At 45.2% G+C, this 118,042-nt stretch overlaps 1 protein-coding gene across 1 annotated transcript; it reads left to right on the forward strand.

Moving 5' to 3' along the window:
- The first annotated feature begins 47,636 nt into the window (after positions 1 to 47,636).
- LOC130111627 (EMILIN-1-A-like) lies at positions 47,637 to 116,056 on the forward strand. Its single transcript, XM_056278869.1, has 14 exons — positions 47,637 to 48,274; positions 99,079 to 99,204; positions 103,030 to 103,232; positions 103,771 to 104,009; positions 104,497 to 104,670; positions 105,145 to 106,095; positions 106,919 to 107,273; positions 107,440 to 107,676; positions 108,020 to 108,268; positions 109,743 to 109,937; positions 113,444 to 113,578; positions 114,033 to 114,050; positions 115,063 to 115,197; positions 115,676 to 116,056. The coding sequence occupies exons 1-14, from the start codon at positions 48,114 to 48,116 to the stop codon at positions 115,996 to 115,998; spliced, it is 3,501 nt and encodes a 1,166-aa protein (XP_056134844.1). The 5' UTR covers positions 47,637 to 48,113; the 3' UTR covers positions 115,999 to 116,056.
- Positions 116,057 to 118,042: the final 1,986 nt, after the last annotated feature.

Here is a 118,042-nt window from a genome sequence, read left to right on the forward strand (position 1 = left end):
CATACACACAAAAATTATACACACACACAGGCCGCCTCTGGGATTGGAATGGAGTACTTTGCTTGCCAGACCCCCGTCTAAACACCCACAGACATGCTGTTCTGATCAGAGGCCTTTACCTCAGAATCCTGGACCACAAGTGGCAATATGGGGGGTTATTATGTGTTTGTAAATGTGTGTGACCTCATGCATATAAATGCGTGTGTGTCTAAATGGTTGAACACATATAAAGTCCATATCTTGTGCTGTTGCACTGCTCTGCATAGACACGTTTGATGTCGCATGTGCATGCTTACTTACATATGTTCCTGCACGCGTGTACGTGTCCTGTGAACAAACGCCCCGTGGAGAGTGGAGGAGAAGGAAGAAACTGAGAAGAGGGAGGAGAAGGAGGGGGGGGGGGATAAAAAAAACATGTAACAGACACCGCTCTGGACACAGATATGTGACCCTTTGTCGTCTGCCTGGTTTCCTAACAGGTCCAGAGAGGAGTCTCTCCGCTGGTTCATGTCAGAGGGGGGAGGCAGTAGCCTGATAATAATAATAAGCCAAGGAAGAAGAAAGAAAAGAATGTACTACTTCATTATTCCCTGTAGAGTAATCAATTCTTTTCCTTGCTTTCCCCTCTTTCTGGGCTCAGAGGGCTGTGGTTTTCCTGGGCAGCTCCAAGGTGTGAACAAATGCTAATGATACGTTTTTTAAGGTAATATAAACATAAATAAATAAATGAATAAATAAACCAGAAGAAACAAGGCAGTCTCTGTTAACTCGCTCTCTTATTGCCACAGCAGCTGGCTAAACAAGCAGCACTGCATGGGAATGATCGACACGGATGAGAGATGTCAAACTGATCTGAAAGCTTGGTAACAAGGACCTGTTATAATGTTCTTTTTTGTATTTCAAAAAAAAAAATATATATATATAATACTCAATAAAATGATTAAATTGTTTAAGTTCCATGGCAAATGATTTCACCTGTTCTGGGAAAAGTAGGATGTTGAGAAAGAACGAGAGGATAAATTAGGTTGTCATGATGAGTGATTGTTTCAGAGTAATATCTTTGTGGAGTTGATGTGATCTAGCCGGTATGTTTTCCTCTCAGACTTCAGGGGCAACGTGTGGTTAATGAGCTCATTGTACGAGGCCCGGGGCTTTGGCTGAGCTTGGGGGGTCCGGGGTTAAGATTGGGGTTGGTGAGGGGGGCAGGGCTTTAGATGGAGCTGGGGAATATGTAGGGTTTGTGGTCGTTGCTGCGCTTTGGGCTGAGCTGGGGAGCTACATAGCTGATGTTGGAGGTAAATCTCTCAGCCCCGGGTGGGTTGACCCTGACGCATGCAGAGAAGACTGAAACTGAGGCTCAAGTTTGGTCTGTGGCTGTGAGCCATCGTTTGACTGGGTTGGAGACTAGGGCTATGCCGTCACTAACACTGCTGAATTCAAAAATGCATTTTTTTCTTCCCATCTTCAACCCACATTCGGCTGTCGTTTTTGCCCACCGAAAACGTATCTTTTCAAAAATGCTCTCAAAAGTGGATGGATTTGTAAATGCCCGTCTGTCATTGTAGTGTGGACAGGGAAAACAGAGCTTTTAAAAAGGCTGACATGTGACGGTCATGTGTGCAGGCTCTCGCCCCCCGTTGGCCTGTGTATGCCTTGTAGGAAAGACTGAAGCATTCTTCTATTGTTTTGGCATTTTAACGAAGAGTGAAATTGTTTTAAAACAATACAAAACATTAGTGTGTACAGGGACGTTTCAACCTGTTTTTGTTGAAAATGGTGTTTTCCAGTTTCTCTAGATTAGTGTGGACATGGCCTAGTGCAAGGCAGTGGCTGGTACTAAGGCAGGGCTTGGTGGGGTTGGAGCTGCAGGGCTTGGGGGCCCCCTGGGTCCGGCAACAAGATCATGAGGCCTAAACAGTTTCTGCTCCACAAACAAGGAAATGAAAAACGGTTTCTGGTTTCAGCGTTCCTTCGTATTTCCTACCTCTATAGCTCCCTTACCCTTTCCTCCCTCATTCTCCTTCCTGCCCCCCGTCTGCGATTCTTATAAATGACAGATGATGCCTCGGAGTTTGTTTGAAATCTAGAAGACATAGGCTCGACATAGCCCAGCACTTGCTATGGCTGTCCATGAGCTCAGTCCCTATCCATCAATTTGCCTCGTTTCTTGGTGACCTCCACTCATCCGCCTTTGTTACCACTAGCCAGCCTCTATATCTGCCCTGCTCCATGAGACCCCAGCAGTTCCCCCGGTAAAAGAAATATCTAGAAGGAAGCAAAATAAACAATGAGTATGGGGGGGGGGTGCCAAACTGAAAGAGGAGTCATAAAAACAGAGTGGAGTGGAAAAAGGAGAGCAGGGTTAAGTGGGCCCCCAGGTATGTTTTTCAGCCCTGCCCACCTCCAAAAAAAAACTGTTAGATTAGTTTACACTGGCGAGTACATCTTTCTGGACATTAGAGAACAACTTTACTCATCATGCACTTCTGAGCATTTTTCTTGTAAAGTTTGAGCACAGAACGAGGCAAATTGTGGCAACACCGGGTCAAAGAGTGTATCTTCTCAAAAGCTGATGGATTACTACAGTCAAGCTCTCGCTGAAAAAAAAGCAAGCTAACCTCAAGTGTTGCGAAAACTGGAGGCAAACATTTACGACACATATCAAGTCTGCTCAAAATATACTACCCTTACATATACACCGAGCAGCCAAAACATTAAAAGCACCTACCTAATACTGTGTAGGTCCCCCTCGTGCCGCCAAAACAGATCTGACCCGTCGAGGCATGGACCCCACAAGACTTCTGAAGGTGTCCTCTGGTGTCTGGAACCAAGACATTAGCAGCAGATCCTTTAAGTCCAGGACACTGCTTGGCATCCTCCTCATCATATTCGTCATATATCCTATAATTCCATTATAATTCTGTTATCCTCTTTCAACGTTGTGTTCTGTAAATTATGTTTTATTCTGTACACACAACATCCATTGCACGTCTGTCCATCTTGGGAGAAAGATTCCTCCTCTGTTGCTCTCCCTGAGGTTTCATCCTATTTTTTCTCCCTGTTAAAGGTTTTTTTTTTTTAGGGAGCTGTGCCTTATCCAATGCGAGGGTCTAAGGACAGGATGTTGTGTTACTGTAAAGCCCCTTGAGGCAAATTTGTAATTTGTGATACTGGGCTAACCAAATAAAATTGATTTGACTTAAGTTGCGAGGTGGGGCCTCAATGGATCGGACTTGTTTTTCCATCACATCCCACAGATGTTCGATCGGATTGAGATCTTGGGAATTTGGAGGCCAAGACAACACCTTGAACTCTTTGTCATGTTCCTCAAACCGTTCCGGAACAATTTTTGCAGTGGCAGCATTGTCCCGCTGAAAGTAGCCGATGCCATCAGGGAATACTGTTGCTATCAAGGGGTGTGCTTGGTCTGCAACAATGTTTAGGTAGGTGGTACGTGTCAAAGTAACGTCCACATGAATAGCAGGACCCAGGGTTTCCCAGCAGAACATTGCCCAGAGCATCATACTGCCTCCGCCGGCTTGCCTTCTTCCCACAGTGAATCCTGATGCCATCTTTTTCCCAGGGAAATGACGCGCACACACACCCAGCCGTCCACATGATGTAAAAGAAAATGTGATTCATCAAACCAGGTCACCTTCTTCCACTGTCCCATGGTCCAATTCTGGTGCTGATGTGCCTATTTTGGGCACTTTCGGTGGTGGACAGGGGTCATCATGGGCACTCTGACTGGTCTGCAGCTATGCAGCCCCATACACAGCAAGCTGAGATGCACTGTGTGTTCTGACACCTGTCTATCATAGCTAGCATTAACTTTTACAGCAATTTGAGCAACAGTAGCTCTTCTGTTGTATCAGAGCATACAGGCTAGCCTTCATTCCCCACACACATCAGTGAGCCTTGGGCACCCATGACCCTGTTCCTGGTTCACCAGTTGTCCTTCCTTGGACCACTTTTGATAGGTACTGACCACTGCATACTGGGAACACCCCACAAGTCCTGTCATTTTGGAGGTGCTCTGAACCAGTTGCCTAGCCATCACAATTTGGCCCAGATTCTTACACTGGCCCATTTTTTTCCTGCTTCCAACACATCAACTTCAAGAACTGACTGTTCACATGCTGCCTAATATATACCACCCCTTGATAGGTGCCATTTTAACAAGATAATCAATGTTGTTCAGTTCACCTGTCAGTGGCTTTAAAGACCACTTCCAGTCATGTTTAAGACATTAAATGGTCTGTTTGATATAATAAATTATCTTGTTAAAATCCTTGAAATCACACCTACGCCTCCCTCATTAAAAATCCAGAATCTATACATATACAAATTATCCCCGCCCTGAATTCAACTCTCTCCCACCCCTCCGCCACTCACCCGCAGCCCCCCCCCCCAGTATAGAAGTAATTCAACCATACACAGTGGTGGATCTAGAGATTTTTTCCTGGGGGGGCAAAGGGGTGGCAAGACTGTGTCCCAGAGGTGGCAGCTGCCACCCCTTGCCACCCTGTAGATCCGCGCCTGTGAGGGGGAGGGGGATTCTAAATCGGCGACTTCTGTTTGAGATGAGTTTGGTGCGGGTCTCATTGACCTTCACCATGCATGTACATAAAATATACTTTAAAAACATATTATCTGATTTATAAATGGGGTGGCAACAGGGGTGGCAAGACTGTGTCCCAGAGGTGGCAGCTGCCACCCCTTGCCACCCTGTAGATCCGCCCCTGACCATACATGTACGAACTGATTCCGACGAAGAAGAGCAAATTGGACAGGGTCGCGTACAAGTGGGCGTATCAGAATGGTAATCTAGTTCATGTATCGGTCTCTACAACGTTAGAAACGCACCGATAATAGATAACGTGAGCCTTCGGCTTGACGACGTTATCAGTCAGCTAATAATGTGTTGCTAAAGTTTGATAAACCCTGATCCCGCTAGCCAGCTCTGACAAGTTATCTACCTTGTAAAGATAAGCACTCAGAAGCGCCGTTAGGGAGAAATGCTTTGGACACCACTGGTCTGTCATGCCTTCTCCAAGTCCACTTCACCTCGCCTGCCTGCAGCCAGCCCCCCCTCCCCTCCCCTCCCTCTCTCTCTCTCTCTCTCTCTCTCTCTCTCTCTCTCTCCTGACCTACATTCACCTCACCGGCTCAGCCACACACCTGCTTTCCATCAAGCTCATCAATCCCAGCAGTATAAGAAACCCGGCTCTCCAACCACTCATCGCCACATCATTGTTTGAGCTACTAGTCTCATGCACTTGTCAAACCTTTCGTGCCCCCCCCCCCAGTGTTGTTGCTCTTTAGTCTAATCGCGTTTTCGTTGTATTTAGTAGCACCACTCCGGTTCATCTGCCTGCCTGCCTCGCCTGCTGATCACCGAGCTTGGCGCAGTCGAGCCGCGTTCGCTCCTTCGTCCGCCGGTGCGGCCCGGCTCTGCTGTCCATCCCCGCCTCTATGCCGTCACTTCTCCGCCGCCTAACATCCTCAGTCAACCCCCTTCTCCCTATTCGCCTTCGTCCCTCGTCTGTGTATTGCAACTGGGTTCACTAGCCTCGCCCTGACAGTCTCTAGAGAAAGAGAAGGAAAATAAACTTGCCGCTTGACCAACATGTCGACTCGAACTCGCAGCGTCCCCAGTATTAAGTGGACGGCACGGTGTCGGGCTTCAAGATGTGTTTCGTGGCAAAATCCCATCTGTTTTTGTGATACGTTTTCAAATCGGCGTTCTGAAAATGGCGGCTGCAAACCGCGTTTTCTCTGGAAATGTGGCTGCGACATTACAATTTTTCCCAAAGCTGTACCCATTTCTCTCGGATCTTTCCTCTCGTAATAAACGAAGGCTCGCTTTTTTTTCCTCCTCCTTTTGTAAATTTGCAGCCTAAAATAAAGTCTAAAATAAAACGCGCACCTACTATTGTTCTGACAGTGGTGAAACTGCGAAATCACGACACACCGCTTCTCCTCTGGCTCGCACCGCCGAAGCGGTGCACGAAGCGCAACCCCGCCCACTAACGGGATTGGTTCCTTAGGTGTGTGACGTATGAAAGCCTGCCTATCTGAATTCGGTTTTTTGAGACCATTCTACACTGCAGTTTCAAAGCAGATATGCTCAGCATGGCGTTGACTGCTTATTTGCTCCTGATATGTTTTGTAACATAACCTTAACACTACATGGACATGCTGACAAGGTTAAAAACTTGATTTTCATCGGAGGGGGTCTTTAATGTTTTGGCTGATAGGTGAATATTACAAGTCAGAGGTGCCCACCATACTCACTCTCTCATTTTGTTTCTGTTTCATAGGCAGTTCTTGCTGTTTTCCTTTTTTCAACCTCTTTTTCTGTCTTCTTTCCATCTGCCCCCCCCCCACCTTGCGTTTTCTTTAAGTGTCTCGCTCTTGCCTGCTGTAATTCCTCCTAAGTGCTCTGACATTAGCCATGACCCTTGACCAAAGGAGATGAGCGGACCTGAGCGGACAAGAATCAGTCTATCCTATCAGTGACCATTTAATAGCCAGTTAATAACCAGATATTGGCTCTTGATTAAACAAGACTACATTTCGACATGTCACCTTTAATAGGACAAGAGAAGGAATCACTAAGGGGTACCGATAGAAGAGGAAACAAAGATTTGGCAAGAGCTTGTCTTGCCCTATCCCTGATATTCTCTTTCTCCTTTTCCTTTTTTTTTGTCATTGCTAATTTTGCCATTGTTGGATAGAAATGTGGAGAACTGGGGAGGAATTGGGCTCGATTTGAGCTCAAGATGTTGCACTCAGGCCTGAGATAACATGGTACACACTTATCTTGAGCCACAGGGACAACCATGAAAACACTGACTGGGCAAGTTAGTGTTTTCATGGTTGTCCCTGTGGCTCAAAATAATGGCCATGGCTGTAAGAGTATTTCGCAAGGATAAACTTTCCACATCAGCATGATGTTGAATAATCCTCTTTTGTGAATGGGAGGGAAAAAAATCTATTAGACCCCCCCAGAGCAAAGTGTGTATTCTTGTAACTGCTCTTTACTGTTTTCGGCATTTCTGAGATGATTCTGAACAAATCTTTTCCATACAATCTGAGAGCTAAACCTCCCTTTGGATTTTTTGTTTGTTTGTTTGTTTTTGTACCTATAATTCAAAAACAAAATGTCTCCTTTCATCACAGTGCTTGATGATAAGCATACCCACCCAGCATGGTTAGCCCTGTTACTTCACACTAAGAAGGTCCTGGGTTTGAACCCCAGGCCGTCCCAGATCCTTTCTGTGTGGAGTTTGCATGTTCTCCCCATGTCTGCATGGGTTTCCTCCGGGTGCTGTGGTTTCCTCCCAACATCAAAAAGACATGCATGTTAGGGTTAATACTCCCGTCTGTGCCCCTGAGCAAGGCAGTGGAAGGAAGAGCTGGAGTTTGTCCCCAGGCGCTGCAGCTGCCCACTCTTGCTATACAATAGGATGGGTTAAATGCAAGTCAAGTCAAGTCAATTTTATTTGTATAGCCCAATATCACAAATTACAAATTTGCCTCAGGGGGCTTTACAACAACACAACATCCTGTCCTTAGACCCTCGCATCAGATAAGGAACAACTCCCTAATATATATATATATATTTTAGAGAACAAATTCATTGTAAGAATACAATGTCAAATAAAGTGGCTTTCATTCACTAAACCCAGTGACACTGAGAGCCTTGTCAGTGTGGGAGCCACTAAACATTCTGCGGCTTATTGACCATAAATCCAAACTATCAGGACTAACTGACTGACACAGCTCTGTCAGACCATTTCCCCTCTACTTAGGTAAGCTATCCATGAACATAAAGCTGTCCATCTGATAAATGCAGGGGCAGTTTTCTAACACCAATGTCATTTTACAAGTAAAACATAAAGAGAGCTGTCTTGCCTCCAACTGAGAAGCATTTCAAAAATTTTAATAATTCCGTTCCTATAGGGGCTTGGATGATCTGTATTACCTGGTATCTCATACCACACATCTCTTTATCTCTCTCTCAGTTAAGGATTACTCACATATCTCCTCTTACTACTATTTTAACCATGTTACCCCAAATTATCATCGCTTTACTGTCAGTATAACAAGGACAATTTGAGTTTAACACTCCTGCCAGTTAGTTTTAGAATTGACTTTCACAATTTAATGATTACTTTCGAGATACGGCAGGTTACCCGATTGCAACGCTTTGCTTTTCGTGCCCTGTGAACCATCGTGCACTTCTCCGCCACCGAACCAGAGAGGAGCCTGAGGTGCTTGAGCTCCTCTTGTGGGTTTCAGGTTTTAGACAGATGACTTAGTCTAATTGGGTCTCAGCGGTTATCGTCCCGAGACTTTGGTTCAGTTTGTACAGGGACCAGAGACTGGAAACTAATGCCATCCTTTCAGAAAACACACTTCACATAACAGCTTTTTGTTTGAGTTGCTGTATATTTACTTGTACTTTTCTTTTACATTACTTTGCTTTTCTATGTTGTTATATATATATATTTTTTTTTTTGGACATTTGACATTGGCATTGTTTTACTGAAATGGGGACTGTCTTACTATGCCTCTATTTTATGCTGATTATATGATGCACTTTGGAGAAATAGTGCCTAAGAGCTCCCTAACAAAATTACTCAGTAATGAAATGGATCATTATTGAATTTGTCATTACCATTCATAATAACGCAACATCTAGTAGCACAGCAAAAAAAGAGGTAGATGTCGTGTCGTGGCCAGTGGTGCATCGGTTCAGCATACCGTGCTGAAGTACCACTGAATAATACGCACAAGGTTTACTAATTGGCTCTTTGCTCTTTTGATAGCAGAGTCGACGACGAGAGAAGCGCCTTGTCTCTTTAAGTGTAAGAAAGGCTGGCTGGCTTTTGCGGGGGGTTTAGTGGGTTCAGATCTGCTGCTGCTTTGTTGAATTTAACATTCTCTCTGGTGCATCGAGCGTTATTTTACTGCAGACGCAAACCCACAGGTTCCCCCCAGATGATGCATGGAGCAGAGACGAGAAGAGGGACAGGGGAAGGGTGGGGGTGGTTGACGGTTTTAATGGGTGAAGGAGTTAAGAAAGCAACAGAGAGAAAGAGAGAAAAAGAGCGTTAGAGAGCGAGAGAGAAGGAAAAGAAAGCTTCCCTTTGTGTCGACACTTGGGGGTAGGGGGGTCTGGAGGGCCCACGTCTGTTCCTAACCCCCCCCCCCACAAGAACTCTCCCTCTCTGTCTATCAACCCCCACTTTATTGCCCCCCACCCAACCAACCCCAACCCCAACCCCCCGCTCCCAGGCAGCTCCAGGCCACAGGGTCCACAGGTGTGGACCACAGGGAGAAGCATACTGTAACTCCATACTGGACAAACACACCTTTGCTGCTGTTTTCAGTTTGGGATAAGGGAAAATGAGCACAAGCACATGTATGCACGCACACACACACACACACACACACACACACACACACACACACACACACACACACACACACACACACACACACACACACACACACACACACACAAGCACAATTGCATACACAGTGCACATATAGGCAGGCATACACATATGAAGATAGCATGCACAGATATCTTGTCTATATACTTGAATGAAGACTTTCATACACATACCAAGGGAAAATGCCAATGTAAGGGCATACATGCATTCACACACATAAATACATACACACATGTATACAGAAATGCCCACCTGCACTTGCACACACATGCATATACAGATGCATGCACAAATAATGGTGCATGTTCATGAATGCCCCCCCCCCACACACACACACACACACACACACACACACGTCATCTAATCATCCAATAATCCCCAACGATTATTTTCTGGGGCTTGCCCACTGATCTTATTGTGTGCCAGTCCATCTCTCTTTTGCTGTTTCTGATCTGTTCTTCTAACTGCACAGCTTGCTCTATCTTACTATCTGACCACCCAGGTCTTTAGCTGATTGTCGTTTTCTCTGTCTTTAAGTCTTGTTTCTCAGTCTGTCCTTCTGTGTGGCAGTTGTCTTGCATCTCAGTCGTTCTCTCACTGGCTGCCCTACTGCCTGCCCATTTTACTGGCTGTTAATCCGTGTTCTCTCTGGCCCACTTACTGTCTGCATACTTGACTTTCTTTTTGCCTGTCTCCTTGTCTGCCTGATCTGTCTGACTCTTTGTCTGCCTTGCTGCCTGCCTGCCTTGCTGCCTGCCTGCCTGCCTGCCTGCCTGCCTGCCTGCCAATCTTGCTGTCGGTCCAGCTGTCTTTCTAATATCATCCCGACCACATTGTTTCCATTGGCCAGAGCAGGATTCGTCCATCTTTCTTGATGACTGGAAGCCTTTTGACAATCAGGCTGAAATAGTTCCCCGCCTTGCTGAAATTTTGTTAATTTGCGGTGGTCATATTCTGGGTAGAATATGACCCACTTTCCACCCTAGCCATCCCAAACATTCCAGAAAAGCCATGCCGAAACCATGATTGATATTACTCGGGAATTAATTTGAAACAGAGCAACAGGGGATCAGAGACACACTATGCAGTACGCAATACATGAAATTGTACTGCATACCTACAGCATGTTTTCCATAACCACAGCACACCCATTCCTAACCTCAGTATGGCATTCGCTCCTGTGTGTTAGTGGTAGTAATAAGCGTAGAAGAAATGAGTATTGATCTTTTTTTAAACGCCTTTAAGTTCTTTGTGAGATTGTGATGGGATGAAGCATGACGGGGAGACAAAGGTGAAAAGATTTGGAAATGGATCCGATCCAAAAAATGCCGGGGAGTAAAGATTCTGTGCCAGTATCAACTGTGTTATCCATAAGGAACAGCATTACTTAGAATAAAAAATAAAACAGCCCTTGTCTATACAGGGAAGGTTTTTTTTTTTCAGTTGCACCCCATTTGACATTCAGACCTAGGAGCGACTGTGAATAAAGATCCCCAGTAGAGGAAATGATGGTAAATGTCCTTATTCAAGGGCACCTCTTGGATAGAAGTTGAGGGAGGGAAGAGAAAGACACAGTCATGTTTCATGTATTTCCCCTGCCCATCCAGAGATTCTGGCAACATTAAAGTCACATTACAACAAGAATGGAGTTGTCAGTTGAAAACACCGACTTATTTTCATCAGGTTTCTTACTCAAGTTAGAAACTAATCCCATGTTTATCCTGTACAGAGAAAAACAAGCTCTTCTTCTGGGTTAATTCAGTCCCACTTGCAAACAATGACCTCAGCTAGTTCCTCTATCTCCCGATTGGTTAAACAAATAATCCCTTTATCCTGATCCAGGAAGTGGATGCGTTAATGTCTTCTGTTTGGCTGTAGTACAGTGGTAATTGACAGAGATTAGAATCACTTACTTCCCCTACTGGCCTATCTTCCCTCTGGCAAGTACGACCCTCTGTGACTCAATGGGAAAACACATCTCTGGCCAACACACACAGGAGATGGGGAAACCTGATGCCACTCTTCAAACATGAATACTAATTAATCCCACCACGATGGGAAACACTACACTCCATCTCATAAAACAATGGATGGAGTTTGTTACTTGTAGGATTAAACATTGGGTTTTTTTTTTTTAAATAAATTTGCCCTTTTTCTCCCCAATTGTACTCATCCAATTACCCCACTCTTCCAAGCCGTCCCGGTCATGTTCCACCCCCTCTGCCGATCCGGTGAGGGCTGCAGACTACCACATGCCTCCTCCGATACATGTGGAGTCACCAAGCTCTTCTTTTCACCTGACAGTGAGGAGTTTCACCAGGGGGACATAGCATGTAGGAGGCTCACACTATTCCCCTCAGTACCCCCCCCCCCGAACAGGCTACCCCATCGACCAGAGGAGGCGCTAGTGCAGCGACCAGGACACATACCCACATCCGGCTTCCCACCCGCAGACACGGCCGGAGGTAACACGGGGATTCGAACCGGAGATCCCCATGGTGGTAAGCAACGGAATAGACCACTACGCTGCCTGGATGCCCTAAACATTAGGTTTTAACGTTTCAATAGATTTTGGATGTCTGTTCTTATACATTGCTGGTGACATGCTGTCCTGTGAAGCAAGGTGGTAGTAACTTTGCAAGTAGTGAAGCTCTGATAAATGGCCTGAAAGTTTTCCAAACTAATTGCCAGCATAGAAGTGGATAGTGTAGGATTTCTCAGCATCTGTAGGTATGTTTATGTCAATACGTTATGTCAATGCTAGATATGACAATCAACCTTGAGAAGACACAGAAAGTAGGTAGCTTCTGCCGTTTGCTTTGTTAGGCCTGCGTGGTACACATGAGAACACAGAGGATGACTGTATGGGGGAACGGCAGTCACTGGGCGCTCAAGTAATTATAAAAGCTTTAAACAGTGAAAGTAATATAACCGGCTTTGTTTCTGATGGAAGTTACAGGTGTGGCTGCAGGCTAGAGGGGTGATGAGCTTGTGAGCCCAACATCAACAGAATGAATCCTGGACCTCAACATGACCAAGTAAAACGGTGCCTCAGCAATTACTGCCAAAGTTCCCTTGAGCACATTGAGATGCTCAGTGGCCGACTCCCAGAAATGAATGTGTGTAACTCAAAGGGCTCTATTTTTGTGAGCTGGGTGCATGCACAAACGCTAACAAGAGAGCAACTTTAGCATCTCCAAAATATATTTTTTGGTAATTTGGACCAGAGATGCGAGTGCACACCTGGTGGGAAGTGTTGTAGTTGATAGTGAAATCAGGATGAATATGTTATAAACAGGTGGAGTTGAGGCGGACTTCGATTTTAGCCAATCAAATCACTTCCTCTCCTGCCCTTTAAATGTGCTATGGTGCAGCATATCGTCACTTTCGGGGAGGGTGAAGAAGGAAGCCAATTAGAACTGCTCCGCATTCCTCCTTGGTTAACTGGATGAATGATATCCGGTGGTGTAAAGTTATTTCCCTGTGTAGGATGCCTTCCTCCAATTATATACTCCATTGCCATAGATTTAGACAAACAAAATATACATAATTGGAGCAGCTCGCTAGAAGATCACGTGATTCAACAGTCTGGCTGAAATAGCCTACAAACTGACTTCAGTGTTCTCACACTGTGCACAAGCCTATAGAGATTGATAATGGACACAAAAGTTTAGGCTGGAGTCCTACATGGTAGTGGATATTCCCTCCTGTCTTGCTCTTGTGCATCCCACTCACGGGATTAATAGGGAAATTGACTTCCATCCCACAGGAATCCCATGTCAGGTGCTGGTATAGGCAGTTTGTACTGATGGATACATCCTATTTGACCAGACACACATTCACTTAGCCAAGTGGGGTTGAATTTCCATATCAAATTCAACAGCCACATATCGGCACTTTTTCTGACTAACTTATTCAGAATGTTGCATTCAGTTAGTTTTTGCCATTGGATAATTGATTTTTTTCCAGCGGGGTGAAATACAGAGGCTAACATCCATTTAAACACATTTGGATAGATGTTACCGTGCGTCCTCGCCTAGAGTGCTGCATGAACATAGCACATGGTAACTGCATCTGCTCTGCACTTGGACGTGGTCTGAGTGGGCGGAGGCGCAAATTTCAGGTCGAAATGAAAACCAAAATTGTACTGCACCAGCGGCTCTGTATTAACACACCCTCAAATGTGCCATCCCCCCCCCATTTCAGCACAGATGACTTCCATTCGAGCCACAAAATTACCAAACAGGCGCAGGTCGGGAAAGTTCATCTTGTGCCCAAGGAAAATTGCAATTAGCCTGCGTTTGCACCTCCGCTGGCCATGCACCAGCACGAAAATAGAGCCCAAGGAGTGTAAAAATGGTAGCTGCTGGAAAAAGAATGTGCACGCTCACTCAACATTCCTGTGAATTATAACCCGCAAAATACCAATCAGATGCCTGCTTTTCTGACCTTAAACTCACCACTGCCAAAATATTCCCAACAATGAACCAGAATCAGACACACTAAGTGTTAACCTGAGGGGGGGAAAATGGATTTAGAGGTCTTTGTTTTACTGTTGAGCTCAAGTTCTTGGAAGAGGAGGGCCATTGTTCCTCTTCCTCTTATCCTCACGTGACCTCGCACTGACTCAAAACGATAATTATGTCTTTTTTCACCAAAGTAGAAGTTATTGCATTTTTTCCCTAGCTGGGCTGAGACAAAAATATTCCTGCAATGCTAATTCCTGATGTATCTGTTCATCTATCGCTCTATAATTGTCTGTCTGTCTGTCTTACTGTGTCCCTCTGTCTATCGCTTCTGTTTTATCTCAGCTCGATGTTTGTTTGAGTTTGGCTATTGCATTACAGCAAAGGCTCTTATGAGCTCATATGTTTAAACAATGTGACATGTCTGCTTCTCAGGAGGGTACATTACCATAGCTGGGTCAAGAAAAAAGTGTGTGTGTGTGTGTGTGTGTGTGTGTGTGTGTGTGTGTGTGTGTGTGTGTGTGTGTGTGTGTGCGCACGCGCCTGTATATTCTTGTGTATCTGAGCATCGATATTTAAGTATCTCCATGCATAAGTGTGTGAATATATGTGTGCACATATGCATGCAAGAGCCTGCCTCGTGGCTGCAACCATCAGCGAGTGTAAAGCAACAAAGCCAAAATAAGCAGAGCCTCTCTCTGTCTGACTTGGCTTGGGCTGCTCCAGTACCGCAGGAGACTATGAGAGAGGAGAAGCCGAGATGACCTCACATCAGTATCACTCAGACTCGGAGATTACCATGAACTCTATAACACGTGAAATCACACGTGAAACACATCGATACTCCAGCCATGATGAGCTGCAATAATTCAAAACAAGGTTGATGTATGAAGGAGGCTGGGGGGCTGGCGTGACAGAGGAGGAGATGAAAAGGAAAGAGGGGGTAGGGGAGACGGCTAGAGGGCTAAAGGAGGGTAAGGAAAAGAGGTGAAAGAAGTGAGGGAAGACAGTGATGGGGAATTTCTCATGATTCCTTGTGATCCTATTCGCGAGCTTTCTCTCAACAGTGGAATACGTTTCGATTCCTAGTTCACCAACTTAAAGTGTTATGAGGGCCTCAGTCATGTTGCTGTGAGCTGCAGACACACGTTTTGATCTGATGAAACCTCAGTACCAGAAATATACCCAACACAACTCTACCAAAAAACTATGAATTGAAAAACAAAAGTAAATGAAGTTGTGCATCCATCCTGATTGGGGATTCGGTATCAAAAGATTTCATGATACTCGGGCGTCCGGGTGGCGTAGCGGTCTACTCCGTTGCCTACCAACACGGGGCTCTCCGGTTCGAATCCCCGTGATACCTCCAGCTTGGTCGGGTGTCCCTACAGACACAATTGGCCGTGTCTGCGGGTGGGAAGCCGGATGTGGGTACGTGTCCTGGTCGCTGCACTAGCGCCTCCTCTGGTTGGTCGGGGTCCCTGTTCGGGGGGGGCGTGATCCTCCCACCATGCACTACATCCCCCTGGAGAAACTCCTCACTGTCAGGTGGAAAGAAGCGGCTGGCGACTCCACATGTATCGGAGGAGGCATGTGGTGGTCTGCAGCCCTCCCCGGATCGGCAGAGGGGGTGGAGCAGCGACCGGGACGGCTCGGTAGAGTGGGGGATTGGAATTGGGGAGAAAAGGGGGGGGGGATTCATGATACTCTAGCATCAGAATTGGTAGACAGAAACATAAGAGAGAGAGGTTATCTCCTAATATTAATATTGCTGCTTCTGCAACTCCATGTCACCTTATTGCCTGTATGTGTGTGTATGAGTGTGTGTGTGTGAGAGAGAGAATCACAGAAAACCAAAAAGTTTAAGTTGTGTGCATGCAAAGTTGTTTTTAAGTGTGAGCACATATGAACATTTCAGTGTTTATGTGCAAGTATGAATGAAGTGTGAGTATATAGTATGTGCACCTGTGTTTAGCCCAGCCACACTGTCCTCCTCTAATATGTTTTCTTCCCCTTTCAACTCCCTATCCGTTTGTCTCTCGCCGTGTCCCCCACCATTTCTCTGTCTTTTCCTCTCTCTGTACTCATCTCTCTCTTAGTCTCTCTTATTCCCAACGCCAGTTAACAGTTTTGTTTGTTTTAACTTCAATAGAACGGAGTCATGGAGACGAGTCCAGAACCTATGGGATAAATATTCATTGGCGCACGCTCGCTCTCACACACACACACACACACACACACACACACAACACACACACACGCACACACACACACACACACACACACACACACACACACACACACACACACACACACACACACACACACACACACACACACACACACACACACACACACACACACACACAGGGTAAAGACAGGTTGTTATATTTAGGCAAGCATAATCTCATAGCTGTCTGGGAGATTGTACTTCATCACAAATGTGTCCTTTCCAGGCAGCCAACTGACAGCACTGACTAAGAGACAGTATAAATGTGTGTGTGTGTGTGTGTGTGTGTGTGTGTGTGTGTGTGTGTGTGTGTTGAGTTCTACCATGTTGCTGACCGCTGGTTGACCAGTCTCGGGATGTTAGTTAGCTTTCATCACTGAATGCCCTCTCAAAAACCTCAAATAACCCCAATGCACTGTAACCTCCACTTCACCCTACACACACACACACACACACACACACACACACACACACACACACACACACACACACACACACAGAGTAGTGCTTACTTTAACCTGTAGGGGTTCTCCATTCGAACCATCTGGTTAACAGTCTCAACAGGTCTTGGCCACGCACGTGTGTACACTGGAACACACACATGCAGATAGACAGACACAAGCCATAGACAGGCTTGCAGACAGGCAGACATAGTACATGCAAGCACATATTCCTTTAAGTTGGGCCTTGGCAGTGTGCACAATAGTAACCCATCATAGATGCAAAACAAATGCAAGAAGGAAGGCTTTTTTAAAATTATTATTATTGTTAACAGCACCACAGCAGGATAGCTGCAAAGTAAATGCACGAAAGCGAGGCCTCCTCTAAGGCTCAGCTCCAACTGCCCCTCGGGGAACAACACAGGCACGGCTCCCTACTGTGGTTGAGCTTCATTTCCCCAAGTCACCGTGACCTTGCAGAGGAGGAGATACGGTAACCGCTCCCAGCCCGGCGTTTATAGAGAACTAAGTGACTCGCTTTCCCAGTAATTCACCCCCATAATGTCGTGTTTAATTGATGACTTTACTCCTATGACTTCCTGGACTTGTATTCATAAAACATCTAAGAATAGGGCTGCTGGTGGGAGCCCCGGTCAGCCTACATAACCGTTAAATTCCACTGCCGTATAAACAGGTCTTAATGGGCACTGTGCCAATCTAGGACACTTGTGGATGCAGAAAAGTGGAATTTTTGAGCGTTATAGGATTATGCACACCCTAAGTTTTGAACTGCTTGGATAATTTTGTGGAAGAAAGACCCTTTCACCTGTTGGAAATCTGTTGTTTTTCCTTGAGTTTTTAATTTTCTCAGGGTTAGAGGATATAAGAGCACAGGGGCCAGTCAACAACTACTACGAGGATAGGCCTAAGCTATTCTCAAGACATCAGCTACTGGCATAAGATCACTCAGTGATTCAGTTGTAAGGGTCACTTTGAATAGTCACACAAAATGTTCCAAGTTTTCCTGGAACATCAACAATCAAGATATGCCACTGTGCACACAATCAAGAATCAGGAACATTTATTTGTCATTTCATTTCAGGCATTTGCGTACATGAAATGAAATGTTGTTTCCCCCAGCCCACAGCAGTGCAACACAAAGACAACAACACATATCCAGACTACAAGAATACATATATCCAACTTAAAAAAAGAAAGAAATTCACTGTCCAAGAGAGTGAACGCCAGCCAGGATGACTGTCAGAGCTGCTGGGCTGCATGGGCTAGCAGTTAGCTTAGCCTGCCCCGCTTCCGTGTTCTGTCAGACCGCCACCCTCGGAGCGTCCTCTTCAGGCACAGCTTCAGGCAGGGCCGTGGTCCTTGGGCCCACTGGATGCAGCAGACCAGGCTCCCTCAGCCGATCCAACGCCAGCTCTCCCATCCAGACACCCTCGTCACACCTCCACGCACTCCACAAGACGACACCAAAAACACAGTCAATGCCAGACGAGGCTGCCACCAGACCGCACTCAGTGTTATCGGAACTGCTGGTCTGCATGGGCTAGCAGTTAGCTTAGCCTGCCCCACTTCCACGTCCTGTCAGACCACCGCCCTCGGTGTCTCCTCTTCAGGTGCAGCTCCGGACAGGGCCGTGTTCCCTGGGCCCACAGGATGCAGCAGACCAAGCGCTCCCAGCCGATCCAGCGCCAGCTCTCACGGCCATCAAACAAAGACAACTTAGATGCAGACATGGACAAAGACACTGCATGGACGGTACTAGGTGAAGCCACTGCAAATGTAAGTTCACGCCACGATCATCCCACACCACAAGATACAAGCAAATCCCTTTTTATGTATAGGAAATTAACACATTTTGTGTTCTGTCCCAGTAAGAAAAGTGTATACACACACACACACACACACACACACACACACACACACACACACACACACACACACACACACACACACACACACACACACATGCAGTCCCCCCCTTTCTCCATTTCCATCTGTTGTTGACAGGAGGGGGGGGTGCTTCATCATGATGTCTACCCGCTTGGCTTTAGAAATTACTTCTAAAATGCTGTGATGGTAAACGCTGGGAGGAGGAGAGGATTGGTGGTCCGACTTTGTGGCAGATATTTGGCTCAGGTTTTTTTCTTTTAAATGTTCTTTCTGTTTGAAATGGGTTTCTGTGTGAAAGATGAATCCAGTTTGTTGAATCCAATTCCATGTTCTCATAAGGTCCTGTCACTGCAGGATCTCCAGAGCAGTTGTTGAGGATGTAGATAATCATGTGCATCCTCCAGCACATGTGGAATTGCTAACTGCTTTTTTCACCCGCCAGCTGCAGATTTCTTCAGACGGACGTAATGCATGCAGAGAGCACATGTTTGGTTTTTTTTAAGTCTGATTATTAATAAACCAATTTCCTAGGTGTTTTTAATGATTAGGAGCACTATTGACTGAGCTCATCCTAGAGTTTTGGCCATAGCCAGACTATAACAAATGGCATGCAACGTGTGTGGATGTTTGCTGGAGTTTTCCATCTATATAGCCATACTTCATATGATGAAGCTGTCACAAAGGAGGTGGAAGGAAATGACCCGCTTGAATGAAAAATAGCTCCCTTATTACAATGTGGTATGTATGGGAGTGCTCTACAGCACCTTCTGTTTGAAACAACACAGAGTTAAAATGCTTGCTTCTTTCTGTAAGTGTATCAACACAAACAACAAATACCAAACAACGTTTGACATTACATTCCCATGTTTTCTTGTATCAGGCATATATGTGTGTGTGTGTGTGTGTGTGTGTGTGTGTGTGTGTGTGTGTGTGTGTGTGTGTGTGTGTGTGTGCGTGCGTGTGTGAGTATATATATATATATATATATATATATATATATATATATATATCTCCATGAAAACCTTGTTAATTATCGAATGTTGAGTGTCCGGGTATCGTAGCGGTCTATTCCATTGTCTACCAACATGGGGATCGGTGGTTCAAATCCCCGTGTTACCTCCGACTTGGTTGGGCATCCATACAGACACAATTGGCAGTGTCTGTGGGTGGGAAGCCGGATGTGGGTATGTGTCCTGGTCGCTGCACTAGCGCCTCCTCTGGTCGGTCAGGACGGCTGTTCAGGAGGGGGGGGGTGGGGACTGTGGGGAATAGCGTGATCCTCCCACACGTTACGTCCCCCTGGCGAAACTCCTCACTGTCAGGTGAAAAGAAGCGGCTGGCGACTCCACATGTATCGGAGGAGGCATGTGGTCGTCTGCAGCACAGCTCTCCCCGGATCGGGGGTGTGGGTGGAGCAGGGATAGGGACGGCTCGGAGAGTGGGGTAATTGGCAAAATGCAATTGGAGAGAAAAAAGGTGGAAAAATAAATATTGAATTACAGGAGTAAGAATTTATACATAGCCCATGTCCCCTGATCTGCATGTGATGTAACTTCCATCCATCCATTATCTGAACCGCTTATCCTGCTCTCATGTATAAAGGTAGGTTCAACACATTCAGTTGTCGTTTGTTGAAAGAGTGGCCTACTCGAGAGTACAGTACATGAGGACAGGAGACCGAACCGACCATTTGCGTGCTATTTGGGGACATGACAAAAGACTGCATGGCATTTTCCTCACGGCAGCTTACATTCCTATGGGCGCCTCCAGTGAACCTTTGACCCTGGTGATGGCGATTACCATTCTCCACTCAACAATGAAAATAAACCCGAGGACATTATACAGTATTACTTTTTACAACAGCGCTTGGTAAAGATTCTTGTCAGAGGCCCCGAAGGATCAGTTCTCCTGCCTGTCACTAAACGACTAGGGTCTTCTGCCAGTTAAAAGTAGATCGTTACGGCCTCATTTGCAGTTTATGCCTGGCCACTCAGGCGTCAGGTGAGAGCCTGCAGGGCTGGACAGGTGTGGCAGAGAGGGAGGAGGTGTTCCTGGGGTGCTGTGCTATTAATACGGTGTGGTTTGATGCCCCATAGGAATTTCTCCTCTTGCGGATTCATCCTGAGAGAGGTTTGCAATCAAGGATAGGGGTTGTTTTTTGTTTTTTTTTTGTTGAAAGAATAACATGCTAGCTGGGATATAAATAGTCTGTCATCTGAATGAATGGAATTTTTGCCTCATGTGATGTCATCATTCAGAACAAAGGACCACCCTGCTCTTACCGAGGGAGCAGTCTGATGGAGGAAAGCTCGGGTTGCTACATGCAAACGCACGTTTTTGGATCTGTTTGTGCCTTCAACTGGAAAATAATTCTAATGCAATTGAAATGACACTGATGAAAAAGAAGGAAACAAAAAGAGAGAAAATATCTCCTACATGGAGTCACATGCTTTCAAGACACTCTCCTCACCTATACTGTCTGTTTGCACTTCCATACATCCATGGCTCCTGTTTGTGGGTAAAAGTGACAAGACTCCAGTTTCTCAATGGCACCAATCTGATTGTATTATTTTTTTGCTTTTATCTTGACAGTGAATATTTCTGTCGAAATGACCAGCAGCCATATTATGACACTTTCTTGCCTGAGGACTTGCGTTGATTTAGCTTTAGCAGAGTTGACGTATTCATGTTTAATGTAATTCAAAGATTTTTCAACATCCATCCATCCATTATCCAAACTGCTTATCCTGCCCTCAGGGATGCTGGAGCTTATCCCCCACCACCACCACACACCTAGCGGCAATTTAGTACGGCCGAATCACCTGACCTACATGTCTTTAGAAGGAAATCAGAGCCCCCGGAGGAAACCCACGCAGACACTGGGAGAACATGCAAACTCCACACAGAGGACGACCTGGGATGACCCCCGCAAGGTTGGACTACCCCGGGACTTGAACCCAGGACCTTCTTGCTGTGAGGCGACCGCACTAACCACTGCACCACCATGCCGCAATTTTTCAACATATGTAATATAATTTGTGATTATTATACAGAAGCGGTCAGTGAAATACTTCCAAAAACAGCTCATTTCAAAATGTTGAATTGTTTTGTCACACCCCCCCCCCCCCCAATGTAACGCAAAGTCACAATGGTAATCATCTCCCATTGTCTCGTATCACTAACTCAATCCAGATGGTCTTTAATCTAACCATATTTTTTTTAACATATTTCTTCTACGGACGTCAGTACGCATCAGCCCCAAGGCCGGTTAGGATTCAGTGTCTTGCTCAAGAGCACTTCAGTGTGATATCTGATTACTAACAATGAGGTATGAACCCAGACTATGCAGTTGTAAAAACAAGACTTTATCCACCAGCTCACCACACAGTGTTTGGTCCAACTTGAAAAAGAAGCGCCTTGTTGACCGCTGCACCCTCAGAGCAGGTGGCTTGGGGAGACAGGTGATGAAACTAAATATAAAACCAACTCATGGATGCCATGAAGCCAGTAGACCATCGGCAGTCTTAAGTCCCCTTCCACTAACAATGGAAACAAGAGCAAAGATAACACATTAGACATTTTCCATTTCAGCTAAATAGTCAAAACACACTCTGAGGTTGAGATGGAAACACTTTGAGTGATTTTTTTTTTAAGGAAAAAAAAAGTTGCTGAAAGACATTGAATACATTGAACTTGTCACATAATGTGTTTTAAAGGTTGGTGTCTCAGGGCAGTCTCTCTGGTTTGACTGAGACAGTTTACACTGGGCAATACAATGTCAACAGTGACCTCAACCATATTCTATATCATTTTGCAAGGAGAGAGAAGAAATGTACGATTAGAGGGTGAAAAGCTATATAACTACTTTGTAATGTGACTACATCCTGAAGCCATGCCATAGACGCATGAGGCGGTCAGGTAATAAGGGACACCATAGCACAAATGACAGATCACAGTTTTACATATCTGATCCCTGCAAGCAGCCAGTGTGTCCATACATCCCTGTGCAAGTGACCAAGACATCCCACCCCTATAAGAGTCTCTGTTTTACAACAATTAAGTCCACTTAAGAGGAATATTCAACAAACTGCTATTTACCCTCATTGTAATGTGGTAATTGAGAGCACTAATTTAACTTTATTTCCCCCTTCTTCTTTTTTTTCCCTCCCCGATTGTACTTGGCCATTTACCCCACTCTTGCTGCACCACCTCCTCTGCTGATCCAGGGAGGGCTGCAGACTACCACATGTCTCCTCCGATACATGTGGAGTCACCAGCCGCTTCTTTTCACCTGGCAGTGAGGAGTTTCACCAGGGGGACATAGCGCATGGGAGGATCACGCTATTCCCCTAGTTCCCCCTCCCCCCTGAACAGGCACACCGACTGACCAGAGGAGGCGCTAGTGCAGCAACCAGGACACATACCCACATCTGGCTTCCCACCCGCAGACACGACGAATCGTGTCTGTAGGGACGCCTGACCAAGCCAGAGGTAACACGGGGATTCAAACCAGCGATCCCCGTGTTGGCAGGCAACGGAATAGACCGCTATGCTACCTGGATGCCCCAAGAGCTCTAATTTAACTTTAAGGTAACACAATATATGGGAAATGACCACCAGTCAAAGGCCAAATGGCACTTAAATGTGGACTGGCTGCAAAGCACAACATTTGGAGACAGTCGTTTTCTACCTGCAAAATCTAATTGGTTCTGAAAATGATGGATCCAGCTTGTCATCGTTAGGGGGAACAAGACACTCAAGCAATTAGATGAAAAACCAACTTCATGCCCTGGTAGCCATTGCTGTCTGCTTGCTCTGGTAGCTCAAGGGATAAGTTAGGAACAGGAACAGACAAGTGTTTTACTATTGCCTGATCTCTGTGGATATGTCCATCTGTTCAGAATCAAGCGTTGGATGGCAGCCCTATTGCTTGGAAGCAGCACTGGTCTTTCCCCGGTGCGGCCCAAATAGCACTGCACAACACTGACCTTTAACCAACCTTCACAAGCAATGAGCAAGAACCCAACCCATGCACTCGCTACCCCGATGGCCACACACCCAAACACCTAACAAGCCATTGTGACTGTGAATGTGAGTGTGTGTTTAGTGAAACACAGAAGTACGCTGACTTAGAAAGCCTCGGTCCACACTGTGGCTTTTCAGATTCTTTCCATAGCTGCTCACATCTGCAGGTTATCAGCAGGACACACACACACACAGACACACACACATACACACACACTACCACTCTACCTCTGTCATTCATTTTTTTATTCCCACTTTTGATTTCTTCTTTCATACCAGCACATTCTTCTGCAGTCTCACTCTTCACTTCTGTTCTTTGTTTCGTTCTCTCCTTTCTGGAGACATTCTGTACTATTTCCCTTTTGTTTTTCTTGCCGTCCGTCTGTCTTAACATATTCCTATATTTCTCCATGTCTCCGCCCTCTTTCCCTTCCCCTCTCTTCCTCTCGATACTCCCTGCTGAGTCTCTATCTTTAATGTACAATCTCCACACCTCCGTGTTAATGAGTGGGGTAGTCATAACATCGCCGAGGGATGGAGGTGTTTGGGCGGTCATGCAGAGCACGGAGGAGACATTTGGGGGGACAATCCTTCATGTATCACATGTACACACACACACACACACACACACACACACACACACACACACACACACACACACACACACACACACACACACACCTATTCACAATCAAGGCCTCTCTAGTTACCACCTCTTAAAGAGAGCTTTGCATACCTCTCACTGGCTCCATTCACACGGAGGGAAATGCAATTTGTAGAGGATTAGAAGGAAAACAAGGTTACAATTACCTCAGGGTTGAGCCTCATTTGTTGGTGCAGAAATGGGAAAGTGATATTACCTCCAGGTCAGTGGATGGAGTATGGAGCAGCAGCAGGAAACTGCTGCATGGGCCAAAGAAATGGGAGTCAATGCATTTTCTTTTCAATTGGCTGTGATCTTTTGGTTTGACCCATGCTTCTTTTTTTTAATTTTATTCAAATGGGAAGGAATGTTAGGTTTCGGTTGATTTGCATGATTGTAAAACACTGAAAACAGGTAATTAGACAATCATAGATACAAAGAAAAAGACACAGGGAACGAAAAAATGTGTAATGTCTGTAGATCAGCAGAAGTTTAAAAACACTGTCCATCTCATCTCATCTCATCTCATCTCATCTCTTCTCATTTCATCTTCAGCCACTTCTCCGGGGTCGGGTCACGGTGGCAGCAAGCTAAGTAGGGCACTCCAGACGTCCCTCTCCCCAGCAACGCCCTCCAGCTCCTCCTGGGGGATCCCAAGGTGTTCCCAGGCCAGATTGGACATGTGGTCCCTCCAGTGAGTTCTGGGTCTACCCCGGGCCTCCTCCCAGTTGGACGTCCTGGAAAACCTCCAAAGAAAGGTGCCCAGGAGGCATCCTAATCAGATGCCCAAAGTACATCAACTGGCTCCTTTTGACGCGAAGGAGCAGTGGCTCTACTCCGAGCTCCCACCGGATGTCCAAGCTCCTCACCCTATCTCTAAGGCTGAGCCCAGACACCCTACGGAGGAAACTAATTTCAGCTGCTTGTATCTGCGATCTCACCCTTTCAGTCACTACCCAAAGCTCATGACCATAGGTGAGGATTGGAACAAAGATTGACTGGTACATTGAGAGCTTTGCCTTCTGGCTCAACTCCCTCTTCACCACAACGGTCCAGTACAATGTCTGCATTACTGCTGATGCTTCACCAATCTGCCTGACCATCTCCCGCTCCATCTACCCTCACTGTGAACAAGACATCAGATCATGGACAGGATCACAAGGCGCAGCCAAGGTGAAGCATGTGTCCATTTTGGGAACCTCAGAATTGCATCTCTGCTCTTTGCAGATGATGTGGTTTTGTTGGCTTCATCAGAACGCGACCTCCAGCGCACACTGGGGCGGTTTGCAGCTGAGTGTGAAATGGCCTGGATGAGAGTCGGCACCTCCAAGTCTGAGGCCATGGTTTTCCACCGGAAAAATGGCGGATTGCTCCCCCCGGGTTGGGGATGAGTTGTTGCGTCAAGTGAAGGAGTTCAAGTAAAAACATTATCTAAATAACAAAACCCAGAAGAAGAGGTTGGTCTGCAAGTGGGGATCCAATGCCCCCTTTGAATCTGGAGGGAAAGTAGCCTTGGAAATTAATTCATGTTGTGTGCTGATCACAAAGAAATGCATGCTTTTCAAACCTTCATTAGTCCAGGAAAAGGTCTTGCAGGGATTACAGGATTTGTTTTCGACGACCAGCCTTCCTCTGTCACCGAGCAGCCCAACCGGAGCAACTGGGGATTAGGCTGTCATATGCAAAGGCAAGTTAACATTTAACATTGTGGAAGGAGAAAACAGTGCACCACCTCTTTCCTTCTCCATGACCGAATTCGAACTCGAAATACTTTGGACATGAGGTTCTCTCTTTAACCACCAGCCTACATCATGAAGAAGAGAGCTCTCTGCTCAAGATTGTCAGACCACATGCACCCTGCCAGAGTACGTTGAGCCTAGATGTCTCTCGGATAGACAACCTGATAGCTTTTGAGGAACTGACAGCCAATTATTTGTTTCCATGTCTTTGATTTTCACAGTCGGCCCATGTTTCAAAACCTATGATCTTGCTATCGAACCTCCGCTCACGCTTATGAATAAACATAGATTCAAAGACAAGCTGATGTTGCATAAAAGCTGCCAGAAATTGCATGCAATACCCTGCCAACACGCTTTGGGTCCAAGTCAACCAGTGAAGGGTTGCTATGCGAGATTGCCATATTACACACACAAACATACACATATGAAAAAGAAATCTAAATCAAAACAAAGAGACTTCTCTCCATCCCTTATGCTCTCACTGACTAAACCATGTTTTTGTTTTGTTTTGTTTCATTTTGTTTTGGTTTTTTTTTTTTTTTTGCAAGACAATATAACTACAGCAAAGAAAAAACAAGGCCTGTGAGACCCTGTTTTTTTTAGCCTCCCCCACCCGCCCAATTGTACCCGGCCAATTACCCCACTCCTCCGAGCCGTCTCGGTCGCTGCTCCACCCCGCCTGTCGATCCAGGGGGGGCTGCAGACTACCACATGCCTCCTCCAATACATGTGGAGTCGCCAGCCGCTTCTTTTCACCTGACAGTGAGGAGTTTCACCAGGGAGACATAGCGCGTGGGAGGATCACGTTATTCCCCCCAGTTCCCCTTCCCCCCCGAACAGGCGCACCGAATGACCGACCAGAGGAGGCGCTAGTGCAGTGACCAGGACACATAACCACATCCTGCTTCCCACCCGCAGACACGGCTAATTGTGTCTGTAGGGACACGCGACCAAGCCGGAGGTAACACAGGGATTTGAACCGGAGATCCCCGGAGATCCCCATGTTGGTAGGCAACAGAATAGACCACTGTGCCACCCGGACGTCCTGTGATACCCTGTTTATGCCCTGGACCTGAGTGAAGTGGAGGGAGGGCAGAGCAGACATAGGGACCATTGTGACTAATGTGGTGGTTTATCAGTGAGCAGCAGGCTTTGCAAAAATACTTCGCTCCAGGAATATAAGACGTCGGTAGTCTGCGTGCATGCTGGTCTGTTGTGGAAAAACAACAACTCTAAATGGGCTGCAGCATGCATCATACAAGTAAACCTGCTGTGTGTTTCAGGTTTCACCAACGAGTAGTATAAGCACGAGGTCCTTTAAGTGTGCAAATGAATAGCATTTGCCTACATATCCTGTTACTATCCCCTGCTAGCTCTGCAGAGTATCAGTGCAAATATGTGGCTGTTCCACCACAACATCATGCAATGAGGGATGTGGGGCTCAAGGACGTGAGATAGTGGGGAGGCTGTTTTACTGTCCAGAAAACTACTTTGAACTGAGCACCGGGGACAACAACGCAGAAAGAGAAAGATGAGACCTTTACCCGTCCACCATGATTTAAGACCTGTTGAAAGGACTGTGGATTAAGATTTACATGTTACATCATAAATATAATCATTTTGAAGTCAAATTTGACAGAACTGCAGTTTTTCGTTAACAGTGCAACGGTGAAGGGTGAATTGGATCACATGGTGCCTGTTGAGCTCTGTGCAGAGATCATAGATATGCACTACGGCAGAGACTTGCCACAACCCATTCAAATAAAGACAAATATGGGTCCAATATACCTTTTATGTAGACATTAGCAGAACTGTGACTTTTATTGTAGAGCAGAATAGCAAGCAATGTCCATAATCTGAGACAAGTTAGGTGTTCCCTGTTAATTCAATAAATGCATCAGGTTTAGAGTCAGCTCTTCAACCTCCACAATTCTCCATACTCCACAGAGGGGAACTAAAGATCACACCAGCCAAAACTGTGAAATATGTGATGCAATGTGATGCTTTTTGATTAAATTGTCACCATGAGTAAGGGAGGGCTGGGGAAGCTAGCAAGGCATGTGTGCATGAGGTAAATGGATAAATTTCAGCTTTACTTTTCTATCTGGCTGTTACTCCTGGAGCCAACTGGATAGGCTAGTTGACCGCCACCTTGTCTTTACAAGTCAGGGAGTTGACTTTAATTGCCCCACCAGCGAACAAAGAGTTGAAAATCCCCACAGGTTAAAAGGTAACAAAGTTTTAAAATATGGTTGGCTAATTTGCTCGTCTATTGCTCGGCGATAAATAAGATTCCAAGAGTTCCTGACCTATCTGTCCTGACAGGAATCCACACAAACTTTCAGCCTCGAGTCAAACTGGTCCGGTGTCAAGAATGAGAAGAGGGGAGAATGTTTACCGATGGCCACAAGGGACTAACCAACATCACCACGTCTTCCTCCCCACAGTCGTAACCATCACCACCAGCCTTCAGCTATGACATACTTTTATTAGGTATCACAGTGCCTTGGCTTAGTCATTACTCACATCTCATATGACTGGAATCAGAGGATTCAAGATACAAGATTCAAGAGCTTTATTTGCCACGTACACACAAGTACAAGTCCCGAGTGCAGTGAAATGAAAAAAGTACGAGCTCCGAAATGTGCAAACAACAAAGTACAACAGGTACGCAGAAGACCAATGATCAAGCACAATAAGTGTACAGGGATGTATTTAGTGACATTGTTTCAGAAAACAGAACACACACACACACACACGCATACATATATATATATATATATATATATATATATATATATATATATATATATATATAAAGATAGTAGCAAAATAATTCCGTGAGTCAAGTAAATTCTTTATGAGACAGTACAAGCCTGTTACACGCCATATATGTTAAACATCACAGTACAAGGACAATGTGACTGCACATGTAATACTAATGGTCACTATAGACAGACAGACAGACAGACAGACAGACAGACAGATAGATAGATAGATAGATAGATAGATAGATAGATAGATAGATAGATAGATAGATAGATAGATAGATAGATAGATAGATAGATAGATAGATAGATAGATAGATAGATAGATAGATAGATAGGTGTGTGTGTGTAAAGTTGAGCTACCACTGGATACTACTCTGGTATCCCTGCAGCACCTCTGGCCATCACTCCATCTGGTCTCAATTTTTCTCCCTCCAGGTTCCTCCATGGTGGACTGACCTTCGCAGCCTAATCAGGACCACAGAGCCACACCCTGTCTTTAGTGAAAAGTTGAAAACTCATCTACAGAAGTGCCTCACATTGCCCCTCTCCCCATGCACTGAATGATGCCCCCCTCTCCTCTGGTCCCTTTAATACTCCTCGGTAATCATTCTATGTCTTTGCCTTGCAGTCTAGTATCTTCCATGAACAGTTTACAGTCATAGGAATTTTATGAGGGCACTCTGACTCTGCTCCTTGTACTCTCGACTGTCTTGCAATTTCGGCAATGTCCTAATTTAATCTCATTCTACGGTTTCGGTAGCGCTTTTATTAACCAGGGCAACAGCTACATACCTATAATGCAACTATAAAGTTATTATATTGAACGCAACAAAAACACATTGTCCGACACAATGGACAAATGCATGCATTGAAAATGGCACTGACCTTTTTAGGAGCGTGGGAGGTTGAAGGCTGCACATATCAACCTCAAACAAGTGCAGGGGAGAGAGTCTGAAGAAAAATAAACCGTGCCCATGTGTCTCTCTGCTCGTTTGTTTATCCAACGCTCTATCTTACCTGAGGCTTTAACAGAGGAATGTGCAATAGATGGAAGCGACACATTGTTTAATACGAGGCCTGTGTTTAAGAGTGGCTCATAAAACAGTGGTTATTTTTGATTACAAAGCCTGGGTGGTCGACAGAGGTGGTTCTCACCCCGAGGGTCGGACAGCCACGGGAGAGTCGCTGGATGATTTTGCTTGGGTCACAAGAGCATTTATGTAACATTAAAGATATTAACCTCCAAATCTCCAACCCCCATTACCCAGATGAGGTCACAAGATGATTTGGTGGGGGGGGGGGGGGGGTGACATGGCATAAGATGAAGATATGGAGCTCTAGTATTTAGATGGACTCTTCCTATATGGGAAGATAACAATCATCATCTAGTGTTTAAGTATACCAATCAGTGCATTTTTTTTTGTTTGTTGTTGAAACAATGAGTCACGATACACGTCACTTTCTCTTTAACAGGCTTGCATTATGAACCGCTTGTCAAGAGCAAAGCCTCTAATACCCATTCATTACAGCAGGCGAGATGAATCTGAGGTCTCCATGCCCAAGACCTTATGAGTTAGACTGGACACACACACACACACACACACACACACACGTTTATATCCTCGTTGAGACAAGAATTTTCAAACTCCCAAAATTACCCCTGACCTTAGCCCTAAAATGACCCAAAAACAAAATAAATAAATACATAAAAATCAGTTTAAATAAATCTGAACCCCTAGCCAAGAAATAACCCTTTTCAGGTGGTAGGTGGTACAGACTATAACTCTTCATAAGGACATTAGGACTTCACAACTGTAGATAAATCACACACACACACACACACACACACACACACACACACACACACACACACACACACACACACATATGATAATAACTCTTAACTAAGCAGTTTGTGTTTGTGTGTGTGTGTGTGTGTGTGGTTACAATAAAAGTCAACTTGACATTGTTATTTTGGGAATGAGAGCTATCCGACATCCTTCCCTTTTAAGATAGGAAATATTTGGGTATTTTACTCTGTGCGTGTGTGTGTGTGTGTGTGTGTGTGTGTGCGCGCACGTGCAGTGTAATGAGATGCACTTCATGACTTTCAAAATCGAGTCAATAAGAAACTTAGATTTCATTGTTAGCTTCAACAGTCTTCCATGTGGCTGTAAGCAGGACTATCTCCAGATTTGAGTGATGGTATCTCACTTTGAAAATTGACGAATATTTTCTCCATCAATATTGTTATATACTTACAAAAATGTAGTTCCTCTTTTTCCTTGTTCTGCGTTTGATCTGATGTTTGTATGCAATGAGGTGACCTACTCGATAATTTTCAAAGGACGTAGCATAGTACGAACTATCTCATCTCATCTCATCATCAGCCGTGTCTCTGGTGTAGGGTCGCAGTAGCAGCAAGCTAAGTAGGGCACTCCAGATGTCCCTCACCCCAGCAACGCCCTCCAGCTCCTTCTGGGGGATCCCAAGGCGTCCCCAGGCCAAATTGGATATGTAGTCCCTCCAGCGAGTTCTGGGTCTACCCCACGTTCACATCCCAGTTGGACGTGCCCGGAAAACCTCTAAAGGAAGGCGCCCAGGAGGCATCCTAATCAGATGCCCGAACCACCTCAACTGGCTCCTTTTGATACGAAGGAGCAGCGGCTCTACTCCAAACTCCCTCCGGATGTCCGAGCACCTCACCCTATCTCTAAGGCTGAGCCCAGACACCCTATGGAGGAAACTAATTTCAGCTGCTTGTATCCGCGATCTCACCCTTTCAGTCACTACCCAAAGCTCATGACCATAGGTGAGGGTTGGAACGAAGATTGACTGGTAAATTGAGAGCTTTGCCTTCTGGCTCAGCTCCCTCTTCACCACAACGATCTGGTACAATGTCCGCATTACTGCTGATGCTGCACCAATCCGCCTGTCCATCTCCATCCTACCCTCACTCATGAACAAGACCCCCAAAATACCTGAACTTCTTCACTTGAGGCAACAACTCATCCCCAACCCGGAGGGAGCAATCCACTATTTTCCGGTGGAGAACCATGGCCTCAGACTCTGAGGTGCTGACTCTCATCCCAGCCATTTCACACTCAGCCGCAAACCGCCCCACTGCGTGCTGGAGGTCGCGTTCTGATGAAGCCAACAAAACCGCATCATCTGCGAAGTGCAGTAGTATGAACTACAGAACCTGATTTGACTGTATCAAAGAAAGTTGAATCAGCTCATCTGGATACAATGTTAACTGTGACAGGAATGCTTCACCATTGTATCCAGATGAACTCATTCAACTTTCTTTGATGTTCTTACCTGGTTGGTTGAGCATGCATCAAGACATTTTGAGTGATTTGACTGCTTGAACATTTTTAGGTCTTGACTTTTACTTTTTCTATCAATAAATGTAATACCCATGCATGTTACCACTTCTTTAACACCACTCACAAATTTACCCGTTCCACTTGCAGCACAGGAAAGCAGTCCTCTGTCAATAAATGTGTTATGTTTGCCTGAGCGTAGAATGTGTGTATGTCATGTGATCTCCCTTGTTATTAAGTGGTGCACTGTGTTTATATGCTGCGTTTGTGTGTAATTTCCTTAGTCATGCCTGTCCGTGTATGTGAGAGTGGTTTGCACATTAATTTGGAGGCACAGAGATTCACCAGCAGTTCATCTGGTGAGCAAAGCACACCTGTGTGGAAATCACCTCTCTGCTAATAGAAGTGTTTGTTTGAGCAGACACGGTGAGAAAACCTGGAAATTTTGACACACTTGACTGTGTGTACGTTTTAAAGTGTCGAGCTCTTAATGTTGGAGCTTAGTTGTTGTTGGACGGTGGTTCTTAGTGTTGGAGCTCTTAATGAGCTGTTACTTTCAGCTCCTGTGACCCATTTTCATCCCCAGTGACAGAATAAAGACGGCTTCTGAAAGGGAAATTTGACTAATGGGCACACTGATGAGTTGTTTGTTTGTGTTTTATGAATTTTTGCAACTTTCCAGATGACTCCTCTCTCAGTGTGTCTCTTTTCAGGGTGTCTGACCACTGAAACCAACTTGACAACTTACTGTAAGACATGTGGCTCACACTAGCCATCAGGTCTTTGTCATTGGGTTGACGGGTGATTGCTGGTTTAATCCCAGTTCAGCCCCCTGGCCTTCGACAAGGCTTGCAGTTCTTACCAGACTGTAATTATTGATATGAATTTGTACATAATAGACCTTCCTGGTTAAACTATGACAGGCGATCAGGCTCTTGTAGATGTTTAAATACCGATGTGGTTGCTTTGATGACAGTGTGTGTGTGTAAGGTATAAGTGTTTCTGTAAATCTGTATGCATATGTGTTTCTCTACAGCTTCTTTCTCTAGTGTTCAGCAACAGAAGTAGTTTTATGGATAACTCAACAGTTTTGGCATCATCCAACAGTCCCAGGAAATTATTGGAAATGTGTTTCCAAAAGTGTTCATTTGAAAAGAGCCTCACAGTCACACACACACACACACACACACACACACACACACACACACACACACACACACACACACACACACACACACACACACACACACACACACACACACACCAATTACCTCCTGGGCTGTGGTTGGGTGTGATTTGTGATTCTGGTGCAAGGCATGAGTCCACAATTATGATGTAGTGGTTGTATGAAAGAGGGATTGTTAAGATGTGGGCACACCCATCCGTCCTGCCTTCTACGTTGAGCCTTCTCCTCCCTCTCTCGCTTCACACTAGCTCTCTCTCTTGCCCTCCTTCTCCTTGTCCCTCTCTTTTACACTCACTCTGTCTTTTGCTTGCTCCTTTGCTCCGGTTTTTAATTGCATATCTGTGGCAAACGGGGAACACCAGACGTCAGCACAGAGAGAGAGAGAGAGAGAGAGAGAGAGAGAGAGAGAGAGAGAGAGAGAGAGAGAGAGAGAGAGAGAGAGAGAGAGAGAGAGCATGACGCTTATTGCCTAGTAGCGGTGACGGTGGTTTTTTGGGGTTCTGGGGGAGAGAGCCCCTAATTGTACTGTAAACACAGCTGTTAGTGAAGTAGGGCAGCCATCATTCCTGATGACTGCCTTGCGCATTCGTACGTGGCTGGTGAACATGAGGGAGAGGACAGAAAGACATGACGGTAGAGGAATTAATATGGGAGAAGAGAAGAGAAGAGAAGAGAAGAGAAGAGAAGAGAAGAGAAGAGAAGAGAAGAGAAGAGAAATGAGGGGGAGAAAGATGAAGAGAGTTTAGGCGAAGGGAAGAAAGCAAAGAAGCGCACGGGGATGGTGAGGGGTAGATGAGAAGAGAAGACATCAGGGATCTGTAGAGAAGAAAGATGTGTAGGCAGGTGTCACTACTGAGGTTACTTCATCAGTGACCTTTTCTTAATTATGATTACTGTTAGAGGTTTAGTATTTTGTGAGTAGCATCAGTGCTGGTGAAGACAGTTGCCCATAATGAATGAATACCCGTAATGAATACTTCTGCAACCACTATTAGTGCTACTAATACTACTATCAATACTGCTATTATCAGCTGCAGTTTGTTTGTGTGTGGCTCTGCTTACTTTTTAACTTTTAACAACATTTAACAACTCCTTGAGACCATTTGATTATTCAAACTGATTTTGTGGTTTGCCTGTACTCTTTTATGGATTTGTACCTGATCATCGGTTGTTGTACTGATTCGCCTCACTCCTGGTGAGAACTGTGTAGACTCAACCCTCAGCTGATGGAGCTAACGGCTAACTTCCACTTTCTTTTCTGTGAACATCGATCAACCGGTTTGATATTGCTATGCCTTGCGAGGACCGCCTTAAGCAATACATGATTTTACTAACCTCAAGGATGAGATCCGACGGCTCTTAGATGGACTGCGAAAGACTCTCTTTTATCCATCCATCCATTATCCCAACCGCTTATCCTTACTCAGGGTCACGGGGATGCTGGAGCCTCTCCCAGCAGTCATTGGGTGGCAGGTGGAGAGACACCCTGGACAGGCCGCCAGGCCGATTTTATTGAAACCCCAGCCACACGGTCCAAAAAGATCTCGAACTCAGCCATCTCCGATACCATCCTCTGGGACCGATCATCTCGTTGCTGGCCCTGCTCCTGCTTCACTCCCAGATCAGAGGCTACCTGGCCAGAGGTGGTAGTCAGACATGGCAAGACGGAAAGACCCCGAGCTGCCTCACCTCCGCCCATAAACCTCTCACATCGTTTTACTATGCTATCAGCTGATGCCATGGTTCACCCTGTTGATGCCCCCGTGACCGGTGCTGTTCCCGTGGCCAATGTTGCTCCTCCTTCCTATGTGGAATAGGTGCCTGCTCCAGCTGGGACTACTCCTGCTGCAACGGCTACCTCGGCTGCTGCGGCGGCTGACCCACACCCCGCTGCCACCGTGGGTCCTCCTGCACAGGTCCCCTGCACCGTCCTCCTTGGAGTTCGAGCAGGTTGGTCACTCCCAATGCCACTTCCTCAGACCAATAACATTCCATCCCATCCCAAGACTGCCTCTGACAACATTGTTAATCAGTCACCCCCCCCCTCCTCAAACCTTGGACTTTATTTTTTTCAATTTCCCCCCTTTTTCTCCCCCAATTGTATCTGGCCAATTACCCCGCTCTTTTTGAGCCGTACCGGTCGCTGCTACACCCCCCCTCTGCCGATCCGGGGGAGGGGGGGCGCCCCGACCGACCAGAGGAGGCGCTAGTGCAACGACCAGGAAAATATCCACATCCGATTTCCCACCCACAGACACGGCCAATTGTGTCTGTAGGGACGCCCGACCCAAGCCGGAGGTAACACGGGGATTCGACCCGGCGATCCCGTGTTGTTAGGCAACGGAATAGACCGCTACGCTACCTGGACGCCCCCAACCTTGGACTATGGTGGAGTCCCCTCGTTGGGGCCGCCATAATACAAAACACCCGTTTCGTAAATGCGGTCACGCGCTGGTTTCCCGGAGCTACTACCCCTGACATCTTGGAGAAACTCACAGGACTCCTGGATTCATTTCCCACAATTGCAAAATTAACGTCGGCTCCAATGACACTGCCCGTCAGCAGTCCGAGCTGACAAAAGGCGATTTTATCGTTATTATTATCTTTTTAATCTCCTCAACAGTTAGGGAAGCACCGCTTTTATTTCTGGCCCAATTCCCACACTGGGTCGCGGAGTAGGACGTCTTAGCAGAATTCTCAGCCTTCATACCTGGCTCCAGTCCGTCAGCATAACGCGCAGCATTGGTTTTATTCACATCCTGGACTTGTTCTGGGAGCGCTACTCTGTGCAGAAGAGACGGTCTTCACCTAAACATAGTCAGGTAGTCAGTCACATGCTTCCTGCCAATTTGCAACACCACGTGACTCACAATTTACGTCACACTTGTGCCATCCTGAACCGTCTTCTTCCCCTTTGCCCACAACGACTGTCGCATCCATCGCTCACACCAGCTCCCCGTGTGGTATGATCGCACTGCTGTTTGACCGTATTACCAACAGACATCGTTACCCTCACCGTCACAACAAACGACAAGAGAATCAGTCTAATCTCCTTCCCCTTCCTCAGTCCTCACATCCTATCACACAGCAACATCATCTGAAACTGGTTTTGCTCAACACTCATTCACTCAATAACAAAAGCCTCATTCTGAATGAATTTATAACTGACAGTAATCTAGATTTCCTCTGCCTCACTGATACCCGGCATAAACCCCTGGACTATTTCTCACTATTGGTAAACCTCATCTTGAAGGGCGTGGAGGTGGTGTTGTTGCTGCTTACAGGAAGGACATTAAAACAACCACCATTACATTCCTCTGCCTCTCATTCCTTCAAACACGTTGCCTTCAAACTCTCTGGTCCCACTCCTTTGGTCACTGCCATTATCTACTTTCTCTTTGACTTCTCTGATTTTCTAACCCAGCTATGTGCCAGCTATGTGCTGTCTCACCTGCCATTCTCCTCCTGGGTGAATTTAATATCTGCATTGATGACACTGACTGTAAATCTGCCATAGAATTCCTGGAACTGTACAGTGCTTCAACTTCACACAACATATCAACTTCTATCAACTTCCCCGCTCACGGCTGTGGTCATATCCTGGACTTGGTCTGCTCCACAATTCTCACAATACATCAGCTCTCCAGATTCAACCTCAATATCTGACCACCTGGCAATCACTGTGGACACTGAAATCCCTATCCCCATCCCAAAAGTCAAATGCAAAATATCTTTCAGAAATGTCAAATATATCTCCCTTTCTGCCTTTCTTGCCAGTAAGATGTCTGTCTTCCCTCCCCCACTATCTGATCATCCCTCTGATCATGTCAATTATTATAATGACACATTCTCCTGTCTTGAGTAGCTGGCCCCTATCAAAACCAAAATAGCCTCTTTCACACCCTCAGCTCCCTGGTATACTCCTGAACTCCATTAAATTAAATCCCATAAGCGCCAGCTTGAAAGACTCTGCATGAAAACTGGTTTAACTGTGAATCTCCAAGCCTGCACAGAATATCTTCAACAATACAAAAACACTGTCACCACAGTCCAGTCCACCAACCTCATACACTCTGGCTCCACCAACCCAAAGGCTCTTTTCCACAATAAACATACTTCTCAAATCCAATGACAATACCTCCATTTCCCTCACTGTAACAAGTCCAACTCTTTCATTTTTCCAAGCTAAAGTTGACACCATCTGTAATGTCCGTAGACGCCTTGTCTTACTGACATAAGAATAATTCAAGAACGAGCCGACTTCGTAGGTTCTTAACTGTGTAGCTTTTACTAGCGTTCATCCGACATACAACCTTCATAACATGCGCTTCTAACTTCCTGTATACGTCACACGCACTGCACGTACATCCGTGAGTGGGTCAAGTTAAACACGTGACCTTTCATTCATTACATCTCCCCCTCTAAGATGATTTTCTAACCTGTATATCACCCCCCTTTTCACAAAAAAAATAAAAAATCCCCCACAGTACACAAGTCCATACGCCTCACAAATCCAGCCGGATTGCAGGCTTGCTCACCCTGCCAGAGCGAGTAACATATGGTGTGGAAGTTGGCATTTCTGCTGCTCGGGACTCATCCGTGTTTCCACTCTCCCCTGGAGTGACATGGTCAGGATCCCTGCTGACAAAGGTGAGTGTTTTAGGTGTGGCCAACAGGTGGCGCCTGTTCCTTCTGTAATGTTCACCTTGAGCTGTCTCCACTATGTAGGATCTGGGAGTGGAGCTCTGACTGTGAACAACTGCTGGCATTGTCCATGTTTTCTGTCCATCAAGTTTGGTGAGTACTGCGTCACCCGAGTTCAGTGGGCGCAGTGTCCGCACGCCGTTCCTGCGGTTGTAGTAGAAAGCCTGCCTCGATTTGGCTGCGGCGTCAGCGGTTTTGATCAGTTCCTCTTTAGGCCAGGCCGGTTTCAGGTTATGCTGCAATGTGGGTAAGGTGGTTCTGAGTCTCCTACCCATGAGCAATTCCGCTGGACTGGCTCCAGTGGAAGAAGAGGGTGTAGCTCTGTATGTCAACAGGGCGAGGAGAGGGTCTTCCTGCCTTAATATGCTTTTGGCTATCTGAACAGCCCTCTCTGCCTGTCCATTACTCTGGGGGTAGTGTGGGCTTGAAGTCACATGGATGAAATCATAATCCTCACTGAACCTCTTCATCTCTTCTGAAACTAGCTGTGTCCCATTATCGCTAACTACAATTTCAGGGATACCAAAACGTGCAAATGTAGCCTTCAGCCTAGCTACAACCTGACTGCTAGTAGTTGTTGGTAGATTTAGGATCTCCAAAAACCTGGAATAATAGTCAGACACTATCAAGTAGTTTTGCTTTTTGTACTCACACAGGTCTATGCCAACTTTCTGCCATGGTCTGGATGGGAGCTCACTTGACATTAAAGGCTCTTTTCTCTGTGTGTTCTTGTGTTCTCTGCAGAATTGACATTGCTGTATCTTTGTTGTAATGTGCTCTGTCATTTTGGGCCACCACACTGACTGGCTAGCTCTCTCTCTGCACTTAACTATCCCCTGGTGCCCGTCGTGTATTCTGTCTAAGATCACCTCCCTCATCTCTGTGGGAATGACAATACGACTGCCTCTGATGACTAAACCATCTACCGCAGATAACTCCCCTCTCACCTGATAAAAGTCTCTGACTGTCTCCGGCACTTTATCGACATACTCAGGCCAGCCGTGTCTGATGAAGCCCAACACTGTCTGGAGCTGCAGATCCCCATCCGTGCTCTGTTTTATCTCCTGCATCCTTTGAGGTGTGGCAGGCACCTGGCACACGATGGCATCAATGTGCGCTGCAACATCATCATGAGAAGCACCATCTCCGTAGCACTGCTCTGGGCCTCTGGAGAGTGCATCAGCCACAGCTAAAGTTTTGCCTGGTGCGTATTCAGCCACTGCATTGAAACGCATCAGCCTCATTAACAGTCTCTGGCACCTAATGGGCACATTATCCAAGTCTTTGCTGTTCATGAGAGGCACTAGTGGTTTATGATCGGTGACAAGTCTGAAATTGTCAAGCCCAAACAAGTACTTCTCGAACCTTTCACATGCCCAGATGCTGGCTAAGCACTCTTTCTCGATCTGTGCGTACCTTGTCTCTGCGTCACTCAGCCGTCGGGAGCAGTAGGCCACGGGCTTCCAGTGTTCCCCGTGCTGCTGGAGCAGAACGCCTCCCAGCCCGTAGCTGCTGGCATCTGCTGACACCACCGTAGCCTTAGTGACGTCATAAAAGGTGAGTACCGGGGCGGTGGCGAGTGCTGCTTTAAGGTCTTGGAATGCTGTGTTCTGTGCAGGTCCCCACAGCCACTCTGTCGTTGCTTTAAGCAGTCCATAAAGCGGCTGACCTACAGTGGACAGCTCTGGGACGTATTTTGCCAAATAGTTCACCATCCCGAGGAACCTCTTGAGTTCCGTCACGTTCTGGGGCTGAGGAAAGTTCTCTATTCCGGCCACTTTGTCCGGGTCAGGTCTGATGCCTGCCTCGTTGATGATATGACCAAGGAAGCGGACTTGTTTCTGTTTGAACTTGCATTTCGCTTGGTTCAGTTTGAGACCTGCTGTTTCAATGACCCCCAGCGCCTCTGCTAGGCGCCGGTCATGGATTTCCTCAGTCTCTCCATGTATAAGGATGTCATCCATGTACACCTCTGTGCCCTCTAGCCCGGTCAGAGTTTCCGCCATCTTTCTCTGGAAAATCTCTGGAGCACTCGTTATACCAAATGGAAGGCGGCAGAAAGCATACCTCCCAAATGGGGTGATGAAAGTGGTGAGCCCCCTGCTGTCTTCATGCAAGGGGATCTGGTAAAACCCACTTGCTGCATCCAACGTTGTGAAGAACTTTGACCCTGCGAGCCTTGGCATTATTTCCTCCATAGTGGGCAGCACGTATTTCTCACGTTTCACCGCTCGATTCAGCCTCCTGAGGTCAGCGCAGCAGCGAACCTCTTTCTTGTTCGGTTTCAGCACCGGCACCATAGCGGCGCACCATTCTGTGGGCTGAGTCACTTTTTCAATAATGCCCTCATTTTCCATGCGCTGCAGTTCTTTCTTAACCAGTGGTACAAGTGGCAGCGGTATCCGTCTGGCTGTATGCACCGCGTATGGCTGGGCACCCTCCACCAGAGCTATTTTCACTGGGTCTGTTTTCAGCAGTCCACTTGAACCGAAAACTCCACTGACCTCATTCATCCGCTTCACTAGACCCATCTCCACTGCCTCTGGACGACTCAGCAGACAGCTGCCTCTCCCCTTGATCACATACACTGGAAAGGAGTATTGTTTCTCCTTGTAGTTGGTTGTGGCTTGAAACTGTCCTATGCAGCTGATGTTTCCACCTGGGCTTATGAAGCATGTGTCAGGAGGTCCCAGTTTTATGTTTGGCTTCAGCTTTTTAAATGTCCCTTGGTTGATAACAGTAGCGTCAGCCCCCGTGTCAATTTTAAAGGTTATTGGTACATCACTTATTGTTAAACTAACAGTCCAATCTTCCTGACTGCTCTCTTTGCCAACTTCTCCCAGAAAGTACAGCTGTTTAACCTCTTCAGTGACTTCTCTCACCGCTTTAGAGTGACATACACGCTCCCAATGTCCCTTTTTATGACACTTGTTGCACTTACTGTTCGTTGCAGGACACTTCCGCTCATCGGTGTGCTGCGTCTTGCCGCACCTCCCGCATTCATCTACTTTGTTGGTTGCCGGACTGCCGCCACCATGACGCTGTCCGCCCTTTTTGTTTTGGCGTTCGTCCCGCCATCGGACAACATTGACGTTAGCCAGCAGGGCCTCTGGTTGGTTAGCTTGGAGGCTGAGCTGCTTTGTTATTGCCTCCGCCTGGCGCACTTGTTCAATGACTTTCACCAGAGTAAGGTCCGCTGTGAGCTGGAACTGACGGGAGAGCACCTTATCTTTTATGCCCACTACCAGACGATCTCTGATATGTTCATCCCTCTTGTCCCCAAACTCACAGTGTTCAGACAGCTCATACAATGTCCGGATGTACATCTCCGCTGTCTCTCCTGGCTGCTGGCTACGTTGATAGAAGCACGCCCTCTCATGTATGATGTTACGGCGGGGAATAAAGTAGTCGTCGAACCTTTTCAGTACGATATCATAGTCCACTTTATCACCCTCCGCCGCGAAGTCAAACGAGCTGAATATCTTTTCAGCCTCGCTGCCCATTGCATAAATCAGCGAACTCACTTGAATCTCCCCGTCGTCTTTATCCAGCTTTGTCGCGAGCCTGAAGCGCGAAAACCGTTGTCTCCACTCCGGCCATTCAACGGGGCAGTCAAACTTGAATTCACTCGGCGGATTAAACTTCGGCATGACCGCTCGTGTTCCGATACACAGACTATTCTGACACCATGTAATGTCCGTAGACGCCTTGTCTTACTGACATAAGAATAATTCAAGAACGAGCCGACTTCGTAGGTTCTTAACTGTGTAGCTTTTACTAGCGTTCATCCGACATACAACCTTCATAACATGCGCTTCTAACTTCCTGTATACGTCACACGCACTGCACGTACATCCGTGAGTGGGTCAAGTTAAACACGTGACCTTTCATTCATTACACCATCTAAAGAAACGTGACCCCCCCACCACCACCACCACCACCACTCAGCAGATGAAGCTGTCCAACCTTACGATAGGAATGAGAAGCTTCACTTGTTTTCTGGATTCTATCCCGTCCAAGCTTGTCTTCCAGCTATCTCCTCACTCATCACAGAAATCATTAACTCCTGCTTCAGCTCTGGTTCAGTCCCCCATACATTTAAACTGGCTGCTGTCACCCCCATCCTCAAGAAACCTGGACTCAACCCTGAAATCATGAGAAATTTCCAGCCCATCTCCAATCTCCCCTTTCTGTACCGGGATGTGTTGTTGACTCCCAACTCAAAGTTCACCTCATCTCCAATGACCTGTTCAAACCATTTCAATCTGGTTTCTGCTCACAGTACAGAAACAGTCCCCCTCAAAGTCAACTATGACCCCTTCCTCTTCTCAGATTCTGGCCACCTCAGCATTCTCATCCTCCTTGACCTCACTGCAGCTTTTAACACCATCAACCACACCATTCTTCTCTCCCCCTTGAATCCTCCCTCAACATTACTGGTACTGCCTCTCCTGGCTAAAGCCATATCTCATAAACAGACAAAAGTTCATCAGCATCAACAACTGCACCTTCTTCACTGCTCCTCTGTCCCAAGGTGTCCCCCAGAGTTCAGTGCTTGGTCCTCTCCTGTTCATCCTCTACATGCTTCCCCTTGGTAACATCATACATTGCCATGGTCTCCACTTCCACTGTTACACCAATGACGACCAGCTCTGCCGCTCCACTAAATCCATCACCACTACAACTCACTCCACTCTGACCAGCTACCTCACTGAAATTAAATCATGGATGCAAGCCAACTTCCTCAAACTAAACTGTGATAAATCTGACATGACCATCATCAGTCTCAAATCCAGTACCAAAACCATACACAACTTCTGCCTCACCATCGATAACTCCACTCTGTCTCCCTCCCCACTCATCTGCAACTTCAGAATCATTTTCGACAGCAACCTCTCCTTTGAATACTATGTCAATCAAATCACCAGAACTGCCTTTTTCCACCTAAAAAACATAGCTCACCCCCCCATCACTTGTCTTCTCTGCTGCCAAAACTTTGATCCATGCCTTCATCACATCTAGAATTGACTGCTGCAACAAAATTCTCTACAGATCATTGTCCAAAGTCCTAAACAAACTCCAATGCATCCAGAACTCTGCTGCTTGCCTGCTCATCTATTCCTGCTCCCATGACCGCATCACTAATTTCCTCCAGAACCTCAACTGGCTCCTCGTCCCACAACGGATCCAATTCAAAGTCATTCTCCTCACTCATAAAGCCCTCCATAACCAGGCCCCATCCTACTTCACCAACCTGCTCCACTACCATACTCCTTCCCGCAGCCTTCGCTCCTCCAATACCAATCTCCTGTCTCCACCACACAGGACCGAACACTGGACTTGGGGCGACAAAGCCTTCTTCATAGCTGCCCCCTCCCTCTGGAACCCTTTCCCCAAACACATCAGAGACTGTACCGATCTGTCCATGCTCAAATCATTACTCAAAACTCACCTTTACAGAATTGCTTTTAATGTGTGATTAAAAGCATCTTAGAGTACTCTGAAAAGTGTTCTATGTATAAAATGTATTATTATGATTATTATTATTATTACTGCTGTTTGTGCAATTAATACAATTAGTACCACTAATATTTGTACAGCAACTAATAGTACTACTACCCTACCCCTACCACCACCACTACTACTACTACCATTTCTACTAATACTTATACTTCTAATAATAATAATAATAATAGCTAAACTTTGTTTTTCCTAATGGTGAAGTTGTCTTTCTGTTTGGGCTACCCCCCTCTTTCCCAGAGAAATCATAGCTCAGAAGTAGCTTCACAACAGCAACTCAGAAAACATTGAGGCTTAATGCCTTGCTCAAAGACACTAAACCAAACAGATGTGTGTGCTGATACAGGTGCTTGAATCCAGGTTTCCCTGCTGAAAGACTGTCTTTCATCCCCAGTCACCTAGAAATCAACTGGAATGGGACATTACTCAGCTCAGGTTTTATCTTTTACTTTAGTTGACCTACGTTGTATCGCTGAAATGTTTCTGAAAAGACACCAATGCAGTTTACTACATTTTCAATTATGCTATGGGCACCACATGACAAAACAGAGTTTGGCATCAAAGGCGTTATGGTAGCTCTCCGGGATGTTATGGGATCTTAAACAAAATGGCATGTTCCCTTTGCTGTCACAATCAAACCCCACACAGCCTTTAAACAACAAATACATTTGTAATTAAGCACACAACAAAATGGGCAGGTAATGGGGCAAGTTAAACACACATATGGAGAAAGTATTCCAATTAAATCCACAGATGTTTTATAGCCTTTATTTACCTGAGCAAGTTTGGTTGAGCACTTTCTTTTGTCTTTTTCCAGCAACTCCCCCTTGCATTACATTCATACTGTCATTACAAAACTGTATTTTGGCCCAATCCACTTTAACCACGATTTCCTACTGTTGGCTACTTAGCAGCTACACTGTTGAGCTGGGGATTATGTGTCTTGCTAAAAGGCACCCAATTATCAGTAATTAAGGAAAGGGGAGAATTTTTTTTAATTCCATTTCTATCCTGTTTCTGGTGCACTTTTGGCTGTCAGCCGGTCATTATAAGTGGCTGCATATAATAGAGTGGACTCCCCATTCTCCCCCAGAAAAGAAGAAAGAAAAAAAAGTACCATCTGAAAGAGAGGCTTCTTAACCTCTGCTAACCCACACACTTGCAAGGGTATGATCCCTCCACTGGTGCTGTGTCCTTCATTCTAAACATTGTCTTCCTTCCTCTGGCGTCCTGTGGTGCTTTTCAGCTGTCACAGCGACTGACCCTGGCTTCTCTGGAGGGAGCTCAACGTAGTCTACTGTGTGTGTGTGTGTGTGTGTGTGTGTGTGTGTGTGTGTGTGTGTGTGTGTGTGTGTGTGTGTGTGTGTGTGTGTGTGTGTGTGTGTGTGTGTGTGTGTGTGTGTGTGTGTGTGTGTGTGTGTGTGTGTGTTCGCCCACATGTGTCCTGGTGTATGTGTGTTCTACATCTGTGCCTGTGATCTGTGTTTGTGCTTCTGCTTGTGCATGACTATGAGGGTGTGTGTGTGTGTGTGTGTGTGTGTGTGTGTGTGTGTGTGTGTGTGTGTGTGTGTGTGTGTGTGTGTGTGTGTGTGTGTGTGTGTGTGTCTGTGTCTGTGTCTGTGTCTGTGTCTGTGCAGCTCTGCTGCTGCAGTAGTAATTTCAGGGGTCAAAGAGGTTAAAGTGCACAAGAAAAAAAAAATATTTCTAAAACCTTGTTGTACTGTTTTTCTAAGACTATTCCTGAGACACACATGCAGTCATCACCATCATTATGAGAATAATTAGATTCAGAATTTGGGGGCGAGCATTGTTTTCTTGTAAAATGGTAACTGTTTGCTTTTGTGATGTGAGACTCTATGACTGCAATCTGGAAAACCCTTAAATGGTCCTCGACAGTCTTTCACTATAGCGACCCAGGCCTGTGTGGTGTCAGGGCCTGTCCATAAGCCCAGCAGGGGTTTCATTGGCCTCCGGGAGTTAAAAACACTACACTGAGCCCTGTGGGGCGAGTGGGTTGACCAAGTGTCTTGTTTGTAAAGGAGTATGGACAGTTCACTCCGGCGCATGTTCAGTCTCTTATGTCCAGTGGACTGCCTTTATCTTCTTCTTTTTTTAGTCAGTAGCACCAAAGCAGTATTCACTGGAAGCTCTGCTCTCACCGTCTGTTGTTAAACAAGCAACTGCTGCAACCTGTGTGTGCCATCTTACCATTGGTCTGCAAGCTGAGATATTCTTAACCATTCGTGCAGAATGGTTAGGCAATAAAAACACTTTAAGCAGCCAGCACTATTAGGAACATCAAACAGAGTGACCTTTCTGCTTGAAGTAATTGAAAAACAAGCGCTGTAAAAAGTGATTCTTTGCACATGCAGCAGCTCCAGGGTCGCTCCTATTGATGTCTTTAACAGATTCTTGTTGTAACTGGCATGACTCGGCTGCCGGGCGGTGGGAGAGAGATTATAGTCATTCTGATTATTTGTCTGTCCCCTTATCTGTAATGTGTGTGTGTGTGTGTGTGTGTGTGTGTGAGTGTGTATTTTGGGTTTGCATGAGTATTATTGTGTAACTGTGTGAATGTGTTTGTGTGCGTGTGTTCATATTCTGTGGTGAGTTGTTTTGTATGTGTGTGTGCGTGTGTATGTGTGTGCATGCTTAGAGGTCAGTGTAGGGGCGAGGGGCAGCTGGTGGACAGATGCCCTATGGTGGGACATCACAGAATTGTCTGCAAATCAAAAAACATATACGCACGTACTCGGTCTCTCTCTCTCTCTCTCTCTCTCTCTCTCTCTCTCTCTCTCTCTCTCTCTCTCTCTCTCTCTCACTCACACACACACACACACACACACACACACACACACACACACACACAAAGGACAAATATACATGCACAGAAAAAGGGTCACACACTCACACACATGCACAAAAAGGACAAATATACATGCACAGACACACACACACATGCATGCATGCACACGCATGCACATATTCATGCACGCACACAGGCACACACACACATCCACATACACGCAGACACAAAGGACAACTATACATGCACAGACACACACACCCACACACAGACAGACACACACACACACACACACACACACACACACACACACACACACAGCACCCCACTTTTTTCCCTACTCCTATTGCACCGGGGACTTTTCAACTTTGATGTGAAGCAACACAAGTCTTGACCCTGTCTTCTCCTGACCCCTCGCTCGGGCCAGACATGTGCAGAATGGCGGGCCCTGACACCAAATGAGGATTTTAATTTTCCACTTCAAGGCGGTTTGACTTGATTGTTTAATGGAGGAAGCCGAGGGGCTGAAAATACCCAATAATTTACAAGCCTGAGGCATTAATCTCTTACGAGGCTCCCGGGCCTCAGGTTGAGATCCCAAGCCAGAGATTTCAGCTGTATAAGCACGGCTATCTTGTCAAGCGAAGTATGTACGGCCCAGTAGGAAAAGAACCGAGGAGCAGGATACACATCGGATAGAGGCTCGAAGAAAAGCTTTGATTTTACTGACGTCCCGGTGAGTGAGGGCGGGGCTGAGACCAGGGAACAGTTTGAATCCGGTATCTACACAGAGCAGGCTACTCTATATACATATAAAGGGTTTCATTCCAGCACGAGACTAGCCGAATTCCCCAGTTTGCCTTTGTGCAACATTTTATTCTCTCAAACGAGATTACGTTGAAGGAGTTGTTGAGATTTACAATTCACATCCACTTGATAAAAGTGTCCCAAAGGCCTTTGCGATTGTCTTTTGAGAGCACCGTGTTGTACATGGGTGCAGTGTATATATCACTACGGTAGCTTAGAGTGGATTTAACAATGCAGATATTGCCTCTCTGTCGTGACGTGTAATTACTCAATTGCCACACAAAGCACCCCGACCTGCGATCCGGCAGCCAGTCTGAGGACGCAAATATGAACATCAGGATCCAGTCGAGGACGCAACCTCAGAGCAACAACAGTAAAGTGAGAAATCTGCCCCTTCTTCAAAGCCTGCCGTTTGTGCTCTTAACTGAAATATGCCTGGCTCAAGACTCGGCGGCCACAGACCTGACTCCTTCTGCACAATGCGGAGAGGGAGGGGTTGTGGGAGGAGGGGGGGTGGGAGGGGCGGGGGGGGTTAGTCTGAGTAGGTGGGGAGGGTTTGAGGGTTTTTAGTAGTGTCTTGCTCCGCTTGAAAGGCAAACCATCCTCTTGACAGCAGTGGGCAACTTTGTGAATTCTTCCGCAGCTCTTTCTGCTTTAAAACTTTTTTTTCCCCTTCCGCCTCGGAGATGAAAATTCGTGGACGTGCTGCCGGATAATTTTTCCTCAACTTCCAAAAAACAGAACCAAACAAACAAAAAAAAAAAACAACTTCTTACCGAATAAAACGAGGAATTTACATCATTAGGATTGCCCTTCTCAACGACTTTTAATAAAAAATTTAAAAAAGCGAATATATACGAGGCTGAAGCTGAGTCGCTTTCTCCGCCTCGTCGTCTCAGGCATGGCTCGGTAAAATGGACTCGTGCGGAGCTGCGAAGGGAGCGCGCCTCGCTTTGTGGGATCCCTCCTCTCCGTTATTCATGTGGAGGAGTAAAGGCCGGCTGACAGCAGCGGGACTGTGGTGACAAAACTGCGTTTAGTATTGCGATTCCCGAGGTTCTCAGAGTGGACAAGGATGGCCCGGCCCCGGACAGCTGCGTTGCTCCTGGTTTGGGTCTTGACGTGGTTGGGGGATGCCAAAAGCACGTACCCTCAACGGTATAGCCTGTACGCTGGGCAGACCCAGTCACCGCAGCACAACGGGGCTAACGGAGCCCGGGCGGCGAGCAGACACAGGTACCGACACGCGAGAGAGAGAGAGAGAGAGAGAGAGATCTGTCTGTCTGTGTCTTTCTGTATTTGTTTATATCATTAGTAATTTTTTTGTCCAACCAAGAGAAAAAGAGATGATGATGATGATGACGATGATGATGGTGATGATGATGATGATGATTAACAACAGTGGTGATGGCGAAGCACTGAACTCAGATGAACGCACAACTAAAAAAAAACCCACTTACACTCATGAAGACACGAAGGGGTGAGAGCCAACTAGTAAATGCACGTGAGGACACTCCTAACCTCCTCCTCCTCCAAACATACAGTAGTCACCCTCATCTTCCCTCACACAGATGTGCGTACCCCCCCCCGGCCCCCCATTCGCTGTACGGTGGGAGTAAACGAGTTTGAACTGTGGCTCCGATGCACGTTTAGATTCGCGTTCGTGGGTTTAATTGAAGGCAATTGTATTTATTGCAAAAGGAAATGCAGACAGCCAGGAGGGGACAAGCGTGGCTCTGATAACAGGTTATAGGCATCAGCCAGGAAGCCGAGCAGCTGGAATCACAACGGGCTGCTGACAACAATGATGATAATGATGGTGTTCCTGAAGATGGGGATTTTTATTGCACTCAACACTTTCTATCAAAACCGCATGCCCACATTTACACCCACCGCCACAGTCACATCTGAAAATAATGTTTTTGTCTGTGTCCCCCCCCCCCCTCATCCGGTGTATACATGATAAACCAGCTCATACAGACAGATTATACAGTCCCTCTCTCTCGCTCTCTCACTGTCACTGTCACTCTCTCTCTCTCTGAGAGAAAGTTCATAAAAGAGTTTATAAAGTGGATAAATCACAAGGAAAATCACCCCAATTTTTGGGGAATCAATAGCATGAAGGGGTGAAAGTTGGAAATATCATATGCCCAAAGAGATGGTTAGGCGACGGTGACTAGATAGAAACAATATTACGTTTTCATTTGATTTATTAAGAATGTCAAGGATTTAGATTTTCAGCCTAAACACAAACTCCCAGAGCAGCTGCTCGGGGCAATGAAGGCAGGGCCCTGCAATTATGAACCCAAGCCACCTTTCAGTTGTATCATCAGATCTAATGTTCAAGTCTGTTTTAACTATTGGTTGATTTTGTCATCATTAGAGCAGATCTACTGTACAATATGTGTTGTGGGTTCTGCTGGTGGAGAGTTGGGCGTGGTGCTGAGACAGAGAGAGAGAGCGAGAGAGAGAAAGAGAGAGAGAGGGAGCAAGCCTCTTCGTTCTGTGACGTGGGGTGGAGGGGTTCCCTCATCACCCGGGGTGACGCAACACCACCGCAACACTGCTATGAGGTGGAGCCCATCGAACTGAGTATTGCTCTCCATACTCCATATCGAAACACATGGGAGAGCAAAAGTAAACACATGTGCAACGTACCGTACATCGACAGATGTTTGTGCGCAGTGTATACAGACAGGCCCATGTAAACTGCATACGTACACATACTTCTGTTCTTGTATATAAGTGTGTATATGTGTGTGTGTGTGTGTGTGTGTATGCATGCCTGCAGGCCTGCTGAGGTCAACAAAGGGGACATGGGCAATTTCTATGACCTTCATTTGAAGAGCCATAGTGAAAGTAGAGTTACCTGCACTGAGCTGACCTGTTTCATTTGATGTCTTGTGTTATGTCTTGTTCCATCCACTTGACGCTATTCTACTCTATTCCCTGTCTTTAACAGTCTTCTCTCTTCTAACTCTAACTTCGACGTAGACCTGAGAACTGTGTATATATCCCACAGCAGTTTACTACTGAGGCAGTGTAGAAGACAAGACTGTCTGCAGCCTATCTGCCCTCCTGCCGAGGGGTTTGTGTAGCACTGGGGCTCACAGCGTGAGGAGCCCCAATGTTTATTTCTCTCGCCTGCATGTATGGTTGCAGGATCTGGCCGTGCAGGCCCCTGCGTGGCTTATATCGGTAAAGCCATAGTATATGTAGCTTCTGTGAGCTGGGTATCGGTGTCAAAACTGGATGAGGTACAGGAGAGCTCTGGTCTGCAGGGTGTGTCTGTTTGTGTGTGAGCACATTTACTGTGTATTGTTTGTGTGTTTCTAAACTTGTGACGTAAGTGGCGGGGGTCCCTCTGTTTGTCTGTCTGTGTGTTCATCAGCTTGTTTGTCCACGCGTCTGTCCATTAGTCTGTATCTCGGCTAAGTGATGCAAGGCAGAAACAGACGTGTGTGGAGGAAAAGTAACCCAGTCTGGGTGCCTGGCTGAACTCTTTGTTATAACAGATGGGGAAAGTATTCCACAAGGGGATGTGTGTGTCTCTATGTGTGTGTCTCTGTGTGCGTGTAGGTAAGAAAGAGGTAGATAGAAGATAGAGATAGAGGGAGAAACGTGTGTAAGGGAGAGAAAGAAAGAAAAACGACAAGGAGACGGGGTGTGTATGGAAGAGGGAAACAGGGAGAGGAAGCAAGGTTTGTGTGTGAGTGAATGTGTGTGTGAGAGAGAGAGAGAGCGAGAGAGAGATTTTATTTTTTAAAAAGCATTTATTAAAAAGACTGAAAAAAGTCAAAAAAAATGTTTTTCCACGACAAAAAAAAGGTACTGTACAGCACGGCTAAAGGAACAAGTTCATCACTTACTTAAAAATGGTATTGGATATTAATTCTTCACCTGCCACAGAACATATTGCATCATTATAGCACCACTTTCAAAAAATCTAACAACATTCTTTAAAGGAATGAGTAACATTCTCTCTCTCTCTCTCATGTAACTCATTCCTTTGAAAAAATATATAACATTTTTTAAAGGAATGAGAAACATTTAAAGGAATGAGTAACATTCTCTCTCTCTCTCTCTCTCTCTCTCTCTCTCTCTGACGTGTTTTTCACTTGGTATATCAGTATTTGTTAATGTTATCTTGATGTGAATGAAGAATCGGAACCATTAACGGCTTAGTTAAAGGTCAAGGTCTCTCTCTAAAAGAGAGGGGGGAAGGAGGGAGAAAGAGCGCGAGAGAGAGAGCAAGTGAGAAAGAGAGGGAGCAAAAGAGACATTGGGGGTTTCATTGTGTGAATTTATGTGTGTCTGACCCATTTTAGACTTCCTACAGGTCTGCTTTATAAGAAAGAGAAAAAAACACTAGAAAAAAAGTGTGTGTGTAGTACAATTGCTCATTTTGTATCTTCTATCTACGTCGTTTTCATCTGTTTTGAATGGAGCGTTTGTAAAACAGGGGCTGCGTTGGTGGCACACCTATTGATATATCTTAAGTGAGAGCCACGCGGCACAATCAAGTTTAATGGAAGAATGCTGGGCTCAGATGGAATCAGGCATTTTTATGCTCGGAGACTGAAAGATGAACTTTGCAAACCCTTCAAGCTCAACCCCTTTCACCAGGGTCTGCCAAATATCTGAGCACTCAAGTCCTTTTTTTTTCCACTCAGCTGTGTGTTTTTAAGTGCTTCCAGTGAAACAAAGGAAAAACAAGTCCTGGAGCTGTGGAACCGATGGAAAACACTTTCTCACTGCATATTATTTGCTCTCTGATTTCGACCTATTCAAACACTGTAAATGAGTACCCAGTGTCCCTCAGAGCGGACATACCACAAATGTTTTAAAATCTCTCTTATGTTTCCATACAAAGCAATCTTTGTGTTGTGATAAGCTTGAGATGACACCATACAATTTATTATTGCTGAGGAAAATTGCATTTACATGGCCGGCACAAAACGACTCTGCACATCATCACAGTAAGGCGAGTTTCATTACTATTACCTTGGCTGCCTTGCAGCCATTCTTATTTGGCTCCTTCCTGCCACTTTTGGTGGATTCTTACGTGCCAAGGACCAATAGTCAGTATCTCATTGAATCAATGAAGTTTACATTTCAGTACAGGAGGATATTCGAATTATGTTTTGCAAAATGGGTTGGGGTAAGTCACAGGAGTATCAAGTTTATTTTTACACAACTAACATGTATTTTGTTGTCGTGGCTCCAACAAGTTTGCCATCTCACCCCGAAGTAGAAACCACCGACCTTTGATGCTTCTGTTGTTTCATGCCAGGTCCAGTCAAGCCCGTAACGATTTAACCTGATTTTCAGGAGCAGTTGATCAGCGTGCGCCCTCTTCACCTTCTCTGTCTGTCTCTGAATTTATGGATGGAGGCTGCAGTGGTGGTGAAGCACAGAAAAAGAAATTCGAGAATAGACTCATTCAAAAGTAACTCTCCTTGAAGTTGTTTTACTGTTAAATCCAAAATACTGACCAGGTGCTGGGTAGGGCTCGGCAGTATATCAATATTATATCGATATCTTGATGTAAGACTAGCTATCATCTGAGATTTTAGATATCGTAATATCGTGATATGACATAACTGTTGTCTTTTCCTGCTTTGAAAGGCTGCATTACCGTAAAGAGATATAATTTTCTGAGCTTATTAGACTGTTCTAGCTGTTATACTATGTGTCTCTACCTGTTCTGGACTCTGTTAGTCATTGTTTAAGTTGAGACCTTTATTCCTTCGCGACCGGCAAATTGTAATCAGGAAGTGTTATATCGTCTTACCAGTGCATTGTGTGCCGCAAAAGGTTATCCGCCATCCTTGAGTCTTACGTCTTGATACACACAATGTTTGTAAGTATTTCAGTTTATATGGCCTATATTTACTACAGCATTACAAAGTCTATCCCATTCATGTTTTCGTTTTATCCATAGTATGTTATGCCGTGTTGGTTTGTGCTAGCTTGCTATATGTTAGCATGTTCCCCTTTGCTAGTCGTATGCTACGTTAAACCTATCTGTATATTGGCTAGTCTACAACTCTTATTTCGTGCACTGAGGCACTCTTATTTGTACCTTTGATGTGTCTTATGTGTTAATTTTGTGTACTTAATTTGTAGTACCTTCAATTTTGTAACTGCAGTGTTATACTATGTTTGTATATTTCAGTTTCACCCTTTGGCAAGTAAACATCATAAACTTCACTCCGCCTCCTGAAATGATTGATTGCCCAAGAGTTTAGCTGACTGGATAGTTGGGTTATTGCTCAGATCCTCCGAGACCAGTACAGTGAAAGAATCAAGGATGGCGGATAACCTTTTCGCGGCACACACAACTGGTAAGACGGTATAACACTTCCTGATTACAATTTGCCGGTCGCGAAGGAAGTACTTCAAAATAAAAGTCCGTCGACAGAATAAAGGTCTCAACTTAAAAAATGACTAACAGTCCAAAACATTACCTCAAAAATGTCATTGTGTAAATATGTTGTGAGCGCACCAATAGTCATCTCTACAACATCTGTAAAATATCGAGATATTCGGTCAAAAATATCGTAATATTTTATTTTGTCCATATCGCTCAGCCCTAATGCTGGGTAAAAAAAAAAGATTAAAACAAGATCACGACATTGAAAAAAGATCCCTAAACACTCTATCTCATATCATTTTAAAGGGTAACAATCACAATTTACCACATTATCTCTATAAACATGTTGTAGGGATAACACTCCATCTGCAGTCTTCTGTGTGTCTGAACCATTGTTGAAATTGTGTGGAAAAGTGTCTGCAAGACAATCCATGAAATTGGAAACTGAAAAATTATTCCTGGTTAAAAAAAAATCCTGGTTTGCCTCTACTTTTGGTGGGCTACATCAAAATATGCTCCATTATATGAGTGGATGCAAATAACAATGTGACATTCCGCTGTTGTAGTAATTGCATCCAAATGCCCTCTGCAGATGGCACGCTGTATAAAGACGGCTGGTGACAGTTTTGAAATTCATGGATTGTCATGCAGACAATTTTCCATACTACTTTGGTGGCCTTTCAGAGACACGTTGATAACTGATCAGTATTCTGGCTCCTAATGGAGTGTAATCCCTACAACATATTTAAGAGATAATGCAAAAAGTAGTGACTGCTTCCCTTTAACATCATTGGTTAAAACAGCTAAAAATTATGCAAAAGCCTCTGTGTTGGCTCATCATTCAATTTTCTCATAAAATCTAGAAAGATGCCTGCTTAAAACTTTTTTTTAAATGTTTTTTAATAGAGACAGATTCTTGAATCTCTGTGACAGACCTGGGGGGCATCAGCATCATCACACATGTAGGAGCATTGCTAGGAAACATTCCTCTGACATCTCAGTGTCCTATTTCTCCCTTTAAGGTCTACATAGTGAGACCGGGGGTCTGGAGGCTGCCACCTTGGGCAGGGTTTGAGGTTAACATTCAAAGGTAATGGGCGGAGACGCAGGTGTCCCTTTAAGGGTTATGACCTTTGATTGGTTGTAGTGATTTCTGCGATTGATTGGTTGTACTGATAGGCGTCAGAGGCACTCTTTGAGCTTAGAATGTCTTTGCTTGCCTTGAAGCCCGTTTCCCTGATTTGCCTTTGATTAATGGTGCAAATGTTAATGTCTCATTTTTCCTCACTGTCCTTATTTCCAGCAATCTCTCACCCACAATTATTATTTTCCTTTTTAGCACATTTTTGTTTCTCTTTCAAGCTACATACATCCCTTCTCCCTCTCTCTCCCGTCCCTCTGTTTATGTGCTGACTACCCTCCTGCCCCACTCCCCACGTGGGAAATGATGAAGGGGTGGGGGTGTGGCAGTACAAAGCTCTCACAATCCTCTGGGATACAACACAATCTGTCAACATCTTGGTTGGTGGTGTCATGTTTTTCTTGGCACCACGACTGGAAAGACTTTCAAGGTTCAAGAGAGCTGTTTTTAAAGAAAACTATCTCACCTCTTTTTTTGTCAGGGGAAACCATTTAGATGATTCTTCAATCCAAAGTCTCATACAGCACCCATACATGGGTGTAGTCATTGATGGCACCCTAACCCTGGAAGTGTTATTGATGTGGTCCACCAATTGAGCTAGCAAGAAATGGAGCTACGCACCCTGACAGCCATGCTCTTCCCAATGAGCTGACTACACCTGTAATAATACTTGTAGCTCCGACACAATGCAAATATCATGTCTCTTTAATCATCAATGTTAAAATTAAGATCCGGGGCGTCTGGGTGGTGTGGTGTTCTATTCTGTTGCCTACCAACACGGGGATCGCCGGTTCGAATCCCCATGTTACCTCCGGCTTGGTCGGGCGTCCCTACAGACACAATTGGCTATGTCTGCGGGTGGGAAGCAGGATGTGGGTATGTGTCCTGGTCGCTGCATGATTTTTTGTTGAGTTCAGGGCATCAGTGTTACCACTCAAGGGTAAAACCAACAACAAAAAAATAAATTAAATGTTAATTACCTCTTTAAGACGTGAATAAGATATCAGCCAGTGGATGCCTTAAAGCTGCAGTAGCAAATATTATTTCATTATAATTTTGGTTGAAATAACTAATTTTGACCATTGCATGTCACTAACATTATTTAATGTTAGTCACTAACATTATTTAATGTTAGTGACGCGCAATTTTAAAGGGTTCCTTTAAACAAAAGTATGTCTGTGAGCACCTGGCCCTTTGTATTTAGTTTTTCAAAAAACTGGATCCAGTCTGAATCAAACATATTAGGGTTAGCAAGCATGCAACTAGCCAATCACAGCAACTCTGTACAAACAAAGGTAGTCTGGCATCCACGCAGAAGTTGTGTCAAGAGCTATGACAACTTGTGCTAAATTTCCAATTCCTCCTTTGCCTACAATGGCGTATAGTACAAAACAAGCCAAAAGAAGGAGGACCTTGGAGAAGAGAGAGACAAAGAAAGTGCTAAATAAAAAGAGAGATCAGATGAGGATCAACATCGGAGAGGCTTCTTTGAGATGACAAGAGCTGCAGGATTCCCCAGGAGAAGGTGGAGGGTGTTGCTGGGGAGAGGGACGTCTGGAGTGCCCTTCTTAGCTCGCTGCCAACGCGACCCGATCCCGGAGAAGCGGCTGATGATGAGACGAGATGAGAGCTGCTGGACTGTAGGGGCTGAAGAGTGATGCGGTGGAGTCATTTAGTGGGAGGTTCTTAGCGGAGTGATACGAGGCAGCAGAGAAGACAAGAGAGGCGGAAGGTTTGGCATTGGAATGTTCATGTTGCCTACTGCAGCTTTAAGCTAACAGCTCTCCACCGACATTTCCCAAAAACTTCACCTATAATATTTATAAGGGAGGAACGTGATTGAAATGTTCATTAATGCACTTTTGATGAAACCACTGAAATGTTGTGTGAGTGAGACGTTCAAATTGAAATGACAAAAGTGGGAAAGTCCCTTGACAAAGATCTCGGGAGCCAAAACTTTGTACCACAGGAATAACAGGGTGGTTATCAGGTTGACTGAATTGCTCAGAGAAAAAAACATTGGAAACCTGAAAGTTTAAACAGTTGTGAAATAATTAAACGCACATGCATGGGAGTTGAGATTTAGTGAGAATGCAGATAATGCTTTTTCATAGCTTAACCAGTTGCTTTACTCAGCAGGATAATAGAATGTTTACCGAGTGGAGCTCTGGCTTCTCCCTGGCTGGACTTTGCGGGAGAGAACAAAGGAAGGTTTTAGTCTGTCTTTGCAGGTCCCTCAGTGAGTTTTTGTTTGACTCGTATCTCCCAGACGAGCCGAGTGAAAGTTTCGCAACATCAGTGCTCGGCTGCACCTAGGAGGAGTGGCATTTTCAAACAGAGTTTCTGTAGGTATAGTGGCTGTTCACACAGACACATAAACTCATACAGTGTAAACACAAACACACCAGACACACTCGTAAATACACCCACGCAGGCACAAGCTGCTATCCACATGCGCGCATGTGTGCACACACACCTTTGTCTTCCTTTATTTGTGGGGACGCCTCCCCTAAACCGAACCTTAAACATCAGTACTACATGCCTAATCTTAACCCTTACCCTAATTTAAAGTACCTGTGTGACACTGCCCTTTCAAAATGGTTTTTAATATGGTAGTACACCAAAATGCAGCAAGTTGGTGTGCTTACAATAGGGGCAGCTGGTGGGCCCCTGCAAGTTTTGTTCACAATCGCCTTGCCGTAGCACCGTTACCGCAACACTTAAGTGTCTGCCGAATTACAGACTGCATAGTCTACTGCGTGTTCATCTGACAAACGAAGCCTGCGCTACTTTGCAAAAGCTTGGCCTCCAACAATTAGCTAGGTATAAATCAGAATAACAATCTATATAATGTATGCTAGACTGACGGTTTCATTAACACATTGCATCTCATGTATTGATTGCTAAATACAAAGAAACCCTCTAAATCAGGTTCTGCCCGTGCTCCTTTGCTCATCATCCTAACATTAACTACCAGTCAAACATATACATATTACAAACTGATTGACAGATGGACTGAGCCGAACTCTAGCAGGATGTGTCAAATGATGTGGACAAACCATGATATTAAGTCTGAATGTGTAATTTGATGCCACTTCAATTAAAAGTTTCTAACAAAATGTAATGTGACACTTCGGCTTATATTTTGGTCTCCATACTTCATTAAGTAACGGCAGGCTTCTCTGAGGATACAGGCGCTTCTCTGGTTACAGGCTAAGTTGTCAAACACCAGCTACAAAGTTTCTGTGTTTACATCAGAAGGATTTCGTGCTGGTGCGGCACTCGTGTACACAGTTAGCTAGCATCCAATCACAAGGTTAGCCAAAAAGGTCAGATTTTCGCCCCTTTTAATATGAAGTTACTTCAGTATGCATTGTCGATCAATATGATTAGGCAAATCTGATGGAAATAAAGATTAGCTTGTTCACTTGTCAGTTAGCAACTTCACCACCAAGCTACAACCATTTTTAGTAGTATTGTAATTACACACACGTGCGTGTGTGCGTGTGTGTGTGTATACCGCTGTACACTCGTAATCAGTATTAAATTTTACCGTACTATTTTGCACTTACTGGTTAGACGCCAAGCTGCATTTCATTGTCTTAGTATTTGTATTCTGTGTGGTGACAATAAAGTTGAATCTAATCTGATACATATACGCAAACTTGCAATATGCATGTACTCAACATAGCCACAGTGACACACAACTACACCCAGTCTTATTTTTTATTCTTCCTAAGGGTCTACAATTTTCTATGGCTGTCTTTTCCATTTAGATGGAAGACTTGTGTATTTTCTTTTTAATTCTGAAACTTTGGTCAGTCTCATTCCAGATCATGTGGCTGCTACAACTCTTCATTATGCAGAAACACACTCACCTGCACAACCACACATGTACGACCACACACACACACACACACACACACACACACACAGCGGGGTAGAAAACTCAGTAGGCTTTGTGTGTTTTTACATTGTGTCTTTCGACATGTGGGTTGCATTGTGTAGGTTTAGTGGGTATATTGTTCCGCATTGTGTTGATTAATGTGCGGGTCACACTGTGTCATTTTAGTGTGTGCATTGTGGGGTTTTTACTGACCGTTTTACACATTCATTCCTTGACAGCGTGGGTGGAAGCGGTCTTTGCGCCGGCTGGAAGCTGCCTTTGTGTGATGATAGTCACGGCAGTCTGTCCGGCTCTTTAGCAGGGAGTTAATGTGATTTGCGTGTGGAATGTGGCTATATCATGTCTTTGTTTTTGTGTCTGTGTTTTGTCCAAGCCGTGTTTTTCAGTGTTTCCTCCTCCATTCAGTCGGTATCTGATGGAGACCGGCAGGCTTGGCATTCTCTCCACCCTAGAGTTACACACAGAGGCAGGATTAAATGAGAAACGATGCACTGTGTTATATGCTACATCTGCATTTCTCCTGCTCGTTGATTCCCATCCGAATGTTTATTTTTTGGCTGCGAACCAAAGCAGGACATCTGTTTTGTGTTTTTGTTTGCCTTTCACCGCGTTAAATGTTTCACCTGTTATCACCATTCTGCCATTCGCCTCTGCTGCCAATAAAAATGTGTACCATTGTACGTTGACATGAATATGCAGTGCAAATATGCAGAGGTTAAGAGGAAATGGGTATTCCTCCTCGGGTACTGTGGATCTGTTGTATCCATCCAACACATTCCCATCCCACGGCATCACATGTTGATGCCATTAACAAAGCATCGACATAGAATTTGGAAAGTACTTTAGAGATGCGGCAGGTGTGCCATAGATTCCGATGTGAAACTTCCATGCTGATTTTTTAATATTAATTACATACATGGTAGGAGGTGGGTAAGGTTAGATAGTGGTTAGCCTACCGCGTCTCATACAGATGAAGTCGTTACCCCGCTGCATCTCATACAGTCACTGATGGGTACCCTGTGCATGATATATTGACACTTTGTCAATAGAGTCAATATATGACACCATGGAACCAGAATGTGCTCCTCCATTTCCTGTTCCTGTCTGTCATATTACCTCTTTCCCTCTCTTTTTTTGCACTCACAATCTTTCTTTCTGGCACATTTCTCTCTCTTGCTCTATCTGTCCATTCATCAGTCTCATTTTGTCTCTCTCACCACCTCCATCTTTCTCACGCATCTTTCACTGTCTCCGTCTGTCTCAGCCTGTGTCTAGTTCTCCCCCCCTTGTGTCAATCACCTTTTCTGATTATGCTGACTCTGTCTGCAAGCGCCGTCTCTCTCTATCCTAGGCTGAGCCATAATCCATCTCCTCAGTGGTTATACCAATATAAAACACATTGACTATAATCGGCCTTATGATTGAGGCAGGAGAAATCCTCCACATTCCTCTGGGTTGCACCGAAGTCTATCGACCACCCACATCGTCTATTATCACTCACACACACACTCTTAACACGGACCCTCCACTGTATCTTCTCAGTGTTGGTTACACTGGATTTTGTATAATGATTTGTGTGCGTCTGTTTGTGTGTGTGTGAGATTGAGTGAGAGAGAGATACATCTGTATACAGTATTTGTGTAGTCCTACATTTGTTAATGTCTGATTCATAATTTTTTGTGAAACAAATTTATGTACCTGTGTGTGTGTTTTTGTGTGTTTGTGCAGGCGGGGTTTGTCTGTCGGTGTGCATGCTTCTTTTGCTGAGTGGATTGTGAGAATTTGGCTTTTATTTGAATATTTGTATAAATGTTTCTGTACCTGTGTGTGTGTGTGTGTGTGTGTGTGCATTCTTACAAGCACAAGTTTGTGTGTGTCTGCATGTCTATGGTGCTATTTTTAAAGATGCTCTGAGTCCCTATTCTAATTGTCATGATAGTTACTTGTGACTGACAGCTCCTTGGCTGTGCCGAGTATAAAAAACCCTCTACATCACATTAACTGGATTGTTTAAAGGCATGCATCTTAGGAGAAACATGACCATGCATGTACAACAAAGGTACAACTTCACAATGTTGAATCTGCAGTATTTCACTGCAGATGTGGTTAACAAAGCCCGTTTTTTGTTATCAGCATTTTTTCCTGTTAACTTTGCTTCAATGTCTGTCTCTTGGGCTTGATTTGAACATACGCGTACTGGTTTTTCTTTAAGTGAAAATTTTTTCACACACTTGTACAAATTAGTCACTTGCATCTCCTCTATTTAATGACACTGTTCGCACCGTGGAAGGACGAGCAACGTATTTTTCACATCAGAGAAATTAAAAGTCAAAAACCTATGAAAAGGGAAAGGAAAAGTCAAAATTCACTTCATGAGAACTCAAAAAAACAGTAAAAGCATACTAGCCCGACCAGGGGCAAGACACACAGTTAATAGTAAATCCAAGTTAAATATAGGACAGACAGCACCTGGTTGGAATACACAGCCGGTTTTAGCTCACCAGGAGAGACTCGCTCTTTCTGTTTTGAATTATTTTGTAATTTTCTGTCTCTGCTCCCTGGTTCTCTCTCCTAAGCACCAATGAAAAGAGGGCCGGTGAAAGAGAGCAGAGGAAGATCAAAGCCTTGTGACAGTTTGTCACTCTGTCTGTCCGTAAGGAGTCAGCCGCTCTCCCAGTCAAAGACCTCCATTCATGATACAAACTACACAGCTGTCCTTATCTCTGGAAGCTAATGAGATAGAGGAGAAGTAATGGGGGACTAGAGGAAGAGAGGAGATGATCCATTTGGTTGATGCTTTTGTCCGGAGTGCCTCACCGTAGCCTGAGTACAGATTTACAAGTGGCGGCCTTTTTCCACAGTGGGAAAGTACACCGATAACCGTGGCGGTGTGAGACCCATTCTCCATTTGTAGAACTTAAATGGACCATGAAGGACTGCAGAGAAGAGGTGGAGACAGGACAGGGAAAGAGGAGACAGAGACTCTGTGTGTGTGTGTGTGTGAGAGAGAGAGAGAGAGAGAGAGAGAGAGAGAGAGAGAGAGAGAGAGAGAGAGAGAGAGAGAGAGAGAGAGAGAGAGAGAGAGAGTTTTAGTGCCAGTGTTTGTGTGTACTGCAAATGGTGTATATCAGCTTTTACCGCATTTACGCCTGATTGATGGTTTCTGCGTCGACGTGATCGCGGGTGCTCCACCGTAGGCTACAGTGGGATCTCCACACCTACACGAGGGGCTCCATCGTAGTCTACGGTCGCCTCCTTAAAGATGCAAGTGTGCGTTGAGGCTACGCCGCTTACCTGCTATGCGTTTGCGGCGCCGGCACCCGGAAGTTAATCCGTCTCTCGCATCTGGAAAAACAAACACGCCGAGTTCCCTGTACTCCTACCTCAGCATGTTCAGTGGTTTCGTAAGCCATCCCCTCTTCCAACGTGATAGCTCATCTTTCTCATCTAGCAAAGGCATTGCTGTGAACCTTTTCTTCGCCGCCTTAGTTGCCAGTGCGTGTGAGAGAACGCAAACATGACTACTTCCCTTACTTCCGATCCTGATTTGATGGCACGCTGTGGCGTATCGTGCGTGACACTGCCATCTAGTCTGTGGCGGTGCTACGACAGTCTACGGGTTCATCTACGACGTAGTAGTATAAATTAAATGGCATGCCGCCGGCACCTATGGCGGGGCCTCACCGTCACCCTGTTGTAGAATCATAAATCTCACTTTATAATCCATGAGAGTTTATTGGTTCACTGCATTCGTTAATGTTTGCTTAATCCGCATTCTATTTATGGACCAAATTAAGTAGCGACAATAAATTGAGATTTTACCAACACATTCCTAACTGAAACATGTTAAGGTTTTCTCACTTTCTTACACACTTTCAATCTCAACTCTCTCTCTCCCTGCCTCTACTGTGTAATATATCTGCTTCCCCATCCTGATATCTCCCTCTCTCTATACAGCAACAACACGCACACGCGCACGCGCACACACACGTGTGCAAACACGCCCTGCTAGTGGTTTGGTCCTCCAACCACATGAGGTTTTCCCAGAAAGATTAAATGAGGTTAAGGTGGTCACAATTAGAAGGCGCTCATGAGGTTTGCATGTTATTGATGGAATTTATGTAGCATTTTGATTGGTGGGCGTGCTCTATAGTGAGAGCATGACGAGCCGTGGCTAACCTACGCGTAGGATTAACCTGAGGTTCCCAAGTCCCTCAGTGCATTTATTGTTGTCGAATAAGTGCACTGCTCCTATTCCCTCTCATCGCTTGTTGAGGTTTGAGGATGGCTTTGATGCTATTTGATCCCATGGATTGGTGGATTATGCAGCCCTGGAGAATTATGATTGCAAGAACAGCATTGTCATGCACAGGGCAAAAACACAGAAGTTGTCTCTCCAGCAGTTGCTTAAACTGGTGCATCATTACTTCACCGGTCACTTTCACGCTTATGAGCTGATTTTCCTCTTTCCAACATCTGGGATCTCTGTAGTAGGTGAAATGCCAAAGTAGCTGCTGGACAAAGTTAGCCGCCGTAGCTGAAACTTGACCAGTATATGGCCCGTAAATGGTGTTACTTACCCTCCCCTATCAAAGTATACTATACTATCTCTGTACCTTTATGCACCTAATACATCAACTTCCACAGTGTCTAAGTGAACATAATGATTAATAAGTCCTGTTAATTTGTGTGTGTGTGGGTGGGGAGGTTGTCCAGAGTGGCTTCTTATGAGTTAAACTTTACTCAAGTTCAATCCCCACATTACATTATTATTAGAGAATAGATGTCAAATACTTGTGCCTCTTATGAAAACCATACCAACATTTTGGTTTGATTTTCTTTCAGCATTCAGAAAAGTTATCTCACTAAAAACTGCTATTGCCCCGTGTGCTCTGTCCCCAAGAGGAACAGTTAAAAAAAAAAGAAAGTCTTTTCAGAAATCTTTTTAGCAATCGGAAGTTACGAGGAATGTTTTGGTATCTAGTTGGATGAGAGATACTATATAGATTTGGAGCATATTAGGACATTCTTTGCGACTGGAAAGCGAAAGTGAGGAGAGGAGAGAAGAGGAAAAGTACTCCTGGCAAAAAAGGGACACATCTGGGCTGTTTCCTCTACCCCCCCCCCCACTCCACCCCCGCCTCCTTCCTCACTCCTCTCCCACCTCGCTGCTCTCCTCCAACCCAGTCCTTCTCTCTCTCTCTCTCTCTTTCTCTCTCTCTCTCTCTCTCTCTCTCTCTCTCTCTCTCTCTCTCTCTCTCTCTCTCTCTCTCTCTCTCTCTCTCTCTCTCTCTCTCTCTCTCTCTCTCTCATCTCCATCTCCATATTGGACTCCTCGTCGTGGCCGGGGCAGACTAGACAAATGTCCTCTGCTGAGATGACACAGATGTTGGCGGCTGAAATGGAAAACAGTCTCAGAGGCCACATTTGCTCACACAGACAGACCTACGGACAAACAGAACTTTCACCTTTTACTCTCTCTGTCTTTCACCCAGTCTCACTCTCTCATTTTCGTTCTCTCTCTCTCTCTCTCTCTCTCTCTCTCTCTCTCTCTCTCTCTCTCTCTCTTTATCTGTCTGTTGCATTCCGTCCCCCTCCTAATTTTATCGTGCATGCATACACAAATACACACCCACACGCACACACCCACACCCCCACACACATGAATACTCCCCTCCATTTCTCTTTCTCTCCATCTCCCGCTGTGTTTTTCTAGTGGTCGCTGCCTGTTTTGGGCGAGAGTGGAGGCTGACAGAATGATAAGGATAATGAACAACATGGTGTTTTATCAGCACACCAGCATGGGAAATCAGAGTGGATAACCGTCCACTGCAGTGTAACCAAATATTGATGTGTCCAGATGAGCCGAGGCAGCCAGTGGGCAGCTGTGAGCTGCTACTCCTGTTTGAGTTTGTTAAGAGGATATGTTCCCACTGGTTTCACTGGCCCGGGCTGACTCTGTGTGTGTGTGTGTGTGTGTGTGTGTGTGTGTGTGTGTGTGTGTGTGTGTGTGTGTGTGTGTGTGTGTGTGTGCGTGTGCGTGTGCGTGTGCGTGCGTGTGTGTTGATTCAGGAATGGGCTGTCCCCTCTTTTGGGTGTTTCTCTTTTCTCTGATATTTGTTTTTAATTTGCTTTTCCAGACATTGTTAGTTATAAAAGTAAATGATGATAGAGTTCATCATCAAATTATGTGTGTGTGTGTTTGTGTGTGTGTGTGTATTTGAGAGGGGTGTGTGTATTTGAGAGGAGTGTGTGTATTTGAGAGATAAAGAGTAAGACAGAGAACGACTGAGAGAGAGTGACAGTGACATGCTAATCAGGTGGTGCAGTGTGTGGGGGGGGTGTTGAAGGTTCGTTTGCTTTTCATATGTCCACCTCCCTCACATCTTGACAGCACAGAAGGTTGCTTTTCCTCATTTATCCATCCATTCTCTGTAGTGCTCAGTCGAGTTAAAGGTCATGAGGGCCGGAGCCTAGTATCCCAGCTGGCATTGGACAGCAGTCAGGAGGACACCCTGTCCAGTTTGCAGGTCCGTTGCAGGTCCTCTTCTATTCTATTCTATTCTCTACTACTACTACCACTACTACTTTCGGCTGCTCCCGTTAGGGGTCGCCACAGCGGATCATCCGTTTCCATTTCTTCCTGTCTTCTGCGTCTTCCTCTGTCACACCAGCCACCTGCATGTCTTCCCTCACCACATCCATAAACCTCCTCTTTGGCCTTCCTCTTCCCCTCTTCCCTGGCAGCTCCATATTCAGCATCCTTCTCCCAATATACTCGGCATCTCTCCTCCACACATGTCCAAGCCATCTCAATCTTGCCTCTCTTGCTTTGTCTCCAAACCGTCCAACCTGAGTGGTCCCTCTAATATAATCGTTCCTAATCCTGTCCTTCTTTGTTACTCCCAGTGAAAATCTTAGCATCTTCAACTCTGCCACCTCCAGCTCTGCCTCCTGTCTTTTCGTCAGTGCCACTGTCTCCAAACCATATAACATAGCTGGTCTCACAACCATCTTGTAAACTTTCCCTTTAACTCTTGCTGATACCCTTCTGTCGCAAATCACTCCTGACACACTTCTCCACCCACTCCAACCTGCCTGCACTCTCTTTTTCACCTCTCTATTGCACTCCCCGTTACTTTGGACAGTTGACCCCAAGTATTTAAACTCAAATGCCTTTGTCACCTCCACTCCTTGCATCCTCACCATTCCACTGTCCTCTCTCTCATTCAAGCATAGGTATTCCGTCTTGCTCCTACTGACTTTCATTCCTCTTCTCTCCAGTGCATACCTCCACCTCTCCAGGCTCTCCTCAACCTGCACCCTACTCTCGCTACAGATCACAATGTCATCCGCGAACATCATCGTCCATGGAGACTCCTGCCTGATCTTGTCCGTCAACCTGTCCATCACCATTGCAAACAAGAAAGGGCTAAGAGCCAATCCTTGATGTAATCTCACCTCCACCTTGAACCCATCTGCCATTCCAACCGCACACCTCACCATTGTCACACTTCCCTCATACGTATCCTGCACCACTCCTACATACTTCTCTGCAACTCCTGACTTCCTCATACAATACCACATCTCCTCTCTCTGCACTCTGTCATAAGCTTTCTCTAAATCTACAAAGACACAATGCAACTCTTTCTGGCCTTCTCTATACTTCTCAATCAACATTCTCAAAGCAAACATTGCATCTGTGGTGCTCTTTCGTGGCATAAAACCATACTGCTGCTCGCTGATCGTCACCTCTCCTCTTAACCTAGCTTCTATTACTCTTTCCCAAATCTTCATGCTGTGGCTGATCAACTTTATACCTCTGTAGTTGTTACAGTTCTGCACATCGCCCTTGTTCTTGAAAATCGGTACCAGTATGCTTCTTCTCCACTCCTCAGGCATCCTCTCACTTTCCAGGATTGTGTTAAACAATCTAGTTAAAAACTCCACTGCCATCTCTCCTAAACATCTCCATGCCTCCACAGGTATGTCATCAGGATCAACTGCCTTTCCACTCTTCATCCTCTTCATAGCTGCCCTCACTTCCTCCTTGCTAATCCGCTGAACTTCCTGATTCACTATCCCTACATCATCCAACCTTCTCTCTCTCTCATTTTCTTCATTCATCAGCCCCTCAAAAGTATTCCTTCCACCTTCTTAGCACACTCTCCTCGCTTGTCAGCACATTTCCATCTCTATCCTTGATCGCCCTAACTTGCTGCACATCCTTTGCAGCTTGGTCCCTCTGTCTAGCCAATCGGTACAAGTCCTTTTCTCCTTCCTTAGTGTCGAATCTGTCATACAACTCACCATACGCCTTTTCCTTTGCCTTTGCCACCTCTCTCTTTGCTTTATGCTGCATCTCCTTGTACTCCTGTCTACTTTCTTCATCTCTCTTACTATCCCACTTCTTCTTTGCCAACCTTTTCCTCTGTATAATTTGCTGTACTTCCTCATTCCACCACCAAGTCTCCTTGTCTTCCTTCCTCTGTCCTGATGACACACCAAGTACCTTCCTAGCTGTCTCCCTCACTATTTCTGCAGTGGTTTTCTAGCCATCTGGCAACTCTTCACTACCACCCAGTGCCTGTCTTAACTCCTGCCTGAACTCCACACAACAGTCTTCCTTCTTCAACTTCCACCATTTGATCTTCGGCTGTGTCTTCACTCGCTTCCTCTTCTTGGTCTCCAAAGTCATCCTACAGACCACCATCCGATGCTGCCTAGCTACGTTCTCCCCTGTCACCACCTTGCAGTCTCCAATCCCTTTTAGATGGCGCCTTCTACATAAGATATAGTCCACCTGTGTGCACTTTCCTCCACTCTTGTACGTCACCCTGTGTTCCTCCCTCTTCTTGAAATATGTATTCACCACAGCCATTTCCATCCTTTTCGCAAAATCGACCACCATCTGTCCTTCCACATTTCTCTTCTTGACTCCATACCTTCCCATCACCTCCTCATCACCTCTGTCCCCTTCACCAAGATGTCCATTGAAGTCCGCTCCAATCACCACTCTCTCCTCCTTGGGTACCCTCTCCACCATGTCGTCCAACTCACTCCAGAATTCTTCTTTTTCATCCATCTCACACCCAACTTGCGGGGTATATGCGCTGATAACATTCAGCAATAAACCTTCAATTTCCAGCTTCATACTCATCACTCTGTCTGACACTCTCTTCACCTCCAGCACGCTCTTGACATACTCTTCCATCAGAATTACCCCTACCCCATTACTCCTCCCATTCACACCATGGTAGAAGAGTTTGAACCCACCTCCGATACTCCTGGCCTTACTCCCCTTCCACCTGGTCTCTTGCACACACAGTATGCCTACCTTTCTTCTTTCCATCATGTCAGCCAGCTCTCTCCCTTTACCAGTCATAGTGCCAACATTCAAAGTTCCAACTCTCACCTCCACATGCCTACCCTTCCTCCTCTCTAGCTGCCTCTGGACATGCTTTCCCCCTCTCCTTCTCCTTCGCCCAACAGTAGCATAGTTTCCACCGACACCCTGCTGGTTAACAGTACCGGTGGCGGTCGTTGGTAACCCGGGCCTCCACCGATCCGGTATGTAAGTCTTATTTATGATCCGCATATTTGATTTGGCAAAGATTTTACGCCGGATGCCCTTCCTGACACAACCCTCCCCATTTGTCCGGGCTTGGGACTGGCACTAAGGATGCACTGGCTTGTGCATCCTCAGTGGCTGGGTTTATTCTATTCTATTCTATTCTATTCTATTCTATTCTATTCTATTGAGGAAGCCCTGGAGTATAAAGTATATGCTCATGTTTAAAATTAAGGTTAATTAAAGAAATAAACAAACCCTTGAGGCACCCGTTAATGAGGTCCTTAGTAGCAAAAATGGGGGGGGGGGGGGGAGGAGGCTGGAGCGCATAGCTATGTGTCTTTGACCAAAACGCACAGGTTCAAATCTTTGATGAGCATGGAAAAATCTCGGTGAGAAAAGTGACAGAGGACGGGAGCAGTGACCAACACTAGAAGATTATCATTGTTACCGTTATTATCATTAGTAGAGGATGAGTGGCTCGGTGGATAGCAGTGTTGTCTCACAGTGAGAAGGTTCTGGTTTCAAACCCCAGGAGGACTTTCTGCATGGATTTCATTTGTTCTCCCAGGGTTCACGTGGGCTATTTCCCCCACACTGAGAGACAGGCATGTTAGGTTAAAGCTATACTGCCATTGCCCTTGACCAATGCACTAGCCTGAGAACTGGAGTCGGGCCCCAGGCACCACACAATGGCTGCCCACAGCTCCTAAGTAGTTAGGATGGGTCACATGCAGATTACTAATTTCCCCACAACAATCAATAAAGTCATGTTAATGAACCCACATATTTTCTTGCCAAATTAAGCGAATTATTCATTTTCTGAAGGAGTCAGCCAGTGTTGTGCTCTGTAGGCAGTGTTGTCTGCCAAGCAGCCACAATGTTCTGCCGGACTTCTTGGGGTTTCAGGGACAAATTGGAGTCTGCTCTGAAATAGTAAAGAAGGCTGTAATTGAAGAGGAGGTAATGGTATAGTAAGGCTGCTCTGTGGTTGTCTGGTTTCCCTGACTGGTGATTAGTCTAGCCTGTTATTGGGAGCGAGGTTCCCATAAAGCACTGAAGGGGCTGTGTGGGTTCCTCAGTGGAGGATCACCGGGGTCATGTGGTGCACTGGAGAGGTCAAAAAGACAAATGATGCACCTGCCGTCCTCCTTAGCACAAAGGTTGTTAGCAACATAGCAAATGTAGATTCTTGTGGATTCTTATCGATGGTGTTGGTGAGCAGTTCCAGTTCAAACCATAAACAGGATCAGGCTGTACAAATAATTTAGTTGAACGAAGTCACTCAGAGAGAAAATTATACAGTGTTGAGTCTTAGTCTTGGTTTGTTCAAGCCAGCAATGTGTACATATGAGGATAGACAAAAATCCACATTAGTGAGCAATTTTGTATTGTACAAAGCTTAGTAGTATATGGTCATATCTCATGACTGTTAAGGCTGCAGTGTCACTGCAGTGTTCATCTGTCTCTGATTCAGAGGTGGCATTTTGATAATGTTGGTGAGGCACACAAAAGTCTGAAACAGAATCTTAAATTTTTAAATATCTGTTGCAAGCTCAGTACATGTTATGCACAGTTCAGCACATGAACATTTAAACAAAATACGAAGAATTGCAGAATAATGAAATATTATAGATTGGTTGTAAGTATAAATGCCTGTAATTTTGATTCCTGCGCTAAAATAGAAACATGAGCCAACTAGATGAGCCAACATGAAAAAAAAAGAAAGGAAAAAGGAAAACCCACACAGCTGGTTGTGTTTCCACTCCTAAATTGGAGGGGCTGGACAGAAGTCTTGTAACCTTTTTAAGTGCAGGTGTCACGGTTACTTTATTGTAGCCTGTACACTGTACATACTTTCCATTCAACAGCTGCATCTCCAGACATGTTGTATAGGAAAAATGGTCAAAAAATTTCAGATGTTAAAATATGTGTGTGTGCATGCATGTGTATGTGTGTGTGTATGTGTGTTTTATACATGCATCTGTCCCCTGAAGATACAAACAGAATCATCATCATCAGCAGCACACACACACACACACACACACACACACACACACACACACACACACACACACACACACACACACACACACACACACACACACGGGCTGGAGCAACATTAATTTATCCGTGTATATTCTTGCTTTATTGATTGGTATATCAATCAAGTTGATATATTACCAAAGAGCATTTTGCTGTTGTTTCTCATTGTAATGCATGTGCACCACTGTGTAGAAAACCTGCTACAGTACACATGATTGCTGTTGTTAGAAAGCCATAATAACATCAAGGATATTGTGACTATGGTTTTAACTTAGGCCTGGGTGAGAAAACAATAGTGATATGTACCGGCAACAGACACTTCATCAACAGCAATAAGAAAATTGTTCGGTAGAATCTTCCGATAGTTTCACTTATTTTTCGCCTCTGGAAACAAGTTTTCCCTCATCCATCAACAACGTTAATTGAGTACAGGTTTGTTTACTTTCTTGGAAGTACGTGGTTGTAACTAATGCTAATGGGACTGCCAGGCTACGATTTACAATTTCCTTTAGCAGACGCTTTTATCCAAAGCGATGTGCATGTAAGAGGTAGTTGATTTGTATAGCATTAGGAGTCTAAGCCTCCTAATGCTATACAAATGCTGGGATCAGACTACACGATTTCAGCCCGAGTTTGTCGTCGCCGACAAATTTCCAGTGTCGGGCCCGATCATGAACGTTGGGAATGAAGAGGAATGTCTTCACCCCGTGTATAGTGTGACATAAACGAAGAACAGCGACGCGGCGCCTGGGACGCCCCACCTACCACAACGAAACATCTAGCATGTCGGAATGTTTTGCATTTTCCTGCCTAGTCTGACATTCCTACGCTCCTATGACGTGTTCCTTGACGTTGACCAATAGGATGACAGTGCTCTCTGGCGCGCTTTAAGTAAACAAGGCAAAGAGAAAGCGGTCGCTGCTGTCAGGTGGACCAACAAAACCGAGGAAATGTTTGTTGAGCAGTGGCAACAATACCCCTCCTGGCCTTTTTGACGTTTCCTCGAGGAAGGACCATGACAGAGTCAAAAAGAGGCTAAATGTTGGCAAGAAATAGCGGAGGCACTTCAGCAACCCGGTAAGTAGCTGGTTAAGCTATGCTAGGTTAGCATTCCCCGGTAGCACTAGCCGCAACGGCGTCCACAGTGTTTTGTTTTGTTTTGGGGTTTTTTTTTTCTTTCCTTTTACTCTTCGGAACACAAGACCGCCAGCATCACTCGTAGCGTTTCCGTTGCCATGATTTATTAGATTTTCTTGACCCTCCTCCCCGACGACCTATGAACTCTCACAAGATCGTGAAAGGCAGCGTACGGTGATTGGTCGGGTCATACTTGTAGTGTTGCCAGTCTCCCGGCCAAGACACAGCAAGAATTTACGTCACTATGGTTGCCTAATCTGACATGGTGATCTTCGTGAAAGACAAAAAACCATCGTGTAGTCTGATCCCGGCTTTCATGGAGACTCGTTACAGCCGGGGTTTGAACCTCTGATCTCCTGAAGGAAAGCTGGGGGGTTTTCCACCTATTGAGCTAACCAGCTGCTAACAGCTATTGAAACAATCAAAAGTATTTCGAAGTTAAATCAGATTTTGCTCTTATTTAAAACATATTCAGAATAGACAGAGAATAAATGAAAATGTGTATGACTGTACTTTTGTAAAAAGGTGTTAAATTATGTTGTATCATGACGGTTTAAACAGTTGTCCTATTGGACTGTTTTGAAGCTCAGTGAGAAGATTCAGCAAAGTGTTAAATGTTTCATCACTGAAGCGATCAGTAATGTTTTCATCTGTACTATTCCAAAAGACGCCCGGCAACGTGAACCTTTCCTTTGATCAGAAATGTTATTGTTTTTTGATAAATGATATAGCAATAAACAAGAGGACGATGACGAACGTAGCTTTGTTCCTCAAGGCTTCCCTCTGGATGGATGATGTCACCAGCACAAGTTAGTGAGTTACACAGAGGGAGGGGACCCCAGGGAGGGGACCCCACCCACACACACGCACGCACGCACGCACACACACACACACACACACACACACACACGAAATATATAAAGATGTATTGATTTAGGGTCTCCTATGCATATAAGGAAGAGAGAAGAGGGGATGAAGGGGAAGATGAGGCAGAGGGAGGCGTGACTATGATGGTTGCTGTTACGACATGTATGAAGTAAACGCCTTCCAGACTGCAGGAAATCCACATGAAGGGGAAAAAAACATTATGGGTCTCGCTCAGGACTCGGTCACCACCTCCTCCTCTTCCTCCTCTTCATTAGGACCTTCGTACACAAGACGTTGTTTAAACTAGATTTTATTACTTTGGGGAGGGTGAGGACAGTGAATTGCTCCTGTTGTTCTTGCAGCTCTCTGTGACCAGCGGGACTGTGGGGGGTGTGAAACTGTGAAATGAAGAGATGGACAAAAAGAGGCTTGAGAGGGGACGCTGATGCCAGAGAGCTCATCCGCAAAGAACTGACATCATCGGGTTACAACTCTCAGTTGATGTCGATTTGAAAAGAACCCCCACCAAAAAGACAGAGTGTAATTAGTTCAGTCATGTCGATGAAATCCCCTTTGACTTTGGCCTGGGAGCAATAGTGTGAGGCAAAAGAGACTCAGAAACAGAGGAGTTAGTGAAAAAGAGAACCATAGATGGAGAGCCAGGAAAGAGAGAGAGAGAGAGCGAGAGAGAGAGCGTGAAAGACACGTTGGTAGAGAGAGAAGTATAGTCTGAGAGAAATAAGTCAGATAGACAGAGAGAGAAAAATTGACTTCTTAGCATTTCCTGGATTAGTGAAAATGTAACCTGTGTCCTGTGTGACCAGATAATTAAGATATCATCCAGGGAATTTAGCCTCTGTTTACAAGTTTTTTGGAAGTTAGAAAGGACCCTAAGATACAATAGTGAACGGTAGATGTGTAGATAGATAGTAGAGGCAAAGTTGCTTTGATTCCTGAATTCAATAAATGGAAATGAATTGGTCTTGGCTACTCTAGTACTGTAACATACTGGCAACTTCTCTGTGGCGTTAAACTCCATGGACCTTAGATATGATTCAAAGGACAGTTCATTCAACATTAATTACCTGCAATCAAAATACATGGCTTAGTTTTGCAACGGCTATATTTTGTGTGTGTGTGTGTGTGAGAGAGACAGAGAGAGAGAGAGAGAGAGAGAGAGAGAGAGAGAGAGAGAGAGAGAGAGAGAGAGAGAGAGAGAGAGAGAGAGAGAGAGAGAGAGAGAGAGAGAGAGAGAGAGAGAGAGAGAGAGAGAGAGAGAGACCAAATCCAGCAAAGCTTTGGTTCTTTATGCACATGTTCACACGGACACACACACACACACACACACACACACACACACACACACACACACACACACACACATCTTCTCAACACAATCTGATTGCAAAAATATCAAGTGACAATTTAAAAAACAAGAGCCTACACCCATGGCAGTGAGAAACAAAGAAAAGTAATTTTCGTCAGCACTACAAATATTGGAAATAAAGCTTTTCTAAATAGTCCACCTTAAAATGGCTGCTGTAGAATTAAAAAAAACAACTAAAATAATCCCCCTATATAAGAATATCCCTCATTCACACTAGAATGGATTGTGAACCACTCCCTCTCTTCCACATGCAGTATTCAACAATTCAGTAGCTGCTGCATTTATCCATTGAGAACATTGAGCAATGTGAAAACTGCTGAAACCGTGCTAAGTAAACAATGACGCCCTCATAACAATGATGTGATGAGGATGATTAATGCTGAAGGGGGAAGTACCATTGAGCACAGGAAAGCACCATTTGGATTATTGAATAGGCAGGCAATACTTTGTATGATATTGTCACAGAAACAATAGATCCAATTCATTACACAAAATGGTCTGCAAAAATGACAGTTCTTTGGTTTTTTTTTCTCCAACTTTTGCAGTAAATGTTGCCAAACATTGCATTGTCAGGGGCAATTCAGACTGCGTAAGACATTTTCTCACAAAACCCCGAGGCTGTGTGTCAGTCTGTACAAGTCAAGTGGATTTCAAGCATTGCATGGAAGGATTGGACTTACTGGATTTAGAAATGATGAGCTGATTTCTTCTCTAACCTTCATACAATACCATTCTTGCTGGTATTGGCTATTATTGTTGTTTCTTCTTCTTGCGCTCTCAGTTTTATAACACCTAAGAAGATACAATTGAGTCTGTAAGGCTACTGTGAATTCAGACGGCAACACTACAGTGGCTACAGAGCTGAGTTTGATCCACTGGCCTCACTAGGGCACCACAATGGCTTAGTGGTTAGCATGGTTGCCTCACAGCAAGATGGTCCTGGATTCAAACCCCAGGCCGTCCCAGGTCCTTTCTGTGTGGAGTTTACTTGATCTCCCCGTGTCTGCGTGGGTTTCTTCCCACCATCAAAAAGACATGTATGTTATGGTTAATACTCCTGTCAGTGCCCCTGACCAAGGCAATGGAAAGAAGAACTGGAGTTGGTCCCCACATGCTGCAGCTGCCCACCATTCCTATACAATAGGATGGGTTAAATGCACACGAAAAATTTCATTGTAACTGTACGATGACAAAATAAGGTGGCTTTCTTTCTTTTTAGTGTTAATGTCAAATTACTCAACCATCCATGAACAAATGTCCTTATTGCTTTGTGACATCTGCTAACAGCAGTTGGCACAAAGCCATTTAATAATAATCATTACATTTACATAGCACTTTTCAAGATGCCCAAAGCGCTTCACATTGAAAGAAGTAACTCACTTCAACCACCACCAACATGTAACACCCACCTGTGTGATGCACGGCAGCCATTTTGCCCAGAATTCACACCACATATCAGCTGGAGGTGGAGAGGAAGGAATCAATGAGCCAATTACATGTGGGGATGATTGGGTGGCCAGATGGAGAGAGCCAGGTTGGGAATTTTGCCAGGACACCAGGAAACCCTCTACTGATTGCGATAAGCACTATGGGATCTTTAATGACTGCAGTGAGTCAGGACCTCGGTTTAACGTCTCATCCGAAGGACGGGATTTCTCCCTATCCTCAGAAAATTTGGAAAAATAAAATGGCATGTTAACATAGTTTTTTTTAGATGGATGCTAACATAGTTATAGTTTTAAGTTTGTTAGATAGGAGAGTGCTAAAAATACAACAACAAAAAAAGTGTGACTTCTGTACAAAGGGGTGAGGTGACCAAGGGAGGGAGTGAGCATTTCTCACCTCAGCACCACCCAAAACCAGCCATGTTCTCCATCCTTCTGTACCGGGGTGTCCAAATCTCAATCCCCTCAAGCAAGCACAAGAGGAAGGAGCACAAATACACATGGAAAGGCAAGGATAAGTATAAGATCAAAACTGGCTAGCATGGTGCATACTAACCCGTCGCCTCACAGATGCCCATCCAAACCCAACAGATTAAGGCTGTCCAAGGATAAAATATAAACATCTGAAAATGACGCCATGAACATTTCAACTTTTATGTACTTGGCCTTCCCTGCAGTCAACAAACTGTGGAATGGAGAAGAATGATAACTTTGTATTGCCAACAGGCCTCAACAAAAACTGTATGCTTAGCAGGGCGGCACAGTGGTGCTGTGGTTAGCGCTTTCACCTCACAGCAAGAAGGTTCTTGGTTTGATTCCCGGCTGGCCAGCCATTATCTTTTCTGTGTGGAGTTTGCATGTTCTCCCCATGTCTGGGTGGGTTTCCACCGGGAGCTCCAATTTCCTCCCACAGCCCAAAGACATGTAAGTCAGGTGAATCAGAGACACTAAATTGTGCCTAGGTATGAATATGTGTGTCTGCCCTGCAGTGGACTGTCGACCTATCCAGGATGTTCCCCCACCTTCCACCCAGGGAGCGCTGGGATAGGCTCCAGCACCCCACAACCCTAATCAGGATAAGCAGCTTGGAAAATGAATGAATGTAAGCCCTTAAGTCTGTGTTCGCTGTGACCAATATAGGAGCATAAAGAGGTCTATGTAACAGTGAGACCTTTGAATGTTCTTGAAGAACCCTCATATCCATAGTGTATAGCTTTTGGGATTTTTTGTAAGTGAGCTACCTTATGGTCCATAAAATATGACCTTTAGGTACTGATCCATCATTTTTACAGTGTATGGTTTCTCATTAAGCCAGAGGCCAACGAATACAGATGGATCTGATTCAAAACAAATTGGCTGCCATGAACTGTGCTCTTAAAATGTCCAGTGGTAGAGGCGTGTGAACGTTAGGTGAACGTTTTTGGGCCACAGGTTTGGAGCTTCTTTGCCAGCTCAAGTCTCATCACTGTGTTCCCATTAGTGTGCTTACATGATGGTGTTTATTTATGAATTTAAATCCATTCTTCTGTCCCGCTCCGTCTGAGTAAGTCGCTTTGGACAAGACTGTCAGCTACATGCCTAAATCATAAATCACCATAGAGTGACTTTGTGGTTCCATCGTTCAATTCGCCCACTCATCATCTGGAAATGATCAAGTTATTCAGTAAATCTATGGATAAGATGGAGGATTTAGGGGACAGCAGTTTGGTGCTGTCATAATCTGTCTGTGTGAAAAGACTTTGAAAACCACACATCTATCAGGGTGGATTTGGATGTGATTCTTGAGGTTCAACTTTGCCTTTTTGAAATGTTTTACGCCCATATATCTATAGTGTCCGGTGCTCTGAGCCATGAAGACATGCTACCATCCCAGTACTCCCAGTAACATGGAATGGTGCCTTAAAGTGAGGTCCTCTCAAGTTTAAGGCTTGCGTTATCCAAAACAAGAAGAGTATAACTGCGAAGAATTGGGAGTCACACACCTAATGACCGGTACTGACAGCTTTTATTATCTTGACGAAGACATGGATTTGGGGATCACACCATTGAGACTGAGATAAACGTGAACACGCTTCTCCAGTTCCCGTCATCTTACAGAAACAATCAACTCCTCTGCTACTACGACTGCAAGGGATTTAAAAAAATAATTTTGCTGTTTTTTTTTTCCATTTATTTTTTAATGATAAAAGAGCACAGTGGACCAGTGGTTAGCACTGTTGCCTCACAACAAGAAGGTACTGTGTTTGAACCCCAGGCCGTCCCAGGTCCTTTTGGAGTTTGCATGTTCTCCTTGTGTCTGCATGGGTTTCCTCCGGGTGCTCTGGTTTCCTCTCACCATCAAAAAGACATGCATGTTAGGGTTAATACTCCTGTCTGTGTCCCTGACCAAGGCAATGGAAAGAAGAACCGGAGTTGGTCCCCGGGTGCTACAGCTGCCCACCGCTCCTATACAATAGGATGGGTTAAATGCAGAAGACAAATTCGTTGTAAGAATACAATGACAAATAAAGTGGCTTTCATTTCAAATGCCCCATGAAAGCAACATACTGAAATACACCATATGAAGAAACTACTGTAGTCGTGTCAGCTTTCCGTTAAGATCCCTCCAAACTAGCGCTGACTAGATCTTTAAAAACATTGCAATGGCCAAACTTGGGTCATAATCTGCTATAGACATTACAATGGAGTGGGTTGTCAGACACACCACAAACATATAATGTCACGTCACATCTCCACTCGGAGTGGCAGCTGCTGTAAGTCTCTCATCAAGCATTATCTCATCTCTATCGGCATCTCATATCTTATCTGTCCTGCATTAATAATGCGGCCTTTTTTCCCCCAAAGGTGACACAATGAAAACAAATAAGGTGAATAAGCAAGTAAAGACGTGACCCCGGGGAATTCCTTAAGTATCGGATAAACATTATTTAGATGTATGCACTTGTATTAAGTGCCAGCTGAATGCAGTGTGTGTGTTGCTTGCAGCTTTCGGGTGGCGTGTGTGGAGCAGACACAGACAGCTGTTGTCTCAGAGTCTTTCTTAGGACATGGTAGCCTTCAGGCAGTCATACACAAGAGAGGGAAAACATCTAAACTGAGGGATGGGATCAGATAACTTCCCCTTTATGTTTCTCTCATCTTCGTTTTCTCCCTTCCTGTATTTATCTGTCCTTCTGCTGCTGCGTTTCGCTTTCTTATAATCTTTCACTCTCTTGCCCCCTTCATCTTTTTCTTCCTCCACTGACTCTGTCTTGCCTCTGTCCGTCTGCCAGTGTCTCTCACCTTCAGTCTTGGTTTTGCAGTGCTTCTAACGCAGCACAATACATTGTTAGCATGAAATTGGAGATTAATCGAGATTAAGATCAATATTACCCGGTTTAAGCACCCTGTTTCTGTTTTTGTCCATCAGTGCGTGTCAGTGGATGCCAAGTGGAAGTTTTGTCACAATATACATACTCTCCTTGTACCTCTCCCCGTTGCTCCTTCATCTCGCTCCATCCTTATCTTGCTCTTGGTCAACTTTCCCTCACCCCTTTCTCTTTATCTCTCTCCACCTCTTTGTCCCTCTGTTGTACTCTCTTAGTCTCACACAGGAGTCTGTCGTCTAGCTGTACTGGAGGCACAGTATAGTATTAGTAATGGTCCTAAATGGTATTGGGTCACTCAAAACTGCAGCCTGGTGACAACTCAGACAGCCTGTGCATGAGATGTTCTCACAAAACCCCCGAGGCTGTATGTCGGTTGGTATAAGTCAAGTGGATTTCAAGCGTTGCATGAAAGGATTGGACTTATTAGACTTAGAAATGATGAGCCGATTTCTTCTCTAACCTTGAGACATAGTAGCATTGGGTCCCTCAACACTGTGCATCTTGGCGACTGGGAGCTGGCTCTTCATTCACAAGAATGTCTTTCATTCAACAACCATGCATTAAAATGAACACAGCCATAAAACGTCACAATGATACCAATTTCATAATGACAATATCCTCTGCCTTTTTTTTTCTTCTTTTTTTTTTTTTTCATGTTGACTAATTTTACACTTGGGAGTTGCCCCAAACAATCAGAACCTCTTACCTCTTCTGACCAACAAACTACTGGATCATTTCTGGAGATTGAGCACTCGCTCTGCTGTTTCAGCCAACTAGATATCCCCTATCAATTTAGGTTTACCTTCCTACTGCAACCTTTTTTATTATTTTTTATTTTGAGATACTTTATTGATCCCCATAGGGAAATTACGCTCTTTGTCCAGGGTGTCTCCCCGCCAGCCGCCCAATGACTGCTGGGATAGGCTCCAGCACCCCCGCGACCCTGAGAGCAGGATAAGCGGTTTGGATAATGGATGAATGGAATGGATGTAACCCATCCTAGCTGTGTAGCTAGGAGCAGTGGGCAGCTGCTGTGCAGCACCAAGGGACCAACTCCAGTTCATCTTGCCATGCCTCGGTCAAGGGCACAGACAGGAGTATTAACCCTAACATGCATGTCTTTTTGATGGTGGGGGAAACCGGAGCACCTGGAGAAAACCCACCGCAGACACAGGGAGAACATACAAACTCCACACAGAGGACTACCTGGGATGACCCCCAAGGTTGGACAACACCGGGGCTCGAACCTAGGACCTTCTTGCTATGAGGTGACAGCGCTAACCACGAGCCACCGTGCCGCCCGTACTGCCCTTCTCTACTCTCCACACTAGCACAAGCCCCATGCTGGTGTTTACATCACAGTGAGAATGAATACAGGGACGTGACAAGAGCAATGGCACACACACACACACACACACACACACACACACACACACACACACACATTGATAAACCATGATGAAGCAGCATTTCTGAGCCTAAGCCACCATGCTGGCTGGCTGGTTGTCAACCATAGCAGTGAGATATATAATCATGGTCTGCCAGTAGATCAACACTTTTTGTTGCCAAAACAAAAGTGTTTCACCAGAAAGCTTTGGAGCCAACTTATTATGAGTTATCACCAACACAGAAACACACATTCATATTTCAGAGAAGGCAGAGTGAAAAGAAGAAAGTAAAAGAGAAAGATAATAGAAAAATGAAACTGAGGATTAGAAGGCAGAAACAGTTGGTGTGCGTGTGTGTGTGTGTGCGTGTGTGTGTGTGTGTGTGTGTGTGTGTGTGTGTGTGTGTGTGTGTGTGTGTGTGTGTGTGTGTTTAAGAGAGACAGAAAGGGATTTGCAAGACAACACTATCTGCCTCATTCACACCAAGTCCAATTCCCTTTCCTGAAGGTCTGTGACCTTCTGGGGCAATTACTGGGATTAAATGCCTATAAACCCACCCACTCACTCACTCACTCACTAACACACACACACACACACACACACCTGTTTTTGGTTTCACTCTCACATGTGAGAAAGATAAAAAGTGTGTGTGTGTGTGGACGTGAGAGCGAAAAAGTGTGTCGCTCTCACATCCGCACACACACACACACTTTATCTTTCTCACACTGCCACCCAGCACATGCAAACACACAGCCGCTCTTTCTCTCCATGTCTCCGTCTCTCAACGGCACACACACTGTGGAAAAAGGCATGGGAAGTAAGGATGCTCGGCCCTGCGGACAGGAAGACACAGGGAGTGAGTTGGGGTTAAAGGTCACCGATTTACTTGTTGGCCAGCTAATTGGTTGAGAAAGAAAAACACAGATAAGACTGAGGGGCCATGGCTTTCATGTGAGCTCCCCAGTGGGCTGCAGAATCACATTGTCTGATTATTTAGACAGCATGTAACGATGATGGTCAGACCCTTATTTCGGGAACTGCGTTGTTCCCTCTGTTATAACAGTCAGTCTCCACCTGTGGTTCTGGACCACCCAGGGGGCCGTGAGACCAATAACTTTGGGGCAGCGAGATGATTTAAAGAATGTGAGAGTGATCCCAAATGCAAACGGCACCAAACGGAGACGATTTAGGCTAAACCAAGATGTTCACACCCACCACTCATGTTGTGTTCATGTGGTGTGTGTGTGTGTGTGTGCGTGTGCGTGTGCGTGTATGTGTGTGTGTTTGTCCACTGGCAAACAGTGCAGGACTAGCAGAAACTTCCCAATCAAAAGCAAAAGGATGCAGAAAGACCAGATCTTCTTGTTGCCTTGACTTGACATTTAGCATTCTCTCACTTCCTGTGGCAGCCTGGTACGCAGTATGTTATGGCTGTATGTGAGAGTGCATTAGTGCAGGGTGTCAACATATCATGTTAATTTGTGCCGGATCCGGCCAGCCGGCACCTCCTTTGTCACGATTAAAATCTGTAAATTAATTTTGTCTTTATGCATGCTCAGTAAGCCAGGTAAGGAAATCACAGAAAGTTGAATCAGTTCATCTGGACTCTGGACAACATAAACGCTGTGTCCAGATGAACTGATTCAACTTTCTGTAAATGAATTGTGTGTAATATTAATGCTATCTGTTTGGCCGTTCTTTTATTTCCCATGGAAGTTACTCGTAAATCACTTGTTTGCCTATTTTGGGTGCATTTTAAATCTGATTTAAAGGGGGGGGGGGGCGATCAGGTCACTCAGTGAGGCCTGAAGCATGTTAGTCGATAGACAGACAGACAGACAGACAGACAGACACAGACAGACAGGCAGACAAGACACTGACAGACAGATAGACAGAAGGACAGATAGGCAGACAGATAGACACTGACAGACAGGCAGATAGACAGACAGACACAGGACAGACAGACAGTTAGACTCAGACAGACAGACAGACAGACAGGCAGACAGGCAGGCAGATAGCCAGACAAACAGACAGACAGAGAGAGACAGATAGCCAGAAAGACAGACACTGACATATACTCACAGACAGACAAACAGCTAGACAGACAGAACACGTCCCCTCAGTTTGGTTTCTTAGCCTGCTTGCCTTTCATGGTTGTAAATAGAACTTTTGGCTCAAATTCTATTTTCCCCCATTATAGCAATCCACAGCCAGAAGGGAAATGACAGGGAAGTGAAGGGACAGTCAGCAAGAGAGACAGAGAGAGACAGAGAGAGAGCTACAAACCGTAAACAACTGTTTCTAAGCGTCCCCCTGAATGCTGAATGCTGCGATTAATTCTCGTAAATAAATAACCTTTTGTGGGGACAGTTTTGTTTAGTTTTAACAGCTAACACCTAGGCGTTGTCCAATGTGCTCCAGACACTGGATTTGTTCATGCGTTCCGTGACTTCTTCTCTCCCCCTGACCCGCTGCAGTAGCACCCTGTCTGTGTCCCAGCACCCCCTGATTTACAAACTAAGCCCCGCATGTGGCACTTTAGAGGGTTAAGCTTTGCTATACATCTGTGTTACGTGTGTTTTAAATCTGCTGCTGTCACGTAAAATGAGTCCTACTGCAGCTCTGCTCATCTCCTGGGGTTAAAACTCTGTGCGTGTGTGTATGTGTGTGTTTTGTTTGTGCATGTGTGCGTGTGTGTGTGTGTGTGTGCGTGCGCATGTATATGTGCATTAGCTACACTTTTCCTGGCAGGTTCATGGATTTGGGAGGCCGGCGTCTCCCAGAGTTATGATGCCAGCTCATGCCTGTCTGACATGGGTTGTATTTCTACCTCTGTTCCTTGTTTTTTATCTTTCCCCCCAACCACTACCACCCTCTCCTCCCCCATTCCTTCCCTACCCACACTGCTTTGCCTCGGGGTTTTTTTTCTCTTGCACATTTCTATGCCAGCAGGTCCTCATCACAATGCCTGGCAATGTTAATCTTTCCCACTGTCTCTCTGTCACACATACTCTATTTCCCTGCTCCTCTCTGGCGCTCTCTCTGTTTCTATTCGACTCTCATTCTCGTTTTACATCTCACTTTGCCAAAAGGGCTCAACCACAGTGACTGGAGATGCCTGTGTATCTCTTTCTTTCCCTCTCTCTCTCGCTCTCTCTCTCTCCACACACAGTCCCCCTTCCTCTCTCTCCATCTCCATCTGTTGCTGACGGGGGGGGGGGGGGGGCTTCAACATGATGTCTACCCACTTGGATTCAGAAAGTACTGCTAAAATGCCTTGATGGTACGCGATGGGGGGAGGAGAGGATTGGTGGGCTGACCTTGGGGCAGATATTTGGCTCAGGTTTTTTATTTTAATGCGCTTTCTGTTTGAAACGGGTTCCCGTACAAAAGGTGAAATACTGTAAGCAGTGTGTTTATACCTCGGCCTCTTTGCCTCTCCTTTCTCCACCCTTTCCTCTAACCCACTTTTTCCTTCTCTCCCGCTCTCCTGTTTCTCGTCTGTGTCTGCTCGCTCCCTCTCGCTTCACTCTTTCTCACAGCTTACACATCTTCATCCTCACCCTCTTTTTTCTCTTATGCTCTACCTCCCTTTTCTCCTTCACATTGCATGTCTCTCTCTCTCTCTCTCTCTCTCTCTCTCTCTCTCTCTGTGCCTCCCCTTCTCTCTGCCCTCCTTCTATCTCCTCGCGCCTTCCCCGTTCTTTCTCTCTCCGTCGCCCTCCATCTGTTCCCCCGTCTTTTCCCGTCCCCTTCATGCCACCTCTCAGAGGTGACAAGAGTGTAAATGTTGACCAAACATTTACGATGAAAGTCGTTCTGAAAGCTGAAATGCAACCGTGACCAATGCTGCAGGAATGTGGACGGCCCGTGCTTGGCTCATGATCCTATAAAAGTCAGCAGCTCTGATGTGGAACATGCAAAACGGCACTAAAACAGCAAAACAAACCTTTATGCCATCTTAACAAATGTAAGTTGGTAGTTAGGACAGTTACCAGTAATTTGGCCAACAGACAAATACCAAACTAAGTCCAGTATATTCCAGCAATCCTCTGTAAGGGTACATCCACACAGTTTATAAATGAACCCTACCACAGGATTAAATGCACAGTTTATAAGGGCTGTAAGCAACAGTCCAACACACACCTTCACGGGCTTCATAGCCCCATATTTCTGTGGCTATGTGCAATCGATGGGATTGTCGCCCCGCTACAACGACTACGGGATGACAATGCCATGGCACTAAATAGGGCCGAGGTTAATAATTGGTTGCCATGCAGCCAACGAGACCACGGCTGGCTCCCAACCACTGCTTTACCATCCTCAGCTGCAAGCCTACTGTAAGCTTACAAGATTAAGTTTGACACACTGTTTATGTGTAGAGGTTTTGTAGTGGGGTAATTGTTGTTTTACGATGGTATACAAGAGATTTTTTTTTTTGACCATGCAGCAATACACTAGGACGTCCACACAAACATATCACATTGAAGAACACACACACACACAGAGCGTCCGGTTGGTGTAGCGGTCTATTCCGTTGCATACCAACATGGGGATCGCCGGTTCGAATCCCCGTGTTACCAACGGCTTGGTCGTGCGTCTACAGACACAATTGGCTGTGTCTGCAGGTGGGAAGCCAGCTGTGCGTATGTGTCCTAGTCGGTGGTCGGTCGGGGCGCCTGTTCAGGTGGGAGAAGGAACTGGGGGGATAGTGTGATCCTCCCACGTGCTATGTCCCCCTGGCTAAACTCCTCACTGTCAGGTGAAAAGAAGCGGCTGGCGACTCCACGTGTGTCAGAGGAGACATGTGGTAGTCCGCAGCCCTCCCCACATCGGCAGAGGAGGTGGAGCAGCGACCGGGATGGCTCGGAAGAGTGAGGTAATTGGCTGGATACAATTGGGCAGAAAAAGACGGGGGAAAATTTTTTTTTTTTAAAAAGAACATATACACACTCATGCCCACCACACAAACGCACACACAGACACGCACATGTGCTTTAACACAAATACATGTAAATTAACTTAAACGTAGATGCAATCAGACATGTGTGGAGGTGTGTATGTGCAGGCCCAGAGCTAGACCCCATGACTTCATATTGAGGAGTTGTGTGTGTGACAGCGGCCCCTCTACAAAGTGTCTGACGTAAACCAGCAGAGACTGGGTGAGGTGATTGCACTGTTTTGAAGACTTCAGTATGTAGATGACCTAACCGGGGTGGAAACGACAGACACCCACAGAAATGTTGGAATGAATGTGACAACTGCGATACAGGCTGAATCACAATCATTTAAGTTCATGATGACAGTAAGTGCAAAAATGTGTCTTGGTAAGAATGGTGAGCAGCGAAATCCACAACGTAATGGGTTTTAACAATACTTTTCACATGTGTTACAGAGAAAGTGAGAACTCCCATACAGAGAAAAGAGATAGTACAAAAACAGACGGTAGACCTGCACATTACACCGTATTCAATACAAATATGTAGACAATACATATATTCCTCCGTGGAAGGGAGATGTTGGGAGATCTGGGCAAAACAATCAGAATGAGGATCAATACTAAGTAAAAGTGCAATTTATGAGGGGCGTAGTGTAGCAGTCTATTCTTATTCTGTTGCCTACCAACACAGCGATCGCCAGTTCGAATCCCCGTGTTACCTCCGGCTTGGTCGGGCGTTCCTACAGACACAATTGGCCGTGTCTGCGGGTGGGAAACCAATGTGGGTATGTGTCCTGGTCGCTGCACTAGCGCCTCCTCTGGTTGGTCAGGGCACCTGTTCAGGTGGGAGAAGGAACTGGGGGGAATACCGTGATCCTCCCACGCCTTACGCCCCCCTGGCGAAACTCCTCAGTCAGGTGAAAAGAAGCGGCTGGCAACTCCACATGTATCGGAGGAAGCATGTGGTAGTCTGCAGCCCTCCCCGGATTGGCAGAAGGGGTGGAGCAGCAACCAGGGCAGCTAAGAGTGGGGTAATTGGGCGGGTACAGTTAGGGAGAAAAAAGGGGGGACAATAAGAAAAAGTGCAATTTACCTGTCTGCAGGGCCACCTGTAAGGGGGGTAAAAGGGGAAAGCTTAATGGAGTCCACCCACTAGGGGGGCCCATGGAGGCCAGCATAATCTTGTTCATCCTAAATATAAGCAATGATAACGGCAGTACTTGCCAAGTGTGAACTGGCTAAACAGATGGACTTGAAAGACATATAAAGGACTTTGAAAGAAAGACAAGGAGGGTGGCTGTGTAAGAGGCAAAGGTGAAGCCTTAAGGTAAGAAATTGCATTTCCGACTAAGAAATGTGTGGTGTAAGTGTAGCAGATCTTTGTTGACTTTGATGTGTGTGTGTGTGTGTGTGTGTGTGTGTGTGTGTGTGTGTGTGTGTGTGTGTGTGTGTGTGTGTGTGTGTGTGTGTGTGTGTGTGTCTATGCCTATGTAGCCTGTTACTAAGACTCTCGGTTTACACGTACAGTGCATCCGGAAAGTATTCACACACCTTCACTTTCCCCACATTTTTGTTATGTTACAGCCTTATTCCAAAATGGATTAAATTCCTTTTTTTCTCATCAATCTACACACAGTACCCCATAATGACAAAGTGAAAAGGTTTTGTAGAAATTTTCGCAAATTTATTAAAAATAAAAAACTGAAGTATTGAATGTACATAAGTATTCACACCCTTTACTATGACACTCAAAATTGAGCTCAGGTTCATCCTGTTTCCACTGATCATCCTTGAGATGTTTCTACATCTTGATTGGAGTCCACCCGTAGTACATTCAATTGATCGGACATGATTTGGAAAGGCACACACCTGTCTATATAAGGTCCCACTGTTGACAGTGCATGTCAAAGCAGAAACCAAGCCATGAAGTAAAAGGAATTGTCTGTGGACCTCCGAGACAGGATTGTATCGAGGCACAGATCTGGGGAAGGGTACAAAAACATTTCTACAGCTTTGAAGGTCCTGAAGAGCACAGCAGTCTCCATCATTCGTAAATGGAAGAGGTTTGGACCCACCAGGACTCTTCCTAGAGCTGGCCACCCAGCCAAACTGAGCAATCGAGGGAGAAGGGCCTTGGTCAGGGAGGTGACCAAGAACCCGATGGTCACTCTGACAGAGCTCCAGCGTTCCTCTGTGGAGATGGGAGAACCTTCCAGAAGGACAACCATCTCTGCAGCACTCCACCAATCAGGCCTTTATGGTAGTGTGGCCAGACGGAAGCCTCTGCTCAGTAAAAGGCACATGACAGCCCACTTGGAGTTTGCCAGAAAGCACCTAAAAGACTCTCAGACCATGAGAAACAAGATCGTCTGGTCTGATGAAACCAAGATTGAACTCTTTGGCCTGAATGCCAAACGTCACGTCTGGAGGAAACCAGGCACCTCTCATCACCTTGCTAATACCATCCCTACAGTGAAGCATGGTGGTGGCAGCATCATGCTGTGGGGATGTTTTTCAGTGGCAGGAACTGGGAGACTAGTCAGGATGGAGGGAAAGATAAATGGAGCAAAGTACAGAGAGATCCTTGATGAAAACCTGCTCCAGAGCGCTCAGGACCTCAGACTGGGGCGAAGGTTTACCTTTCAACATGACAACAACCCTAAGCACACAGCCAAGACAACGGAGTGGCTTCGGGACAAGTCTGTGAATGTCCTTGAGTGGCCCAGCCCGAGCCCAGACTTGAACCCCATTGAACATCTCTGGAAAGACCTGAAAATAGCTGTGCAGTGACGCTCCCCATCTAACCTTACAGAGCTCGAGAGGATCTGCAGAGAAGAATGGGAGAAATACCCCAAATATAGTAGGTGTGCCAAGCTTGTAGCTTCATACCCAAGAAGACTTGAGGCTGTAATCGCTGCCAAGGGTGCCTCAACCAAGTACTGAGTAACGGGTGTGAATACTTATGTACATGCAATATTTCAGTTTTTTATTTTTAATAAATTTGCAAACATTTCTACAAAACCTTTTTCGCTTTGTCATTATGGGGTATTGTGTGTAGATTGATGAGGAAAAAAAGGAATTTAATCCATTTTGGAATAAGGCTGTCACATAACCAAATGTGGGGAAAGTGAAGGGGTGTGAATACTTTCTGGATGCACTGTATGTGTTTAGTAGAAGAGAGAGAGCATGCACATGCATTGATATGAGTAAAGCAGATTTGGGTGGGGGGGGGCATTCAGTGGATCTTTTCGGGGGCCCAGCCATGTCTGGGTGTGGGCCTGCCTGTTTGATGAACAGACACATTCACTGACCAAGTTTCACACAGATACTATGTGGCGCAAGAACAAGAGAACCACACAAACAGTGCACAGGAACAGTGCAACACGCGATAAGATGGCAGACGATATAAGACATCTCTTTTTTAAATCAAAGGAAAGTCTGTCTAAGGTCTTTCTCTTTTTAAGGAACCCTTTGCTTCTCATGTTTTCTTTTCATGTTCTCATGTATACCACAGATTTCTGCTGTTACCTAACTGTGCAGCTTCGCCGGATCAGCTCAGTGTTAGGGAGGTGGCTTGATTAAAGACACTGTCATGTAGCTGTGGTAAAAGGAGAGTGTTCCTCATGTGCCCCCTCCTTTTTTTCCCCCTCCCAAAATGTACCCAGCCAATTACCCACTCTTCCAAGCCGTCCTGGTCGCTGCTCCACCCCCTCTGCCGATCCGGGGAGGGCTGCAGACTACCACATGCCTCCTCCGATACGTGTGGAGTCACCAGCCGCTTCTTTTCACCTGACAGTGAGGAGTTTCGCCAGGGGGACATAGCACGTGGGAGGATCACGCTATTCCCCCAGTTCCCCCTTCCCCGAACAGGGGCCCCAACTGACCAGAGGAGGCGCTAGTTCAGCGACTAGGACACACACCTACATCCGGCTTCCCACCTGCAGACAGTTGTGTCTGTAGGGACGCTCGACAAAGCCGGAGGTAACCCGGGGATTCAAACCGCCGATCCTCGTGTTGGTAGGCAACGGAATAAACCGCTATGCTACCCGGACGCCCCCAACATACCCTCTTCCAGTTGGTCTTGGACAGCCCCTCCTCCAAATACCCAATCTTCTAATCTCCATGATACCGTTTCCCCTATGACCACTACCACCATCAACACACACCACCCATCACACACATACACACCATCCGCATAAATGCGCACACACACACACACACACAAGATGCATAACTTCTATAACCATTCATATAAAAGTCTGTTTAGTATTAAGACAACCTAACTACTCAGCACATTGTAGCACTGACCTCTTTCTCAAAATATAGTGCCCCATCATTCTTCTCGCCACCCGACCAGTGAGAAAAGAACACCCCCCCCCCGCCCCCCAGGGATGTTGCTGTTGTAATTTAGCAAGCACGCACGCAAAAAGTGGAAATTCGACCACGACTACATCTACAGTGCTTGTACAAACCTCATTCCCAGAATCTGTGGTGCAGCGTCAGGCAGCCTCCTCCGCCGAATTCCACGGTAATTGGCGGAGCAGTCCTCTTCTCCACTCTGCACAGTCGAAGGTTTTTGAACTAAATCCTTGTAATGAGAAAAATCCCAAATTCCTGGGAATGGGGGGGATGGATTGGGAAGGGGTCTGGGGATTGGCCAGAAAGAGGCAGAGGCAGTAAATAAACATGTCCTTTACGGCTTCGTCAATAATCGGAAACATCCTCCATGATAATTGGTCTCCCCTCGGGACCCATCCGTTTGCTGGTAATGTGTGTGTTTTACTGCATGTGTGTGCGAGTGTGTGTTTGTATTTAGGAGCATGTGCATATATACGTACATGTGTGTGGTATATGGCCAGCAAGAGAGAGCATGTGAGAATGTGCGGGTCATATTTATGGTTTTGGCTGGATTTCCGCGGATTGTCAGACATAAAATGTATGCATGATATCATTCATGTCGTTATATATCAAGGGTGTTTTTGTGTGTGTGTGTGTCTGTGTGTGTCTGTGTGTGTGTGTGTGTGTGACCATGAGACCTCTAGCACCGATTTGCCAGGTGTACTCTGCTGCAGCTGCAATGATGCGATGACCCAGTAAGGGTTAAAGGTCCTTTTTTTTTTTTTATTCCGAGCCACAACCTCCAAACCCCGGGCTGCTTGGTGAGGTCACGGACGGTCGCCCTTCCCTGATGGAAGTGTTTCCTCGTCAGCCAGCCATGAAAACATGAGGATTTGAGACAGGCCCTACACAGCATGGCTGGAGACCCTTAGCTGGGGACCACACACGAACCGAAATGACCTTCACTCCTTGGCTTTAAAGCGAGCACGTCTGAGGCAAAATAAGAAGTGATATGTTTATGGAAGAAGAGGTTGTAAGGCCAGTGGAAAGCGAGATTAGACTCGGGTCATGCGTCGGTAATCACAGCAGCTCTACCTCCTCTCCATGGTGTTTATAAGGCAGGCCTTTGCGATTAATCCAGGGGGTACTGTTTCACCAACGGGAATCTTTCCTAATGGGTAGAACCAGAATCTGTTTTATTTGCCAAGTAAGTGTTCACATGCTGATAGTTTGACTTGGTGATTTGCCGCAAATCCCTTATAGAAACTGCTGCAAGACTCGTGCTTTGTGACTCATTGTTGTTCCGCAGTGGTGTTGTGTTTGAGGCTAATTCATTTGGGGTGAGACATCTATGCAGAAACGGACTCATAATCCATCGGCTGTTTTTCACGTCATTGTGTTTGTGTTGTTTTGGTTGTGGTTGGAGCCACGATGGCAGACAGCAGCGGGGCATTCGGGGAATTATATTGACAATGGTCATCCTGAGTAAGCTCTCCTTGACACAATGACTGCTCTCATTCTGAAGATTTTAAACCTGTGGAGAACTTAAGAGGGGTAGCATGGGAGCATGTGCAAACACACACACACACACGCATGCATGCACACACACACACACACACAATGAGATGACATTTTGGTTTTTAGATTGTGAGTATGCATATGATCTTTTATTTATTTATTTTGGATTTTCTTTCTCCCCTCTTTCTTCCCAAATGTACTTGGCCAATTACCCTATTTCTCAAGCCGCCCCGGTCGCTGCTCCACCCACTCTGCTGATCCGGGGGGAGGGGCTGCAGACTACCACATGTCTCCTCCGATACACGTGGAGTCGCCAGCTGCTTCTTTTCACCTGACAGTGAGGAGTTTCACCAGGGAGAAGTAGCGTGTGGGAGGATCATACTATTCCCCCCCAGTTCCCCCTCCCCCCCAAACCGACCGACCCACCGACCAGAGGAGGTGCTAGTGCAGCGACCAGGACACATACCCACATCCAGCTTCCCACCCACAGACACGGCCAATTGTGTCTGTAGGGATGCCCAACCAAGCTGGCGGTAACACAGGGATTCGAACCAGCGATCCTTGTGTTGGTAGGCAATGGAATAGACCGCCATGCCTCATTATTTTGTCAGATATTTCGTTACATTTAGAGAGCTCCTTTGATTTACTACCTACGCTCATGGTTATCAGTACATTTCAAGAGTGTGTTGAGCAACAGGTTAGCGGCTGGGACGAGGGACCGGGTAAAAGCCTCATCCTTTTATCATAGGCATGCAAACATACGGTACACTTGTACACCCAAACAGACATCGACACACTCATATGAGTGTGCATGCATGTGTGTGACTGTGTTGCTTTATGTGCATGGTTGTGTGGATGTGGGGGGGAGAAGTGTGTCAGAGACCACAGGAGCGTGCATTCAAGTGTAGATAGAGGGTGTAAAATTGTCCATTTCTGATTAGTGTGGTTGTTGAGTGGGAGCACAAATCCTTGCGTGTCAAGTGTTCTGTGTGAGTTTGTGTGTCACCATGCGTGTGTGTATTCAGCTGGAGAGAGACGGAGGACCTCAAGTTCACAGCCTTATCAAGCACCCATCACGATTAAGTTGTTTGAATCAGCATTCTTACCAGTTGTGTGTTGGACACGCAAACAAAGGATCGTATTGTGTCGTGGTAACTGTGTGACAAATCTCAGGAAATGATAAACCCATGGCAGTGACGTCACCGTTCCTTTTCTTCTGTGTCTCCCTTGTCTCTGTCTTTCTCGTTTTCTCACAAAAGGACACATGCACACGCGCACAGACACACGGTCACATGCACACAGATAAGCAGACACACACACACACACACACACACACACACACACACACACACACACACACACACACACACACACACACACACACACACACACACGTGCAGGCCTACAAAATTCATCACAGTGAAATGCAACCAGAGGACATTTGAAAACATATAAAGTGGTGTTTTGGCTACAACGCGTAACTTTCCACATTAAAAAACAGTTAAACGTCAGTGTAACAGCATTGGATATGGCAGTTGCACAGATGGTCACACGGGCACACGTACAGTATATACTTTATGGACACATGGATGAAAATACACTGAAAAATACACACAGACACACACACATGAGACGCCACGTGTGACACACACATAGTATGTTTAATCAAACACAGAACTTGGACTCAGTAGGAAGTGAAACCTCCATAGATGTGAACTGGGGTGGGGGTGATGAACTGGCTCAGTGAAATTGCACCTATTGGCTTCCTTGACCTGATGCTCACGCCAGGCCTGAGAAAACACTCCTATTAGTTTAAGTCTTTTCTGCTGTAGCTTGAGGCAAGTCTGTAGCACAGATGTGCGAGAGAGAGAGAGAGAAAAATGCTGAAAGACTGATGGATGCATATACACACACTCATATGCATACAGACACATTGAAACACAGGGATATATATGTATATGTGAGCACTCAAATCTCATGTGTTTGTGCGGGCACACACACACACACTCGCACACACACAGACACACAGACACACACAAAGTGATAGACAGTTGTAAAGAACCCCTCTTGGTCAACAGGATTCATTTTGGATTTGACGGATTCCAAAGAGGATGCAGGGGGCATCCCGTTACCCCAGTCAACTATGACGTATACCGTCCAACTGCACTATCCTGGCTTCGATGCAGCCTTGGTACTTTATCTCATGTCATCTTCACCCGACCTCCCACTCCATGCTTCTCGCCCATATTTCTTCTCCCTGCCAACAGGCAAATGTCCAAATTAATAAAGGCAAACAAAAAATACTAAAGCGAGTGAATCTAAAAAATATTATGGATAACCAACCATCCATTATCCAAGCTGCTTATCCCAATTGGAGTCACAGGGATGCTGGAACCTATACCAGCAGTCATTGGGTGGCAGGTGGGGAGACACTCTGGAAAGGCCACCAGTCCATCACAGGGCACACACACACACACACACACACACACACACACACACACACACACACACACACACACACACACACACACACACACACACACACACACACACACACACACACACACACACACACACACATTCACACCGAGGGACAGTTTAGTGCAGCCCATTCACCTGACCTACATGTCTTTGGACTGTGGGAGGAAACCAGAGCACCTGGAGGAAACCCATGCAGACACGGGGAGAACATGCAAACTCCACACAGAGGATGACCCGGGATGACCCCCAAGGTTGGATAACCCCGGGGTTCGAACCCAGGACCTTCTTGCTGTGCTAACCACTGCGCCCCCATGGATAACCACACAAAATTCAGTTTAAACAGTGACTTTTGGTGTAGCATAGTTGCTGTGTCTGGAAGATAAGACATGCCTTTATTACATATCCATCCATCCATCTATCCATCCATTATCTGAACCGCTTATCCTGCTCTCAGGGTTGCGGGGATGCTGGATCCTATTCTAGCAGTCATTGGGCGGCAGGCGGGGAGACACTCTGTACAGGCCGCCAGGCCATCACAGGCTAGGTATTTGTTTGTTAAGAAATATTGGTGAGTTTTTGTGCAGAGAGTCAGGACCCAAGCTGTTTCAGTGACCATGATGTGGGGCATTTAGGAACTCATGATTAAAGTACAATGGACACAAGAGCTTCAGTTTTCACTAAAACCCATGGCAGGTCCATGGTAAGTCCTCTTTTATATACTGACAAATGATGGGGACATTAATAGACATGCTTTTACTTCAGACTGATCGATAAGACAACACATTATTATGGATCCACATTATTACATTGACTTTTCAATTATAATAGTGAAACACAATACATTCCTGCACATTGCTTTTCCATAATGATGTGCAATTAAAAACAAATGCATTGTATTTCAATGCAAAGGGAGATGAAACACCGAAATATGTTAAATTTTACAGTGTCGCCAAAGGAATTGTATTTAATTAAGTCAAAAATTTCCACAGCTGTAGTACCTTTACCATTAGGAGACACATTCATGAATATTATGATTGAGATACTTCAATCATCCCCACAGTACTTGTGTACTATCAAACCTTTCTGAATACAGCTACTGAGACAATTATTTGCTAATGTGTCTACAAATCAGGACAGTTGTTGTTGAGCTGTATCAGAATACTACAGGAAGTAAAACGCTAACACTGTGAGGATTTGAACTGGACTCGAAAGTTGCGCACATAAATTAAATAACTAAAACTCCCACAGTCCTCATGCCATGAATGTCCGAGTAAATGAACCATGCTTGTTTGCCATTGTGTTTCTTGTCACACGACTCCATCCGTACAACATGAACTGGAAGTAGAGCCCAGCTGTCCGACTGAGATCTTTTCTAGTCTGAGATGAATGACATGCAGTGCTCCATGTGTCTTCCATCAGGCCTTTTGAACAGCAATGTCATGATGACTCCATGGTTAAAACCTCAGTGGCGGACCGCAGGCCAGAGCCTGTGTGGCACCATCTGAGAACAGAGACAGGAAAATATGTTGCTCCTGTCAAAATGCTGCAACTTCAGCAAGATTTTCCTCAAGTGAGGTTACATGAGGAAATCCAAAGTACTGATATCCAAAAGAAGTTCTGTTATTGTCAAAATGAATACAAGCTAAGGTCGTAACATAGGTTGACTAGTCGGTCCTCGACAGATTAAGCAAAACATGCCATGGGACAAAAAAACCATGGTGTAGGTGTCCGGGTAGTGTGGCAGTCTATTCCGTTGCCCACCAACACGAGGATCGGCGGTTCGAATCCTGTTACCTGGGGCATGGTTGGGCGTCCCTACAGACACAATTGGCCGTGTCTGTGGGTGGGAAGCCGGATGTGTGTATGTGTCCTGGTCGCTGCACTAGCGCCTCTTCTGGTTGCTCGGGGCGCCTGTTTGGGGGGAGGGGGAACCAGGGGAATAGTGTGATCCTCCCATGCATAAAACTCCTCACTGTCAGGTGGAAAGAAGCGGCTGGCAACTCCACATGTGCCGGAGGAGACATGTGGTAGTCTGCAGCCCTCCCCGGATTGGCAGAGGGGGTGGAGCAGCGACCGGGACAGCTTGGAAGAGTGGGGTAGTTGGCCAAATACAATTGGGGGGAAAAAGGGGGCAAAAATAAAAAATAAAAAAAACATGGCGTAATCACATCAGTATTGGCGAGAGTCAAATGCAGGGTAATGCTGCTGATGCTGTAAATCTGCTAATCCCAGCGTGCCATCAACCTGAATGTGCCAAAAGCCTCAATTGTAGCCTGCAGGACCCAAAGAGCCGTTCACTAAAAACAACTCAAGTTCCCTGGGAAGAGTTTGGAGCTAAATTTCTACTCATTTCACATGTCCTTGGCAAATTACACAGTGGTGGGATATATATATATCAGCCCATAGTTTGTACCTTTTAAACTCTTCTCAATGGAGTCGTGGTATCGGCTAATAGAGGTTGTGCCCAGAATGCACAATTGACTGTAACCAAGAGACGCCATTGTACTCACCGCTCCAATACCTAGCATTTTTTTCTGAAATAGTCAGAAATGCTTTGAAAATAGAAGTTGGAGTAGGATGAGTTAGGATGCCCAGTAAACCCCGATGCTGCGAGGCAACAGAGGACTGGAGGGAATGAGCAAAGATATTGGAATCAGGCCTGTACTACTCGTCGTATGGACCAAGTTAAAGTTTGTGTGATGTCAGTAAAGCAGGCTGCAATCCATTATATGGAGACAGATGCATTTAGTTTATGGAGCGGTCCAACTTCCGTGGTATGACTCATTTGTCACATGGTTACAGTTAAAATCAATAGACTTTAGCTTAACTTCCAGTTATCTATGACTACTTTGAGACTAGTTTAATGAAATCGTTCTCTTTTAGCAAGATTGTGCCGCATACTCGGAATTTAATAGATTTCTATCTTGGGTTTGGTTTTTGTTTTGTTTTTTGTCAGCCAGTGAGTAGCTTCAACAGAGCAAGGTTCCCCATCTTGGTCAAGAACACCTTCTCTAAGCATTATCTGCATGCCAGATCTGACTTTGGTAAACACACACACGCACATGCACACGCACACGCACACACACCCTCGGGCCATCCCAGGATGGCCGTGAGCCTGCCTGTAGTACCTTTAGTACATTGGTGTCTCTGATGGGCTTCCTTTTTGTTCTGCTGTCTGGTTGTTGAACTTGTTTACAGGTTGAAACCGAACAGGGTTAGGAGCATATAACATTATAAAATATATATATAATTAGTTTCTTTTGGGGTGGTACAGTGGCGCAGTGGTTAGCGTGATCGCCTCACAGCAAGAAAGTTCTGGGTTCGAACCCTGGTGTTGTCCAACCTTGAGGGTTGTCCTGGGTTGTCCTGGGTTGTCCTCTGTGCTGGGTTTGCATGTTCTCCCTGTGTCTGTGGGTTTCCTCCAGGTGCTCTGGTTACCTCCCACAGTCCAAAGACATGTAGGTCAGATGAATCGGCCGCACTAAATTGTCCCTAGGTATGAATGTGTGCGTGTGTCGGCCCTGTGAGGGACTGGCGGCCTGTCTCCCCGCCTGCTGTGCAATGACTGCTGGGATAGGCTCCAGCATCCCACAGCCCGAATTCGGATAAGAGGCTTGGATAATGGATGGATGGAAGTTTCCTTTGTCCACTCAGTCCTGTTCTCAGGGATTTGTCTATGTAGGTTACATCCTTTGTAAAGAAGAATAATCGTTTTCTAATGATGAAGCTTGTATGATTATTGGCTGTAGATTTAAGAAGAATCCCCTGTGAACTCATACTTTCGAATGCACTATAGCTTGCATGGTAGATTTGGTAGATTCAAGACTAATTCTTGCAGATACCTGTGTCAAAATGTGAAATACTTCAGGGCTGGAGTAGTGTGTCAAAATCTGTATTGTACTAATTATGTTTGTCGTTGGTAGATGGTTCAATTACCTTTTTTTTTTATTATTTGTACCCAGGAAACCAACAAATCAAAATGAATTCTGGTGTCACAAAAAATGTAGGTCAGTTTGGATAACTTTTTTTTTTATAAAGGTGGCAAAATGTAATTGCACATATGTGGATGTGGTGCAGACGTGTGCTAGTCCCGCTGCTGCTGTTTTCTACGCAGGATTATTGCTGCACAATGAAAATTCAATAATCTGTGACCCTCACTGTTTTATGAAGCCCACAGGTCATCACACCTCCTCTTCACAGGTTCTCAGAATGGGTCGACACGTGTTGCCAAGCCTTCTGCTTTGTTTTGCATGCACAAGTTAGACACGGGACATTCAGGAGCTGCCTGTACAGTACCACACTTCCACCGCTGTCTCCCGAATAGCAACCCAGATTTTCCCAGACAGCCAAAGGATTTAAAATGGCAGACCTTCAGTTACAAATACACTTCTCAAACCTCCAGGTCACTGAGTTAAACAAGAGAAAGAAGGAAATAAACCGCAATGTAGGGCTCCTTGAGGGGCACCCTCGACGCTGTGTGTCATTCTCTTCCCTGATGTCCTCGACGTCTGCTTTTTCTTTACAGGATTAAATAATTGCTTAAAAATAGCTGCAAAAGGTGTAGCTCGGCAGTATCTTAATTGAAAAGAAGCTGTCAAACAAGATATTTCCGTGTTGTAGGAACGAGTTGTTGTGTAATTGGTGGGGTTGAGAGTTGACCCATGCACTATTTTGCACTACGGGGCTCATGGAGAATGTTATGGAGGTGATCTGTAACACTGGAAAAGCCAAGAACCTAGTAAAATTCTCCAATTGCAATGTTATCATCCCACTACAGCTTTTATTTTAATCGCTGCTCCTTTCAGTGTCTGTGTTTTTAGAAGACTGAAGAAACACTTAGGAAATAGAGAAATGTGGCCAAACAATATCTTTGACGCAAACCAATAGGTGACAATAGGCGTCGGACCCAAATATGAATATTTCTCCCTTTTGGGCATCCAGGTAGCATAGCGGTCTATTCCGTTGCCTACCATCATGGGGATCGCTAGTTCGAATCCCCGTGTTACCTCCGGCTTGGTCGGGCGTCCCTACAGACACAATTGGCCGTGTCTGCAGGTGGGAAGCCGGATGTGGGTATATGTCCTGGTCGCTGCACTAGTGCCTCCTCTGGTCGGTCGGGGCACCTGTTCAGGGGGAGGGGGATACCGGGGGGAATAGCGTGATCCTCCCTGGTGAAACTCCTCACTGTCAGGTGAAAAGAAGCAGTTGGCTGCTCCACATGTATCGGAGGAAGCATGTGGCAGTCTGCAGCCCTCCCCGCATCGGCAGAGGGGATGGAGCAGTGACCGCGACAGCTCAGAGGAGTGGGGTAATCGGCCAAGTACCACTGGGAGAAAAAAAAAAGGGGGGGATCCAAAAAAAACCCAAAGATCTTGTTGTCTGCATTGTTCTTTTGAAAAAGTGAGCATTGCGACACTTCAGAAGATTTACACACTTTTCGACACACACCCTTAGAACGATGCTTGTGGTATGTTTGTATTGCAGAATGGAGGGGGACAACATGCAGCCCACATTATTCTGTCGTGGCAGCGGGGTGGATTTTATTAAAACATGTGGAACGGGAATAAGACGAGAGTTAAGACGATACACGTGTGAAAACAAATCCCAAACATTCCACGCAGGATTTAGTAGAATGGGCTCATTATAATTGGATTTTTTTTTTTGCATTTGTTAAATCTAAATTAACCTAATTATTGCCTTTATGTGTAATGCCCTCTTTTACACGCTCAGTTTACATAAACAAGAAGGTAATGTATGATTTAGCAGGCTGCTGTGTGTTTAGATCCAGGATGAAAGGCCTAATCTTCTGGGAACTCTCTGTGGTTTTCATGGTGTCAGCCCGAAGGCTTCCTGAAGTGTATTTGGAGATTTATTTATTTATTTATTTATTTATTTATTTATTACTGTGGTCCCCAGCAAGTGTGAAACTAACTATTATATTGCACCCATAATAACGAGAAAGCTGAATATTGCTACATTTATGCTCTGGACTAGACTAGCTAGCACTTAACTTGTGTTGCTCAAGGACACATGGGCGTGAGACGTTTGGATAAGAGAGAACCTTACCATTCAATTTCCATGTCCTTAAACATGTCTCCCTCTATCTCACCCCCCCTCCCCCGTCCTATCAGGAACTGGTGTGCATACGTGGTGACCAAGACAGTGAGCTGTATGGTGGAGGATGGAGTGGAGACCTACGTAAAGCCAGATTACCACCCCTGTGCCTGGGGTAACCCACAATGTTCCCGTGTTGTAGCGTGAGTACAGTACATACTGATACTGCAGTGCACACACACACACACACACACACACACACACACACACACACACACACACACACACACACACACACACACACCGACTGGTAAGGTGAGCTAGGTAATGACAGGGTTTCCTCAATCCAAGCCCTGGAGTGGACCCAAAAAGCCTGTATGAAATGCTAGCACTTGTCTTTTTCCATGCACATAACCCATTTATTTCTCTCTATCACTCTTTTTTATCAGTCCTTCTCCCATCTGCTCTTTTTCCCTTTCTCACAATCTTGATGAACGGAGCAGAGAGCCAACTGTGCGGACACCATTTCAGAAATGTGACCCCTTCTTTCTCTCTCCTCTTTACCTGCCCCACCTTTCTTTCCCTTTACCTTGCTTTCTCCTCTTCTCAGTTTACATCTGCACAACTTTTCCTTCTTTCCCTTCTCTTTCTTCCCTTCTTTTCCTTCACATTCGCCTCTATTGATTTTCGTCTTAACCTTTACTTCATTTCCCCCTCTCTGTCCTCTATCCTCTTCTCCTTGTCTCCCTCTCTTCTATTTTCCTTCCTTTCCCCCTCCCCTCCCCTCCCCTCCCCTCTCCCCTCTCCTCTCCTCTCCTCTCCTCTCCTCTCCTCTCCTCTCCTCTCCTCTCCTCTCCTCTCCATTCCTTCCCGCTTGTATTCCACACTTTTCTGTTTTTTTTCCCCCCTTTTTTGTATCCAGTCCTCTCCAAGAGCGGAGAGGCAGACGTAGAAGAAAGCCTGCAGAAATGTAAGCCATATTCCTGGGAAACCTGCAGCCTTCTCTGTAGTGCAAGACGCTCTCCAAGAACATTTTGCTAAAGAATATATTTTGCTTCGGTCTCCACCGTGTGTGAGTTGTTACTCCGTGCTTTTCCTTACCGACTCTATTTTCCTAATCCTTTCAAAGTGGATAATTTTAGCTCTTTCCCAGAAAGGACTACAGGACGCTTTACATGAAAGCCAAGATAATACACATTAAAGGGCTTCAATTGTGAAATAAAACATAATTGATTCAGGTAAGCTGAAGCCACATTTGGGCCCAAATATCAGTCACATCCCCTTGGCTCTGAGATCTGCTCTTCATTGAATAATAGTTTCCCAACTTTACTCTGCCTTGTAATTACATCCTCCTCCGTACCTCCTGCAGAGAGCTCATGGGATCCAACGTAGCCTAGTCTTTCATTTTTTTCCTTGTAAAATTGCACAGTTAAACCGGCATTAAAAGTCCAATGAAGAAAGTTTGACATGCCTGCACATCTCTTTGCTGTGTGTTTCCCCCGCTGGCCGGGAAGCGAGTTCAGCTGATTGTCCCTTTGAAAGAGGGAGGTGTTAGACGCAGCAGGCCACACTGCAGAGGTAGCTGGGAGTTATGCTTTATAGTGAGGCGTGTTGAATCCCACCCACAAGCCCTTTCCCTGCTGCTCTGGCCATCTCACAGCTGGTCTGCAGATGCCGGGCTTTATGGAGATTGGGGTTTGGGCCGTGCTGCTCATGCATACAGTATTGGAGGAACTAAAACAATATGAGTGCATGTTCACGCACACTGAACAGAGAACATCTGTTGTTGTCTTGGATTTTTTTTTCCTTTTCCCAGGTGGCATTTTAAACTTAATGCAGAGACTGAATAAACTAAAATAATATACAGCTTCTCTTTATGCATATAGTGTGTGTGGTAAGTATGGGATGGCAGTACACATACACAAGACAGACACAGGAAACAGCAGATAGGATGAGTTCAACCGTCAGCACCGGAGATGAGATTTGTGCATAGGTGTCTTTGTGCATGTATTTTTGTGTAAACATGTATCTCTTCCTTTCACTTTGTTTGAATATCTGACATGCCCCTTAAGCATTAATCATTATGACGACTGCTGCAAGTGCATGACTGAAACACCCAATACGTTTACCTCACTCGGGCATTAAAGGATTTCGCTGAGGATGCAATTATAGAGCTGAACGTGGTCAAAATGACCATTAGAAAAAACCTCAAATATCTAAACCCGCAGACAATATTCTTTTTATATTTGCAGAACCAGAAGTGCTGAAATCTACCCCAAACCAGCACAAGAAAACATTAAGCGTTTTTGTTTTTGTTTTTTTAAGTGGGTTTGTAGCCCATTTGATAACTGAAGTTCAGCTCTGATCCCCTGTTCAAATAATGGTGTTCTGGGTTTGTTACATAGTGATTCATTAGACACTCGGACCTTCTTCACTTTAAAAGTTACTGTCTGAAGTTTTTGTGCAAAGACTGACAACATGTGGTAGTAAAAATGTTTTCATAGAAAGTTGAAGCTGTAAAAAGTTTCTCTATGGGGAATCCGGGTAGTGTAGTGGTCTATTCCATTGCCTACCAACACAGGGATCGCCAGTTGGAATCCTCGTGTTACCTCCGGCTTGGTCGAGCATCCCCACAGACACAATTGGCCGTGTCTGCGGGTGGGAAGCCGGATGTGGGTATGTGTCCTGGTCGCTGCACTAGCACCCCCTCTGGTCGGTCGGGGCGCCTGTTCAGGGGGGAGGGACTGGGGGGAATAGCGTGATCCTCCCACGCGGTACGTCCCCCTGGAGAAACTCCTCACTGTCAGGTGAAAAGAAGCGGCTGGCGACTCCACATGTATCGGAGGAGGCATGTGGTAGTCTGCAGCCCTCCCTGGATGAGCAAAAGAGAATTGGCCAAGTAGAATTGGAGAGGAAAAAGGTGGGGAAACCCGAAAGGAAAAAAAAGTTTCTCTACAATTGAATTCTGTGATCACTGATTTCACTGATGGTGACTGCTGACCGCAAATCTTCATCTGTCCGTGTAGCTTTCCAGCCTCACAGATTCACGCAGTCTGTTGCTGCAGTGATCTATTAGGGTGTACTTGAGTCTGCAGGTTGCATCACATGTTTAGAAGAGACAACTGGGCAAGTCACACTTGCCTGGCGTAGCCGTCATACTGACTGTGCCTTGGGCTTTCCTCACAAAGAATGAAACAGTGAACCAGCTGTTCACATGAGTTTTCAATAGGAAGAGGGAAGATGACAAATTAACTACAAACATATTGCAGTTTTGGATTCTTTGAATGCCAATGGCTACAGCTGCTTCACCACCTTGTAGTGGAAACTTTGTTTCTGTAGTTCTGTGTTCAGAGACCAACACAAAAACCTCAAACATGAATGTTAAACTTAATTTTACAGAAAATACTCATTACTATGCCTTTATAGCCTACAATTACTTCATTTGGAGTCAGAAAAAAATAAACAACCGCTGTATAAACACAGAAGCGTCCATACCACCGTCCTTTGATGTGGCATTGCACTCTGTGTAATGTCATATCAAAGTGGCATCATAATAGCCCTGTGTGATGCTTTTTTTTATATATTATATTACATTATATCAAGACAGATGTGAATACCTACATTTGAAACTCTGGGAGATATTATATATCTTAGAGATCCCTTTAAGGTTTCAAAATGATCATTAAGTAAAGCTGTATGTCTTTCCAAATCACGATGAGAATAGGCATTTTTACACACACACACACAAACACACACACACACACACACACCAAAAAATAAAAATTTCTTCAGAAACACGGACTATTTTATTGTGAAATTGCATGCACCCATGAAGGTGAGGGTCTTTTGTTTGTTTTTTCTCTCAAATGATGAATAATTTCATTTTAGAGGAAAAAACTTCCAGAGATGATGCTCAAGTTATTTGTAATTAACCAATTTCTTTGACTGAATGATGTAAGTGAACAGTTGCTTTGCCTATTAACTGACTGATTCAGCTGATTTATTATTCATTTGATGCTTCTTTCCAGCTACCGTACATACATGAGGCCCAGGTACAAAGTGGCCTACAAAATGGTGACAGAGATGGAGTGGAAGTGTTGCCATGGATACAGTGGAGATGACTGCAGTGACGGTCCAGTCGGTGGCGGTGGGACCCAGATTTCTACTGCCAGGCCTCGACCTCGGCCGGGACAGGGTAGCACAGGGCATGGACATGGAGTGGGAGACAGTGGTGGGTAGACTGACTCTTTGCCTTTGAATATTTTTTTGCTCACTATAACTATACAATGCATTTCTATAGTCATCCCTGGTGTCCAACAGCCACCTGTTCCTTAGTAGGCATTCCATGTATTTATGGCAGCTTATGATTTAAAGGGGCTTTGTGCCAGCTTTAACTGAGGTCTGACTTCTATCATTTGTGACTATATCAAATCAAATCAAAATAGACAAAACAAGTGAATTCAAATATAAATGTAGATACACAGTATACTTGCTGACATCTGGAGCACAAAAAAACAAAATCAAGAATGAGCCCAAAAGCCTTTTAGGGCAAGGTATCAAGCATTAACAAAAACGTTCAGCTCTGCTTTCGAATGTAGGAATCTCAATCACTAGCACTCAACAACCTCTACTGATAATTTCTAGTCATATTATGCTTCAGATAAGCCTTAATATTGCACAAAAATCCAAAGTTAGACCTCATTAAAGGCCTTGGAAATATTGCTGATGTTCTGCAGAATTATTTAGCCTTGGTCTGTGTGCATTAACAGGGCGTGGGGACAATGAGAAGATGAGACAGCTGGAGGACAAGATCCAGAGCCTGACCAAAGACCTCCATGACCTACAGTCCACCCTGAGGAACATGAACGAGCGCTTCCAAGAGGAGATGAAAAGACCGGGCTTCGGCGGTGCTGGTGGAAAGAATCCTGCTGACGCGGCCCAGCCAGAGATTAAGGAGACAATCCACAGTATTCAGACCAAGCTGGACCAGCTTGACAACCGTACCCAGGTGACAGTGGTGGAAAATGCAACTCACTGTGTGATATTTATGTCTACCTTAATGGTTGGAGAAGTGTGCTTACTAATCAGAATCTTTGGAGTGCATTGTAAAAATGGTAGGAAAGTAGATAAGTAAGGCTCTTCGGACCCCAAGCACCTACCCTTCGGGTGCTCTCAGGCAAATCATTTAACTTTCAATTACTCTGGTGGGGTAGCTCGGTGATCATTAGTATGGGACTGGCTGTTCCCATGTGATACTGCCTTAATGTGACTGATGAATGCATGTTAAGCAAGACACATAAAGATAAAATGTAATCTAGTGTTGTTCCAGAGATTTCTACAGACAAGATAACATATGTAGTTGTTCACAAATTATTACTGTATGAGTTTAGATAGCTCCAAACCAGTCCAGAGCACCCACTCACTCATATGCTTACTGGCCAGGTAAAAAAAAAAATCCATCCATGTAAAAAAATGTTTTGTGTGTGTTTGTGCAGGCCCATGACAAAACCCTGGTCAGCATCAACAACCACTTGGTGAATGGGAAAGGAAATGAACTGGATGGGGGCCTCTCTGGGGGAGGCATCAGCGGAGAGAGGTTGAACACCTTGAAGGAGGAGATCCTGAGGGAACTAGAGAGGAGGGTGTCTCTCTCCTGTTCCTCCTGCCAGGTACCAATCAACTGAACTTCAATTCAGTTAATAAGTATGTTGTTTCACTGAGCAAGTACACTTGGCTGGTAATCATGAAGTCAAGTACTCTTATTTCAAAGCACTTTCCAAAGCAGCAGACATCCGAGATATGTAAAACTACAAGACTGTTTAAATTGGCAACAGCAGCATGTTTGATCGATAATAAAGCATAACTTTGTGGGCTTGATTTTAGATTGTTTGTCCCCCCCCCCCCGAATCTAACAGCAAGTGTACTCTGCATTACCATGTGTTAAGGATGATGAGGCGGTAACTCTCCATTTTGCCAGTAACATAACCAACCAATAGAAAGGGGTGCAAGGGTCAGGAACTTAGTGCATCTGAATTGATTGGAGAAGAAACAAAATAACTCTTTTTGCTCTCCATAGACACGCTACAATGTGGTGCTGTATGAGACACGATAAGGTATTCTAAAAGGTGAACTGTGTTCCCCAGGCGGGCGTAGAGCACCTTCGCAGCCAGCAGCAAGAGGATAGGGAGAGGATTCGTGCGCTGGAGAAACAGCTGAACGCTATGGACGCCCGCTACCGACAGGGCTTGGACGGGCTGCGGAGGGAGGTGGTCCATTCTCAGGGCTGCTGCGACACCGTCAATGACCTCAAGAATAGGATCACCGATGCCGAGCGCAAGATCACTTCAACCTCCGAAAGCTACGACATTATCCAGAATCGATTGGACAAGGAGCTTGGAGGAGGAGGAGGTAACCATTTCAGCAATGGAGATGGCAGATTTGGGGGCGGTTTCGGCGGTCAAGGTGGAATTGGCGGTGGCAGGGGGGACACGGTCGTGACGGAGGACAGGCTGGATGGCCGGCTGAATGACCTAGAGCGGCGCATCAATGGCACTGTCCAGCGGACAGAGGAGAGCTGTTCGTATCTGGAGAACGACCTGAAGGACTACTTCCACAGAGAACTAGGAGACCTGAGGACGGTGTTCCTGGACCGCTTCGATGACCAGGCCTTCCGGATCGGAGATGTGGAGCTGGATGTTGGGCTGGTGAAGGACAGAGTGACTGACCACGACAAGAGGCTGTCCCGTCTGGAGAACGCTACATCTGTCCTGACCAGGAGGGTGGAGGAGTGTGGGTGTGGAGCGACAGGAGGGGGCGTAGGTGGAGGAGTTGGGGAAAATGGAGGAACAGGTGCAACAGGAGGAAGAGTAACCGGAGGAGGCAAGTGGGGAGCAGGAGGAAATGGAGGGACAGGCGGGTCTACAGGAAGAGGAAAGGGCAGTACAGGAAGAGGTCTAGCAGGGACAGGAGGAGAGAGGGATAATACCACAGAGAAGTCCCTGGAGTGGAGGGTGATTGCCAACGAGGATCAGATCCACCGCTTCAACACGAAACTTAAAGACCTCTCTGTGTCTGGTGACTCTCTGCTCGACAAGGTGAAAATCTAAACAGTTGCGTTGCTCTAGCTACTTTTCTTTCCTTTCCATTTTCTTCATTACCTTTAGTCACATAGCAAACATTTTAGCTTTTATTTTTATATGTCTTTTCTTTTTCTTTTATGTTCTACACAAAATGACAAACAGCCTGGAATAGCGGTGAATAAATGTAATGGTTTTGGAGATCTGGTTATAGAAATGGGAAATTTAGGGGCGTCCAGGTGGTGCTGCGATCTATTCCGTTGCCTACCTACACGGGATCCCCGGTTCGAATCCCTGTGTTACCTCTGGCTTGGTCAGGCGTCCCTACAGACACAAATGGCTGTGTCTTTGGGTGGGAAGCCAGATGTGGGTATGTGTCCTGGTCGCTGCACTAGCGCTTCCTCTAGTCAGTCGGGGCACCTGTTTGGTGGGGGGAGGGGGAACTGGGGGGAATATCGTGATCCTCCCATGTGCTACTTACCCCTGGTGAAACTCCTCACTGTCAGGTGAAAAGAAGCGGCTGGCAACTCCACATGTATCAGAGGAGGTATGTGGTAGTCTGCAGCCCTCCCCGGATTGGCAGAGGGGGTGGAGCAGAGACCGGGACAGCTCAGAAGAGTGGGGTAATTGGCCAAGTACAATTGGGGAGAAAAAGGGCAGAAAAAAAATCCAAAAAAAAGGGAGATTCAGATGGTAACACTATCTGAGAGAGACTTTCAATCTGTAGAGTTGCTTAGAAAAATGAAATAAGAAATTACCTTAAATGCAACGATAATAACATCCAGTTGGTATTTTACTAATGTCAATCTCAATATTAACGCTTTTTATGAAAATGATTAAGGTGGTGGACTTGAGCCATGATGTTCGTGAGATGAGCCATGATGTTCGTAAGATTAAAGCCCTGACGGGGGACAATGGGGAGCACTTCAACCGCATAGTCACAGAGATTGAGATGCTGGGACAGGACTGTGATGTATGTGCCAGGGTGGAGGATGAGCTAAAGAAACTGAAAAACCATACGCAGCATACCTTGGACCACTTCCAGGGCCACATCAACATCATCCGGGGCCGAATGGACTCTGGCCAAGATACTTGCTCTCAAGTCTGCTCCAACCTGCAAGAAGAGGTCGGCAAACTCAAGGAGGATGTAGAGAGGTGTACAGGCCAGTGTAAGATCAGACTGGACACACCCACAGGTTGGTTAAACCTGTCAGTCAGTTTATCTATCTCTCTATCTATCTGTCTATCTATCTATCTACTGTGCAAGTTTTTCTAGCTATTTACTTGTTTGGTGTTATTCGCTCAAGTTTCTTATTGATAAGATGGTAATTGAATTTGAATCATTTTTCAATAATAATTTAGGCAGTGGTGGTACTGATGGCACTGGAACTGGCACTGGGCCTGGGACAGGGGGCGACTTGAGTCCTGAGAAGCCGCTGGATGGCCACAGCGTAATTGGTGGCACTCTGAACAACAACCAGCTGAAGACGCTGCAGGGCGAGCTCTCAGACATCATCCTGACCTTTAGCTCCATCAACGACACACTGAAGGGCCTTGAACACACCGTGCACAAACATGGCAGCGTCATCACTGACCTTGGTAAATGCCCACAAGATGTTCTGTTCCATTGATACATTGTGGGTGTTCGTTGCAGGAGTAGATTAAGTCAAGTCCTTGAATGTTGCAGTTTCGAAAAACTCATCTTAATAAAGAACGTGAAATGTAAAATTCAAGTGAGGATGAAATCTGGATGGGGCTTCATTTAAAAAGTACAACATGGGTGGTTTGCGCACTAACTCACATTATCCCAGTCGTTAGATTTGCATTTAGTGTATTTTGATCTGGCGACCACTTCCCTACTCTGTCAAAACTTTGTTCAAAGACATACCCGCCTCCTCACCCCTTCGTCTCCAATAACCACACTCATTTGCATACCCAACAGGAAACACCAAGGATAAGATCATCTCAGAGTTGGACAAGATCCAGCAGGAAGTGAATGAGCACATCGAGGACAGCCGCGACCGTTTGGATGGGGTGGACAGGGACGTGCGTCGGTTCGAGAGCACGCTGGTGGTGGAGATGGGAGACTGTAAGAGGTCAGGCGACGGACTTGAGAAAAGGCTGTCCAAACTGGAGGGTGTGTGTGGGAGACTGGATGGTGTGTCTGACTCCCTCCAGAAGATCAAGGAAGGTATTTGTGTTATTTTGTTTCAACCAATGTTTTGTTTTGTTTTTTCTGCATTACCGTCCGCTTTTGCTGAGCACATGTGAGGTTTTCCAGAACCATACGGCTCTAGCCCACACATTCACAACTAGGAGATTCCCAATCCAATCATAAGTCAGAGCAGCTCAGGCTTATGATGTGCTTCCCTGCACAGTACCTTGACATCGACTGCTGCAAGAGGGGAGAGTGTTATTCCCTGAATTCCCTCGCTCAGATTTTTCCCAGCTGGTAATGGGAGGCCCACTTCACAAACCTTTGGGCTGTGCAATGTATTGTTTGACATGAAGGGAGTACCTCTAAAACTATACTTTGAAAGTTACCAGACCTGGTCAAACTCTAGTGTTTGTTTTAACCTGCAAGGAGTACCAGATAGGTGTGGTCAACCACTTCAGGACTTTGGATAGTATCAAGTCAGACACAGTGAGGTGTAATACTTGAATTTCCAAATACTTTTCTGTGATTGTCTAAACGTGCTGGCAACAATCTGGTACCTAATTAGCAAAACAAAGAATGACAAGTATTTTAAATACAATAACACCCCTCCCTCCTTCACCAGAGCTGTGCTAATTAGCGAAATCAACCCCTTGTAGTACTTGGTTGGAATGAAAACCTGCGTACTATGGAGAACGTTGCTTTACTGGGTCACTATGATAAGATTTCTCAGCTAAGTAAGGTAAAACAGCACAAAAAGTATTCGCAAATGCTTATGGAGAAAAATCACGGTGAAGGGACATCCAGTCTTTGTCTTGAGAATGAATTTCAAAAATTACAACTAAGGTGGTTCACCCCGTGATTTGCATTTTTGCCAGCTTTATGTTTTGCATCTGTCCTCTATTCAACGTCACAGTAACACTGTTCTCAATACTGGGCTTAAATCATTCCATATGTGTGTATTATATTGCTATTTTGTCTAGTTTGTTGACCTTGAAAGGGGCATTTCGGGCGTCCGGGTAGCGTAGCGGTCTATTCCGTTGCCTACTAACACAGGGTTTGCCGGATCAAATCCCCGTGTTACCTCCAGCTTGGTCAGGCGTCCCTACAGACACAATTGGCCGTGTCTGCGGATGGGAAGCTGGACATGGGTATGTGTCCTGGTCGCTGCACTAGCACCTCCTCTGGTCAGTCAGAGTGCCTGTTTGGGGGTGAGAGGGAACTGGGGGGGACTAGTGTGATCCTCCCACATGCTACGTCCCCCTGGCGAAACTCCTCACTGTCAGGTGAAAAGAAGCAGCTGGCGACACTCCACATGTATCGGAACAGACATGTGGTAGTCTGCAGCCCTTCCTGGATTGGCAGAGAGGGTGGAGCAGCGACTGGGACAGCTCGGAAGAGTGGCTTAATTGGATGGGTACAATTGGGAAGAAAAAGAGGGGGAAAAAAAGACATATCTAAAGTGGTATTGTAACTGAACGTGAATATATGTTGGATTTTAATCTTGAAGGCTTGAACAAGCATGTGTCTGGACTGTGGAACTGTGTGAGTGGACTGAACGCCACAGTGATCACACATGGGGGACTCATCGACTACATCCAGACCAACCAGCTGGATGGCATCCATGGCAAGATCAAGAGCCTCAACTCCTCAGTCAACCACATCCTCAAGGAGGTCCACACCCTGACAGAGCAGGACCTGTCCGGTGAGGGAATATGAGTTACTCTATATTCTAACCCATTCTATTCTGTAGTTTTGATTTAAAAAGCACAAATGGCACAGCCCACAGGACTTCGTTTGGCTTACTTTCATTTCACATGGAGCTATACAGAGAATATGAATCGCATATGTACTTTAGATATGCATGCTTTTAAAAGTCAAGGCTCATATCATTTTAATTTTATGGGAGCATTAAACTACCATAATGTAAATGTGTAGTTGTATAAAAGGTCAATGTCACTGCATTCATATTTTTGATGTCACTAGTACAGTCGTCTATTTTTTTACTTTGGTTGCCAAATACTGTTGAGCTATGTGGACCTTTTCCCGAAGCCTCTAGGAATTTCCGTGACTTTATTTGCGAAATGTATTCAGGATGGTGGTCTTGGAACATGCTTCCTATTAGGAAATTGGATGGGGTCTTAACAGAAACCATTTCCTTGATGTCTCTTAAATGACTGGTGATTTACTCAGCTAGTCCTCACATACTGTATGTTTGTGGCAAGAAACTTTAGCCCTGCTCGACATAGCTGCCTCCACTGTGCTCTCGCCCCAAAGCGCTCTGTTCCACAAACTGGAACAACTGCCTGTTATATTTACAGATTACTCCGCTCACTGCAATATCGCCCCATCGAGCTCAATGTACAGCATGTGAAATGTGAAAGTGTATAAATGGACACCAGTGATGTGATGATGATGCTCCCATCACCGTTCTGGCTCACCTACCATTTGTTCTGCTTTGCAGGCCCCGAGCTCCTGCGGAGAGGTTTGAATGATTTATCAGTACAGTTCTGCTTCTGTCCCATGTCTCTACCTACTGCGTCGTGTTCGTAAACCTAACGTTGACGTGCAAATGGGGTTTATCGTGAAGCTTTGAAGCTAGAAAGGTATATATTGGCTCTCACAAACAGCTTATCCGAAGGAAAAAAAGAAGTAGGTAACTGAATGTGGGGAGATGATGTCGGTCCAGTAAACCTTGTAACCACGAGGGCCCACGTTTTATTTCCCGTGGGCCCTTGAGCACCCTGCTCCTCATGTGGATGGAGGGGTAGGTAAATAGACGTATTTCTATAACTGGGATTATTTGAATTAAAAAGAATACAATACTCCCCTCACCGTGTACTAGATAAATTCAGTTTTATTTAAGAAAATGTGTTGGCACTGATGGGATTTGACTAAAACCATCAAACGTTTCCTTTTACATGAGGTAGAAAAACATTACGTGGACTCATTTTCAGCTGCAGCAGCATGGACTGTATATCTTTCTGGCATCACGCTTTCCTGTCTGTGAGATACAGCACAGTGTGTGTACAGTCTCAAGTAACGTACAAATGCACAAAGGTTCAAGTTACAAAAAAAAACAAAAACAAAAAAAACAACCCTGAAGACTAATAAATGTAACTAAAAAGCATACATGTTTGTAATAATCGAATACTGATCCAAAAAATAATAATCCTGTGATTAAACCTACAATATGCAGTATTCCTCTTCGAGATTGTTAAAGTATAACTCAAGCCCGGTGTTCTTCCAGCCCAGTTGGGTAGATTCGGGCACATGGCACACCTGGAAACAGCACCACCATCACCGAAAAGCACTCACAGATAGATATCTTTATATCAGAACTAGCAAATTAGTTATCTTGATATACAAAACGTTGTCATATTAGAATAACATTTTTATTATGTAATAATGATGATGATTATTATCATTATCATTATTATTATTATTATTACCTTTTTTTCCCCCTTTTTCTCCCCAATTGTATCCGGCCAATTACCCCACTCGTTCGAGCCGTCCCTTTCGCTTCTCCACCCCCTCTGCCAATCTGGGGAGGGCTGCAGACTACCACATGCCTCCTCTGATACATGTGGAGTCACCAGCTGCCTCTTTTCACCTGACAGTGAGGAGTTTCACCAGGGGGATGTAGCATGTGGGAGGATCACGCTATTCCCCCCAGTTCCCCCTCCCCCCCAAACAGGCGCCCCGACCAACCAGAGGAGGCGCTAGTGCAGCGACCAGGACACATACCCACATCCAACTTCCCACCCGCAGATACGGCCAGTTGTGTCTGTAGGGACGCCCGACCAAGACGGAGGCAACACAGGGATTCAAACTGGCAAGCCCCATGTTGGTAGACAATGGAATAGACCGCTACCCAGACGCCCTTTATTACTATTTTTGATGTAATGAAGGTGCATATCGCGGCATTTAATACACAATCTATCTGTGAAGTTTCGATCTGTCATATTTTAGAATGTGTGTTATTATTAATCAGTTAAAAGAAATAAAAAGACAAAAACTCACAACCGTTCTGCAGAAAAGCAAACCTGATTCCACACTCACACGCACACACACACACACACACACACACACACACACACACACACACACACACACACACACACACACACACACAGGCACCTATAGACAGATGTTTCATACTTTAGGAACCTTACACAGGCATCCATATCCACACAAACACACACAGTGCCACCATAGTGTATCTTTTCTCGTGTTTCTCATCTTCTGTGTTGAGTTATGTGACTTGATGGTAACATCCTAACTTCTCTGTGTCCTGATGTACTTGTCCTGGTACTCTGCATCCGTCAAGACATTATTTGCAACTCTGTTTGTTTCCATTTATCATACAGTTTGCTCTTGTCCCATCTTTCAACAGTTCATTGTCTCTGCGTTTGTCTCATCCATCATATAATAGGGCTGGGTCATATGGACAAAATGAAATATCGCGATATTTTTTGATCGAATCCCTCGATATCGATAATGTGATGATATTGTAGAGATGACTGTTGGTGCCCTCACAAAATATTTACACAATGACATTTTTGATAATCACTCATGTGGATATGATGCCCGAACAGGTAGAGACACATAATATAACAGCTAGAACAGTCTAATAAGCTCACAAATTTGCATGTCTTTATTTAATGCAGCCTTTAAAAGCAGGAAAAGACAACAATATTATGATATCCAAAATCTCAGATGATATCTAGTCTTATATCATGATATCGTTATAATATCGATGTATTGTCCAGCCCTATCATATAACATGAACTACTACTGTAATAAGTCATATGAGTGTTAAACCTGCTCAGCAATGTCATGTGTCTGTCATGGTTTCATGTATCTTACTATTAGATACACATGAGGATTAGAAGCAAGGGCAAGAAAAAAATGCTAGCAAATATACACTAACTCATAATCAAGCCAAATTTTAATAGTTATTTAGTATGTCTTATTAACTACACTGACTGTCAAATTTGGCTATGTTTTACCATAAAATGCTAAGATGAATGTGGCATTTTGCTAACAAGCGGGTATCATGGTTGTCTTTGTACTAAACATTTACTATTTACATGAAATCTTGTGATGTTCTGCAGATGGACAGCATCTTCTCCCAGAAAGCATAGGCATTTCAGAGTCATATTGCCTGACATTCTTTCTTTTCATTTGCCCCAACCTCTTTCACCACAGGACCCCCCGGTGTCCCTGGTCCCCCCGGTCCCCAAGGTGCCCCAGGAGAGAAAGGATTCAATGGGCTACCAGGGATCAAGGGCCCCCCTGGAGCCCAAGGAAGACAGGGAGAGAGTGGACCCAGAGGACCACCAGGTAAAAAAGGGGATGAACAGAAAGGGATGCCAGGGGGAAGGGAGAGGAGGGAGAGAGGTAAAGATTGGGAGAGTAAGAAAAAGAAGGCTTGATGCCGATGGGGTGGTGGGTGAATAAGGGAAAGAGAGAAGGAAGGAAGGGGATGATTTAGGGAGAGGATGGGGTGGGAGTTAAAGGATGGGATTGGTGGTGGGAGGGTTGATGAATCTGTATGTGAGGGGAAAAAGGTAGGAAATGAAATATGGGAGGAGTGATGGAGGGAAAGAGGATGTTAATGGTGAGATAATAATGAATGAATAAATGAATGCATAAAAATACCTGCTGCTCTAAAGACAGATTTCCCCGTGTCAAATGAACTATCGCACAACGACAAAGTGGAGAAATATCATTTTGTCTTCACATTCATGGCTATTGATTTATTACCTTCACTAACTGCTCTTCTGTTTTCTCACAGGTCCCAAAGGTGAAAGAGGTATGTGTTTGTTTATCCATTGTTATTGAACATTACTATGGGGGGAAAAAAAGAGATTTCCAGTTTGTTTTTTTTAACTAGACTGAATCCAAGCAAAGTTATGATCCATTAATGACTTTGTGCTTCAGTCATGAAGCAGAGATGTTGTTCAATTAGTGCACAACATGGAAGGACCAGCACTTAGAGAGATTCCTAAGCCTTGAAACAACAGAGGCATGGACCAAGCAAAATGAAAAACGATATTTATGATTAATTGTAAATATCTACACTATATTAACGCCCTCATTTTGCAACAGATGCAGTTCCATTAAGGCCTTTCAAGTATGGGCACTGAACACGATTACCCTTAATGTTATATTAATCATTACTGAAACAACATTCCAACAATCTTGTGCAAACATCTCCCATTTTTACAGCGTCCACGTGGTTTATGAATCATTTTTCATCCGTATATCTTATTTCATCTGTAATTGTACATGAAAGTGAATTCCTTCACATCAAAAAATAGATTACATGGTAAAATCCCAGTGGAGCTTTTGGACCCGCTCACTTCCCAGTGATTTCAAATAAACTTTTATGTACTATCCCAATTCAGTGGGGTCAGCCCCATGATGCTAACATGTAGATGGGGCATCTGTTGGTTTTCCAATGCAAATTAATATCTTGCATGTCATCCTACACACAATAGCTTAATTGTAAACTGGACCAACGCACTACCATTCACTCACTACCCTGCACAGTATGTCAAGCACTGTTCCTTTGCACAGTATCTAAGGTCTTGTTGTCCTCGTAACAAATGTATGGGCATGTAACGTAAAAACGCCACAAGTATCGGTGTGTCTCTCAATGTGTCTGTACAACATCATCACCATGACAGATTCTTGTACCTTTGTTGTGCTTGATGGAAATGATTTGGATCTTGAATAATGACTATAATGAGCTGTCATTTTCTCTGAGGATTCATGAGTGCAGGGTTAAAACCAAAGCCATGTCTGTCTCCTTTCGTTCTCAGGTCTACCTGGTGCTGATGCCCATGTACCCAAACTGTCGTTCTCTGCTGCCCTCACCAACCCAATGGAAAGGGCTGGTACTATCATCTTTGACAAGATTTTTGTCAACGAAGGTGACTTCTATGACCCAAGGACAGGTAAGGCCTACTGGTACAATGGTTTGTTAGATGCAGTGATGGGCAACATGATCCAGAAAGGGCCGGTGTGGGTGCAGGTCTTTGTTCCAACCAAGCAGTTACACACCTGAGTCTACAAATCAAGGTCCTTAGCAAAGACTATTGGTTGACTTATATAATCAGGTGTGTAACTGCTTGGTTGGAACAAAGACCTGCACCCACACTGGCCCTTTGTGGATCATGTTGCCCATCCCTGGATTAGAGCATCTGTTAGAGGCAGAGATGCATAAGGTCAAAGTACGCAAGGAGTTGCTGCAGTATTGCTGATTGAATTTCATCTAGACATGACTTTGCCAATACACATTTCAACAGATTTATATCTCTGAATCTCACTATGTTGCCAGTTGAAGGATGTATTTCCCATCTTTACTGACCGAAATGTGCCTATTGTGTCACTACTCTACAATGATCCCCTAACTCTACACTCTGTGCTCTTCAGGGGTTTTCACTGCTCCTGTGGATGGGCGTTACTTTTTCAGCGGCATACTGACGGGTCACAAGAATGAAAAGATTGAGGCAGTCCTTTCAAAGTCCAACTACGGCATGGCCCGCGTGGACTCAGGGGGCTACCAACCTGAGGGCCTAGAGAACAAGCCGGTGGCTGAGGCCAAGACCCCGCCAGGCTCCCTGGCTGTCTTCAACATCATCCTGCCTCTCCAGGCTCGGGACACCGTCTGCATCGACCTGGTGATGGGCAAATTGGCCCATTCAGTGGAGCCCCTCACCATCTTTAGTGGCATGCTGCTCTACGAAGACATGTGAGGGCCAAGATGTCACCAGCCGGCTGCCATTCTTCCAGATTGTCTCCCTGGAATCATTGTTGAAGAGAGGAGGAACGGGGGGGAGGGAGGGGGGGGTCTGGGAGAGTGGAGGGATGGTTACAGGAGATAAACCATCAAGAAAAATTTTGAACAGACTTTAGTGACTTTTACTGAGTCTGTATTCACACTGACGTCTGATTTATAGAGGAAACAAACAAAAATGGACAGACCAAAACGACGAGGCCAGAGAATGTTGAATACTGACATTTTTGATGTGAGACGTTGAGAGTAAACAGAGACAGGAGCCAGCGGCATAACGTATGACGTCACCTCCTTTATCAAATTCCTGGCACTCAGAGTGTTGAAGTGATAAAAGCCGATGAACTGCTTGACGACAGGATATAGTTTATGAGCTGACCAGAGACTTTTTGCCCCCCCGTATTTTAACCGACCACCCGGCATTTTCAGAGGTGTTTTTTTTTCTTTTCTTTTTTTTTCACCAAGAATTGTACTACTGTGGGAATTTTGTACTGGTATTATATTATTAATGCAGTGCCTGAATCTCTTTATAAGTCACTCCAGATATGGATTATGAGAACAGCGGGTCCTCCATGTACTGTACCAAAGCCAACCATGGGGCCTTCTGCAACTTACCATGTAGCCATTTTAGCTGCCAAGTTGTTTTCTTGCCAAAGAGCCAGCGCCTGTATCCTGACAGCTTAATGAAGAAGGTCATTTCCAAGCCAGCTGTGTCCTTTCAAGGCACAGCAATGTTCTTGCGGTTACACGACCCGACTGATGGTTCAAATGAAAGATACTTAGACATTTGTCCACTGAGCACCTCTTTTTTTCCCCCCCAACTAGCAGTATTAAACATACTAGTCACACGTTCTGCTGTTGCCATGCAACTACTGATGACACCTTCGATCCTCTTTCGCTAAAAGTTAAAACACTTTTAACTTCTAGTGCTCTTTACCCCGAGCCTTGAAACACACTCCGGTCGTGCTAAGATCTGAGCTGTTTGGACTTTCGTTGGAAGTAATGAGGAGAAGAAGCCGGCACTTCATAAAGAGAGGTTCTCAGTGGTATCCAGCCTTCCTCTGTGAAGATTTGGAGATGCAGGCCAAGACCCAAAGTCAAGGTGTTAGTTAAACCAAAGTCCACGTTAATGTCTAGTCTGGTCTGGTGCACCAGACATGACAAATCTTTGCTTTGTAGCTTTGTCTCCCATGGTTTATTCCTCTATTGAGATTCATTCACATTGTGAATGTTGTTTTTTTGTTTTGTTTTTTGTTTTTTTTTTCCTATATCAAGGTGCACCTTTCTGCTCTTTTTATACGTGTTTGTATATGCCACATGCTTTTGGCCCAAACATCAGATGTAAAGAATTTCATTTTATTGAGGAATTGCTAAACCGTGATAAAAAAAACTATCGTACATTTTGAATCTTAGATCACGCAGTTGAAAACTAATTTCCGCTGTTTTTTTTTCTTCTTTTAATTAAAATACAAAGATACACTCATTCTGTCAACTGCCAAAAACAGATTACAACTTCAAGTCAGATTATCTTCCCAACTGTTCCTCCAGTCAACTGGACAAAGAAGAAATTCTGCATGCCGAAATTAAGAGAAGAGCCATAAAATGCTTAAAATGCTCAGGCACGCCATCCAGTTGCCGCTTCCTGACCTTTACCTTAAAAAGAAGCGTAAAAACTCCAGCCCGTGTCTTGGTTGTTAGATTACTGTTTTTCTTCCACTCTTTTTCGACTCTATTTAGCTCCACCAAGCGTGGTAGATAAAGAGACGGCTGGACACAAAGAAGGTTACACTCAGTTAGCACCTAAATTCTCTGAGAGGCCCAAACCTTCCCCTGCCTTCATGACATACCAAAAACAAAATCCTCATGAAATCCTCCAAATGAAAAAAGAATGCTCAACAGTTACACAAACAACACACATATGATGGACACAAACAAGTTTTTAGCCTTATAAGCTACAAGGACTGTTTTTTTTTTTTTGCAGACAATGCATGGTCTAAGTTTGTTTG

This window comes from Lampris incognitus, chromosome 4, assembly GCF_029633865.1.
Source record: "Lampris incognitus isolate fLamInc1 chromosome 4, fLamInc1.hap2, whole genome shotgun sequence".
NCBI lineage: Eukaryota > Metazoa > Chordata > Actinopteri > Lampriformes > Lampridae > Lampris > Lampris incognitus.

Excerpts from the sequence above, each read along its gene's own strand:
- LOC130111627 (XM_056278869.1), top strand. The coding sequence starts at position 48,114 with ATGGCCCGGCCCCGGACAGCTGCGTTGCTCCTGGTTTGGGTCTTGACG. Across the intron at positions 48,275-99,078 it reads CGGGCGGCGAGCAGACACAG|GAACTGGTGTGCATACGTGG; the intron begins GTACCGACACGC and ends CCGTCCTATCAG. Across the intron at positions 104,010-104,496 it reads AGCTTGACAACCGTACCCAG|GCCCATGACAAAACCCTGGT; the intron begins GTGACAGTGGTG and ends GTGTTTGTGCAG.